We start from the raw sequence: 122,328 nt of genomic DNA on the forward strand, positions 1-122,328 counted from the left end.
TTCCTGTCTGGACCTTTTGTGGCTTATCAAGGAGGGCTCGGGCGGCGGTTCCTGCGACCCGCTGGCCACTGCAGGGGTCTGCAGGGGTAACCGATCCAGCGCGGACACTAGGGTTTGAGATACCCGTGTTAAATCGGCCACCGATTGTGCAGAGAGGCGGCCCAGCCTGGGATGGGGGGGATCACTCTCGGGCGGAACAGCCGGGGGATCCTGGGCGGTGGAAACAATCGGGTTGCTGCAGGACTGACACAGCGGGGAGGACTGACCTGAGGGAAGTTTGCTGTTACAGGACGAACATGCAAAGTACGTGGCAGAAGGCAGAAGATGAAGAGGTAGGGGGACGAGAGCGGCTCCCTTTAGAGGTAGACATTTTTAGGGACCCTGAAGATGCCAGTGGGTTAGGGGATAGTGGGCAGAGGGGGGTGTCAGTCTGCAGTGCAGCTACTCACGGACCCGGTCCTGGAAGATGTCCCACTTGTCGATGGAGTGCCCTGAGGAGCTGTATTCAGCGCAGATAGAGCTGTGCCCACAGAAGATGCGGGTGCGCTTGCGAGAGCTGGTGCTGCTGCCGGTACAAAGCGGTGCTCACACCAGACAAGTGTCCCAGGAGGAAGGGGGCGGAGCCAGACGCAGGGGCGCCGGTAGGCAGGGCACAGCAAGTCGGGCGGGAAAAAGCCCGCCCGCAGAACCGGAAGTGAGGAGCCGAGAAACCGGAAGTAGGCCCCGGCCTAAGCCGGGACCTAAATTAGAGGCCGGCGCCGCCGGAGAAGGGAACCGCGGCGCCGGAGCAGTGCGCCGCAGGGACTGAGGAGAGCAGCAGCCTGCCAAGGCTGTCCGGGAAGCGGAAGTGGCGGGGTCGCGGAGCCAGAAGTAGGCCCCGGCAGAAGCCGGGACCTAAATTAGAGGCCGGCGCCGCCGGAAAATCGCGGCGCCGGAAAATCACGCTGCCGGAGCGCCGCCGGAGAATCACGGCGTCGGAGCGCCGCAGAAAGTAAGTGGCACGGCATCCTGCCAAGGACGCCGTGCAGACACAGGACGCATTGTGGCCCCCAAGCAGTGAGACCGCAGGGGGAAGCGGCGCGGCAGCCTGCTAGGCTGTGACTCTGTAAGGGGCTGTGCGGCTGCAGGGAGAAGAGCTTATGGCTGTCCCTGGGATCCCTCTAAAATAAACGCCATGAGGGAGGACAGGGGGACATCTGGAGAAAAGATCCCGGGGGAATGGAGGGATAATACTCACCTAAACATCCCACGCCGTTACTAACCTGAGGGGAATGAGACGTCCACGGAGCTGTGATGGACGTCCTCGTCTCCTCCAACCGACAGGCTCTGGTAGGCGAGTGGGTGGGGGACGGAGCCAGGACCGGACTTCTGAGCACGCTTCTGTGCTAGGATCTTGGTCCTGGAGAGGGATCTATGAGGATACGGGGTGGCAGTACACGCCGTACTCATAGTCCGCATTGTGGGAATACAGGTGTGACTGCTCACCCTGTATCCCTCCGGAAAAAACCTGAAAAGAAACGACGCACATTGAGGTAGATAAGGGTCTAATGAAAGACCCGTGTCCACCTCCTACTGACACTAAGCTAAACTGAAGAGTTTAATGCCAGTCGGTGGGGTGTACACTGCAGAGGAGGAGCTAATTTTTTTATTTGCATAGTGTCAGCCTCCTAGTGGCAGCAGCATACACCCATGGTTCCTGTGTCCCCCAATGAGAGGCGATAAAGAAATGTTTATTTCTAAATTTTGTGCAGTTATAATTGGTTTACCTGGTGAAAATAAACAAGTGAGAATATACAGTGGGGCAAAAAAGTATTTAGTCAGTCAGCAATAGTGCAAGTTCCACCACTTAAAAAAATGAGAGGCGTCTGTAATTTACATCATAGGTAGACCTCAACTATGGGAGACAAACTGAGAAAAAAAAATCCAGAAAATCACATTGTCTGTTTTTTTAACATTTTATTTGCATATTATGGTGGAAAATAAGTATTTGGTCAGAAACAAAATTTCATCTCAATACTTTGTAATATATCCTTTGTTGGCAATGACAGAGGTCAAACGTTTTCTTTAAGTCTTCACAAGGTTGCCACACACTGTTGTTGGAATGTTGGCCCATTCCTCCATGCAGATCTCCTCTAGAGCAGTGATGTTTTTGGCTTTTTGCTTGGCAACATGGACTTTAAACTCCCTCCAAAGATTTTCTATAGGGTTGAGATCTGGAGACTGGCTAGGCCACTCCAGGACCTTGAAATGCTTCTTACGAAGCCACTCCTTCGTTGCCCTGGCGGTGTGCTTTGGATCATTGTCATGTTGAAAGACCCAGCCACGTTTCATCTTCAATGCCCTTGCTGATGGAAGGAGGTTTGCACTCAAAATCTCACGATACATGGCCCCATTCATTCTTTCATGTACCCGGATCAGTCATCCTGGCCCCTTTGCAGAGAAACAGCCCCAAAGCATGATGTTTCCACCACCATGCTTTACAGTAGGTATGGTGTTTGATGGATGCAACTCAGTATTCTTTTTCCTCCAAACACGACAAGTTGTGTTTCTACCAAACAGTTCCAGTTTGGTTTCATCAGACCATAGGACATTCTCCCAAAACTCCTCTGGATCATCCAAATGCTCTCTAGCAAACTTCAGACGGGCCCGGACATGTACTGGCTTAAGCAGTGGGACACGTCTGGCACTGCAGGATCTGAGTCCATGGTGGCGTAGTGTGTTACTTATGGTAGGCCTTGTTACATTGGTCCCAGCTCTCTGCAGTTCATTCACTAGGTCCCCCCGCGTGGTTCTGGGATTTTTGCTCACCGTTCTTGTGATCATTCTGACCCCACGGGGTGGGATTTTGCGTGGAGCCCCAGATCGAGGGAGATTATCAGTGGTCTTGTATGTCTTCCATTTTCTAATTATTGCTCCCACTGTTGATTTCTTCACTCCAAGCTGGTTGGCTATTGCAGATTCAGTCTTCCCAGCCTGGTGCAGGGCTACAATTTTGTTTCTGGTGTCCTTTGACAGCTCTTTGGTCTTCACCATAGTGGAGTTTGGAGTCAGACTGTTTGAGGGTGTGCACAGGTGTCTTTTTATACTGATAACAAGTTTAAACAGGTGCCATTACTACAGGTAATGAGTGGAGGAAAGAGGAGACTCTTAAAGAAGAAGTTACAGGTCTGTGAGAGCCTGAAATCTTGATTGTTTGTTTCTGACCAAATACTTATTTTCCACCATAATATGCAAATAAAATGTTAAAAAAACAGACAATGTGATTTTCTGGATTTTTTTTTCTCAGTTTGTCTCCCATAGTTGAGGTCTACCTATGATGTAAATTACAGACGCCTCTCATCTTTTTAAGTGGTGGAACTTGCACTATTGCTGACTGACTAAATACTTTTTTGCCCCACTGTATTTGGTTTTTATTAAGTTGCCTAATAATTCTGCACAGTAATAGTTACCTACAGATATCTTCCTAAGATAGCCAAATCTAAAAAAAAAACCTACTCCAACTTCCAAAAATATTAAGCTTTGATATTTATGAGTCTTTTGGGTTGATTGAGAACATAGTTGTTGATCAATAATAAAAATAATCCTCTAAAATACAACTTGCCTAATAATTCTGCATACAGTGTAGTTCTTTCTTCTTTGAATAAACTGATTTCTGCTATCCATCCAGACTCTCTGAACAACCCTGTTGTCTTAAGGAGCCTCCTCAACCCGTAGGGCTTGCATCTGTGGTGACAAGGAACCCCTTTGGTCAGATTTCCTATTTTTTTCCACCAACCCAGGGAACTCATAGTTTTTGAAGACAGTCACGCGTCCTTCTAACTGTCCTTTCAGGAAGGCCTGATTTCTAAAGATGTCCCACTGAAGCTCCCTGGTGTGTATTTGGACCCACTGAACCGCTGGCATATGGGAGGTTAGGGAACTTAACAGGGACCTAGCCTTTCTCAAAATTATGGATGGGTGTTGCGATGTCCTCGACACCTGTCCCATAATCTTTTCCCTTTTGTCCTCCTGGAGGTGACACTCCTGATTCTGAGTGTCTAGTATAAGCCCTAAGAACTCCTGTTCCCTTTTTGGTTTGATCTTGATTTTTATAAATTTAAGACCCAACCTAAGTTTAATAAGGAGGTCATTACTCTCTGGAGTTACATAGTAACATAGTTAGTAAGGCCGAAAAAAGACATTTGTCCATCCAGTTCAGCCTATATTCCATCATAATAAATCCCCAGATCTACGTCCTTCTACAGAACCTAATTGTATGATACAATATTGTTCTGCTCCAGGAAGACATCCAGGCCTCTCTTGAACCCCCCGACTGAGTTCGCCATCACCACCTCCTCAGGCAAGCAATTCCAGATTCTCACTGCCCTAACAGTAAAGAATCCTCTTCTATGTTGGTGGAAAAACCTTCTCTCCTCCAGACGCAAAGAATGCCCCCTTGTGCCCGTCACCTTCCTTGGTATAAACAGATCCTCAGCGAGATATTTGTATTGTCCCCTTATATACTTATACATGGTTATTAGATCGCCCCTCAGTCGTCTTTTTTCTAGACTAAATAATCCTAATTTCGCTAATCTATCTGGGTATTGTAGTTCTCCCATCCCCTTTATTAATTTTGTTGCCCTGAGCTCTACAATGTTGGACTGAGTTGCCAATCACTAAGAAGTTCACATAAGGGACAATCAAGATGTCCTGTTCCCTCAGGTGTGCCATTGCTTTCGCCACCAGCTTGGTAAACACTCGAGGGGCCACCACCAAGCCGAAAGGGAGGGCTTTGTATTGAAAATATCTGATTTCTCCCCCCATGGAGACTGCTACCCTAAAGGTACCGTCACACTAAACGATATCACTAGCGATCCGTGACGTTGCAGCGTCCTGGCTAGCGATATCATTCAGTTTGACACACAGCAGCGATCAGAATCCTGCTGTGATGTCGTTGGTCACTGCAGAAAGTCCAGAACTTTATTTCGTCGCTGGACTTCCTGCTGACATCGCTGAATCGGCGTGTGACGCCGATTCAGCGATGTCTTCGCTAGTAACCAGGGTAAACATCGGGTTACTAAGCGCAGGGCCGCGCTTAGCAACCCGATGTTTACCCTGGTTACCAGCGTAAAAGTAAAAAAAAAAACAAACACTACATACTTACCTTCCGCTGTCTGTCCCTCGGCGCTCTGCTTCTCTGCCCTGTGTAAGCACAGCGGCCGGAAAGCAGAGCGGTGACGTCACCGCTGTGCTTTCCGGCCGCTATGCTTACACAGGGCAGAGAAGCAGAGCGCCGGGGGACAGACAGCGGAAGGTAAGTATGAAGTGTTTGGTTTTTTTTTACTTTTACGCTGGTAACCAGGGTAAACATTGGGTTACTAAGCGCGGCCCTGCGCTTAGTAACCTGATGTTTACCCTGGTTACCGGCATAGTTGGTCGCTGGAGAGCTGTCTGTGTGACAGCTATCCAGCGACCAAACAGCGACGCTGCAGCGATCCGGATCGTTGTCGGTATCGCTGCAGCGTCGCTTAGTGTGACGGTACCTTAAGGAGTTTCTGAGAGTCGGTGTATGGGAATGTGATAATACACATCTGTCCGGTCCAGGACTGTCATAAAGCTATCTGGAAACAATATTTTGACAGCTGACTTTATTGACTTCATCTTGAAAGTCTGAGTCCTTAGATACTTGTTCAGTTTTTTTAAGTTTATTATTGTCCGGAAGGATCCGTCTTGTTTCTTCACCAGAAACAATGGGCGTAGAATCCTTCTGTCTTTTCCTGAGGGGGGACCTCTGAAAGGGAAGCTTTGTCCACTAGATCCAAAACTTCGTTTTCCAAGGCCCATTGTTCCTCTGGAGAGGACCGTAGAGGAGTTATTATAAAGTTCTGGACTGTAAATGAGAGGAATTCTATCCTCAGGCCTGACTTTATTAGGCTTAGTATCCAGGGACTGCTGGAAACCTTTTTCCAGACCGGAAAGAAGAGAGAATCTTTCCCCCACCTGGGAAAGGCCATCCACTGGGAGGGCTTTCTATCTTGAGAGGAACCAACAAAGAGAAAAGCTCTATTTTTCTTTTTTCCCTCTTCCCATCTACTTTGCTGTCTCGGGGCCCTCCTACAGAAATGTTGTTTTACTACTAAAGGACTTTTTATGTGTGAGAATATACAGGTTAGGAAATCCCTTTTTCTTATCCCCAGCTCTTTCAAGGATGTCATCTCATCTCTGTTGACCCAAAGAGAAAAGTTACTTCACAGGGGATAGAACATAATTTCGCTTGTATATCTCTAGGCCAGCACTTAAGCCAGAGAGCTCTATGGACTGCATTAGAGAAAGCTGCGGATTTTGCCGCCAGTCGAACTGAGTCAGCTGAAGGATCAGCCAAGAAAGCCGTAGCTCCCCACATTAAGGGAATAGACTTTAGCATTTTATCCCTAGATTGTGACGGGGTGTACGGCAGAGCAAGAAGGGACAACAGGCCAAGGGATGATTCCACAGATTTATTATCAAGAACGCTGGAACAACACATGCAGGTAGATCTACAGAGTCCACAATTAGTCCAGTGGCCTCTCTCCATCCTCCAACAGAACCCTCATCAGCTAGAGCTGCAGCTTCCTCCACAGTGGCTGGTCTCCTCTCACGCACCCATTCCCGGATCTCAGCAGGGCACTTGAAGTAAAACTGCTCTTTTAAGATAATCTGGAGGAAGGTCTCCCAGGTTAAGGCCTCCTCTGCCTCCAGCCAGCGATGACATATTTGTTTGAGTCTGTGGGCATACATCTTGAAAGACACTTCCTCATCACAGGCTAAAGTACGGAACTGAGTCCTGTAAGTGTCTGGGGTAACAGCATAATGTTCTAGAATAGTCCGTTTAATCTCTGCATACTCACAGTTTTCCTGAGGGTCCATTGCTCTATAGGCTGTGGCAGCTCTACCCTCTAAGAGCCCTACCAGATGTCGGACTCGGTCCCTTTCCGGGACTTCCATTAATCGACACTGATGCTCAAAGTCCTGGAAGAAGCCCTCAATGTCGCCTGCAGCCTCATTAAAGGGCTTGAAGTCTTTGCGGGACACTCTGGGGAGTTCCCTCATGGTGGGTGCTGGGATTACAGTCTGTCTGGAGCTTCTAGCTGCTTCCAAAGCGATCTGCCTCTCCAGCAATGCCATCTCCTGAGCTCTGTCCTCGGCTCTGTGAATGGCCTCCCTCTCCCTCTCCTCGGCTCTGTGAATGGCCTCCCTCTTATCGTCCATGGTGGCCTCTTCTCCCAGCAATGCCAACTCCTCCTCGTACCACACAACCCACTGACTTTTTTGGGTATTTACCTCCGGCTGCAGGCTTTCCTCCATTTGCTGTGAGGGTCCTTCCTCAGCGTCATCTTGCAGGCGAACTCCTTCCAAAGCCTCAATAAGCTGCTCCTTGGAGAGTCCCTTAAAACGGACTCCTACTTCACGGGCCTTTGATTGTAGGCTCCCCAAAGTCCAGTTCTTGTACTCTGCGGTGTTGGTTCCCGATGTTGGGCCATTGTCCTCCATTCCTTCTGCTCTGATCCCACTGCTGCCACCAGTTTGTGACGGGGTGTACAGCAGAGCAAGAAGGGACAACAGGCCAAGGGATGATTCCACAGATTTATTATCAAGAACGCTGGAACAACACATGGAGGTAGATCTACAGAGTCCACAATTAGTCCAGTGGAACAGGTTCGGGGGCACCTCCCGATAATCCTTGTGCCAGGTAACAAAGCAATAGTCCACAACTAGTCCAAGGGATCCCAAAACAATCTCACGAACGACGAGATATGTCCTCAGCTCAAGTCTCGCCCCGTTCGCTTCCGCAGTCCCAGATGGACATGGGGTCTTGCCTCAGCTAAGAATCCCCACTCCTTCTCCTTCAAGGATCAAATCACATCTGATCTCAAAATAAGAATGGATTGTCTGAGCTCCTGGGATCCGCCCATGAAGGGGTAGGGGTTACACCTTCTATTCAATGGTTTGGTCCACCAGAAGATTCTAGACTGGTGGGCTCCAGGCAGTCTATGTAATATGTACATTTGACTAGCCACCTGCTGTGAGGAAGAATGGCTATTCCTCCACTAGTGATGTTGACAAAGCTTAATTACATTAGAGCTTAGGGCTGCAAGTATTGGGGGAAGGAGACATTGTTACAGGTGAACTCCCAGCTAAGAAAATACATAAATTACAGCTAATAGAAACCAGAGAACAGTTACATACATCAAATGACATATTATTCAAATACAGGACAGGGCAAAAGTACATATCATGACATAGATACCCTATACCGGAGCGGTTTCTCTAATTGATCTAGCCATATAATTGAAGACCTAGCTGTGAAGTTTGCTGCTATAGCAGGTCTTAAACTGCTCCCTGATGCTTCCCATGCACCCTTAAGGAAGGATTCTGCACTTTTGTCTAGTGGGTCATTCAAAACTCCCATGCCCTCAAAGGGAAGGGCAAATTTTTTGGAAGCCTTCGCAACCGCTACATCTAACTTCAGGGCTTTATCCCAGGATGCTGATGCCAAATCATCAAAAAGGATATTTTCTTTTGAGGGATGGCACAGAGGAGTCTTTTTGATCAGGTCTATTGGATTCCTTTTTAATTAGGGACTGTATATTCTCATTAAGAGGAAATGACCTATGTTTCTTTTGTCCAAGTCCCCCAAACATCACATCCTGCACGTTTTTTTTCTGGACAAGGGGCCATCACTCCCATCGAGGCCCTTACTGCCTTGACTAGACCCCCTATCTCCTCTAATGGGAAACAATGGCGCCCTCCCATCTCTTCCTCTGAGGATGAAGAAGAGTCCAATGAATCAAGTCTCTCTGTTCTTCCTCGGAACTATTGGTCTCAGATTCAGAGCACCTTCTGCTAGTCTTTTGCTTCTTGACACTACCCCACTGGGAAAGGGATTTAAAAGTGTTTTCAACCTCTGTCCTGATTACAGATATTAATACGATGGCAAAATTTGGGGTCGGGATGAAGAATCATGCAGTTGTATCTCCTTCCTCTGTCTTCTTGGTTGCTGCTGTGGTGGTGGTTCACTGTCCTTCACCTCCATTCCTTCAGAGGACCGCCTATGCTGCAGCAAGTGTCTTACCCAGCTTCAATTTTGAATACAAGCCACCAGGTGTGTCCCCTGTGCTCCTTCCGGTTTATTCGCCGGAAGTTGCTCCGATCATGTGACCCGCTGGCCACCTAATCAGGGGGCGACGTCGACGCATCCCGCAGACAAGATGCCCGGAAACCGACACCGAAGCATGGTGTGATGGCTGCGCTCCCTCTCACACACGCCGATCCAGCGATGACAGCGGGTGATCAGCCACCAAAGAAAGGTCCTGATCATTCCCCACAACCACTGATCTCCCAGCAGGGGCCTGATCGTTGGTCGCTGTCACACAAAACGAGATCGTTAGCGGGATCGTTGCTACGTCACAAAAAGCGTGACGTTGTAACGATATCGTTAACGATATCGTTATGTGTGAAGGTACCTTTACACTGCAAGACAATCGTGAACAATTGTTGTTCAAAACGCTCATTTCATGACTATCTTGCAGTGTAAACAGGCTGCTGATCAGCAGATGAATGAACTCTTCATTCATAAGGTGAAATGATCTTTTTCGCAGCACAAAAAAAAAACAATTCTAAGCAGTGCATTGTCCCCACGATAGCACCATGGAGAGTGATTACAAAGGAATCTCTAGGAAGGGACCACCGCTTTAAAAACTTTTCTCCCAAAGTAAGGCTACGTGCCCATGTTGCGGATATGTGCGCGGATTTTTCCGCACCAGTTTTGCAAAAAACGCAGGTAAAACGTACTGCGTTTTCCCTCGGATTTCCTGCGGAATTCCTGCGTTTTTGTGTGGATTTTACCTGCGGTATTACACCTGCGGATTCTTATTGAGGAGCAGGTGTAAAACGCTGCGTAATCTGCACAAAGAATTGAAATGCTGCGGAAAACAAAACACAGCGTTTCCGCACTGTATTTTTCGCACCATGGGCACTGCGAATTTGGTTTTCCATAGGTTTACATGGTACTGTAAACCGCATGGAAAACAACTGCGAATCTGCAGGGGCCAATCCACTGCAGATCCGCAGCGTGTGCACATACCCTAAAAGGTCAAGAGACCCATAGTCCATCCGATAGTGCTTAAAAAAAGATAGACAGTGCAGACTAAATAGCTGCTCTACAGATCTGCTCAAGAGAAGCATTTGCCCTTTCTGCCCGTGAGGTAGATAATGTTCTAGTAGAGTGTGCTTTAAGTTTTCATGAGGGGCATGACCACCTGAAGTGTAAGATAATGAAATAGCTGCTTTAACCCATCTAGTTTGAAGCCCTTTGGTTGCCGCCTGGCCTTTTACTAGAACCCTGAAAGAACAGCTAGACAGGTAGACTTTTTGAAACTAGCTATAGAATCTATATATTAAATAAAAAATCTCCCGATGTCTAAATAATAGAATTCTGACCCTCTTGAATTTTTAGAGTTATTACCAAAAGAGGGCAATACAATTTCCTGAGATCTGTGAAATGCGGAGGGTACCTTAGGGAGAAAAGCAGTGTCAAGTCTAATGATGACCCTATCGGAAAAAATATTGGTAGAAGGTTGGTTCACTGAATGCGCCTAAAATTCCTCTAACATTCATTCTAGCTTAAGAAAGGGCTATCAGAAAGGATAGTTTTAAAGGTTAGGACTTTAATTGGGGATGATGCCAGTAGTTGAAATGGGGGTTTAGTTAGGGCACCCAGAACTAAACTGAGGTCCCATGGTGGGACTTGAGGTTGAGCCAGGGTGATTGGCTACTCTATGGTTAAAGAAAGCACCCAGGGTTAAAATCTGAACCTTAAGGATGTTTACTCAAAGAGACCATTCTAGCCCCTCTTGCAAGAATTCCAAAATTGTAAACCATATTACTGGATTATCCTCAAAACACACAAATCTAAAAAATACATTTAAGCCAGAGTTTGGAAGAGTACGTGGAAACCTTTTTCCTACACTTCAACAGGGTGGAAATCAAAGTCTTGGAAAATCCCTTTGACATGAGTTGCTGCTGAAATGCCATACCGTCAAATGAAGGCTTTTCACAGTGGGATGCAGGTCTGTACCCTGAGATAAAAGTTCCGGATCTCTGGAAGGGCCCATGGGTCCTCTACTGCTAACTGACCTAACCACTTTATCCAAGTTCTCCTGAGCCAGAAGGGTCGTCAGGAATCAGGATCACTTTGGCCTGATCTTTCTGAAGCTTCCTCCGCATGGCTGGAATGAGGAAGATTGGTAGAAAAGAATAGACTAAGCTGTGAGACCACTTGTAGAGGAAGGCATCCTCCCCATAAGTGGATTCCCTGGAATTGATGGAGAAAAATATTTGGACCTTTGTGTTCCCACCTTTTGAAAAAATGGTTGCCCCCACCAAAGATTGATTTTCTGAAAAACCACTGGATTCAGGGACCATTTGTCTTGGCTCAAGTGATGACAACTTGGATAGTCTGCCTTCAAGTTTTTCTTCCCTTCTAGGTAACGTGTCAACAACAGAAAACTCTCTTTGCCAATATTATCTTTCCAGCTTCAGTCATGAGGGTACTGGACCTTGTGGCCGTGCCAAATTTCAAAAGATACTGCTGTCTTCTTGTCCAAGAGGTTTCTCACATTGCGACCCTCAAGCCAGGATATGGCTTCCACCATAGCCAACCTAGTGGCTGATGTCATCTGTAATGATGACCGAGGGGTTTAGGATGTCCCAGGGAACTCCCTGGGCCAGGCTTTTCATGCGGAGACACCAATCTAGTTTTTTTTGGTCAATTTTGAAGCTAGAATTTTTCTAAGTTTCCCTAGACTTCTCTCCCCCTTCCAAAATCTACCATTATAGATCCCTAAAGTGGATTCATGCCCGGGTAACTGCTGAAATGCAAGATGTTAGGGCTCTTAACACAGACATGGCCCTTATTTCAGCGATTAAGGGGTTTTGATATGACTGGATATGGAATCGAATATCTTCTTTACATTTTCCTTTGAAAGAAAGGACCTTTATTTGCTGGAATCCAGTAGAATACCCCGAAAAATCTGTTTTTGATCCTAAATCAATTTTGACTTTATGTCTCAGCCAACCAACAGAAGCCAGAATCTCAGATACTTGATTTACCAACCAACTGGATTCTAACTCCCCACTCCCCCCATTACTAAGAATTCCTCTAGATGGGATTTCAATAAAATGACTTTTACCCTGATATGGGCTGACATTTCTGCAACAATTTTTGAAAATACCCCTGGAGACCTAGAGAGGCCAAAGGGTAGGACCTTGTACTGTAAATGAATCAAAAGCACCTGAACATTTACTGCCACCCTAAGACATTTTTGGTGAACGCAAAAGATTGGCATGTAAAAGTAGGCATCCTGTAGATCGAATATGGCCATTAAGCATCCCTGGAACAGAAGCTTGTCTGCCGTATAGTTTCCACTTTTAAATGTTTTACTTTTAGAACTCTTTTAGGTTTACAATAGTCATGAAAAAAACACCTGATTTCTTTCTCAAAAAGTGCTGTGGACAAAAAAAAAAATCATGAACTTGGTAAGTGCTGCCAAGGATGTGGAGAACACAAAGGAGGTATAGCACAAGACTGAAATTTGAACTACACATTTCAGAGTCGATCAGACCATTCATAAGGTACTGAAGCCTGATGAAAAACTCTGAAACGTGTGGTTCAAATCAAGTCTTATGCTATACAGCCTTTGGATTCCCCACATCTTTGGCAGCGCTTACCAAGTCCATGATTTGTTGGTCCACAATTCTCAGACTTCAGTTCCGTTGCTCATGGGTTCAGGAACCAGCGGGTGTAGCTGAAGCCGATGGAGGAACCACCCAAACGATACTCAGTGTTGTACCTGCTTTGTACAATGGGTTGAGGCAAGTGTAGGTGTGCTTATCTTTCCTTCTTTCTCTGTACAGATTTGGGAACTAGAGATGGGACAACTTTCTGCAGTCATAACAGGACTTTCTGTTTTGGGCTTTTTGGCTTATCTTAGACTTGGTAGCTACGAGCCACACTAGGGGAAACAGCTATTCCTTGCCTATGGAGTCTACAATCTACCAACTCACTAAGATTTTTGACTAGGCAGGTAGAAACTACCTTCCACCTACCTGGGGCCTGGTGTCATCGACGTCTTGATTCTTTAGGGAGATCAGAGGAAAAACTGTAGACCAGGAATTTTTTTCCTTTATTTCTAGGGACCTTCTATCTCGAATCCGTTTGTTTTGGGGACAAAAACTGACTGTTCCTCAATGATGGACAAAACAGCCTTTTAAACTTCGGGAGGGTTGTGGAGTGAAATCCTTTCCCCCCCATCAGATGCTTTAGCCAAAATCTCATCCAAGACTGGAGCAGAAAAAAATTCACCCTTACAAAGAAGGCCACAGTCTGGACTTTGAGTGACGATGTGCTGACCAATTCTTCAATCAGAGAGCATACGGGCAAAATTTGTCAAGGAACAACTGCATGTCATTAGCCTCATTGCATCCCATCCACTAAAGCGTCAGCTAAAAAAAAAGTCTGCCTTTAGGATAGTTGAGAGGTTTGCCAGAAACTGGTCTTGAGGACATACAGTGGGGCAAAAAAGTATTTAGTCAGTCAGCAATAGTGCAAGTTCCACCACTTAAAAAGATGAGAGACGTCTGTAATTTACATCATAGGTAGACCTCAACTATGGGAGACAAACTGAGAAAAAAAAATCCAGAAAATCACATTGTCTGTTTTTTTAACATTTTATTTGCATATTATGGTGGAAAATAAGTATTTGGTCAGAAACAAACAATCAAGATTTCTGGCTCTCACAGACCTGTAACTTCTTCTTTAAGAGTCTCCTCTTTCCTCCACTCATTACCGGTAGTAATGGCACCTGTTTAAACTTGTTATCAGTATAAAAAGACACCTGTGCACACCCTCAAACAGTCTGACTCCAAACTCCACTATGGTGAAGACCAAAGAGCTGTCAAAGGACACCAGAAACAAAATTGTAGCCCTGCACCAGGCTGGGAAGACTGAATCTGCAATAGCCAACCAGCTTGGAGTGAAGAAATCAACAGTGGGAGCAATAATTAGAAAATGGAAGACATACAAGACCACTGATAATCTCCCTCGATCTGGGGCTCCACGCAAAATCCCACCCCGTGGGGTCAGAATGATCACAAGAACGGTGAGCAAAAATTCCAGAACCACGCGGGGGGACCTAGTGAATGAACTGCAGAGAGCTGGAACCAATGTAACAAGGCCTACCATAAGTAACACACTATGCTACCATGGACTCAGATCCTGCAGTGCCAGACGTGTCCCACTGCTTAAGCCAGTACATGTCCGGGCCCGTCTGAAGTTTGCTAGAGAGCATTTGGATGATCCAGAGGAGTTTTGGGAGAATGTCCTATGGTCTGATGAAACCAAACTGGAACTGTTTGGTAGAAACACAACTTGTCGTGTTTGGAGGAAAAAGAATACTGAGTTGCATCCATCAAACACCATACCTACTGTAAAGCATGGTGGTGGAAACATCATGCTTTGGGGCTGTTTCTCTGCAAAGGGGCCAGGACGACTGATCCGGGTACATGAAAGAATGAATGGGGCCATGTATCGTGAGATTTTGAGTGCAAACCTCCTTCCATCAGCAAGGGCATTGAAGATGAAACGTGGCTTGGTCTTTCAACATGACAATGATCCAAAGCACACCGCCAGGGCAACGAAGGAGTGGCTTCGTAAGAAGCATTTCAAGGTCTTGGAGTGGCCTAGCCAGTCTCCAGATCTCAACCCTATAGAAAACCTTTGGAGGGAGTTGAAAGTCCGTGTTGCCAAGCGAAAAGCCAAAAACATCACTGCTCTAGAGGAGATCTGCATGGAGGAATGGGCCAACATACCAACAACAGTGTGTGGCAACCTTGTCAAGACTTACAGAAAACGTTTGACCTCTGTCATTGTCAACAAAGGATATATTACAAAGTATTGAGATGAAATTTTGTTTCTGACCAAATACTTATTTTCCACCATAATATGCAAATAAAATGTTAAAAAAAACAGACAATGTGATTTTCTGGATTTTTTTTCTCAGTTTGTCTCCCATAGTTGAGGTCTACCTATGATGTAAATTACAGACGCCTCTCATCTTTTTAAGTGGTGGAACTTGCACTATTGCTGACTGACTAAATACTTTTTTGCCCCACTGTATATTAACTAATCAGATTACAGGTAGTTGACCTATATGATTGACAATCTTGCCAAGAACGTAGCCGCTATATCGGTTTTAAACATCGCTACTCCTTACTCTCAGACTCTTTTCAGGAAGCTTTACGCTTTCCAGTCTAATGGATCTCTTAGAAGACCCGTGTCATCAAACAGTAAAGCAGATTTACGAGACACCCTAGAAACGGTCATGTCGATCTTGGTCCCTTTATCCCAAACTTCACAAATATCAGCCTCAAAAGGATACTATCAACTCAGTTTGGAATAAATCCCTTTTTCTCTGGCTTCTTCCACTCATTGATGAGAGAGGACACGTTTTTATGACCTTCAAGCCACCAAACATCAAATCTTGCAGTTTATTTTTTTATATACTCCATTTTCATTGTGGATCTAACCACTTTTACCAGTTTATCTGTATCCTCCACAGGAAAACATGGTGCCAGCCCTGATAGTTGTTGGAGGAAGCAGAGGTAGACAACTAAATAAACCCCCTCTAGCTCTGAAGAAGAGATGGAGAATTAGTCTAGCATGATAGTAACAGTTAGTAAGGCCGAAAAAAGCCGGATTACTCACCGGTAATACTCTTTTAGTGAGTCCACGACAGCACCCTACAGGAGAGAGGGATCCGCCCCACAGGAACAGGAAACCTACAGAAAGATAAAAGGGGGCGGTCCGCCTTTCCTCCTCAGTTTTGATTTCAGAGTACCCGGAGGACCGCCAGTATTAGGCAAAATATCATTATTTAAGTTTAAACTTATTTGCACTATATTTAGTAAGAGGAACTTTTTACTTTATTAGTATATACTATATTAACCTAGGGAGGGATGTAATAGGGTGCTGTCGTGGACTCACTAAAAGAGTATTACCGGTGAGTAATCCGGCTTTTTACCCCTCGCCACGACAGCACCCTACAGGAGATCTTTCAGAGACCATCACCTAGGGGGGGACCACCGTGCTGAGGACAGTCCTGCCAAAGTCTAGGTCAGAAGTTGACGATAGGTCAAGCCTATAGTGGTTATAGAAAGTAGAAGGATCTGACCAAGTTGCCGCCTTACATATGGTTTCTATTGGGACGTCTTCTCTTTCGGCCCAGGAGGATGCCATAGCTCTGGTAGAGTGTGCCGTTATGCACGTTCCGGAGGGTTTTCTTTCCTCGCGGAGTAAGCCAGTGTGATAGACTCCCTGATCCACCGGGATAAGGTGCTTTTTGTGACTGCATGACCCTTCTTGTGACCCTGAAAGGATATAAACAGAGCCCTACACTGTCGCCAGCTACTGGTCCTTTCAATGTATTTTAAAACTACTCTTTTAACATCTAGAGTGTGATATTTACATTCCTCAGGAGTGGAAGGGTTACTGAAAAAGGTGGGTAGGACTATTTCTTGTGACCTATGGAATTTCTTCGCTACCTTGGGGAGATAGGAAGGGTCTAATTTAAGAATCAACTTATCCTGAAAAGTTAGCAGGAAAGGTGGATCTATAGAAAGAGCTTGGATGTCACTGATTCTCCTAGCTGAAGTCAGTGCTACCAAGAGGACAGTTTTAAGTGATAAGTATTTAATGGATACTGAATCTATTGGTTCAAATGGAGAGTCTGTTAGGGCTTGTAGAACTAAATTTAGATCCCAGGGTGGAATTCTAGGTATATTAACAGGATTTATCCTTTCACAAGCCGTGATAAATCGGGATACCCATCTATTTCCTGCAATATTATGGCCATAGAGGGCTCCCAGTGCTGATACGTGAACTTTTAACGTATTTACAGCTAAACCTAGTTCCCTCCCTTTTTGAAGGAATTCCAATATAGATTGTACTGGAATTTCTGATGTGTTGGGAGATTTATGGAACTGTAGGAATTTTTTTCCAGATTTTTGTATAAATTTTTGTGGTAGAGCGTTTTCTACTTTGGAGGAGTGTGTCAATTAGTCCCTCGGAAAATCCCCTTAATTTTAGCATCTGCCTCTCAAATTCCAGGCCGTCAGATGGAGATTGTCCACCTGGGGGTGGAGAAACGGACCCTGGAAGAGAAGGTTGGGTGTCGAGGGGAGGACCCAAGGGTCCGAAACCGACATGGCTTGTAGGCATGAGAACCATGGCCTTTTGGGCCAGAATGGTGCTATTAGTACAACTCTCGCTCCATCCTCCCTGATCTTCCGAATAACCTGTGGTAACAATATTATCGGAGGGAAGGCGTACGCTAGACTGTATTGCCAAGGGGTTTGGAAAGCGTCTAGAATGTCCGGATGATCTGCTAACGATAGGGATGCAAATTTCTGGACTTGCCTGTTTTTTCTCGTGGCGAAGAGGTCTATTTGCGGACAACCCCATAGGGATACTATCCGTTGGAAGATATGATGGTTTAGGCACCACTCTCCCTGCCTTAGGGTATGTCGACTTAAGAAGTCTGCCTGCTGGTTGTTTTTCCCCCTTATGTGAACTGCAGTGAGGGATAATAGATGTTTTTCTGCCAAATCCAGAATTTTCCCAGCGGAAGACATCAAAGTCTCTGATTGAGTACCTCCTTGTCTGTTTATATAAGCCACTGTGGTGGTGTTGTCGGAAAGGATTCGACCGTCTTTTCCCCGGAGCTGTGGGAGAAAATGACATAAGGCGTATCTTACTGCATTTAGTTCTTTCAGATTAGATGAGTTGTGGCATTCTTCAGTGTCCCATAACCCTTGGCAAAAATCATTTCCCATATGAGCGCCCCATCCATGAGGACTGGCGTCAGTGGTTATAATATGAGATGGTGTTATTACCCATGGAACACCACTCATCAAATGGTTAGAATCCAGCCACCACGTTAAAGAACATAAAACTTCCTGGGACAACGTTATCTTTGCATTTAAGCTAAGTAGCCGTCTTTCCTCTTGGAGGATTTGGTGCTGCAGTGTCCGGGTATGGTATTGTGCCCACTGGACTGCAGGTATACAGGAAATAAGAGATCCCAGTAATGACATGGCTTTTCTTAGGTTCATGTGAGGATTATTTATTGCTGTTGTGACTTTATGTCTGATGAGTGAGATTTTTACCTGAGGGAGCAGACATTTTTGAGTTATGGAGTCTAGATGGAACCCCAGAAACGCTTGAAGTGACAGTGGAGTCAGTCTGGATTTGTCGATATTGATTATCCAACCTAGATCCTGTAGAGATGAAACTGCATGAGCTAAATGGTCAGCACACTGAGAAACTGAATTTCCGATGACTAAAAAGTCATCTAAGTAGGGCACAATTAATGTCTCTTTTTGGCGAATATAAGCCATCACCTCTAGAATCACTTTGGTGAAAATCCTTGGCGCTGTAGAAAGGCCGAAGGGCATGGCTGCATACTGGAAATGACAAATCTTGCCTTTGATTGCCACCGCTACCCTGAAGAACTTCTGGTATCTGTCATGAATAGGGAGATGGTAGTAAGCATCTTTTAGATCAATGCCCCCCATCATACAGTTTGGAAAGAGTAGCTTTATGGTGGATTTTATAGACTCCATTTTAAATGTATCATTTTTAATAAATGAATTAAGCTTTTTGAGGTTTAGGATTGTTCTGAATGAACCATCGGGTTTGGAAATTAAGAATAGAGGAGAATAGAATCCTCTAGTCTCCTGTCCTTCCAGAACTTGAACTAAAACCCCTTTTGATAATAGGGTTTGGATTTCACTCTCAAGGGCCTCCTGTTGTATAGGCGAGCTGAGAGATGTTATAATGTATGATTCGTGGGGAAAGCGAGAGAATTGTAATTTTATTCCATCTCTGATTATATTTAAAATCCACGAACTAGTTGTAATATTTTCCCACTGGGGAGTGAAAAATTTTAATCTGCCCCCTACTGGAATGGTTATATCCTCAGAATTTGCTTTCTTTTGGGGGGTTGGGTCTTCTGAACATGGTACCTCTTTGTTTATCTTCCTTAGGGAACCATGTTGCCGACCTGTCCGTCTGCCTTCTCTTGCCGAATGGCCTTCTCTTAAAGGCTCTCCTATAAAAGGGAATAGAGGTATCAGGAAAAGCCTTTTTCCTGTCTTTTGCCTTCTTGAGTATGTCATCTAAGGTTTTTCCAAAGAGGAACTCACCCTCACATGGGATTGCGCATATCTTAGATTTTGATTGTGCGTCCCCTCTCCAGCTTTTCATCCATAACGCCCGTCTTGCATGGTTTACCAGACCTGCGGATCTAGCTGCTAGGCGGAGAGAATCTGCAGACGCGTCCACCATAAAGGCTGCTGCACCTCGTATTAAGGGAATAGCAGCTCGTAATTTTTCCCGTGACATTTTATTCTCAATGCTTTGGTCTAGCTGGTCAATCCAGATGAGCATTGACCTGGCGGTACAAGTGCTCGCTATTGCTGGCTTAAATATGCCTGTAGTTGCCTCCCAGGATCTTTTAAGGGACGACTCGGCTTTGCGATCTAGAGGGTCTGAGAGTAACCCCGCGTCTTCAACAGGCAATGTGGACGGCTTAGAGGTAGAGGCAACAGCTGCGTCAACCTTAGGGATTTTGGTCAACGTAAGTAACTCATCGTCACTAAACGGGTATTTCCGTTTTGACGCCGAGGGCAAAAAACTTCTCTGATCTTGTTTCTCCCATTCTCTTTTTATTAATGCTTTCACTGCTGGAATTACTGGAAAGCATTTCCTTGTCCTCTCCGCCAAACCCGCAAACATTATATCTTGCGTGGTTTGTGCGCCCTTTGTTTCCTCACACCCCATAGTGTCTCTTATTGATTTCACTAGATTATCCACACTATCTAAGGGGAAACATGAACGTCCCTCAATTTCTGAAGATGATGATGAAGAGGCTATAGAGATATCTGAGAGTACGGCTTGCTCACTATCAGAGTCTGATAAAGGTGTTGGCTTTTTGGATTTACTTTTTTGTGGTTTATCCTGTGACATAGTCTTTAACTCTTCTCTTATAATGGCGCGTAAGTCCGTAATAGACACCGCTGCTCCTTGTGTGGTTTCTGCTATACAATCTTTGCAGAGTTTTTTGGGGTATGAGTCTGGTAGGGGCTGGCTACATAAGGCGCATTCCTTATGTTTGTTTTTTTGTCGTTTTTTGGCCTGATCCAAATAAGACATAGCGAGAGGAGGAAAAAGAGAGAGAAAGGAGGAGAGACGGCATTAGCTTAATAGGCAGAGTTATAAACTCACCCAGTGAAGCTTTTTATTACCGGATCAGACGGCCGAGATCCTTTGGATTTATCCACTGTGTCGCTCTTTCGACCGGCATCTGATGATCCTCTGCTGGAGCGGTCCTTGGAGGGAACTGAGTCTCCTGCTGCAGGATCCATGGCACCTGGAGATGACATCTTGCATCGCAGGTAACAGTGGTTAGCCAGTTTATATAGAGTGCCATTTTTTTTTTAAGCGGTACTGCGCATGCGCGAACTCGCGCTACCCCCACCGCTGATCTCAGCCTGCTTACCCCAGAAGTTTAGCATCTACTTCCGGGGTGAACTTACTAATGGCGGTCAGCGTGCGCGGAGCGGCCTCCAGTCCTCGGACCGCCATGCAGGAAGCTCCTCTCACTCACCCCTTCTGCCGGGCGAGGAACTCCCACGCTGAAGCCGCCGCATAATGCAGATGCCGGGCGGCTTTCTCCGGACCCGGCCATCTGTATGCCTCCCAGACGAGGAGGGAGCCGTCTAGCGGAACTCCCCCGACGCTGCTTCCAGGTTGCAGCCCCTGCCGTTCCGAAGAGACTGCACAGGCGGCGTGCATGCCCAGGTACTTCTGTAGCATCTAGAGTCCTGTCGTTCCCGCAGGAACAGGAAACCTAAACTGAGGAGGAAAGGCGGACCGCCCCCTTTTATCTTTCTGTAGGTTTCCTGTTCTTGTGGGGCGGATCCCTCTCTCCTGTAGGGTGCTGTCGTGGCGAGGGGTAAAAAAGACATTTGTCCATCCAGTTCAGCCTATATTCCATCATAATAAATCCCCAGATCTACGTCCTTCTTCAGAACCTAATAATTGTATGATACAATATTGTTCTGCTCCAGGAAGACATCCAGGCCTCTTTTGAACCCCTCGACTGAGTTCGCCATCACCAACTCCTCAGGCAAGCAATTCCAGATTTTCACTGCCCTAACAGTAAAGAATTCTTTTTTATGTTGGTGGAAAAACCTTCTATCCTCCAGATGCAAAGAATGCCCCCTTGTGCCCGTCACCTTCCTTGGTATAAACAGATCCTCAGCGAGATATTTGTATTGTTCCCTTATATACTTATACATGGTTATTAGATCGCCCCTCAGTCGTCTTTTTTCTAGACTAAATAATCCTAATTTCGCTAATCTATCTGGGTATTGTAGTTCTCCCATCCCCTTTATTAATTTTGTTGCCCTCCTTTGTACTCTCTCTAGTTCCATTATATCCTTCCTGAGCACCGCTGCCCAAAACTGGACACAGTACTCCATGTGCGGTCTAACTAGGGATTTGTACAGAGGCAGTATAATGCTCTCATCATGTGCATCGAGACCTCTCTCAATGCACCCCATGATCCCGTTTGCCTTGGCAGCTGCTGCCTGGCACTGGCTGCTCCAGATAAGTTTATCATTAACTAGGATCCCAAAGTCCTTCTCCCTGTCAGATTTACCCAGTGGTTTCCCGTTCAGTGTGTAATGGTGATATTGATTCCTTCCCATGTGTATAACCTTACATTTATCATTGTTAAACCTCATCTGCCACCTTTCAGCCCAAGTTTCCAACTTATCCAGATCCATCTGTAGCAGAATACTATCTTCTCTTGTATTAACTGTTTTACATAGTTTTGTATCATCTGCAAATATCGATATTTTACTGTGTAAACCTTCTACCAGATCATTAATGAATATGTTGAAGAGAACAGGTCCCAACACCGACCCCTGCGGCACCCCACTGGTCACAGCGACCCAGTTAGAGACTATACCATTCATAACCACCCTCCTCTTTCTATCACTAAGCCAGCTACCAACCCACTTACACACACCTTCCCCCAGACCAAGCATTCCATCATCGCTTCATGATGTCTCTTCTCCCTCATGAAGCCTTATGGAACTCATTATCCTTGAATTCTTTAAGTGAATTTTTAATTTTGGTTAAGATGGGGATTCTTCTGACAATACACTGCTGACATTACATCTTATCATATGTCGGTAACAGTTTAATTCTGTATAATGCACATTCCGCTTTTCTTTTTTTTGCTTGTGCCTTCTTAAGTCTGTCCTAGAATACATTTAAAAGAAATAACAGTATTACACTGGCAAAAAAACACCTTGTAATTCACCCACACTAAGCTTGGTGGGGCTGAACCTCTAGACTGGCTGATGTCCTAATTGCAACATTGTAGATACAGAACGCAGACTTCTCTGTGGAAAGCCTGCTGTGGAGTTGCTCCTTCAACCTTCTGTATGCTGCTTTTTAAAAGAGTGCGCCGCACCAAGCCCTGCCCTCTCCTGGAAATGACCTCTGATGTTCTGCTACAGGTCATCCCAGCATTGGTCTGTGGGTGTAGAGCGACCGCACCATACTAAACTATGCTCCCCAAAAGTTAGCCATAGACATTTAGCATCACTTCCATGCATACATGAATTCATCAAACAGAGTCCTGGGCACTCACCATACCCACAACTCTTTTCTCACTGGGAAATGACATTCCAGCACCCTGGAGCCTCCTTCTGACTCTAGCTCCTCTAGCATTTCCAGGAGCGACTGCCCCCAAGTCACAACCAGGGCTGTGGAGTCGGTATAAAATGGACTCACTCAAGACTCCTAAAATACATAATAAATTTGGTACAGGATGTGATGTAAATGTTTTCATAAGAATTTGGGAAAGTTATGAAATGTCCTATAAATGTCTGTTCTATTCCTTATCTAAGAATCTAGGCTTTTTCTTGAGATGAATCTGTACTGAGCTTTATGTTCGAAACGCATCCAGTTTTCTATACTCTTGGCACCTTCCACACTCCGACGATACTTACGATTATGTCACAATAACTGTCTTTGTTTTAAAGGCTTCAATAAAGACTTTGTGATTTTATATTGCTGAAGCTGGATCTTTTCTACTTACGTGCACTTCGCCTCTAGTCTGGCAGAGACGTGGATCTTGTGCTTCATCCCATGGAAATCTAAGCGTGAGCTGAAAAATTCATTTTTCGTTTATGCTGCACTTCATGTACATGCTCAGTAGTGAGACGGTGCTGTGGAGTCGGGAGTCAGGGAAATTGAAGACTCAGACGCAGAGTTTTAGCTTACCAACTCCACTGTCCTAGTAACAAAAACTAACATCCCACCCCTGGCATTACTGGGGTGTGTAGTTCTTCTAAAGACAGGAAACCTGGAAAGTGAATAGAGAGGCTCTGTCTTTTAAAGCTGTAGGTTTCCTGTCTTTTTTGGACAGATCCTGTCTCCATGGTGCGGTCGTGGTTGATAATGGACCTAATTCAAGTGCCAAGCAGTCAGATGTCAGGTAGTGAACCTGGAGGTGGAAGACTGGGTCCTGGGACAGAAAACGGAGAATGTCAAGTAATGTCCAGGAGGTCAGAGACGGACATAATTCTTAGCCAAGCAAACCATTCCCTTCTGTGCCAATTATTATGACTCTGGCTCCCTCCTTCCTAATTTTCTTCAACACTATCGGAATTAGAAGGGAGGGAAGGCGTAGGCTAGGTGAAAATCACACTTCTGCTGAAGGGCATCCACCTTACTTGGTAATTCCCCTGGATTCAGGGAGAAAAGTATTTCTACCTAGCGATTCCCTCCGGTAGCTAATAAATATATTTAACGAAGACCTAAACATGGCAAAAATCTGACTGAAAATCTCTCAATTCAATGTCCGTTCTCCTTGGCTGAGTGAATGGCGGACTTAGGTAGTTGGCTATAACATTCTCTGCCCCTTTTACGTTCCGGGCGGTTATGGATGAAAGATTTTCTTCTGCCAACCGGAAGATTTTGCCTACTTTGGTCAATAGTGGACCCCCTTGGTGATTTTTGTAGTTCATTGTTCTTATGTTGTCGAACATGACCACCACATTTCTGCCTGCAATCCACTCTAAAGAAACTTGTATAGCCTTCCTTACTGCTTTCATTTCTTTCAGATTTGATGAACTGTTTATTGTAGTATCTCAGACCCTGAAAAAAGTGATCGTCCAGGTTGACTCCCCAACCTTCTGAACTTGCATCCATGGTAACTACTATCATTTCTTGAATTGTCCATGGAACTCTTTTTAAGAGGTTCTTTCTGTCCATGCACCAGACTAAGGAGTCCACAACCTCTGCTGACAATTAGAATTTCTAGTCTAGATGACATGACCCACTGGTCTGTACTGGAAGATCTCCCACTGAAGGCATCTTGAATGAATCTGGGCCCACTGGGCAGATAGAATCATGGCTGTCAGAGAGCCTAACAGAGACATTGCTCATTTTACCAAAATCTCCTGAATCCTCTGGACTTTCAATACTTTATGCCACATTCTCAGAATCTTTTGCGAGAGGAAACAACGTTGAGAGATTGAATCCAAACAGAACCCAAGAACAACCTGAATCTGTAGAGGTTGCATTCTTGACTTGCTCTTGTACACTAGCCAACCCAGTTCTGATAAGATAGCGAGGACCTGTTTGACTGCATTTGCACAGTCTTCCTCTGATTTCCCTATTAGGAAGTAGTATAAATAGGGTACCATTAAAATGTCCTATTTCCTTCTGTAATGTGCAATTTCTGCCACTATTTTGGTGAAAATTCTGGCTGCTATAGAAACGCTGAAGGAAAGTCATTGATATTGTAATTGAAGCCTGTCTCTAATTTTTACCGCTATTCAGATATTTCTGATGACCTAGGTGGATTGTAATGTGAAAATATGCTTCCATCAGGTCCATCACTGACATGACGCAAAACAGGTGTATCTCAGGGTTTCCATTTTGAATTTTGTGGTTTCTAGATAGCAATTCAGAGCTTTTAAATTGACAACTATTCTGGGAGAACCATCCATTTTTTAACTAGAAACAGATGGCTGAAACCTTTCCCAATGTCTGTTGTTGGTAATCTGACCAGTACTTGTTTTTCTAACAGCTTTAGAATTCCCATATCCAAAGTCCTTTGGTTCTTTGTTCCTAATCATGTTACTACTACTCATCCAGGAGGGGGGAATCTAGCCCCAGTCCTTGGGCGAGTGTTCATCAGTAGGCTGGCAGCAAGGCCAACTGATGTAATAAGACCTTTAGCCTTCCCCTGACTTCAAAGAAAAAAAGACAGCGCCACAATGGATGGTGAAAAAATAAAAACTTACATTTAGTCTGCCTTCTGTAGCGACGTTTCGGTCAACAGACCTTTATCGTGCCTGATAAAGGTCTGTTGACCGAAACGTCGCTACAGAAGGCAGACTAAATGCAAGTTTTTATTATTTCCACCATCCATTGTGGCGCTCTTTTTTCTTTGAAGTCTTGGTACGTTGTCCGGGATGGGCTCCCTGGTTCTGGACGTGCGCCCCTGTTTCCGCTGAGACCTTCATTTACAAAAGAAAAAAAAAGGGTGCGGTTTTGACTTTTTTCTGTCTTGACTTTTTAGCCGTCCCCTGTCCGGAGCTTGGCATCATGGTTGCTTGGGTCTTCCCTTCAGGTACATCCACCAGTCCAGTCCCACTGTCCTTTCTCCTCCCCTTACCCTCAGAACCCCAAAAGGGTCTTTTGAGTTTAGGAAAAAAGGAATATTCTTATTATCACCACTTTCTCTAAAGGGGGAGTCACACAACGATACTGTTAACGATATCGTTGCAACGTCACGCTTTTGGTGACGTAGCAACGATCCCGCTAACGATCTCGTTATGTGTGACAGCGACCAACGATCAGGCCCCTGCTGGGAGATCGTTGGTCGTTGGGGAATGATCAGGACCATTTTTTGGTCACTGATCACCCGCTGTTATCGCTGGATCGGCGTGTGTGACGCCGATCCAGCGATGTGTTCACTTGTAACCAGGGTAAATATCAGGTTACTAAGCGCAGGGCCGCGCTTAGTAACCCGATATTTACCCTGGTTACCATTGTAAAAGTTAAAAAAAACAAAAAAAAACAGTACATACATTCTGATGTCTATCACGTCCCCCGGCGTCCACAGGGTTAAAACTGCTTTCGGCAGGAGCGCTGCTAATGTGTCAGTGCCGGCCGTAAAACAGAGCACAGCGGTGACTTCACCGCTGTTAATGCCGGCGCTGACACAGTCAGTGCAGGAAAGCTCTCGGCAGCAGCGCGTGCATTAGCAGCGCTCTTGCCGAAAGCAGTTTTAACCCTGTGGACGCCGGCGGGGGACGTGACAGACATCAGAATGTGAGTATGCAGTGTTTTTTTAAACTTTTACAAAGGTAACCAGGGTAAATATCGGGTTACTAAGCGCGGCCGTGCACTTAGTAACCTGATGTTTACCCTGGTTACCCGGGTGCTGCAGGGGGACTTCGGCATCGTTAAAGACAGTTTCAACGATGCCGAAGTCTTTCCCCTGAACGTTGGTCGCTGGAGAGAGCCGTCTGTGTGACAGCTCCCCAGCGACCACACAACAACTTACCAACGATCACGGCCAGGTCGTATCGCTGGTTGTGATCGTTGGTAAGTCGTTTAGTGTGACTAAAGCTTAAGACCTCATCTAAAACGGAGCTGAACAAATAACCCCCTTGGCAGGGAACAGCACACGCCTTCATTTTAGACTAGAAAGACGCTGCCCAATTTTTTGGCCAAAGCACTCTGTGGGCAGAGTTTGAGAGGGCACAGGAGCAGACGGCAAATCTAATGTCCACAGATGCGCACGCAACAAAAAAGAAAAAAAAATCAGTCGCCTACTGAATAGTTGGTAAGGCCTCTATTAGTTGATCTCTTGGATACTTATTCCTTATCTAGGAATTTAATTCCTGTAGCTATTTAATTAGGGACACAGCTGTACAAGTGGTCATTATACTGGGCTTAAAGAAACAAGCACTCGCTTCCCATGCTCCCCTAAGGAAAGTGTCAAGTTTCCAATGTAAAGGGTCCTTAGAACATCTATGACACTCTCCATAAGGAGAAACGATACCCCTTAGACCCCAGTCCAGAGCCTCTCACCTAGCCAAATTAGTTCTCATGCTTTGCACTGACGAGGTCCAACAGCCCGAAACACCGTGTCTGCGAATTGAGATACTGATTTGGCTTTTATCCTAAGTCATATTGCACGACTCGTTTAAAAGGGTTGAATGTGACTTGTAGGATCGCTACTTCCAACAGGTGGCGCTATAGAGTTTATGTCCTCTTTTTCTCAGAAGAGGAAATTTGCATATTATCCACAAGAAGGCATTTGATATGAAACATACAGGTCAATCTTTTTATCAACAGTCTATAACCTGTATGCCCATATTAATGGCTTATAGGTCAAATGTGGTGAGATTCCCTTTAATCTCAAACCAGGGATGGAGTTTCTTCAGCCAGTTTTCTCTATACAGGAGACAAAGGCTTTTAGTATATGCTTTAGGTAAATTTCCGTTTTATGAGGCACATTCCTTGTTCTGGTCCTTTGCCAACGCCTTTCTAGGCCTATCCTAAGGAATATATCAATAACAATCAGAATGATATATCACATCTGAAGTACTCACCCCATCTTATGCACTGGAAAGAACCGTGCTAGGAGGAGGCTTTGGGTCATTTGTTTCACCGCTGGGCATTACTGGATCATCCATGCTGCAGTCTCCCACCGTAGCGGCACATCTACTGTCAGCAGGAAGTACTCACAAGCCCCATGTATCTATCAGGGAGGTGTTTTGAGGTGGGGTGAGGGGACGACTGCTACTCCGACTGGAGAATTAACACACCTTGGGGTGAGTCCTATCACTTGAAATACTGGTGCACATTGTGAACTAGGAAGCAGCCAGACCGACTGTATGCGCCTCCACTGACCCGAAATCGCTGGCATAAGCTTGCAGAGTGCACACATATCTTTGCCCGTCTTCCGTACCCTGAATTGGCCCAAAGGGAGCGGAGCATTATCCCCTCCCTATTCCAGCAACTGCATGGAAAGGCACCAAACACGAAGTCAATGAGACCATGGGAGCCACGTCGACTGCTCACCCTGGGAAAGCCTCCTGCAACTTCCGAAAAAAAAATCCTCCAGGAACATGATTCTTCACCCTGCAGGGCTGTAGGTCTCCTCTTCACAGAAACAGGAAACACCGAGGCCTACGGAAAGGTTCCAACTCTTTATTGTGTAGGTGGATACTCTCGCTGTACAGTGATGTCAAGGTATAGGGGAAAACTGGCTTAGGTGGGAATTATACATGTCCCCCACTGACTGGTTTGAAGCATGCATGTTCTGTGACCAGGTAGCACGTGAAGGAGGTGACCTGTGTCCGTCACCTATTTTCATTACATATTATATCTATTCACAGAAAATAATTTACAGTTAGAGCTTTTGGATGTTATCTAGGTGAGGTACTATTATCCAGAGCAAAAAGAAGCTCCAGGTCTTGTGGACTCATTGCCATTTATTACAAGGGTCCCCACTCACTCAAATAACCACTCGCTAAATTTGTTCACTCACAGTTCTCTGACATAGAGCTAACCAACTCATTTAGTAGACTAAACTATATTCTAATTAAATGAACATGCTGACATTTTTTGTCCAATTATATTATGCACCCGGTTAGTAAGAATAACAAATCACTTGGTCTTTTGAAGTTTATTCTGAGGACATTCATTCATTGGTGAAATAAGTTCTGAGGATTTCAACCTCCTCAGGCAGAATGAAAATAAAACGGTATATTTTGTAAGAAAAGCATCCAATTCATGTGTTACACAGCAGGTGATGTCTGGACAGCATCAAGTGTTCTTGTGCTGAGAACCTGCTCAGTTATAAGTTAGAATTTGGGGCCTGTAAATATTAGACTTCTGTTGTATGAAGAGTTAATTTATCCAAGTAGCACTTGCCGAATAAATATAAAGCAAGTGTCTCTTTTAAAAAAATTTTTTTAGCAGCATCGGGGTGTTTGTCTCTAGTCGTCATCTATGGTTGGCTTTATTGTCACTCCTCTTCTTATCTGACCCCAGCCAATCAAACTGCAGAGGAAAAAAAAAAATAGATGTCAAAATAATATGTACAATGGGAAAATACATAACCGTGATCACAGTAATGATATATAGAGGGCTTCTGCAGGCACTGGCAAATATAAAGTTGAGAACAGTAGAAATACTCATGAAGACTGCAGTCCAGAGAGCAACAAGGATCATGGAGGAGATTCATTTGACTCAAAGAGGCCCAGAATATTCTGTAATACCTCTTGCTAGGTCGAAGCAATCTGAACTAAACAAAATGCAATGTGCTCGTAGTATATGGATGGTTTTCAGATGAGGCATGGTTCCATTTGTTGGGTTATGAAAACTCGCAAAACACCAGCATATGGGCTGCTGAAAATCCCTTTGCCACTCACCGAAAAGGACCCCATGATCAAAAAGTTGGTGCATGGTGCACAATGTCTCGGTTGTGCATCATAGGGCTCATTTTTGTTTACATCACCTGGACACCAATGTGTACCTGGACATTTCTGAACAGTTCGTGAACCAACTGGATGATCGTAGGTTAATGGAAGAATAATTCCAGCAAGATGGAGCAACATGTCACACGATCAGCAAGTAGTATGGCGGGAATGGAGTCCTTTTTGGCAACAGAGTAAATTCATAGGGACTGTGGCCACCATTAGACTTCTTTCTTTGAGGCATGCCCAAAGTAAAATAATGGCCGTTTAACCGAACAAGCCTCTGTGGAAGGATTACAAAAAAAAACAAAAAAAAAAAAAAACAAAGACACCCCCAATATGAAATTTCTGCCATTACTCCCTCCCTCTATATGCTTGCAGATACATGTGAGAAAATGCAACACGGCATTGAAATGTGTCTGGGAGATCACTTCCAGTATTGTTTGTAATGCAATCAATCACACGTCAAGGTATTAGACCTGTTTTTGGGCACAGATTGCTTCATCCCAATAAGTTAACACAGAATATTCGGGGCCCCTTTTGAATAAATTTCCCTATATATCAAACCGGCTTCTCAGGAAGTTCCAGTGATAGTGGTTCATACAAAATTAGATACATCACTCATGTAAAGCGAGCACATTATTTGCCACTTCTTACTCTTCACCTCTCCATTAGCTGCTTATTTTTCTGATATTCTTTACATTTTTTGGCAAAATAGGACAAATGTATTACTCCTGTGTGTAATTACACAGGGACTACTTAGACTGTCACCAGGTTATCCCTATATTAACTATCACCACCTTTCAGTGGCTTTCATTTCACTTTAGAGCAGGGGTGTCAAACTGCATTCCTCGAGGGCCGCAAACCATGCGTGTTTTCAAGATTTCCTTAGCATTGCACAAGGTGCTGCAATCATTATGTGCGTAGGTGATTAAATTATCACCTGTGCAGTACAAGGAAATCCTGAAAACATGACCTGTTTGCAGCCCTCGAGGAATGCAGTTTGACACCCCTGCTTTAGAGCCAACCTGCCTTTGTATACCCAAGAAAACACCTTTTTCCTCACAATATGTTAATTGGCACCTTCTGGTTCAATGGATGTCTCCAGAATGTGCTCAGCGCCTCCCCTGTTCCCTTCAGTCGCCATCTCTCATGCCTTTATTGGTGTGAATGTCTCCTACGAAATCCAGTCTGATCAACCTTCGTGTCTGCACAATAGGGAAAAATGCCACGCAAAACACTGTTCTGATAAAGTCAGCCATGTCAATGAATGCAGGAGGGCAGTGTCCAAAGAACCCCAACAGACTAGATGGCATGGCAAAATTATGAAAAGCATTTTCTAAAGTATAGGGGAAGCCGCGGTCTTATGAAGAGGTTGCAGGAGTGCTACTAAAGATTATTGATAGGTGGTGGATATAATTTAAGTAAGGAAAACATGGTGACATTCCATTAAATTTTTTTTATATATTTTTCTGAACTCCCTTTCCACTCCCTTTCCGTTTGCTGCTACAAGTCTCCAGCTATTTTTTTTTTAACCTCTATGTCCTGAAAACGCTTTGCCTTTAGGTTTTTCTTCATTCTTTGGAATAAGAAGCCGTCGCATAGGGTTAGGGCGGGTGAGTAAGAAACCAGCGTCATGATGTTTTTCGCCAAAAACTCACTGATTTTCAACATTGTGTGGGCAGGCGCATGGTCATGATGAAGCAGCCAGTCCCTCGGTCGGAACAATTCAGTTCGTTTTTTTCTCTCACTGCCTCAGGAAATCGCTTCAGCACTTGCTGATAGTAATGTTGGCTCTCTGTGGTGCCCTGAGGAACAAATCCAACGTGAACGACTCCTTTGATGTAAAAAAAAATAAATAAAAAATAAATCATCGTGCACTTCAAATCTTATTTCACTTGCCATGTTTTTTTTGGTCTGGGCGATCAATCTATCTTCCACTGGCTGGACAGCAGTTTTGTTTCAGGACTGTAAGCGCAACATTAAAATTTATCTCTTGTGATCATTTTTGACAAAAAAAAAAAAAAAACACAACCAGGGTCAGTTTGTGCCCATTCTTTCAATTCCAGACACTCTTAGACAGTTCTCCCTCTGGTTATCGGAAAGCAGTCGTGCAACGCGTCTCATGGTCAAATCTTCAGTTAGGACTCTCTGGCATGAACTCCAGGAAATTCCAGTTATTTCCTCCAATTTGTCAATTATTTTGTGACAATCAAACATGGCGCAGTTTTTGAACATTTTCATCTGTTCTGGAAGTTGTGGGGTGACCTGAACGGGGTTCGTTTTTCATTTGGCCACTTCCAAACTGGGCAAACCACTCAAATTCTTGCCTGGCTTAGAGCTTCCTTCCCATAAAGCTTCCCTCAGCATTGAAACTGATTCTGCAGCCGTTTTCTTTAATACGAAACAGAATTTGATGTTGGCGCGATGCTCCTTGAAGTTTGACACCGCAAAATCGCCTTGGACATTGAGAGGGACTTAAGGAAACAATCTCTGTCTCTTGTGATGGTTTCTCATGAATCCTACTTTGCCAACTGAGAAAGGAGAGAGGGCAGCACCGCCAACTGACTTGACTATAGAAAATAATGCTCATTTTTTGGGGTATCCCCTCTTATGCACTAAATTAATCACAGAGGGCCAAGCTGAGGATAGATTTGGCACCTGTAGACAGTGTAGTCTAAATATAACCATACAAAAGAAAAACACCTCCGCACAGCTGCTACCGACTCAAATCGCCATATTAAATTGCCAAACAATGCCGCTGGTCCCTTCCGACAGGTTTAGTGGTACAGTATCCAAAAGTTGCAAGACAAAGAATATCCATGTACAAGAGAAGAAAATGGAACGCACTCACCGGTCTTTGTAAAATCCAATCCTTTATTCAAAGCATGGACAGACTTAGCAGGACCCGTAGAAGCGCTCGTTAGCGCGAAACGGCCGTCATCCTCCACACCCTGCTAAGTCTGTCCAAGTTTCTTCTCTTGTATATGGATAGTGTAGTCTAAATTTATTCTATTAGTTGGCTTGCTTTTAGACCATTTTTTAAAGCTAAAAACATGGAGCATCTTAACCCTTTGTCGCCATTTACATCATCTGTCGCCATTTATGTAATCTTCTGCCCGTGTAAGTATTTTATATATATATAGGGAAAACGATACGCCCCCTGTGTACGTTAGGTTCCGGGAACATTTTAAATCTATTTCATCTGGAAAGGGAGTTCCTAGATTAATGTCCCATATTAAAGATAAACATAACGGGAACCCTGGGGTACTAACGTTTGCAGGTGTTGAAAAGGTCAGCTTACCAGTGCAAGGAGGTAATTTAGGCAACCTGTTACTCAGACGTGAAGCGGAATGAATCATGCGCACTGGCGCTATGGGTCCATTGGGCTTCAATGACAGGGTGGATATGTCGGTATTTTTGTAAGAGATGATATCGGTTTATGCTTGGGTAAATACATCTTGGTAATAGAATGTAGGAATCAATTTGAAATGTTGGAACTACTAATGAGCTTTGATATTCACAAAAGATGACACCTTTCATTTGGAGTATTTAGGTGTGTACGCAATGCTCTCGCTGGAAAGGTATCTTAGATATTCAGAATTATGTGTAATTTGTTCTAATTTGTGCTTTTTAATGTTTTGTATTTCGTGGTAAGTGGAAGGAGTTTGGCAGGGGGGAGTGTGTTGTGGCCGGCATATGTCTTCCTTCGTCATGTCCTCACACATGCTGACCTGTGGAAGCGCAAACAGCGCGAAACGGCCGTCATCTATCCCTGCTCACAAGGGCTCCGTTTTCTTACTCCCCTGGCCATGAAATTTTAATATGAAGATGAAATAAAGTTGGGAATTTTAGATCGGTGAGTGCCTTCTCTTTCTTCTCGCATATGACAATGGATTTTCGTGTGTTTTCAGAAGAGCACCCGTGATCATGATGTGTGGCTGATACCAAGATGATTATTGACTAACACCAGGGCCCTATTTCAGGACTACCTCGATTTTACAGACAGTGCCGTTTGTCTATTGGGTCTTTTTGACGTGATTGCGGGCTGCTGATGGGCTGTCATGGCAAATGTGGCCTAAGTAAAGGTCGTCTGTCTTCCAAGTTACTACTTCTATGAAGCACTGCATAGGGAGATTGTCAATTTACCAATACACTGCAATATTAGTGTAGGCAAGACACCTTCATAGCAGGACACGAATTCCATAGGAGGCTGGCAATTTATATATATAACAAATATAAGACTGTAATACTATCATAGTACAGTGTCTTGTATAGGTGATCTAGCGATAGTCTCCTCAGTGAACAAACATGCTAATTAAAAACATAAAATACATTGAATAAAATAACATACATCAATATAAAAAAATAAAAATATTGCAGAAATCATGTGGACAGCAAAATGGAACCAATACGTACTACTCACAAGCATATTTTGTTTTATATTTTGTACATGCGGATTAAAGAGCTGTAACATTTATTAAATTACATCATTTTTGCGTCCTTTTCAGTATTCTTGAGGCTTAATTTTGTGTTTGCACACTTATTTTGCCGAGATCGAGCAATATTGGTGGGAAAATAAATTAAGTACCGTATATACTCGAGTGTGAGCCGACCCGAGTATAAGCCGAGACACCTACTTTTGCCATGGAAAACTGGGTAAGCTTATTGGCTCGAGTATAAGCCGGGTATGCATTGTCCCCTCATCCCTGTCCTGCTATGAATGCCTCCCCATCCCTGTCTGCATGCCTCCCCTGTCATTGTATGCATGCCTCCCCCTTCCCTGCCAAGAATGCCTCCCATGTTCAGTCCCTGTATGCATGACTCCTTATTCCCTATCCCTGTGTGCATGTTTCCTATTGAAAAAAAAACAAACAAAAAAATATATACTCGCCTACATGAGCGCCCTGGGTGCTAGCACTGCATTTCGTTCCGGCAGCTGCATGCAGCTTTTCCTGTGCTCAGCGGTCACGTGGTACCGCTCATTAAGGTGATGAATATGCGCTCCACCTGTATGGGAGTGGAGATGCGTCCATATTCATTAATGAGTGGTACCACGTGACCACTGAGCACAGGAAGAGCTGCAGGCAGGAGCAGGAACAAGATGCAGTGCCAGCACCAAGGGTGCAGGTAGGAGAGTATGATGTGTGCGCCGGTTCCTGGCACCCGCTGCTCCACCGCCCCCCCTCCCACGCCAGCTTTCTGTACCGTGACTCGTGCATAAGCCGAGGAGGGAGTTTTCAGCACACAAAAATGTGCAGAAAAACTCGGCTTATACACGAGTATACACTCCCTGACAGAAGTTGTCGCTTATCCATGTTATGTAAATAAAAGCTTATAACCTGATGTTAAATTCATCCATTGGTTGTATAAATTATTCTTTTGAAAGCTGAAACCCTCCGAAATGTGGTTTAGGTTAAGAAAATAAATTGGCATCAATGCAGAAATATTTATCAGTTAAAGGGAACCTGTCACCCCGAAAATCGCGGGTGAGGTAAGCCCACCGGCATCAGGGGCTTATCTACAGCATTCTGTAATGCTGTAGATAAGCCCCCGATGTTACCTGAAAAAGGAGAAAAAGACGTTAGATTATACTCACCCAGGGGCGGTCCCGCTGCTGGTCTGGTCGGATGGGCGTCTCCGGTCCGCTGCGGCGCCTCCTATCTTCTTTCCATGACGTCCTCTTCTGATCTTCAGCCACGGCTCCGGCGCAGGCGTACTTTGCTCTGTCCTGTTGAGGGCAGAGGATAGTACTGCAGTGCGCAGGCACCGGAAAGGTCAGAGGCCCGGCGCCTGCGCACTGCAGTACTTTGTCTGCCCTTAAGAGGGCAGAGCAAAGTACGCCTGCGCCGGAGCCGTGGCTGAAGATCAGAAGAGGACGTCATGGCGCCGCAGCGGACCGGAGACGCCCATCCGACCTGACCAGCAGCGGGACCGCCCCTGGGTGAGTATAATAGAACGTCTTTTTCTCCTTTTTCAGGTAACATCGGGGGCTTATCTACAGCATTACAGAATGCTGTAGATAAGCCCCTGATGCCGGTGGGCTTACCTCACCCGCGATTTTCGGGGTGACAGGTGCCCTTTAATGGACACAGAATGGTCAGATTTTGGCAAGACAAAAGTTTTGCCGCCTGGTCATATAATGCACCAAATCCTAGTTTACATCCTCACCTGTGCTCAGTAAATGATCGGTGAGTGTGTGTGTGTGTGTGTATAAAAAGAAACGCAGCACCCCAGACCTTCACTTGAACTGCAACTTGAGCTCTGACAACATGCCAAAAATCCACCCTGCGACCAAAGCCTAGATTATCAAGAGACTGAAGACCAGATCCACTGCAGAGGTGGCTGGCACCTTTAACGTGTCTCAGCATCAAGTACAAAGAATTAAAAAAAGATTTGAAGAGACTGGAGATGTGTTTGACAAGCCCAGGTCCGGCAGACCCCACAAGACAACTGCTCAGTAGGAAAATTTGTTGGTTAGAAAATCCAAAGCAAGCCCCTCTTTCCACTGCAGCAGAGCTCCAACAGGCCTGGTCACTTCAAGTCAAATGTCAAAGGAGTCAAATTCTGCAGCAGGATGGTGCTCCATTTCATACATCCATCTCTACAACAAAGTTCCTCCAGACAAAAAAGATCAAGGTGCTCAAGGACTGGTCAGCCCAGTCACCAGACATGAACATCATTGAGCATGTTTGTGGTAGGATGAAAGAGGAAGCTCGGAAGACAAAACCAAAGAATCTAGATGAACTCTGGGAGGCATGTAGGACTGCATTCTTTGCTATTCCTGATGATTTAATTAATAAATTGTATCAATCATTGTTGAAACGCATGGATGCAGTCCTTCAAGGTCATGGAAGTCACACAAAATATTAAATATGACTCTAATAGCACCACAACTTCATTCACTAATGCTATGCAACATATATTTTTATTTTAAGTTAATTATATGTTTGAATATCACATTACTTTCTGTGGGCGACAAAACTTTTGTCTTGCCAAAATCTGACCATTCTGTGTCCATTAACTGATCAACATTTCTGCCAATTTATTTTCTTAACCTAAACCACATTACGGAGGGTTTCAGCTTTCAAAAGAATAATTTATCAACCAATGGATGAATTTAACGTCAGGTTATAAGCTTTTAATTGTATAACATGGATAAGCGACATACACACCCTGACAGAAGTTATACGGTATGTCTTTTTCAATTTTTTTTAATGACCAGAAAAGACCACCAAGATGCATTTTAAAATTTGAAAGTATTCGGCCCCTGGAACTTTTCAACCTTTTCCCACATATCATGCTTCAAACATGAAGATACCAAATGTAAATTTTTGGTGAAGAATCAACAAGTGGAACACAATTGTGAAGTTGGATGAAATGTATTGGTTATTTTATATTTTTGTGGATATTCAAAAACTGAAAAGTGGAGCATGCAATATTATTCAACCCCTTTAACTTAATACTTTGTTGTGCCACCTTTTGCTGCGATTACAGCTGCAAGTCACTTGGGGTATGTCTATCAGTTTTGTACAGAGACAAATTCTTACCCATTCTTCCTTGGCAAACAGCTCGAGCTCACTGAGGTTTGATGGAGATCGTTTGTGAACAGCAGTTATCAGCTCTTTCCTCAGATTCTCGATTGGATTGACGTCTGGACTTTGACTTGGCCATTCTAACACTTGGATACGTTTATTTGTGAACCATTCCATTGTAGTTTTTGCTTTATGTTTGGGATCTTTGTCTTGTTGGAAGACAAATCTCCGTCCCCGTCTCAGGTCTTTTGCAGACTCCAGCAGGTTTTCTTCCAGAATGGCCCTGTATTTGGCTCCATCCATCTTCCCATCAATTTGAACCATCTTCCCTGTCCCTGCTGAAGAAAAGCAGGCCCAAACCATGATGCTGCCACCACGTTTGACAGTGGGGATGGTGTGTTCAGGGTGATTAGCTGTGCTGCCTTTACGCTAAACATATCGTTTGGCATTGTTGCCAAAAAGTTTGATTTTGTTTTCATCTGACCAGAGCACTTTCTTACACATATTTGGTGTGTCTCCCAGGTGGCTTGTTGCAAACTTTAAACAACACTTTTTATGGATATCTTTGAGGAATGGCTTTCTTCTTGCCACTCGTCCATAAAGGCCAGATTTGTGCAGAGTACAACTGATTGTTGTCCTATGGACAGACTGTCCCACCTCAGCTGTAGATCTCTGCAGTTCATCCAGAGTGATCATGGGCCTCTTGGTTGCATCTCTGATCAGTCTTCTCCTTGTTTGAAATGAAAGTTTAGAAGGACGGCCGGGTCTTGATAAATTTGCAGTGGTATGATACGCCTTCCATTTCAATATGATCACTTGGACAGTGCTCCTTGGGATGCTTAAAGTTTTGGAAATCATTTCGTATCCAAATCTGGTTTAAACTTCTCCACAACAGTATCACGGACCTGCCTGTTGTCTTTCTTGGTCTTCACGATGCCCTCTGTGCTTCAAACAGAACCCTGAGACTATCACAGAGCAGGTGCATTTATACGGAGACCTGATTACACACAGGTGGATTATATTTATCATCATTAGGCATTTAGGACAACATTGGATCATTCATAGATCCACAATGAACTTCTGGAGTGAGTTTGATGCACTGAAAGTAAAGGGGCCGAATAATATTGCACGCCCCACTTTTCAGTTTTTGAATTTCCCAAAAAATGTAAAATAACCAATAAATTTCATCCAACTTCAGAATTGTGTTCCACTTGTTGTTGATTCTTTACCAAAAATTTACATTTGGTATCTTTATGTTTGAAGCAGGATAGGTGGGAAAAGAGGGATTTTTGGTTCTTACCGTAAAATCTCTTTCTTGGAGCCTTCATTGGGGGACACAGGTAACCATGGGTGTATGCTGCTGCCTCTAGGAGGCTGACACTATGCAAATAAAGAAGTAGCTCCTCCCCGGCAGTATACACCCTCCGACAGGCACCAGGCAACTCAGTTGGTGCAAAAGCAGTAGCAGGAACAGGTAATATTAAACTCAACCTATGTACCAACCCACAACAACAGCACGTTGGCCAACACGGTACAACTTCAAGGGAGGGTGCTGTGTCCCCAATGAAGGCTCCAAGAAAGAGGGATTTTTGGTTCTTACCGTAAAATCTTTCTTTCTCGCTTCATTGGGGGACACAGGTAACCATGGGACATCCAAAAGCAGTCCCTAGGGCGGAATATTATGCAGAAAACGAGGAGTTAGATCGGCCGGTGAGAAACCGCCGCCTGCAGTATCTTCCTACCCAGGCTCGCGTCCGCAGAAGCCTGAGTATGCACCTTGTAGAATTTTACAAAGGTGTGAATGGATGGCCATGTTGCGGCCTTGCAAACCTGCGAGGCCGAAGCTTGGTGACGAACTGCCCAAGAAGCTCCCACAGCCCGGGTAGAGTGAGCCTTCACCCCCCAAAGGAGGCCGTTTGTCTTGGACACGGTATGCGCTCCAGAACGGCCGAACGGATCCAACGAGATATTGTGGACTTGGAGGCGGGGAGCCCCTTTCGACGCCTTTCCGAGATGATGAACAGAGGATCGGCCTGACGAAAGGAAGCAGTTTTGGAAAGAGAAATCAGGTTAGCCCTGACCACATCCAACTTGTGAAGAGATTTCTCCAAGGGATGAACTGGGGAAGGGCACAACGAAGGGAGGACGATGTCCTCATTGACGTGAAAGGCCGAGACTACCTTTGGTAAGAAGGAAGGAACCGGTCGAAGAACCACCTTGTCCTGGTGCAGGATCAGGAAGGGAGAACGACATGACAATGCCGCCAGCTTCGACACTCTTCTAATGGAGGTGATGGCGACCAAGAAGGCCACCTTGCAAGATAGAAGCGAGAAGGAAATGTCCCGAATCTGTTCAAAGGGTGCACGCTGGAGGGCGTCTAACACGAGGTTGAGATCCCAAGGCTCGACAGGAGGATGATAAGGGGGAGCTATATGAGCAACCCCCTGAATAAAGGTCCTCATCTGAGGAAGGGAGGCCAGGTCTCTTTGAAAAAGGATGGACAGAGTGGAAATCTGACCCTTCAAGGTGCTAAGGGAAAGTCCCGAATCGAGACCCGCTTGAAGGAAACCTAGAAGAGATGGAAGGGAAAAGGTCATAGGAAAAAGACTGTTGTCCTCACACCATCGGAAAAAGGCCTTCCAACATCTGTGGTAGATACGCGAGGAAGCTGGTTTTCTCGCTCTTATAATAGTCTGGATGACGCTGTGCGAAAAGCCCACGTCCTTCAGGACCGCGGCCTCAACGACCATACCATTAAATTCAGAGACCGAGAATTCAGGTGGAAGAGGGGCCCCTGCGAAAGAAGATCCGGTCGATCCGGTAGTCTCCATGGAACGTCCGATAGCATGTTCACTAGTTCGGCATACCAGGCCCTGCGAGGCCAATCTGGAGCTACTAAGAGTACGGGGACCCCTTCTGACTTGATCGACCCTTGGGATCAAGGTGAGGGGTGGGAACAGATAGGGCATCTGGAACTGGGCCCACGAAAGCGTTGCATCCGACGGCCATCGGATCCCAAGACCTGGAAACGTACTGGGGAACCTTGTGGTTTGCCCGGGAGGTCATTAAGTCGACATCTGGAACACCCCACCGCTGACAAATCTGGCTGAAGATTGAGGGGAGGAGAGACCACTCACCCGCCATGAGGCCTTGGCGACTTAGAAAGTCGGCTTCCCAATTGTTCACACCTGGGATGTGGACGGCTGATAGAGGGAACATGGCTCTCCGCCCAACGCAGAATTTGTGCCACTTCCGTCATGACGTGTCTGCTGCGAGTCCCTCCCTGATGGTTTATGTAAGCCACGGCTGTGGCGTTGTCCGACTGAATGCGGACCGGCTTTCCCGAGAGGAGAGACTCCCAGCGGATGAAAGCTAGGAAGATGGCTCTGATTTCCAAGAGGTTGATAGGAAGACGTGCCTCATGAGCAGTCCAACGGCCCTGGGCCGTGAGGTGGAGAAAGACCGCTCCCCAATCCTGGAGGCTGGCGTCGGTGGTGATGACCTGCCAGCGGGGAGGGAGAAATGACCTCCCGCGCAGAATGGAGGTGGACAGAGTCCACCAAGAAAGAGACTGCTTCACCTTGGAAGAGGCGAAACGGGCGGTCCAGGGAAAGTGGGTTCCTGTCCCAGGCAGTCAGAAGGGCCAGCTGGAGGGGACGAGAGTGGAACTGAGCATAGGGGACCGCTTCCATGGAAGCGACCATTTTCCCCAGAACCCTCATGGTGAGGCGGAGGGACAGAGGGTTTGGGCCCTTTAGTGCTTGACACCCCGACGAAGAGAAAGGAACTTCTCCTTGGGGAGGAAGACATGAGCCTGAGAGGTGTCGAATTCCATGCCCAGGAACTCCAGCCGTTGGGTTGGAATCAAGGATGACTTCTGGTAGGTGATTATCCAGCCGAGGCGAATAAGAGTGTCCAGCGTAAGTTGGAGGCTCTGGCTGCAATCCCGACGAGACGAACCCTTGATCAAGAGGTCGTCGAGGTATGGGATTACCAGAATCCCCTTTGAACGCAGAATGGCCATGACTGCTGCCATGACCTTCATAAAGACCCTGGGAGCAGACGCCAGTCCAAAGGGGAGGGCCCTGAACTGGTAATGATGTTCCTGGATCGCGAACCGGAGGAACCTCTGATGCCGTACGCATATCGGGACGTGTAGGTACGCATTCTGAATGTCCACAGAACACAGGAACTCTCCCGGTTCCATGGACGCGATCACTGAGCGCAGTAATTCCATTCTGAAGTGTCGAATCCGGAGATGGCGGTTTAACCGCTTGAGATCCAAAATCGGACGGAGAGAGCCGTCCTTCTTTGGTACCACGAACAGGTTCGAGTAAAAAACCGAAAACCGCTCGTGATAAGGAACCGGAACTACGACTCCTGAGGCGAGGAGCGAATCGACGGCCTGGAGAAGCCCTGGGAGATGGGAGGACTGTTTGGGAGGACGAGAGAGCAGGAAACGTCTTCCTGGGGGCGAAGAAAATTCTATCTTGTAGCCTGAGGTGACGATCTCCCTGACCCAGGCGTCGTCGACTACCGATAGCCAAACTTCAAACTTCTGAGAACAGAAGAAGCCGGCCTCCCACCCTTGAAGGATTTGCAGGTGGGGGTACTGGGCTGCACGTGTTGATTGAAGATCCCCTACCTGAGGCTGAGGAACACGTCAGGAGCCCTGTTCGTGGAGAGGATCCTGGGAATGAGGTCCTCCTTCCCGCGCCATGAACTCCGGTGCAGAAGACAACGTCAACACCTAAGCAGGGGGAGAAGGTCACTGGAAGTGACCACCGTCTTCCTCTCAGCCCACTCCGAGGAGAGGGATGAGGGGGGGAAAAGGGCAAGGACTGGCCACCGAAAGCGAGACATGAACACCCCAGGGTGACATGAGTCGAAGTCCTGCCCAGCGGATGCAAGAGGGTGCGACGTGGGTGATACCACACTGCTCTCGGTCGCTTACTGTGGGGAATCAGAGTGAGAGAACTGCACCCTGTAACCCCGAGAGAAGCATCTGAAATATAAAAGGGAAAGCATTAATACACACACACAAACCCTGAAAGAAAAAACAGAGCGGATCTGGGGTTAGATCCAGGTCCGCCTCCTACAGACACTAAGCAAAAACTGAGTTGCCTGGTGCCTGTCGGAGGGTGTATACTGCCGGAAAGGAGCTACTTTATTTTCGTAGTGTCAGCCTCCTAGTGATAGCAGCATACACCCATGGTTACCTGTGTCCCCCAATGAAGCGAGAAAGAAAGGTTGAAAAGTCCCAAGGAGCAGAATACTTTCACAGGGCACTGTACTTAAGTCCTACAAAAACTCAAAGCTCCATTAGGTTGTTAATGCATCATAATGGATTCTGAATACACACTGCAGAAATTCCTTCAAAATCTGCAGAGGGTGAGTCCCCTTTCATGCTAGCCCACAACAACTTACACTAGACATTTAATCTTACCGCCAATGTTTCTCAACTCTTCTGCTCAGAGCAATTTTCTCTCCTACTTCTGTGCACACTGGATTTGTAAGCACAATTTTTCCTAAATCAGCTTTCACAGCACTCACACGACCACCAGTTGATAAAGATCCTATGTTGACCATCAGAACTTCATTCTTAGAGAGTTTTTGAACCTGAAGAACAAAATATATCTATTTTTTTTAGAAATTCAAGAAACGGATGTGGACATATCACAATATTGTTCACGGCTGGAAAGTTTGCAATTTTGTTCTTGTGTTAAGCCCTTACCTTTGCAGCCTTCTTATCCCCCTCTGTACGTACTCCAAGGAGACGCCGCAGGAGGAAGTAGGAGATTTCCAGCTCTGTAAATATTTCAGGCAATGCTTCAACTGCACCTAATACTTGCCCGACCATACGATCAGCACGACACAAAGTTGGATCAATCTTGGTGCCAACACCTGCATGAAAAAAAAAAAAGAAAATAGACGAATAATTCTTAACTACACATTATAAATGATTGCGATGCTAGTCAAAAGAGGAGGCTCAGTCAGTAGAAGTTGCTGCCATGAGTAAAGGCCTACGATTTAATTCCCACTGTGAATTGTGAATGTCCTGTAATTTGGCATGTGATAGTGCTCTCCAGCCTTTATTGGGCCTATATACAGACCAGGAGTCAGTAATGTGTCCATACTAAGGTAACATCACATGAAACAGCACTGAGGCTTGGTGACCATACAAACCAGGTGGGACACATGAACAATATTTTACTACCATGTAAAAATGTTATTTTCTTACCCTCCCCGGGTCCAGCACTCTGCCGCTGCCCTGGTTTATGTTTTGCTGCAGCATTATCGTTAGGTCAACAGTGCTGCGGCCAATCTGTGAGATCAGCAACTGGTGCCATCTGCTGCTGCAGACCTGCTAAGCTCAGTGATTGTCTGCAGCACTGTCGCAGTGACTATTATGTTACTTTCAAACAGACACTGTTTATGTCTAACTATGCCTGCCAGCTGAGACTTGATGAAAGAGGAAAACCCCTTTAATAAATGAAGACAAGCCTATACTGATAGTCTCTTACCAATAAGGCCTCCGGGAGCAGCATATTGTAGATCATTGTGCTCAGCAAACAGAGACACAATTTTAGAGAAGATAGGCTTGCACATGAGCTTGCCTTCACTGTCTTTAGAAACTATGCCAGGGCGAACCTCTATTTCTTGACCGACCTATGGATTCAAAAACAAACAACCAAAATACTATATATTTGGAGAATAGCCTGAAAATATTGCATTACAATGGCTGAATGGGGTTTATATAAAATTAATGTACCAAGTGAAACAAATGTAAAGATTTAGACATTTTAAAACATGTTCTATGAAGCAGCAAAGCTGATCTAATGCCCATTATTTGGGGTCACATTATGTGACGCGGTCCATTGAGACAGATGCGCAATTTCCAATTTTGATGTGCTCCACTTCGATATGCACGCCAATGCTTTCCACAGCCTAGTTTTCGCCAGTGTGATCTATTATGACATGCACGCCGTTAACAGGATAAAGAGGACCCGGACTGCATCTGTCTCTCCATTGGTTACGATGGTCTTAATTATAGGTAGCTAGGTACAGACTTGTTTGTTAGTCACATTACATATATATGGGCATGCAATCTGACATTATCTCACTCCTGAGGAAGCCACACCAGGTGGCGTAATGCGGCGGGACTCAGACACTCTCTATACAGACCATATTGGATGACGGACCTGGTGGGTCACATTATTTCCATATTTTATTACTATATAATGTGACCTATGCCTATTTCCTTCTTTGAATATTATTTATCATATCACATGACTACATGGACGCTCTGTTGATGAAATCTAATTAATCACCGATTATAATACACTAGATGGCAGCCCGATTCTAAAGAATCGGGAGTCTAGAATCCATATATACTTTATTTATTCAAATGTAAGAATAATACAATTAACCCCTTACCGACCGCCGATACGCCTTTTAACGGCGGCCGCTAAGGGTACTTAAACCACAGCGCCGTTAATTAACGGCGCTGTGGAAAAAGTCCATAGCGCCCCCCAGAGGCCGATTTTCTCCGGGGTCTCGGCTGCCGAGGGTAGCCGAGACCCCAGAGAACATGATTCGGGGGGTTTTTAACCCACCCCGCATTTGCGATCGCCGGTAATTAACCGTTTACCGGCGATCGAAAAAAAAAAAAAGCGATCTCTTTTTAATTTCTCTGTCCTCCGATGTGATCGCACATCGGAGGACAGAGAAAAGGGGTCCCAGGTGGCCCCCCAATACTCACCTAGCTCCCCCGATGCTCCTCGTGTCTCCCGGTGGGCGCCGCCATCTTCAAAATGGCGGGCGCATGCGCAGTGCGCCCGCCGGCCGGCACCGGGAGAATCTTTGGGGTCTCGGCTGCCGGGGGTAGCCGAGACCCCAAAGAGCACGATCGGGGTCGGTATTACCGACCCCTGTTTTGCGATCGCCGGTAATTAACTGTTTACCGGCGACCGCAAAAAAAAAAAAAAAAAAGTAAAGTGTAATTCTCTGTCCTCTGATGTGATCGCACATCAGAGGACAGAGAAATAGGGGGATTCGGGGACCCTAGCATACTCACCTAGGTCCCTGGATCCTCTTGCTGCTCCTCCTGGCCGCCGGCAGCAGAACATGGCGGACGCATGCCCAGTGCGCCCGCCATCTGTCTCCATCTGCCGGCCGGCAGGAGAACAGCAGTTGGGGCTAAAATTAGGGGTAGGGTTAGGGTTAGGGGTAGGGTTAGGTTAGGGTTAGGGGTAGGGTTAGGTTAGGGGTAGGGTTAGGTTAGGGGTAGGGTTAGGTTAGGGTTAGGGGTAGGGTTAGGGGTAGGGTTAGGTTAGGGGTAGGGTTAGGTTAGGGGTAGGGCTAGGGTTGGGGCTAAATTTAGGGTTAGGGTTGGGGCTAAACTTAGGGTTAGGGTTGGGGCTAAACTTAGGGTTAGGGTTGGGGCTAAACTTAGGGTTAGGCTTCTTTCACACTTACGTCGGCCCGACATACCGACGCACGTTGTGAAAATTGTGCACAACGTGGGCAGCAGCTGTAGTTTTTCAACACATCCGCTGCCCAATCTATGTCCTGGGGAGGAGGGGGCGGAGTTACGGCCACGCATGCGCGGTCAGAAATGGCGGATGTGACGTACAAAAAAACGTTTCATTGAACGTTTTTTTGTGCCGACGCTCCGCCAAAACACAACTGATCCAGTGCACGACGGACGCGACGTGTGGCCATCCGTCACGATCCGTCGGCAATACAACTCTATGGGCAAAAAACGCATCCTGCGGGCACATTTGCAGGATCCGTTTCTTGTCCAAAACGACGGATTGCGACGGAATGCCAAACGACGCAAGTGTGAAAGTAGCCCTAGGGCTAGGGCTAGGGTTGGGGCTAAAGTTAGGGTTAGAGCTGGGATTAGGGTAGGGTTTGGATTAGGGTTCGTATTAGGGTTAGGGTTGGCATTAGGGTTACGCTTGGGATTAGGGTTAGGTTTGGGATTAGGGTTAAGGTTGTGATTAGGGGTGTATTGGGATTAGGGTTAGGTTTGAGGTTAGGGTTGAGATTAGGATTAGGGGTGTGTTGGATTTAGGGTTTTGATTAGGGTTATGGTTAGGGTTGACATTAGTGTTGTTTTGGGGTAAGGGTTGTGATTATGGTTAGGGTTAGTGATTAGGATTATGGATGAGGTTGGGATTAGGGTTAGGGGTGTGTTGGGGTTAGGGTTGGAGCTAGAATTGGGGGGTTTCCACTGTTTAGGTACATCAGGGGGTCTCCAAACACGACAGCCAATTTTGCGCTCAAAAAGTCAAATGGTGCTCCCTCCCTTCTGAGCTCTGCCGTGCGCCCAAACAGTGGGTTACCCCCACATATGGGGCATCAGCGTACTCGGGATAAATTGGACAACAACTTCTGGGGTCCAATTTCTCTTGTTACCCTTGTGAAAATAAAAACTTGGGGGCTACAAAATCTTTTTTGTGAAAAAAAAAATATTTTTTATTTTCACGACTCTGCATTCTAAACTTCTGTGAAGCACTTGGGCATTCAAAGTTCTCACCACACATCTAGAGAAGTTCCTTGGGGGGTCTAGTTTCCAAAATGGGGTCACTTGTGGGGGGTTACTACAGTTTAGGTACATCAGGGGCTCTGCAATCGCAACATAATGCCCACAGACCATTCTATCAAAGTCTGCATTCCAAAAAGGCGCTCCTTCCCTTCCGAGCTCTGCCGTGCGCCCAAACAGTGGTTTACCGCCACATATGGCGCATCAGCGTACTCGGGATAAATTGGACAACAACTATTGCAGTCCAATTTCTCCTGTTACCCTTGTGAAAATAAAAACTTGGGGGCTACAATATCTTTTTTGTGGAAAAAAAAATATTTTTTATTTTCACGACTCTGCATTCTAAACTTCTGTGAAGCACTTGGGCATTCAAAGTTCTCACCACACATCTAGAGAAGTTCCTTGGGGGGTCTAGTTTCCAAAATGGGGTCACTTGTGGAGGGTTTCTACTGGTTAGGTACATCAGGGGCTCTGCAAACGCAACATAATACCCGCAGACCATTCTATCAAAGTCTGCATTCCAAAACGGCGCTCCTTCCTTCCGAGCTCTGCCGTGCGCCCAAACAGTGGTTTACCCCCACATATGGGGTACCAGCATACTCAGGACAAATTGGACAACAACTTTTGGGGTCCAGTTTCTCTTGTTACCCTTGTGAAAATAAAAATTTGGTGGCTAAAAAATCTTTTTTGTGGAAAAAAAAAATATTTTTTATTTTCACGGCTCTGCATTATAAACTTCTGTGAAGCACTTGGGCATTCAAGGTTCTCACCACACATCTAGATAAGTTCCATGGGGGGTCTAGTTTCCAAAATGGGGTCACTTGTGGGGGATTTCTACTGTTTAGGCACATCAGGGGCTCTCCAAACGCGACATGGCGTCCGATCTCAATTCCAGCCAATTCTACATTGAAAAAGTAAAACGGCACTCTTTCTCTTCCAAGCTCTGCGGTGCGCCCAAACAGTGGTTTACCCCCACATATTGGGTATCGACGTACTCAGGAGAAATTGCACAACAACTTTTGTGGTCTAATTTCTCCTGTTACCCTTGTGAAAATAAAAATTTGTGGGCAAAAAGATCATTTTTGTAGAAAAAATGCAATTTTTTTTTTCACGGCTCTACGTTATAAACTTCTGTGAAGCACATGGGGGTTCAAAGTGCTCGCCACACATCTAGATAAGTTCCTTAAGGGGTCTAGTTTCCAAAATGGTGTCACTTGTGGGGGGTTTCCACTGTTTAGGCACATCAGGGGCTCTCCAAACGCGACATGGCGTCCAATCTCAATTCCAGCCAATTCTACATTGAAAAAGTAAAACGGCACTCCTTCTCTTCCAAGCTCTGCGGTGCGCCCTAACAGTTGTTTACCCCCACATATTGGGTATCAGCGTACTCAGGAGAAATTGCACAACAACTTTTGTGGTCTAATTTCTCCTGTTACCCTTGTGAAAATAAGAATTTGTGGGCGAAAAGATCATTTTTGTGTAAACAAAAGCGATTTTTTATTTTCACGGCTCTACGTTATAAACTTCTGTGAAGCACTTGGGGGTTCAAAGTGCTCACCACACATCTAGATAAGTTCCTTAAGGGGTCTAGTTTCCAAAATGGTGTCACTTGTGGGGAGTTTCCACTGTTTAGGTACATCAGGGGCTCTCTAAATGTGACATGGTGTCCGATCTCAATTCCAGCCAATTCTGCATTGAAAAAGTCAAACGGCGCTCCTTCACTTCTAAGTTCTGCGGCGCGCCCTAACAGTGGTTTACCCCCACATATGGGGTATTGGCGTATTCAGGAGAAATTGCATAACAAAATTTATGGTTACATTTCTGTTTTTACACTTGTGAAAATAAAAAAAATGGTTCTGAATTAAGATGTTTGCAAAAAAAAGTTAAATGTTCATTTTTTCCTTCCACATTGTTTCAGTTCCTGTGAAGCACGTAAAGGGTTAATAAATTTCTTGAATGTGGTTTTGAGAACCTTGAGGGGTGTAGTTTTTAGAATGGTGTCACACTTCATTATTTTCTATCATATAGACCCCTCAAAATGACTTCAAATGTGATGTGGTCCCTAAAAAAAAATGGTGTTGTAAAAATGAGAAATTGCTGGTCAACTTTTAACCCTTATAACTCCCTAACAAAAAAAAATTTTGTTTCCAAAATTGTGCTGATGTAAAGTAGACATGTGGGAAATGTTATTTATTAACTATTTTTTATGACATATCTCTCTGATTTAAGGGCATAAAAATACAAAGTTTGAAAATTGCAAAATTTTAAAAATTTTCGCCATATTTCCGTTTTTTTCATAGATAATCGCAAGTAATATCGAAGAAATGTTACCACTAACATGAAGTACAATATGTCACGAAAAAACAATCTCAGAATCAGCGGGATCCGTTGAAGCGTTCCAGAGTTATAACCTCATAAAGTGACAGTGGTCAGAATTGCAAAAATTGGCCTGGTCATTAAGTACCAAATTGGCTCTGTCACTAAGGGGTTAATAAATAATAGTAAGAAAGAACAAAAATAATAGGCAGTATATGGAGAAAACACCAAACAAAAGTTCAAAATTGGTGTGAAAATGTCACTGAACCACTTCACAACTAAATATATATAGTTTTGGTAAATGGTATTATCATTTTTTTGACGAAATTCGGCAGGAGCTTGAAGAGCAACGTCACTGGGCCCGCCTCCACGCAGTAGAAACTTGCTGTGAGGTAAAAATTCAAAAATCACACCAAAATGGCGGGCGGAGTGTGTCACAGTACGGCACGTTTCTGATTGGTCCCTCGCAGCATGCGGCAACCAATCAGACAGTGGACACTGTTGACGTCACTTAGCTCCGGACATTAGCTCCGGACATTAGCTCCGGACATTAGCTCCGGACATTAGCTCCGGACATTAGCTCCGGACAAAGCCACGGAAGTTGGCACAAATTGCAGGAAGTAGTATTCTAGGCAATTAATCTCCGGACATTAGCTCCGGACATTAGCTCCGGACAAAGCCACGGAAGTTGGCACAAATTGCAGGAAGTAGTATTCTAGGCAATTATATATTAGATTGTTCATACAAAACTAGCATTATTTAATGTGCTACATGTGAGCTTTGAGGTCCAAGGGCTAGATAGACTTTTTCTATTAATGTTTGGTATATCAATACTTAACCTAATATTTCGCTGTTAGGGAGAATATACCTAGTCCTTTCTTGGCTAGGTTTGAGGTATTGTACACATCTGTTATTACCTTTTTTTTATCTTTTATGTCTTTTTTTGTATATTAATATAGGTCACCATATTTTTCAGGCATCTCTTCAAGTCTTTTCCTTTTCTTGTTGCATTATTTGGGGTTCCAGAATTACTTTTGTGGTGGTTGGAATTTCGGATTAGATACTAATAGTCATACCTTTAATACGCCTTTTAGAATACTTCCTCCAGCTACACCACCTTTCAGATCATCAACCTCACATCCTGGCTTGTTCACATCAAAAGACCTGATAACTGAGAAGACAGAAAATATTTTTGAGCTCCATAATGTAGAACAACAAAAGGCATGATACCAAAAACACCTACTTGTATTGTGTTCAGCAGAGCCAATGGCCCCAGGTAAAGGGCACCCAGTAAAGTCAGGAAAAATGTATTCCATCGCTTAGTAGATTAGTATCAACATTGCAGATTAAATTTGATGAAATCTCATCTCAAAATCTAGAGCATAAACAGTCGAGCAGTGCGGATTGCATCTCACAGGTTGCCAATTTATGTTGCGGTCATTTATCAGACAACCGGTCCTGCTCCCTTTATTCTCTACTTCTGTGCCAAAGACAGTCAGATGATGGTGTTCTGGCAGTCCCATAGAGAAAGAATGGAGCAAACGAGTGCATGATTGCCAAATCTTCAATTTCAAACAGGCCTTTCCAGACCCTGTTGTCAGGATCGGTAGGAGTACTAAATGCTGTGCTGGTCCCCAGTGATGATCTCCTGTGGATGGTGTGATTGTAGGGCTCCCAATCAAGCGAGAAAGCTAGGCATTACTTTATTCCATCAATCAGGTGAGAAACTTTGGATTAATATTATCAGCTTGTAATTCTGTTCGAGTACAGTAGACCCCATGAGTTCTACTTCTGTAATGACACATTCCCTTCTGGTTTTCTTGATAAACGTGGCACAACATCGCTGCCAGTAGTAGACACTGCCCACAGCACATTTATGTCGAAGATCCGGTTTGAATTCTTTAGCTTTAAGGATGAGATAAGTGACTTACCTATAAGTCTGGGCTCAGATGTGAAGTCTCTCAGAGGCACTGGGATTTTCTTTACAATATATTCACATACGACTTCAATGTTATACTTCAACTGAGCCGAGATTGGAATGATAGGAGCACCCTCAGCTACTGTACCTGTAGGGGAAGCAGAGGTGGTGAGGCCACAATGCTCCTGTGGAAGTTGAGCCATAGAGAAAGCACTGTTAAAAATATCTCGGTACTGGACCAAACTTCAAATGATCCATTATTATTGAGAGACTAGCTTTTTCCAGCCAGCTAACGCTCGGCATGCTCATTGCTATCTAATTAACGCTGTTGGTGATTAAAGTAAAGTAAATAATGACAACATTCAATAGCGCTTACACAGGTGGTAAATTAACTTAAAATGAAGTTAATAACAGTGTGGGGACGCAGCCTCGTGTGGTAATGTGTGGGGACGCAGCCTCGTGTGGTAATGTGTGGGGACGGAGCCTCGTGTGGTAATGTGTGGGGACGGAGCCTCGTGTGGTAATGTGTGGGGACGGAGCCTCGTGTGGTAATGTGTGGGGACGGAGCCTCGTGTGGTAATGTGTGGGGACGGAGCCTCGTGTGGTAATGTGTGGGGACGGAGCCTCGTGTGGTAATGTGTGGGGACGGAGCCTCGTGTGGTAATGTGTGGGGACGGAGCCTCGTGTGGTAATGTGTGGGGACGGAGCCTCGTGTGGTAATGTGTGGGGACGGAGCCTCGTGTGGTAATGTGTGGGGACGGAGCCTCGTGTGGTAATGTGTGGGGACGGAGCCTCGTGTGGTAATGTGTGGGGACGGAGCCTCGTGTGGTAATGTATATAAACCTACATTAAATCCGTAGCCAACACGGAAAAGTGCCCCCTAAAGGCAAAAACATATGTACCGAGACAGAAAATTTGCTCAACAAGAGCAATGCAATCTATGATAGAATAGTCAGTGGGCAACCATGTGAAAAGCCCACCTAGATATATTCACAACAGACTGCCAAAACAACGCGGGGGTCTATATTATAAACAATTAATTTTATTAAACATGTATAATATACAAAGTCGGGACAAAATACAAAATGCAATGTAAAGTGGTTAGAGAACAGCTACAAAAATTCTGGCACCAAAACAGATGACAAAAGTTGGTGCCAGGAAAGGAAAAAATATATATACACGTCTCAAGAGACACGGCCGCACACAAAGATAACGAGAGGAAAAGTGCTGATGTTATAACCGATTAGTGGTAAATATAATGTGGTGGCATATGATAATATGCAGGTCAAAAAGACCTGAAAATATTCTGAATAACCCAGTGTGGGGACGGAGCCTCGTGTGGTAATGTGTGGGGACGGAGCCTCGTGTGGTAATGTGTGGGGACGGAGCCTCGTGTGGTAATGTGTGGGGGGGTGGAATTGTGTGTGGTAATGGGGTGGGGGGCGAGATTGTGTGGTGATGTGGTGGTGGGGGGGGGGGGGGGAATTATGTGTGGTAATGGGGTGGGGAGGCGGGATTATCTGTGGTAATGTGGTGGGGGCGGGATTATGGGTGGTGATGTTTTGGGGGCGGGATTGTGTGTGATGTGGTGGGGGGGCAGGATTGTGTGTGGTAATGTGGTGGGGGGCGGGATTGTGTGTGGTAATGTGGTGGGGGGCGGGATTGTGTGTGGTAATGTGGTGGGGGGCAGGATTGTGTGTGGTAATGTGGTGGGGGGCGGGATTGTGTATGGTAATGTGGTGGGGGCGGGATTGTGTATGGTAATGTGGTGGGGGCGGGATTGTGTATGGTAATGTGGTGGGGGCGGGATTGTGTGTGGGTAATGTGGTGGGGGGGCAGGATTGTGTGTGGTAATGGGGTGGTGGGGCGGGATTATGTGTGGTGATATGGTGGGGGGCGGGATTATGTGTGGTGATGTGGTGGGGCGGAGCTACTGTGCAAGGGGCGGGATTAGCGAGTAATCACGATGCCTCATATATATAGATGTTAAAGGATGTTTTACAAGTCACTTAAGAAGATTCTCTTCCAGTATATACATCCAAAGTATTTTAAAGAGTTCCATAAGCTTTTAGCTAAAGCAACAAAAGACCTTGAAGGGGTTGTCCAACGTCTGGATGTTACAGGACTGGTGACGCATGTGACTGGCTGCAGTGGTCAGGTGAGTGGAATAACAGATGATCACACTTCCACTGTTCTAGTCACCTGACAGCTGCAGCAGACCTGGAACATACATTCAGAGAACGCCGTCATCACTTCCAAAACCACTGCTGGCCACCAAAGCAATCTCTACTGGATCTACAGGGGTCACAGCAGTTACCGTATTTTTCGGACTACAAGACGCACTTTTTCCCCCCCAAAAAAAGGGGGGGAAATGGGGGGTGCGTCTAATAGTCGCAATGCAGGCTTACCGTGGCGGCAGAGGTCCGGTGGCAGAGATGCAGCGGCAGAGGTGGCGCAGTAAGCTGGGTCCCTTTCTCCGGTGAGGTGATGCAGCAGCCCGGTATGCAGCAGAGCCGGGTGAATCCTGTTGTTATCGGTGGTGGCGGCCATTTTCCTGAGGCCGCGCGTGCGCAGATGGAGCGCTCTGCTTCCCGGGGCTTCAGGAAAATGGCCACCGCGATCTCCATCTGCGCACGCGCGGCCTCCCGCGGCCATTTTCCTGAAGCCCCGGGAAGCAGAGCGCTTCATCTGCACACGCGCGGCCTCAGGAAGATGGCCGCGCCCACCGATAACAACAGGATTCACCCGGCTCTGCTGCATACCGGGCTGCTGCATCACCATACCGGGGAAAGGGACCCTGCTTATTGCGCCTCCTCTGCCACCGCACCTCTGCCGCCACGGTAAGCCTGCATTGCCTGCACGGTAAGCCTGGGACCCCTCTCACGCCATACCTCTCACTGCACCTCCTCATCCCAGCGCCTCCTCATCCCAGCGCCTCCTCATCCCAGCGCCTCCTCATCCCAGCACCTCCTCATCCCAGCACCTCCTCATCCCAGCACCTCCTCATCCCAGCATCACCCCACCTCTGCCGACACCTTGCTTCCTGTGACCCTGCTCTGCCACCGCCATCCCTCAGGTAAGATACTGTAAATTCGGACAATAAGACGGACCCCCATCTTATAAAAAAAATCTTTTTTTCTGCAATTTTCACCCCAAATTTGGGGTGCGTCTTATGGTCCGGTGCGTCTTATAGTCCGAAAAATACGGTAAGTATCCCTCTATATTATTATTTTTGATAATAAATGACAAAGTGTTTTTTTTTTTTTTAAAGACCTGACTACCCCTTTATAGTTCGGAAAAGAATAATGAAGTTCTCGGCTTCAGCGCAGACGCCTTACAGTTAGCCGCCTGCCATTGTGTTTCTTACCTTGTACAAATGCCAGGATCTGCTCATACTGCTCCTTGGCTTGACTTTCTTTAACCAAATCAATCTTATTTTGTAAAATGAGGATGTGCTTTAGCTTCATGATTTCAATGGCAGCCAGATGTTCTGAAGTCTGCGGCTGAGGACAGGATTCATTACCAGCTTTAATATAAAATCAGACAATAGAAAGTCAGTGTTTATCAGGACATGGAGACTGGTGGAGAACTGGTGATATAGGATCGTAAAGATCAGAGGTATTAAAGAACTTTAAAGGGAACCGGTCACGTTATTTCAATAATCTGTCCCCAGAGTGTTTCTATAGTTTATGGTAGCTGTTCGTTTTGTCATAGGGGTATACTTCATTTTCTGGTCAGTCACAGTCGTCGCAATTACTCAATTTGATTTCCCTGGTTGTGCTGATGTCACTGAAATGCCGCGCTTGTGCAGTGTGTAGCGTGAAGCCAGGGAGTACTTGTTCTTCTATAGTGACATGTCAACACCATCGATCACCGCTGCAGCCAATCAATAAGCTCAGTGGCTCTGCCAAGCTAGATAGCTTGTGCTGCAGCGGTGATGCTCTCCCTCAATGTGTGCCATCAAATAGCGATGAGGATCAGGTCCTGGACGAGGGGAGGTGAAGTACCTGCTTCTGTGTTATTTTAGGTATTTTACAGTGTTTGGAGTACACTTTCCTACAAGTGTTAACCCCTTAATGACCAAGCCAAATGTTACAATTCTGACCAGTCACTTTTGGAGGTAACTCTGGAAAGCTTCAACGGTTCCCAATGATTCTAACATTGTTTTTTCGTGACACATTGTACTTCATGATAGTGGTAAAATTTCTTCGATATGACTTGTGGTTCTTTGTGAAAAAAAACACACGGAAATTTGGAGAAAATTTTGCAATTATCAAACTTTTAATTTGTATGCCCTTAAATCAGAGTTATGGCACACAAAATAGTTAATAAACAACATTTCCCACACGTCTACTTTACATCAGCACTATTTTGGAACCAATTTTTTTCTAAGGACGTTATGAGGTTTAAAAGTTGGCCAGAGATTTCTAATTTTTCCAACAAAATTTACAAAACCATTTTTTTTTTTTTAGGGACCACATCACATTTGAAGTGACTTTCAGGGGTCTATTTGATAGAAGATACCCAATAGTGACACCATTTTAAATACTGCACCCCTCAATGTGTTCAAAAACACATTCAAGAAGTTTATAAGCCCTTCGGGGGCTTCACAGGAACTCAAGCAATGGGGAAGGTAAAAAACGAACATTTAATTTTTTTTCACTAAAAATTTAATTTAGACCCAAACTTTTTTTTTTACTTTTACAAGGGTAAAATTGACCCCCAAATTTGTTGTGCAACTGAATTCTCTATTTTTTTTTACTTTAAAAAAAAAAAAAAAAAAATCTAACCCCCAACCCTAATGAAAAAAATTATTTTATATTTATCATCCAAGTAAAGGTCTGAAAAAAGGGGGATTTGATAAACTTTTTTTTATTTGGATCACTGTGATACGGTCACACTTATTTTTTTTTTATGATCGCAATTACTCCTGAATAATGGCAATCACATGATTGGAGACCGGAGATTCTGGCCCTGATCATGTTCTCCAGGGTCTCAGCTACCCCCAGCAGCCGAGACCCCGGAGATTTTCTGACTCTGAGGGTGCTACAGCCTTATTACCAATCACCGGGTTAAAATGGCAATGAGGAAATAAGTACCCTTAGCGGGCGCTGTTTTAATGGGTATCGGTGGTCGCTAAGGGGTTAAATGAGCATTCCGTCAGCTCACAGCAGTTTATAAATTGATTTTTACTCAACACATCCCAGCAGACTTATGACCACAGACCACCATAAAAATTACAGCTCCACTACCACGTGGTCATTACACATTCTGAGAAGAGCTCAGTGAAACAGATAAAAAAACAGAAACTTACAACTCAATTAAAACAGGCCGACTGCCGGATTCTTAGTAAAGTCATTCTGCAGTCAGATATAGACAGCGCAACAGAAAAACTAAGAAACATAATAAAACATGTGAAAAGACTTTATGCTGAAAAAAAAGTTACAGATATGCACAAACTCACCTATTAACAATAAGGCAGCATCCATAACAGCTGCACCGTTCAGCATAGTCGCCATCAAAATATCGTGACCCGGGCAATCTACAAAAGATACATGCCTGGAAAACAGGACAACAAGCACTTAAAGGGTGCCCTCATAAAAGGCACAAGCTAAGTATAGCATTGAAATAAGTTATTTTTTCATACAGTAATATTCATTCATTAAGCAGCAGTGACGGGTCGAACATTGGAAAAAGGGATTTAAAAGAAAAGAGGGAAAATAGAAAGGTTCGATAAACTGTGGTCTTCGTGGCTTGATATGGGTTAGAGGTTAGATAAAGGGGATGGGAGAGTCTGTAAAATGTAAGCCCGCAAGGGCAGGGTTCTCTTCCCTCTCTACCAGTCTGTCATTGTTAGTTTTGTTTACTGTAAGTAATATTTGTATTTTGATGTAACCCCTTCTCATGTACAGCACCATGGAATTAATGGTGCTATATAAATAAACTAGCTTTTTCCAGCCAGCTAACGCTCGGCATGCTCATTGCTATCTAATTAACGCTGCTGGTGATTAAAGTAAATAATGACAACATTCAATAGCGCTTACGCAGGTGGTAAATTAACTTAAAATGAAGTTAATAACAGTGTGGGGACGGAGCCTCGTGTGGTAATGCGTGCGTGTGTGGACGGAGCCTCGTGTGGTAATGCGTGCGTGTGTGGACGGAGCCTCGTGTGGTAATGCGTGCGTGTGTGGACGGAGCCTCGTGTGGTAATGCGTGCGTGTGTGGACGGAGCCTCGTGTGGTAATGCGTGCGTGTGTGGACGGAGCCTCGTGTGGTAATGCGTGCGTGTGTGGACGGAGCCTCGTGTGGTAATGCGTGCGTGTGTGGACGGAGCCTCGTGTGGTAATGCGTGCGTGTGTGGACGGAGCCTCGTGTGGTAATGCGTGCGTGTGTGGACGGAGCCTCGTGTGGTAATGCGTGCGTGTGTGGACGGAGCCTCGTGTGGTAATGCGTGCGTGTGTGGACGGAGCCTCGTGTGGTAATGCGTGCGTGTGTGGACGGAGCCTCGTGTGGTAATGCGTGCGTGTGTGGACGGAGCCTCGTGTGGTAATGCGTGCGTGTGTGGACGGAGCCTCGTGTGGTAATGCGTGCGTGTGTGGACGGAGCCTCGTGTGGTAATGCGTGCGTGTGTGGACGGAGCCTCGTGTGGTAATGCGTGCGTGTGTGGACGGAGCCTCGTGTGGTAATGCGTGCGTGTGTGGACGGAGCCTCGTGTGGTAATGCGTGCGTGTGTGGACGGAGCCTCGTGTGGTAATGCGTGCGTGTGTGGACGGAGCCTCGTGTGGTAATGCGTGCGTGTGTGGACGGAGCCTCGTGTGGTAATGCGTGCGTGTGTGGACGGAGCCTCGTGTGGTAATGCGTGCGTGTGTGGACGGAGCCTCGTGTGGTAATGCGTGCGTGTGTGGACGGAGCCTCGTGTGGTAATGCGTGCGTGTGTGGACGGAGCCTCGTGTGGTAATGCGTGCGTGTGTGGACGGAGCCTCGTGTGGTAATGCGTGCGTGTGTGGACGGAGCCTCGTGTGGTAATGCGTGCGTGTGTGGACGGAGCCTCGTGTGGTAATGCGTGCGTGTGTGGACGGAGCCTCGTGTGGTAATGCGTGCGTGTGTGGACGGAGCCTCGTGTGGTAATGCGTGCGTGTGTGGACGGAGCCTCGTGTGGTAATGCGTGCGTGTGTGGACGGAGCCTCGTGTGGTAATGCGTGCGTGTGTGGACGGAGCCTCGTGTGGTAATGCGTGCGTGTGTGGACGGAGCCTCGTGTGGTAATGCGTGCGTGTGTGGACGGAGCCTCGTGTGGTAATGCGTGCGTGTGTGGACGGAGCCTCGTGTGGTAATGCGTGCGTGTGTGGACGGAGCCTCGTGTGGTAATGCGTGCGTGTGTGGACGGAGCCTCGTGTGGTAATGCGTGCGTGTGTGGACGGAGCCTCGTGTGGTAATGCGTGCGTGTGTGGACGGAGCCTCGTGTGGTAATGCGTGCGTGTGTGGACGGAGCCTCGTGTGGTAATGCGTGCGTGTGTGGACGGAGCCTCGTGTGGTAATGCGTGCGTGTGTGGACGGAGCCTCGTGTGGTAATGCGTGCGTGTGTGGACGGAGCCTCGTGTGGTAATGCGTGCGTGTGTGGACGGAGCCTCGTGTGGTAATGCGTGCGTGTGTGGACGGAGCCTCGTGTGGTAATGCGTGCGTGTGTGGACGGAGCCTCGTGTGGTAATGCGTGCGTGTGTGGACGGAGCCTCGTGTGGTAATGCGTGCGTGTGTGGACGGAGCCTCGTGTGGTAATGCGTGCGTGTGTGGACGGAGCCTCGTGTGGTAATGCGTGCGTGTGTGGACGGAGCCTCGTGTGGTAATGCGTGCGTGTGTGGACGGAGCCTCGTGTGGTAATGCGTGCGTGTGTGGACGGAGCCTCGTGTGGTAATGCGTGCGTGTGTGGACGGAGCCTCGTGTGGTAATGCGTGCGTGTGTGGACGGAGCCTCGTGTGGTAATGCGTGCGTGTGTGGACGGAGCCTCGTGTGGTAATGCGTGCGTGTGTGGACGGAGCCTCGTGTGGTAATGCGTGCGTGTGTGGACGGAGCCTCGTGTGGTAATGCGTGCGTGTGTGGACGGAGCCTCGTGTGGTAATGCGTGCGTGTGTGGACGGAGCCTCGTGTGGTAATGCGTGCGTGTGTGGACGGAGCCTCGTGTGGTAATGCGTGCGTGTGTGGACGGAGCCTCGTGTGGTAATGCGTGCGTGTGTGGACGGAGCCTCGTGTGGTAATGCGTGCGTGTGTGGACGGAGCCTCGTGTGGTAATGCGTGCGTGTGTGGACGGAGCCTCGTGTGGTAATGCGTGCGTGTGTGGACGGAGCCTCGTGTGGTAATGCGTGCGTGTGTGGACGGAGCCTCGTGTGGTAATGCGTGCGTGTGTGGACGGAGCCTCGTGTGGTAATGCGTGCGTGTGTGGACGGAGCCTCGTGTGGTAATGCGTGCGTGTGTGGACGGAGCCTCGTGTGGTAATGCGTGCGTGTGTGGACGGAGCCTCGTGTGGTAATGCGTGCGTGTGTGGACGGAGCCTCGTGTGGTAATGCGTTTGTGTGTGGACGGAGCCTCGTGTGGTAATGCGTGTGTGTGTGGACGGAGCCTCGTGTGGTAATGCGTGTGTGTGTGGACGGAGCCTCGTGTGGTAATGCGTGTGTGTGTGGACGGAGCCTCGTGTGGTAATGCGTGTGTGTGTGGACGGAGCCTCGTGTGGTAATGCGTGTGTGTGTGGACGGAGCCTCGTGTGGTAATGCGTGTGTGTGTGTGGACGGAGCCTCGTGTGGTAATGCGTGTGTGTGTGTGGACGGAGCCTCGTGTGGTAATGCGTGTGTGTGTGGACGGAGCCTCGTGTGGTAATGCGTGTGTGTGTGGACGGAGCCTCGTGTGGTAATGCGTGTGTGTGTGGACGGAGCCTCGTGTGGTAATGCGTGTGTGTGTGGACGGAGCCTCGTGTGGTAATGCGTGTGTGTGTGGACGGAGCCTCGTGTGGTAATGCGTGTGTGTGTGGACGGAGCCTCGTGTGGTAATGCGTGTGTGTGTGGACGGAGCCTCGTGTGGTAATGCGTGTGTGTGTGGACGGAGCCTCGTGTGGTAATGCGTGTGTGTGTGGACGGAGCCTCGTGTGGTAATGCGTGTGTGTGTGGACGGAGCCTCGTGTGGTAATGCGTGTGTGTGTGGACGGAGCCTCGTGTGGTAATGCGTGTGTGTGTGGACGGAGCCTCGTGTGGTAATGCGTGTGTGTGTGGACGGAGCCTCGTGTGGTAATGCGTGTGTGTGTGGACGGAGCCTCGTGTGGTAATGCGTGTGTGTGTGGACGGAGCCTCGTGTGGTAATGCGTGTGTGTGTGGACGGAGCCTCGTGTGGTAATGCGTGTGTGTGTGGACGGAGCCTCGTGTGGTTATGCGTGTGTGTGTGGACGGAGCCTCGTGTGGTAATGCGTGTGTGTGTGGACGGAGCCTCGTGTGGTAATGCGTGTGTGTGTGGACGGAGCCTCGTGTGGTAATGCGTGTGTGTGTGGACGGAGCCTCGTGTGGTAATGCGTGTGTGTGTGGACGGAGCCTCGTGTGGTAATGCGTGTGTGTGTGGACGGAGCCTCGTGTGGTAATGCGTGTGTGTGTGGACGGAGCCTCGTGTGGTAATGCGTGTGTGTGTGGACGGAGCCTCGTGTGGTAATGCGTGTGTGTGTGGACGGAGCCTCGTGTGGTAATGCGTGTGTGTGTGGACGGAGCCTCGTGTGGTAATGCGTGTGTGTGTGGACGGAGCCTCGTGTGGTAATGCGTGTGTGTGTGGACGGAGCCTCGTGTGGTAATGCGTGTGTGTGTGGACGGAGCCTCGTGTGGTAATGCGTGTGTGTGTGGACGGAGCCTCGTGTGGTAATGCGTGTGTGTGTGGACGGAGCCTCGTGTGGTAATGCGTGTGTGTGTGGACGGAGCCTCGTGTGGTAATGCGTGTGTGTGTGGACGGAGCCTCGTGTGGTAATGCGTGTGTGTGTGGACGGAGCCTCGTGTGGTAATGCGTGTGTGTGTGGACGGAGCCTCGTGTGGTAATGTGTGTGTGTGGACGGAGCCTCGTGTGGTAATGCGTGTGTGTGTGGACGGAGCCTCGTGTGGTAATGTGTGTGTGTGGACGGAGCCTCATGTGGTAATGCGTGTGTGTGTGGACGGAGCCTCGTGTGGTAATGTGTGTGTGTGGACGGAGCCTCGTGTGGTAATGTGTGTGTGGGGACGAAGCCTCGTGTGGTAATGTGTGTGTGGGGACGGAGCCTCGTGTGGTAATGTGTGGGGACGGAGCCTCGTGTGGTAATGTGTGGGGACGGAGCCTCGTGTGGTAATGTGTGGGGACGGAGCCTCGTGTGGTAATGTGTGGGGACGGAGCCTCGTGTGGTAATGTGTGGGGGTGGAATTATGTGTGGTAATGTGGTGAGGGGCGGAATTATGTGTGGTAATGTGGTGGGGGGCGGGATTATCTGTGGTAATGTGGTGGGGGCGGGATTATCTGTGGTAATGTGGTGGGGGTGGAGCTACTGTGCAGGGAGCGGGATTAGCGAGTAATCACGATGCCTCATATATAGATAATAATAATAATAATAATAATAAAATGGGAGAGTCAAGGGCCTGACTCGGTGAGGATGGCGTATGCGGTCCTAAATGGGATAAAATCCATTAAGTATCATTGATGGACGTATTATTAAAAGAGGAGCGGTCTTACTGGGGTGGGGAGGGATTAGTTGGGAATATTGGGGTTTTGAAACTGGTAAAATTTTGTATTGAAAACAAGACTATAATATGTAAAATGTAATGTTATTCCTAATAAAAACCTATTTGAGTCAAGCGGCAGTGACACTTCTAGGCATAGTTTTCTCTTGAATTCTCAGTTTTTAGACATTCATGATTCAAATTATAAAATTAGAGTTAATAACAAATTAATGGCTAGGAATAGAAAGGAAGTTTTCCAACACATAGTAGCCAGACATATGCCAGCGGGGCAGTGGTCAGACAGTCATCAGGTTCATAGAAACTACTTAGTGGATGTTTTCTAACTAATGCTAAATCTGTCTGACCCAACGTATACACATTCATCGGCTACTTACCGCACCAATTTAAAGTTGCCCTTGGTGCTGGGTATGTCTGTGGGAAATTCATCAGGGGTGCTGCTGCCGCAGGACCGGTAGCATTCAGGCCGAGAACAGCTGGGGTCATCAAGTTTGTAGATCTGCAATGCCAACAGTCATTAAGCAACAAAGCACATCAGGGCAATGGATTTGTAGTATTATGGGAATTCGTTTATAATTAATCTAACATTATTGCAGGCAGCATTTCATCATTGCAAGAACTAGGAATCCAGCACAAATCTCCAAATTAGAGCTGGATGATAATCTGAACGATCATAACTAGAAGACTCGGGAATCTCCTCTGAATATAGAGAAAGTGATAACGAGAGATTGTCCTTATTATAAAATAATCCCAGATCTATAGATTGCGTGTGTAAAAATAGGTATTTTTGTGTACTCACCGTAATATCCTTTTCTCCGAGCCAATCATTAGGAGACACAGGACCATGGGTGTTAGTGTCTTCCTAGTGGCAGTAGCATAAGTTAACACAAAGAATAGCTCCTCCCCCTGCAGTATACACCCTCCTGCTGGCTCTAAGTGAACCAGTTCGGTAACAAAGCAGTAGGAGCTTAACATTTAACAAGAATGAACTATGTCAAAACCAAGTCAACACAGAAAAAAAACTAAAGCCAATAGGCTAACAGGGTGGGTGCTGTGTCCCCCAATGATTGGCTCGGAGAAAAGGATTTTACGGTGAGTACACAAAAATCCCTATTTCTCCTACGCCTCATTGGGGGACACAGGACCATGGGACATCCTAAAGCAGTTCCTGGGTGGGAAACAATCCACTGCAATTGCTCCTCATACCACTGCAATTGCTCCTTGTACCCACAACTTATAGATGCGGCACTGCCGCCTGCAAAATTTGTCTGCCGTCCGACGCATCTGCCGAGGCCTGAGAATGGACATGGTAATGTTTTGTGTATGCAGTCTAGACCAAGTCGCAGCTCTGCAGACTTGTACTGCCGACGCCTGGTGCCGGATGGCCCACGACGCACCCACTGACTGAGTAGAATGAGCCTTAATCCCTGCTGGGGGGGAGTGACCTCTGACTCGGTAGTACTTCGGGATAGCTGAACGAATCCACTTGGCTATCGTAGTTTTGGAAGCGGCTAGACGTTTCCTTGGCCCTTCCGGGAGCACAAACAGGGCATCTGACCTGCGGAAAGACGCCGTCCTCGAGACTAATCTCCTAGAGCTCTCACCAAATCCAGTGTATGAAGAGCCTTCTCGGTGCGATGTACTGGTGTCGGGCAAAGTGAAGGCAAGACAATTTCCTCATTGAGGTGGAAAGATGAGACAACTTTCGGCAGAAAAGATGGGGATGTTCTCAAAACCACCTTATCTTGATGAAAAATGAGGAATGGAACTTGACAAGACAAAGCCGCCAGCTCTGAGACTCGTCGGATGGACGTGACCGCAACCAGGAAGGCAACTTTCCATGACAGAAAAGACAGGGAAACGTCCTGCAGAGGTTCAAAAGGAGCCTCCTGCAAGACTCCGAGGACCAAATTAAGGTCCCATTGTTCCAACGGCATCTTATAGGGCGGCACCACATGGGAGACTCCCTGAATGAACGTCTTGACCTGTAATCTGTTGGCAATTTTAGGTTGGAACAGGACTGACTAGGCAGAATTCTGCCCTTTGACAGAACTAAGGGCGAGACCTAAGTCCAAACCCGACTGAAGGAATTCGAGGATGGAAGGAATGGAAAGTTCAATAGGAGAGCGTCCTCGATCCTTGCACCATGAGAAGAAGGTCTTCCAAATGCGATGATATATACGCATAGATGTAGGCTTTCTAGCACTGATCATGGTAGAAATGACTTTCTGAGAGAGGCCTGCCTGTGTCAGCACCCAGGACTCAACGGCCATGCCGTCAAACACAGGGCCTCGGAGTTCTGGTGGTAAATGGGGCCCTGGAACAACAGGTCCGTGCAATTCGGTAATTGCCAGGGGACATCGGCGACAAGTTGAACTAGTTCAGCATACCAGGCCCTGCGCGGCCAATCTGGCACAATCAGAATGACTGGTATCCCCTCCGCTCTGATCTTCTTGATGACTCTCGGCAGCAAAGGAAGCGGGGGACATATGTACGGAAGCTGGGACTGACGCCACGAGTGAACGAGTGCATCTGCCCCGATGGCCGCCGGATCGTGGGACCGAGCTATGAAGTTGGGAACCTTGGAATTTAGCCGTGAGGCCATCAGATCCACGTCCGGGGTTCCCCGACGACAGCAGATCTGGTGGAAGATCTCCGGATGGAGAGACCACTCTCCGGAGTCGAGACCTTGACGGCTGAGGAAATCTGCCTCCCAATTTTCCACTCCCGGGATGTGAACCGCTGATATCATTGAGCGGTTTTCCTCGGCCCAACGAAGAACGTGGCCTCGGACATGGCTGCCTTGCTGCGTGTTCCCCCCTGCCGGTTGATGTATGCCACAGCCGTGGCATTGTCGGACTGAATCCTGATGAGACGACCCGTCAGGAAGGGGTGGAATTGAAGAAGAGCCAACCTGATTGCCCGTATTTCCAGGATGTTGATGGGCAGGCGAGCTTCCTGAAGAAACCAGCAGCCCTGAGCAGTGTGATGGTGGAACACTGCTCCCCAGCCCAGAAGACTGGCATCTGTTGTTACAACTAGCCAATGTACTGGGAGAAAGGACTTCCCTTGATTCAGGGAGGACTTCAAAGTCCACCACCTGAGAGACTGTGACTCGCTGGGGAAGGAGGAAACGACGATCGAGAGAGAACGGGTTCCTGTCCCACGCAGCCAGGAGAGCATGTTGTAAGGGGCGGAGGTGTAGTTGAGCGAATGGGACCACCTCCATAGCTGCTACCATCCTGCCGAGGACTCTCATACTGAAACGAAGAGAGTGAGTGAGGTTGGGAGAGCTTCTGAGCTTCCCGCTGTAAGACAGAGATCTTTTCCGGGGAAAGAAATACCAACCCCTGAGACGAGTCCAGTATCATTCCTAGAAAGGTGATTCGCTGAGCCATTACTGGGGAAGATTTTTTGAAGTTTATCTTCCAACCCAGGCGAGAAAGTATCTATTGTGATGTTCACTGCCTCCTTGCAGGTGCAGAGAGAGGGGCCTTTGATGAGGATATCGTCTAGATACGGTAACACCACCACACCTCGGGTATGAAGGATGGCCACGGCGGCCGCCATAACCTTGGTGAATACCCTGGGAGTGATGGCGAGGCCGAAGGGCAGAGCAGCAAATTGAAATTGATCTTCCTGAACTGCGAGCGAAGAAACCTTTGGTGAGAAGGTAAGATGGGAATGTGGAGGTACGTGTCCTGGATGTCTATGGACGCCAGGAACTCGCCTTTTTCCATGGAGGCGATGACAGAACGAAGCGATTCCATCCGATACCGTCGCACTCTGACAAACTTGTTCAGCAGTTTCAGGTCCAGTATGGGCCGTACTGTACCGTCCTTCTTTGGAACAATGAACAGGTTTGAATAAAAACCTTGAAACCTTTCGCTTTGAGGGACCGGGATAATAACCCCGTCTTCTTTTAGAGAGCATATGGCCTGGAAGAACTATGATGCCTTTGCCCTGGGAGAAGACAGGAAAAAACAGGATTTTTGGTTGCTTACCGTAAAATCTGTTTCTTGAAGCCTCCATTGGGGGACACAGGAACCATGGGTGTATGCTGCTGCCACTAGGAGGCTGACACTATGCAAATAAAAAAATTAGCTCCTCCTCTGCAGTGTACACCCCACCGACTGGCATTATACTCTTCAGTTAGTGAGAAAGCAGTAGGAGATAAGTAGCAAGGTTGAAAACCATAGCCACAAACTTGAGAACTGTAAACGTGAGAACAGTCATAGAACAGATAACAAAAACATTGGGAGGGAGCTGTGTCCCCCAATGGAGGCTTCAAGAAACAGATTTTACGGTAAGCAACCAAAAATCCTGTTTTCTTTATCGCCTCTCATTGGGGGACACAGGAACCATGGGACGTCCCAAAGCAGTCCCTAGGGCGGGAAAAACAGACTTCCATCAGGTCAGAGGACTCACCACTGCCGCCTGCAAGATCCTTCTGCCTAGGCTGGCGTCCGCCGAAGCGTATGGACCTTGTAAAATTTGGCGAACGTGTGGATGGAAGACCAAGTTGCCGCTTTGCAAAGCTGTAGGGCGGAAGCTCTGTGGTGCACCGCCCAGGAGGCGCCGACTGCCCGGGTAGAGTGAGCCTTAATCCCAGGAGGGGGCACTCTGTTCTTGACCCGGTAAGCCTCCAGAAATGCCATTCTGGTCCAGCGAGCAATAGTCGCTTTAGAAGTCGGCTGGCCTCTGCGCGTGCCATCAGGAATGACGAAAAAGGAATCTGTCCTCCGGAAAAGGGACGTTCTATCCCGGTAGATCCTCACTGCCCTGACGAGGACCAGCCTGTTCAACGATCACTCCAGGGGATGAGCCGGAGCTAGACAAAAGGAAGGTAGAACTATGTCCACGTTGAGGTGAAAAACCACCTTAGGAAGGCAGGAAGGCGGAGACCTGAGGACCGCCTTGTCCTGGTGAATGTCCAAGTACGGAGGTCGGCAGGACAGGGCCGCCAACTCGGAAAAGCGGCAGATAAAGGAGATGGCCACAAGAAAGGCCACCCTCAAAGATAGAACGGACAGGGGAATCTCCTTGAAAGGCTTAAAGGGGGAAACCCTCAGAACGTTCAGAACCAGGCTTAAATCCCATGAATCCACGGGGGCCCTGTACGGAGGGACAGCGTGGACTACTCCTTGAAGGAAGGTCTTAACCTGTGGCCGAGAAGCTAAAGTCTTCTGAGAGGATGGAAAGCGCAGAGACCTGGCCCTTCAGGGAACTAACAGCCAGGCCCGAATCCAGTCCTGCCTGAAGGAAGGCCAAAAAGGAAGGCAGGGAGAAGGACACAGGTGAAACGCAGTTGGACTAGCACCAACGAAAGTAAGCCTTCCAGGTACGATAGTAGACCCTGGAAGATGAAGGCTTCAGAGCCTGAATCACGGTGTGAATCACCCGGTCCGAAAGGCCGGACGCTCTTAGAACTGCGGTCTCAACAGCCAAGCCGTTAAACTGAACGACCGACAATTCGGGTGGCAGGTCGGACCCTGAGACAGCAGATCGAGCCTGTCTGGAAGGCGCCAGGGAGCGTCCGCAAGAAGATTGACGAGCTCCGAAAACCAAGCTCTCCTGGTCCAATCCGGGGCGATCAGAATGACCGGCACCTTTTCTGCTCTGATCTTTTTCAACAGTTTGGAAGTAATGGAAGGGGTGGGAACAGGTAGGGTGGCATGAACTGTGACCAAGGAATGGCCAGAGCATTGACGCCCACTGCAAGAGGATCGCGAGACCTGGAGATGAACTGCAGATCCACGTCCGGAGTCCCCCATCGAAGACAAATCTTGATGGAAGACCTCCGGATGCAAGGATCATTCCCCTGCCGCGAGGCCCTTACGGCTGAGGAAGTCGGCGGCCCAATTGTTCACGCCGGGGATATGCACCGTGGATATCACCTGAGCCGTAGTCTCTACCTAAAGTAAGATCTTGGATATCTCGGCAAGGGCGAAGGAGCTGAGAGTCCCCCCTGATGGTTGACATATGCCACAGCCGTGGCATTGTCAGTCTGGATCCGGATTGGCAGGCCCCTGAGAATCCTTTCCCAGTGGCGGAGGGACAGAAAACATGGCCCGAATCTCGAGGACATTGATCGGCAGAGACGACTCCTGCGCCGACCAACGGCCCTGAACCGTGAGGTGGCGAAAAACCGCACCCCAGCCGAGGAGGCTGGCGTCCGTCGTCACCACTTACCAGTGAACTGGAAAGAAGGACCTGCCCTGGGAGATGAGAAGTGACCTCAGCCACCAGTTGAGACCGTTTGACCCGAGAAGAGAGTCGGATCTGACGAACCAGGGAGAAGACAGACCTGTCACACGGAGACAGAATGGCTTGCTGAAGGGGTCGCGAATGAAATTGGGCGAAGGGAATCGCTTCCCATGTTGCTACCATCCTCCCAGAACCTTCATGGCCGGTCGGGGGACGGAGGCCGAGGACCCTGGAACAAGAGTATGTCCCGACAGAGAGGATCTCTGGTCTTAGGGAAGGAAGACGTTGGTCTGACAAGTGTCGGAGAGCATGCCCATAAAGATGATGCACTGAGAAGCAATAAGGCAGGACTTCTTCCAGTTGACCAGCCACCCGAAACGGCTAGGGTGTCGAGAACGACGGACAGACTTTCGTGAGCCTGAGAAAAAGGACGGAGCCTTGATGAGGATGTCGTCGAGGTATGGAAATAGGACCAAGCCTCTGACTCTCAAGATGGCCAACAGCGCCGCCATTATCTTCGTGAATACCCTTGGAGCGGTTGTGAGACCGAACGGCAGGGCGACGAATTGAAAATGTACCGGGAGCACCGCAAAGCGCAGGAATCGGTGACGTCCGAGAAATATCGGGACATGGAGGTAGGCGTCCTGAATATCTATGGAACACGGAAATTCTTGAGCCTCCATGGGAGCAATTACGGAACGAAGGGATTCCATCCCGAAGTGTCTCAGACGAACTGTCCTGTTCAGTAATCTGAGGTCCAGAATGGGGCGAACTTTGCCGTCTTTTTTCGGTACCACAAAGAGGTTCGAGTAGAAACCTGTGAATCGTTCTTTCCTGGGACGGGAACGATTTCCCCGGCTTTGAGAAGAGAAGCGATGGTTGCGAAGAAACCCGGATCTAGAGCGGGATCTCTGGGAGGTTGGGATTCGAAGAAAACGATCCCGGGGTCGTGAAAACGAACACTATCTTGTATCCCGAGGATACAACTGCCCTGACCCATGCAACTTCTACTGCAGAAATGCAGACGTCCCTGAAGAAGAGAAGATGGCCACCCAACCTGGGAGGTGGGTTGGGGTCTTGTCAGTCATGCTGAGGTGGATCTTCCAGCCCTGGCCTGGAGGATCTACCGGAGAGTAGCGAGGACGCCAGGACGGAGTGGGCCTAAAGGGCACCGCTTTCATCTCTTGACGTGCCTGTGGACTCTGGTGCTGCTAAGAAAAGGAGGTTGGTGCCGTGAGGCGATGAAAGAGGCCGAAAAGACCGAAATTGCCGTCTAGGAGGAGGGCGACGAGGATTAGCCTGGTGGAGAGGAGAACTTGTGCCCCCGGTGGCGTCCTTAATGGTTTGGTCCAGCTTGGAACCAAAGAGACGTGAGGCCTGAAAGGGGAGACTGGCGAGGGACTTTTTTGGAACACAAGTCTGCCTGCCAGGCCTTGAGCCAAACGGTCCGGCGGATGGTAACGGCATTGCTGAATGCCTGAGCCGCACAAGACGCAGCATCCAGAGAGACGGAGACCAGGTATTCACTCGCGTGGGAAATCTGGATGGCAAGCTCCGCCAGATGCACAGGAGGCGCTCTGTCCAGGATATCTCGACGGAGTTCTTTGGCCCATTTGGAAAGGGATTTCGAAACCCAGGTGGGATCGAAAACTGGGCATTTGAAGCGACTGCAGCTGCCTCAAAGGCTGATTACGCAAAGGATTCTATAACTATCGTTAGAGTCCTTCAGAGATGCTCCGCCGGACAGTGGAAGCACCGTGTTGGTGGAGAGCCTGGAAACGGGGATCCACCGAGGGGGAAGACCGTCCAATTGGCAGTAAGTCCTGGGGAAAAAACTTAGAAGGTGGTTTAGCCCGTCTAAACGAAACCGCCTGATCTGCGGGTTCCGTAGAGGGATCCATAATGCCACAGGTTTGGTTTATAGCTCCAATGAGATTCTGGACCATATCCCTCATGGTGGCGATTTGGTTAGAATCCAGCTCCAAATGTCCTCCGAGGGCGCATCAGATAACGCCTCGCCTGATTCAGGGGAGGAGGATCGGGAGGACGCCGACCGCAGAGGAGGACCGTGTGGCGAGATGGAGCGAGAAGAGGACTCTGACGTTCCTGTCTGGACCTTTTGCGGCTTATCAAGGAGGGCTCGGGCGGAGGCTCCTGCGACCTGCTGGCCACTGTGGAGGGCTGCAGAGGTAATCGGTCCAGCACGGATAACAGAAATTTTGAGACACCCGCGTTAGATCGGCCACCGATTGAGACAGAGAGAAAACCCAGCCTGGGATGGGCGTATCACTCTCGGGCGGACCGGCCGGAGGATCCTGGGCGGTGGGAACAATCGGGTTGCTGCGGGCCTGACAGAGCAGAGAGGCAGAAGAGGATGAGAGCGGCCCCCTTTAGAGTTAAACATTTTAGAGAGGTCCGTGAAGAAAATGCCAGAGGGTTAGGGGACAGAGGGCAGAGGGGAGTGTCAGTCTGCAATTGCAGAGCTACTCACGGCAGACGGAATGCGGAGTGAAGCTGTCCGGCTTGATGGACCTCTGGCGAGAAATGGTCCCTTAGGCAGGATGGTGGGATGGCCTCCTGGCGCAAATTGGACCGATCTGCGACTGTCTTAAATACGGGCTCTCCTCCCATTTACTGTATCCTGTGTGGAGGAGAAGGCTCGTTTGGGAGTCCCAAGATGGCGCCGGTGGGCAGGGAAAAGAGGCGGTGCCTCAGTGTAATTGTCGGGCGGGAGAAAAGCCCGCCCGATGAAAGAGGGAAGGGGGCGGAGTCCGCCACCGGAAGTGGGCCCGGGCAGAAGCCGGGGCCTAAATTAGGAATAGGAGACCGGCGGAGAAGGGCCGCGGCGTAGGCACAGTGCGCCGCATGGAGGAAGCGATGCGGCAGGTGAGCGGCTGCAAACAGCGGCCGTATGTCCAAGCGGCGTGGCAACCTGGCAGGCCGCCACGCTGAAGGAGAAGGAACGGCCGCTTACAGTGGCCGGATTGCAGAGGTGGAAAAAAATGCGGCGGCTGCACAGCCCCCGCGCTGATGAAAAAGAACGGCCGCTGTAGGAGCAGGCGCAGGGGGCCGAAGCGATGCGGCGGCTGGCAAGGCCGCCGTGCTCAGAGGAAAGGAACGGACGCTTACAGCGCCGGAGCAGGGAAGAAGCAGGGAACCGCAGGGGCCCGAAGCGGTGTGGCACGGCCGCGCTTTTAAGGAGGCCGCTGAGAGCACAGCGCAGTGACAGATAAGAAGCGGCGCGGTAGTCCGAAAAAGGCAGCCGCGCCGGAACAGGAGAGAGGGCGGTCGCAGCCGAATAGGCACGGCGGCTGGGAAGAAAACGCGACCCACATAATGAACCCCTTAACAGGCACCCCCTTTTGAGGATCCAGGGACGAAGAAAAAAATAAAAAATAAAAATACTCACCTTAGACATCCCACGCCGGTACTAACCTGGAAAAAATGAGACGTCCAGGGAGCTGATGGACGTCCTCGTCTCCTCCAACCGACAGGCTCTGGTGGGCGAGTGGGTGGGGGACGGAGCCAGGACCGGACTTCTGAGCACGCTTGTGTGCTAGGCTCTTGGTCCTGGTGAGGGATCTATGAGGATACGGGGTGGCAGTACACACCGTACTCATAGTCCGATTGTGGGACTACAGGTGTGACTGTTCACCCTGTATCCCTCCGGAAAACCTGAAAAGAAACGACGCACATTGAGGTAGATAAGGGTCTAATGAAAGACCCGTGTCCACCTCCTACTGACACTAAGCTAAACTGAAGAGTATAATGCCAGTCGGTGGGGTGTACACTGCAGAGGAGGAGCTAACTTTTTTATTTGCATAGTGTCAGCCTCCTAGTGGCAGCAGCATACACCCATGGTTCCTGTGTCCCCCAATGAGAGGCGATAAAGAAAACGATTTGGTGGAAGAGAATAGAATTCTATCTTGTATCCGGAAGACACTAGGTCGCGGACGACCGAGAGCCACGCGTCGCTGAAGGAAAGCAGGCAGCAGCCTACTTTGAGGGTGTCCTCCGGATACCTCAGGGAGTCATTGTGCGGGAGACCTGCCCGATCTGGACCCTGACTGCCTAGGCCTGCCTCTCCAAGAAGGGGAAGGTTTGTAAGAGGTCTGAGGACCTCTATCCCTACGTTGTGCTTGGCCAGGTCCGGAAGATGTGGAAGTAGAGGACCAATTTGAGTTGAAGCAGAAAATAAATAAATAAATAAATAAATAAATCGGGACCGAGCCTGCTGCTGGTTCCGAAACGGCCAAAAGGATTTCTGTTGTGGAAGAAATTTACTCTTCCCTCCAGTGGCGTCGGAAATTCATTGGTCGAGCTTTTCGCCAAAAAGGCGACCGCTCTGATATGGAAGAGAAGTCAATGACTTTTTGGAAGCCGAATCCCCACACCAGTCCCTGAGCCATAAGGACCTCTGGATGGTGATGGCGTTTGCTGCTGCTTGCGAAGCACAGTTAGCCGCGTCCAGGGACGCAGTAACTACAAAATCTCCAGCTCTGGCTGAGTAGCGAGGTCTGCTATCTCGGGTTGGGGGGGGGGGGGGGAAATCGGTATCCAGCACCACTGCAGACAAGACCTCAGCCACCCACGTAGCAGCAAAGGATGGGAAGAGTGCAGCTGCTGAGGCTTCAAAAGCTGAACGAGCCATATTGTCGATCTGAAGATCAGTTGGGTTTTTAATAGAGGCGCCCTCCGAAGAGGATAAAATAGATTTAGTAGCCAGGCGTGATACCGGAGGATCTACTGGGGGAGATTGAGACTAGTCTTTTCTTAGATCCTGGGCAAAGGGATATTTTGATTCCATGGACTTCTGCCCTGTGAATCGTTTATCGGGACGGATCCTGTGAGATTCAACGATTTCCTTAAATTCGGGATGAGTAGCGAATACCTTGTGAGCTCGTTTGGTCCTCTTAAAGGACACGGCATGATCCGTTTTAGATAAAGGTTCCTCCTCAAGTTTCAAAGCCTTATTCACTGACTCAGAGAATCGAGAGTCTCCTGATCATGATGAAATTCCTGATCTAGGGACGTGTCAGAATCGTCCTCTGAAACAGGTTCTCTGCTAGCTCCAATGGAAGGGGAGCGAGAAATGGAGCTCTCAGAACCCGAAACCCGGTGATGGTCTGGGGATATGGCATGAGACCTTTTTCTGGAAGGGCGAGAGCCCTTTGGCAAGGTACGACCCCTAGAGTACGAGGGGTTTTGAGGATCGGAAGCGTTGTCTGTAAGAGTGCCCTGGTTAGAGGAGGGGTCTCGGAACGATTCTAACGCTTTTCCAGGGATGCCATAGACCGGGTAAGGGAGGTAGCCCACTCAGGGGGACCAGGCTCACTAGGTTCGGTATCAGTAACAGGTGGTTCCTGAATGGTCACCGGCTCACAAGCCGTGCACAATGCAGTATTGTGACCCTGGGGTAATGAGACCCTACAAGAGGTACATGCAGCGAAGAATGCAGTGTGGGTTTTCCCAGACTTTTTGCGTGGCTAAGAATTCCGGCCTGTATGAAGGGGAAAAGCCTGGGACTAAATTTTAAAAACTTGCGGTTTGCAGCGTCGCGACCGCTATTAGTGCCCCTGAACCGCGCTCCTTCATAAAAACGCCGCACTGTGCACTGCCCACGGACCCGGGCTCTATGCGGACCCTCAATACCCCGGGAACCAGGACCCGCCAGCGCCTCGGCCCCCGCAGTGTACTCACGGTAGATGCGATGGGCCGGTGCTCAATCCACCGTCGCCATAGGGAGGGGGTGGAGAGCTTCTGCCGCCTTGCGTCATCCGCTATATCAGTGGTGATGCAGTGGGGGGCTGCACGGACACCATACATAATATGTCCGGCTATGCACCTGGCTCCAGGAGAGGTAGATGGAGGGCTACTCCATGTGGTCGCCTGCTATGGAAGGGGGAGATCGGAACGCGAAGGAACCGTCGCCCGTAAGGTGAGCTCAGGGCTGGCATCCAATGTTGCAGGAAAAAATACGGGAGGAACGCTCCACGTACTTGCCTATTGATGATTCGGGGGAGATCGGAACCTAGAAAGGATCCGTCACCCCCATTCGCTCCGTTTAGGGAAAAAATAGAACAAAAAAATAAAAAATTAAAATAAAAACAGTGGGGTCTGAAACAGACCCAAGTGCCTCCTACAGACACTAAGCAAGAACTGGTTAGCTAAGAGCCAGCAGGAGGGTGTATACTGCAGGGAAGGAACTATTCTTTCTGTATTACTTAGTGTCCTCCTAGTGGCAGCAGCAGAACACCCCATGGACCTGTGTCCCCAAATGAGGCGTAGGAGAAATAATGTGTGTGTGTGTATTTGAAAGTATGTGCAATGTGAACTCACCTTGGCATTGGCATAGCCAAGCTTGATGGTAATGTTCCTCTCAAGTTCATTCTTAAACCGGACAGTGTGCACACCAGAAATGGCTTTCACTACGGTGGACTTACCATGGGCTACATGACCAATGGTACCTAGAACAGGAAAACTGACCAATAAGGTAATGTATCACAAATCAAATTAAAAATTATATCAACAATATTCTAAAAATTCTCCAATAGAACATTTTATTATTATGCCCAGAAAAGGGTGTAGCAGCAACTCAAATAGAAGCTTAAACAAAGATACCAGAGACCATGCAACGTAACGTAATAAAAGTGGAAAATTCTATTGAAAAACATTGAAAAGCACCAAATGCATAACCAATGGGCCAAAAAAAAAAAAAAAATCAAAGAAAAACAGTGACCCAGAAATAATGGTGCTATGGGAACTGCTAATATGGTAATAACCAGTGAAGGATTTGCAAAGTATTCCCTATTAATTCGTGAAAATCATGGCTATCCTATAGCAAAATATCTAAATAATGATCAATTTGAGAAAAATCCACACATGGTGTGTCAGAAATATAACAACTGTCTGCATGGAACCAGATCCTTAGTGGCGCCCCCTGAGGAAGTAACAGCCAGCGAAACGTACATTGGGGATAGCGGGCCGATGTGCTGCTACAACCACAATGATGGGTATTTGCTCCTTTGCTTACTAACCTCTTTTTAACACTATCCTCTCTGTATTTAAGATATCATTCAGTGCATGTTTAGGACATTTATCCACCCATGGTCTTGTCTGTCAGTAACCTGTCAACCCATTTATATGTATGGAATGAAACTGGATCATGCCACAGAGCATAAATAACCTAAGATCTGGTTCCATGCAGACACATACAGTTATATGAAAAAGTTTGTGCAACCCTATTAATCTTGAGCTTAATGTTTTATAAAAATTGTTGTTGTTTTTTGCAACAGCTATTTCATTTTCATATATCTAATAACTGTTGGACACAGTAATGTTTCTGCCTTTAAATGAGGTTTATTGTACTAACAGAAAATGTGCAATCTGCATTCAAACAAACTTTGACAGGTGCATAAGTATGGGCACCCCACCAGAAAAGTGACATTAATATTTAGTAGATCCTCCTTTTGCAAAAATAACAGCCTCTAGTCGCTTCCTGTAGCTTTTAATGAGTTCCTGGATGAAGGTATTTTTGACCATTCCGTTTTACAAAACAATTCCAGTTCAGTTAAGTTTGATGGTCGCCGAGCATGGACAGTCCTCTTCAAATGATCCCACAGATGTTCAATGATATTCAGGTCTGGGGACTGGGATGGCCATTCCAGAACAGTGTAATTGTTCCTCTGCATGAATGCCTGAGTAGATTTGGAGCGGTGTTTTGGATCATTGTCTTGCTGAAAGATCCATCCCCTGTGTAACTTCAACTTTGTCACCGATTCATGAACATTATTGTCAAGAATCTGCTGATACTAAGAGGAATCCATGCGTCCCTCAACTTTAACAAGATTCCCGGTGCCGGCATTGGCCACACAGCCCCAAAGCATGATGGAACCTCCACCAAATTTTACTGTGGGTAGCAAGTGTTTTCTTGGAATGCTGTGTTTTTTGGCCGCCATGCATAACGCCTTTTTGTATGACCAAACAACTCAATCTTGGTTTCATCAGTTCACAGGACCTTCTTCCAAAAATAAATTGGCTTCTCCAAATGTGCTTTTGCATACCTCAGCCGACTCTGTTTGTGGCGTGCTTGCAGAAACGGCTTCTTTCGCATCACTCTCCCATACAACTTCTCCTTGTGCAAAGTGCGTTGTATAGTTGACCGATGCACAGTGACACCATCTGCAGCAAGTTGATGCTGCAGCTCTCTGGAGGTGGTCTGAGGATTGTCCTTGACTGATCTCACCATTCTTCTTCTCTGCCTTTCTGATGTTTTTCTTGGCCTGCCACTTCTGGCCTTAACAAGAACTGTACCTGTGTTCTTCCATTTCCTTACTATGTTCCTCACAGTGGAAATTGACAGGTTAAATCTCTGAGACAGCTTTTTGTATCCTTCCCCTGAACAATTATGTTGAATAATCTTTGTTTTCAGATCATTAGACAGTTGTTTTGAGGAGCCCATGATACCACTCTTCAGAGGAGATTCAAACAGGAGAACTACTTGCAAGTGGCCACTTTAAGTAGCTTTTCTCATGATTGCATACACCTGGCTATGAAGTTCAAAGCTCAATGAGGTTAGAAAACCAAAAAAAGTGCTCTAGTAAGTCAGTAAAAAGTAGGTAGGAGTATTTAAAACAAGAAAATGATAAGGGTGCCCATACTTCTGCACCTGTCAAATTTTGTTTAAATGCAGATTGCACATTCTCTGTTAGTACAATAAACCTCATTTCAAGGCAGAAACATTACTGTTTCCAACAGTTATTAGATATATGTTATAAAACATTAAGCTTAAGATTAATAGGGGTGCCCAAACTTTTTCATATAACTGTATATTATATTTCTTACACACCTTGTATGGATTTTTATCCTTAAATTGATCATGATAATGTGTGTAAATTGTAAAGCGCTGCGGAATATGTTAGCGCTATATAAAAATAAAGATTATTATTATTTATTATTATCATTATTTTGATCTTTTTCAATAGGATAGCTATGATTTACACTAATTAATAGGGAATAATTTACAGATACTCCATTGGTTATCAACATATTAGCAGTGCAGTGACAATGCCCCATATTTCTGGGTCACTGTCACTGTTTTACTTCGATTTTTTGCCCATTGTTTATGTATTTTGTGCTTGTCAATGTTTTTCAGTAACAATATACGCTTTTATTGTTAAGTAGCCTGGACTCTGGTTTCTCTTTTTTTGATTTGTAAAAATATAATAACATTTACTATACTAAAATGGCTCATGTTTTTCTTCAGCCACTGGGGGCTGCCACTTTTATTTTCTGGTGTGTAAGTGTCAGAGAACAACACGCACCGCAGATACGGCAGCCTTAGTGCATAGGAGAGGGTGGTGAGACACTGATCGCGTCTCCTATACTACGGCCGGATCAGTCGCGTACGTCCCTGGCATGCGCAGTTCACAATTCTGAGGGGAGCTGGGCTACATTTTATTGTACTGGACATAGACAGGATCAGGTTGCAGATTTTACCTATGTTAATTGTGGCTTGTCTGCTGATGATTTCTGGAGAAAGTGGCGTCAACTTGGTGACATCCTGTCAAACAAAAAAAAATAGAAAGCATTTAGAAGACAGATATTTCATGAATATTTTATAATGCACACACACAGCTCTGGCAAAAATCAAGAGACCACTGCAAATGTTCAGTTTGTCTAATTTTTCTCTTTAGGTATAGTTTTGAGTCAAATGTAAATTGTTCTCTTATTCTATAAACTTCTGACATGTCTCCGAATTTCCAAGCAATAAATTAAGAATTATTTTTCTGACAAAGAAAAATGGTCAAAAAAAAAAAAAAAACCCCAGTGCTTTCAGACCTCAAATAATGCAAGGAAAGCAAGAAGTTTATAATCATTTAGAAACAATACTAATGTTTTAACTCAGGAAGAGTTCAGAAATCAATATTGTGTGGAATAACCATGATTTTTAATCACAGCTTTCATGCGTCTTGGCATGCTTTCCACCAGTCTTCCACACTGCTTCTGGTACAAAAATGTAAGCAGTTCTTGGTTTGATGGCTTGTGACTATCCATCATCCTCTTGATTACATTCCAGAGGTTTTCAATGGAGTTCAGGTCTGGAGATTGGGCTGCCCATGACAGGGTTTTGACTTGGTGGTCTCTTAATTTTTGCCACAGCTGTAAAAAAACACGGACATGTGAACAGCTCGATGGATTATAATGGGAAGGTGTTCTATCTGAAAATGCAATGCTAAGACATGTACATAAAAACAGATGTCTGAATGAGGCCAAGGGTTAGGAATGCTTCTCTACCAGGTTTCCAGCTGTCAGAGAAATAATCCACACCAGCAAGGTTTTCTTATCAGCTGATGCCAGTGATACACACAGCCAGCAAAGATTTTCTTCTGTAGGAGAGCTGCATGGGAAGTGCAGGATTATATAGTGGCCATGTACAAAGATGTCCATGTAAAACGGGGATGGCTTGTGTCCGCTAGAACTGGAGCTGCTCTCAATACGACTAGGTCAAGCTCGGCGGATAGTCTCAAGTATTGGATTCTCTGTATTATGTCAATATGCGATAACAGAGCATAAAAACAACACGCTAACCTGCTATTAGATATTAATTGGCATATAGCGGGTACAAGTAGGGCACATGACGTCAGTTGTCTACACAACATAGAGAGCACTTTAGCTCCAGACTTCTCATAGAGCATACATTGGCATACACATGTTTTCAGAATTCAAAAAATATATTAAGTAAAAGCTTTTCATGCCGCCATACAAAAAGTAGAGTGCGACTGTCCTTAAACATATATATCGGCTTCACAATGTCAACATTTTAGGGGATGGGGTGTGGAATCGGGTTGGGAGCGGACACCCTGCAGTCTGAGGAAATTGATTGGGTCAAGGGTACTGAGTGAAGGTTTGGAGGGTGGGCATTTCCGAGAGAAGGGTACTAAATTCTGCACTATTAGGCTTATCCATAAGGTTTGGGACAAAGTTAAAGGAATTAGGGGTGTGAGGGCACTTACTAGGTTTTCGCCCATATGGAATAATTGTCTCTTGCAGGAGTTTAGACAGATGGAGGGATTCCATGTTTGGAAGGGAGCGGGAATCTCTCGGATAAGCCAAGTCTTGCACCAAGGTAGAATTAAGAACTTCGAGACATTGCAGGAGGAATTTCGGCTGCCAAGCTCTGAACTGTACCAATATAACCGCATCTCTCATGCATATCGGGCACAATGTAAGAGGGGGCCTATGGAGATCCAGGTGGATCTAATGCTAGATTTTATCCTCATGGGAGAAGGCACGAAGAGGGTGATCTCAGGAATATATGAATTCCTTCTATTTTCCTTTTTAGAGGGGCACCCTATCAGAGCCAGGGCGAAGTGGGAGGCAGACTTGGGGGCAATTGACGGCGATCAGTGGGATTCAATATTGGAATAAGTGCCCAGGATCTCGATGAGTGAGCCTGGGAGGCTGTCACAGCTGTTGGTCATTCATAGGGCTTATAGAACTCCGGACATGTTGTATAAAGCTGGTCTAAGACCTAACTCCGAATGCCCTAGGTGCTCGCAGTCCGAGGCGGGTATCCTCCATATGATGTGGCAGTGCCCCAGGTTGTCCTCGTTTTGGATCGTGGTGCTAAATAAAGTGGGACTAACATACAAATGTTCGATACCACGGGATCCTCTGGTATGCGTATTGGGTTACGTGGAGGAGATTGTAACTGATAACTCGTACAAAACAGTTATTGCGAGATTGCTGTTTATTGCTCGAAAGTTGATCGCTAAGTTCTGGATAAGGGTAGAGCCACCAACGAGAAGAGATTTCATGACGCAAGTGGACTATATTGTGGCATTGGAGAAGAGCATTTATTCTAAAAGAAACAAGATGGACCTTTTCAACAAGTTGTGGAATCCTTGGCTCCACAAATAAAAATATTTGATTAAAAAAAAAGAGGACTACTGTGTACTTAGAGGTTTTCCCACAAACAATGTACAGATAAAAGGTTTAAAAAAAAAAAAACAGGCAGAGAATTTTTTTCCTTCACAGAAATAATCAGCTGGTATCCCATAGTATGCTGTTCTGTCTGTATATGCTCTTTTTCGTCCTCCCCTGCCCAGGAGATGTGGTATTATCAGACCATTTCTCTGTACGGTCACACACAGCAATTACACAGTACACAGCAGGGGCACATTTATAAGATTATCTCAGCACAGGAACATTTTTCTTAACACCTCCAATTGTGGAAATTATTATTCCAAGGTCTGTTGCATAAAATGTACTTCGTGAGAAATCCCCTTTAAGTATACAGTAGTCCTCTTTACATAGAACACACGTGAACAAGCCAATAGTCACACTGGATCTGTAATCACAGTGACACCAATCATGCATCCACAGAGATTGCGGCTTTAAGTCTCCTCATCTCTGCATGCTTAGCATGTCAATCTCCGCAAGGAGAAGCGATACTTCTTGGATATCGGTCCGACGCCTCTCACACAGCCAAACCAGATCTCCACTTTGCATTGACGAGGGGCAGTACCCCGAAACACAGTGTCTGCAAATTGAGATTCTGGTTTGGCTTTTATCCTAAAGGTACCGTCACATTAAGCGACGCTGCAGCGATCTAGACAACGATCCCGATCGCTGCAGCGTCGCTGGAGAGCTGTCACACAGACAGCTCTCCAGCGACCAACGATGCCGAAGTCCCCGGGTAACCAGGGTAAAAATCGGGTTACTAAGCGCAGGGCCGCGCTTAGTAACCCGATGTTTACCCTGGTTACCAGCGTAAACGTAAAAAAAACCCAAACACTACATACTTACATTCCGGCGTCTGTCCTCTCCAGCGCTGTGCTTCTCTGCACTAAGCGCCGGCCGGAAAGCAGAGCACAGCGGTGACGTCACCGCTGTGCTTTCCGGCCGCTGCGCTTACACAGTGCAGAGAAGCAGAGCGCCGGAGAGGACAGACACCGGAATGTAAGTATGTAGTGTTTGTTTTTTTTTACATTTACACTGGTAACTAGGGTAAACATCGGGTTACTAAGCACGGCCCTGCGCTTAGTAACCCGATGTTTACTCTGGTTACCAGTGAAGACATTGCTGAATCGGCATCACACACGCCGATTCAGCGATGTCTGCGGGAGTCCTGCGACTAAATAAAGTTCGGACTTTCTGCTCCGACCAATGATGGCACAGCAGGATTCTGATCGCTGCTGCCTGTCAAACTGAACGATATCGCTCTCCAGGACGCTGCAACGTCACGGATCGCTAGCGATATCGTTCAGTGTGAAGGTACCTTAAGTCATATGTCAAGGCTCATTCAAGGGTCGACATTGACCTGTAGGATTGCTACCTTCCAATAGGTGGCACTAGAGTTATAGTTTTCTTCCTCTGAAGAGACAATTTGCATAATTAGCATATTTCCCAGAGGAGCATTGCGGCTTTAAATCTCCACATCGCGGCATGGTTAGCATGTCAATCTCCGCAAGGAGAAGCGATACTTCTTGGATATCCATAGGGACACAAAATTATTCGAGCGCGACCAAGAAACTCGGACAACACGACGTCACTAATGAGTGTTGATCATTGATATCAGATTTGTGGAGGGCCCAACACCAGGTCTCGGACTGGTTAGGTGTATGGAGCCTGAACAGCACGGCCCCGTACACTGTGTATGAGCTGTTTCTCTGTGCCCGGCTTCTCCGCTCCTATTCATGAGCCCTGCAGCGGCAGTACATTGGGTGAATGGTGAGCGGCACAAAGTATTACTATTGAGCCTGTGCACACCGAGTATGCAAGAGCTGCTCACTTCAAAGCAGTAGTTTGTCGGATCTGGGGGGTCTCTGGAGCCAGTCCTCCATTGATCGGAGGCTACTTGCAGTATCTGTAAGATTTGATATATATGTTTTTTTTTTATAAAACAGTAAGAAAAATATATGTAGATTACATTGCTGTAAACAGTACATACATATGTTTTGCATTTTCAATAAACTTTTTAATCCCAAACCAGCCTCCCTCCCCTTCCCTTCCCCCCACCCCCGGACACCCAACAAGAACCACTCCGATCCTCCCAAACGTCTATCCTTAACCAAGAACAAGAAGGTGTCATGTCAATACTGCTCCCACGGGGGCAGAGTACCCAAAAGCTAGAATACAGTCTCCAGATCACGTCGACTCGAGCCAAGGATTCCACAACTTGTTGAAAAGGTCCATCTTGTTTCTTTTAGAATAAATGCTCTTCTCCAATGCCACGATATAGTCCACTTGTGTCATGAAATCTCTTCTCGTTGGTGGCTCTACCCTTATCCAAAACTTAGCGATCAACTTTCGAGCAATAAACAGCAATCTTGCAATGACTGTTTTGTACGAGTTATCAGTTACAATCTCCTCTACGTAACCCAATATGCATACCAGAGGATCCCGTGGTATCGAACATTTGTATGTTGGTCCCACTTTATTTAGCACCACGATCCAAAACGAGGATAACCTGGGGCACTGCCACATCATATGGAGGATACCCGCCTCGGACTGCGAGCACCTAGGGCATTCGGAGTTAGGTCTTAGACCAGCTTTATACAACATGTCCGGAGTTCTATAAGCCCTATGAATGACCAACAGCTGTGACAGCCTCCCAGGCTCACTCATCGAGATCCTGGGCACGTATTCCAATATTGAGTCCCACTGATCGCCGTCAATCACCCCCAGGTCTGCCTCCCACTTTGCTCTAGCTCTGATAGGGTGCCCCTCTAAAAAGGAAAATAGAAGAAATTCATATATTCCTGAGATCACCCCCTTCGTGCCTTCCCCTATGAGGATAAAATCTAGCATTAGATCCACTTGGATCTCCATAGGCCCCTTCTTACATTGTGCCCGATATGCATGAGAGATGCGGTTGTATTGGTACAATTCAGAGCTTGGCAGCTGAAATTCCTCCTGTAGTGTTTCAAAATTCTTAATTCTACCTTGGTGCAAAACTTGGCTTATCCGAGAGATTCCCGCTCCCTTCCAAACATGGAATCCCTCCATCTGTCTAAACTCCTGCAAGAGACAATTATTCCATATGGGCGAAAAACTAGTAAGTGCCCTCACACCCCTAATTCCTTTAACTTTGTCCCAAACCTTATGGATGAGCCTAACAGTGCAAAATTTAGTCCCCTTCTCTCGAAAATGCCCACCCTCCAAACCCTCAACTAGTACCCTTGACCCAATCAGTTTCCTCAGACTGCAGGGTGTAAGCTCCCAACCCGATTCCACACCCCATCCCCTAAAATGCTGACATTGTGAAGCCAAAAAATATAACCATGGGTTGGGCAGTGCCACTCCCCCCTCCGTCTTTGGTCTTTGTAGGATTTCCTGTTTAAATCTAGGACTTTTCCCTCCCCAAATCAGCTCGCCAAGTAGAGATCTAATCCTCCGAAATCTATTCTGCGATATCCATATAGGGGAGTTGTTCAGCACGTAGAGAAGTTGCGGCATCACAATCATCTTTATTAGATTTATTCTACCAATGACCGATAAGTGTAACTTTTTCCACGCCTGAACCTTAATACGTATCTTCCGCAATAGTGGCGCCAAATTTAGTTCCTCAAAACTCGTCAGAGGCAACGCAATCTGAATCCCCAAATATTTAAATTTATCCACCAACCTCAACTTTGCATGAGATTCCCTCATAGCACTATTCTCATAATCCCCATCTACTAACATCATATTGGACTTTTCCCAATTGATTCTCAGGCCAGAGTAGCTCCCAAATTCTTCAATAATGGCCTCCGCCCCTGTCAGGGACTCCCCCGAATCCTCCAAGAAGAGCAAAATATCATCTGCGTATAACGCTACCTTCTCTTCCGAATCCCCATACATAAATCCCCTCACCTCCCGGGAGCCTCTAATTTTTGCAGCAAGGGGTTCCACCGCCAGGGCAAAAAGCAGTGGGGACAAAGGACAGCCCTGTCTAGTCCCCCTAGACAAAGAGAAAGTCTCAGAGAGGACACACAGTAGTCCTCTTAACATTATCAAAATAAATAGATCACACGCGAACAGGCCAATACAGCCCCACTGGATCTGTAATCATAGGGACATCACGGAGACCCTGCTGCTCCGCACTTTCGCTGTTTGTCAGCAGCATCTCATAGTGGTCAGAAAACGAAGGGTACCGTCACACTATACGATTTACCAACGATCACGACCAGCGATACGACCTGGCCGTGACCGTTGGTAAGTCGTAGTGTGGTCGCTGGAGAGCTGTCACACAGACAGCTCTCCAGCGACCAACGATGCCGAGGTCCCCGGGTAACCAGGGTAAACATCGGGTTACTAAGCGCAGGACCGCGCTTAGTAACCCGATGTTTACCATGGTTACCAGCGTAAAAAAAAACAAAACAAAACAGTACATACTTACATTCCGGTGTCTGTCCCTTGCCGTCTGCTTCCCGGCCGTAAAGTGAAAGCACAGCACAGCGGTGACGTCACTGCTGTGCTCTGCTTTCACTTTACGGCCGGCAGTCAGTGAGTGCGGGAAGCAGACGGCAAGGGACCTGACGGACACCGGAATGTAAGTATGTACTGTTTTTTTTTTTTTTCACATTTACGCTGGTAACCAGGGTAAACATCAGGTTACTAAGCGCGGTCCTGCGCTTAGTAACCCGATGTTTACCCTGGTTACAAGCGAACGCATCGCTAGATCGGTGTCACACACACCGATCTAGCGATGACAGCGGGAGATCCAGCGACGAAAGAATGTTCCAAACGATCTGCTACGACGTACGATTCTCAGCAGGATCCCTGATCGCTGCTGCGTGTCAGACACAGCGATATCGTAACGATATCGCTGGAACGTCACGAATCGTACCGACAAAAGTGCCACTGTGTGACGGTACCCTAATGAACATCAGTGAAGCCAATGTGATTATATCTGCAATCTGACAGATTGTAACCGGAGCTGTGGAGTCCCAAGAGGTAGAAATGGGCGACTCCAACAGGAAATATGATCATGTATCACTAGTAGAATTCACAGCTTTCTGCACATCTACTTTCATAGGACTTTATACCTACTCCATGAAGGAGTCAGAGTCGCAAGTTGGTTTAGGCCGGGTGCCCACGATCCAGAACTGGCAGCGATTTGGAAGCAGCGAACATGTTTAGGTCTATTGAACGCAGGTAAAGCCGCATGTGATCACTGAACTATGTGGATTGACAGCGTCCAATACATTCTAAGGGTGATAATTCTCTTGTGAAGACTCACGCCTCTGCAAAAGAAACATGCTGCAGTCTGCAAAAAGACACCGCATGCCCGTCTCCGCAGGTGATCCAGGGGCATTTGTGGACACATAGTGAACATGGGATTTCTTAAAATCCCATCCACTATGCTGTAACATCTGGACGCTGCAGGTTTGATGTTTCATAAGTACACAGCGTCAAACCCACAGTGTTTGCTGATCATGTGCACATACCCTTAGGGTACCGTCACACTATACGATTTACCTACGATCACGACCAGCGATATGACCTGGCCGTGATCGTAGGTAAATCGTAGTGTGGTCGCTGGGGAGCTGTCACACAGACCGCTCTCCAGCGACCAAGATGCCGAGGTCCCTGGGTAACCAGGGTAAACATCGGGTAACTAAGCGCAGGACCGCGCTTAGTTACCCGATGTTTACCCTGGTTACAAGCGTTAAACTAAAAAAAAAACAAACAGCACATACTTACATTCTGGTGTCCGTCAGGTCCCTTGCAGTCTGCTTCCCGCACTCAGTGACTGCCGGCCGTAAAGTGAAAGCACAGCCGCTGTGCTCTGCTTTCACTTTACGGCCGGCAGTCACAGTGCTGGAAGCAGACTGCAAGGGACCTGACGGACACCAGAATGTAAGTATGTGCTGTTTTTTTTTTTTTAGTTTAACGCTTGTAACCAGGGTAAACATCGGGTAACTAAGCGCGGTCCTGCGCTTAGTTACCCGATGTTTACCCTGGTTACAAGCGAACGCATCGCTGGATCGCATCGCTAGATCACTAGATCGGTGTCACACACACCGATCTAGCGATGACAGCGGGAGATCCAGCGATGAAAGAAAGTTCTAAACGATCTGCTACGATGTACGATTCTCAGCAGGATCCCTGATCGCTGCTGCGTGTCAGACACAGCGATATCGTAACGATATCGCTGGAACGTCACGAATCGTACCGTCGTAGCGATCGAAATGTTATAGTGTGACGGTACCCTTACAGTCTCCATGGCGCTGATTGTATCACACTATTGAACCTTTAACGAGCCTTCCAAAAAAAGCTCATTCTCAATTTGCAGAGTGTTTGGAGGCATTGCCCCACATCAGTGCAAAGTGTGAGATCTGGTTTGGCGGAATGCGAGGCTTAGACAGATCTAGGGGGGCACCTTATCTCCTCACAGAGAGTGACACATTAGGCCACTGGGGCAGAGGAGTATGGCTAGGTTCACATTGCGTTAGGGCAGTCCGTTTAGCGCACAGCGCTAAACCAATGTCCCAAAAGGGATCGCGTTTGCAGATCCCGCTAGTGCAGATGCCCGATCTGCGCTAGCGAGGAATGGACCGCGAACGCTGCAAGCAGCGTTCAAGGTCCGTCACTCAAGTGACGGCACATCGCTAGCGCTATGCCGCGGTGTAACGTAGTACGTTAAACAGGTTCACATAACGCAATGTGACCGTAGCCTAAGTGATGAAAACAGATCTATGGAGCCTCTGACAGAACTATCCATCAGCCCGGCTCTGTAACATGGCGCCTGCAGGTTGCTCGCACTCTCCATGGTGATCGCTGCTCTCCTTTCATTAGCAGAATATGGGGTCTCCCGGCCATAGCTGCCCCCACCGACACTCACTCCTGAGGCGGGAGCACAGCAGGAGCCGGTGACCGGGAGCCGCTCACACACAGCGGCTGTGCCCGGGCCTGCGGTGCGGACCACGGCAGCACACGCGGCAGCAGATAAGCCCAGCCGGCACGCTGCGCTCATGTGTCCCCTCCCTGCACGGCCCCGGCTCCCTCCTCACTGCCGCACACTCCGGCAGCAGCTCTCGGGGATTGTTCGAGGCCACAATAAAGAAGAACTCACCAGAGTAGTCAGATCCTGCTTAGATAAATGCGGCTGTCCCAGAGTCACTCCCGGCTCGTCACCCGCCATCTTGCTGAAGAGGACGTCACTGGCAGACTACAGGCAATCCCAGCATGCGCACGGAAACCACTTCCGGTCCAGATTGCGTTCCACACCTCCACATCATTTTGGGAGCAACGCCCCTTCTGGCCAAAGGTTAGTAAGTGATTGGTGCACGGACGGTGATGTCATGATTTAGGGGCGGGGATATAGAGGTTACACTCCTGGTATAGCTTTAGAGCTGCGCTGTGTGGGTTACTTGCTCTGCTCATTCATCCGGACGTTCTCACAGTGCAGTCATCTGCGGGGGTCGTGAAATGGGGCAACCGGAAGTAGTTAATGGTTCGGTCTGAAGCCTGCACAGCAGAGCAGCCGCACACCGACACTGCAGATGATGCAATCCGACCACCGACACTGCAGATGATGCAATCCGACCACCGACACTGCAGATGATGCAATCCGACCACCAACACGGAGCGCAGCTCGGATCTAATTACCTGCAAACACAGCCATGGGCGAAATGTAGGGAATCCCAGTAACGGGCTGCTAGAGCTGCTGTGTATTGTAAGGCTACGTTCACATTAGCGTTTCCCGATGCATCGTCGGGAAACGCTGCGGCGACGCATGCGTCATGCGCCCCTATATTTAACATGGGGGGCGCATGGACATGCGTTGTGCTGCGTTGTGCGACGCATGCGTTTTTTTTGCTGCAAGCGTCGGGCGCAGAAAACGCAACAAGTTGCATTTTTTCTGCGTCCAAATTTCGGCAAAAAAGGACGCATGAGTCGCAAAACGCAGCGTTTTTGCGTGCGTTTTGGCGCGTTTTTATTTGCGTTGTGCGTTACGTCGCCGACGCAGCGGCGCACAATGCAAATGTGAACGTAGCCTAACAGCTTATAGTATTAGGGTATGTGCACACGTCAGGATTTCTTGCAGAAATTTTCCTGACAAAAACTGGACATTTCTGCCAGAAATCCGCATGCGTTTTTACCGCGATTTTGATGTTTTTTGTGCGTTTTTTCCCAAATGCATAGAATTGCGGGAAAAACACAAAAAATCCGCAAAAATAATGAACATGCTCATTTTTTTACCGCGATGCGTTTTTTTTCGCGGAAAAAAACGCATCCATGTGCACAAAACATACAGAATGCATTCGAAATGATAGAATGCATAATGTATGCGTTTTTAATGAGTTTTTATAGCGTTTTTTGCGCGAAAAAATCTGAACGTGTGCACATGGCCTCAGGGTATTTTCCCATGGTCAGGAATGGCTCAGGATTTGACGCAGATAAAAATCGGCATATGAGGTCACTGGCAGGTCACCCGTGTTTTTGATGCATTTTTCATGCGTTTTTTGTCACTTGAAATAAAGCTAATTGAAAGATGGCTTCTGGGAAGGAAAACGAGATTTCCTGTTTGCAGATATATATGTTCCCACGGTCAGTAAACGCTGCGGGTTGGACGCTGTGTACATCTGCAGCATCAAGCTGTTACAGCATAGTGGATGGGATTTCAAGAAATCCCATACCCACTATGCATGCACCGATGCCCCTGGCTCACCCGCAGTGACGGACATGTGACACGTCTTTCCAGACTGCAGCATGTCATCTTATGTAGTGGAGACACTCAGTCTCCGCTGTGTTAATTACCCATACACTTTCATTAAATGCGGTAAAACTGCATTATCTTCCTAATCACATCCGTAAGTGTGGGAACGCAGCTTACTATGCATGTGTATTAATTTAAATAAAGGTGAATCCTGTGACACATCCGGACATATATGACACAGAAAGTGGAGGAAAGCAAAGAGAGCGGTCCCTTCCTTTTTAATAATTAAAAAAAAAAAAAAAAAATTGTGCAGGGTATATATGTTAACCAGCCAGAGTGAAGCAGATTACTTGGACTGGTATTCCAGGCTGGTGAGGATCCAATATCCATGAACCTTACCAGCCTGGATCCTTTCTCCCGGTTCAATGGTTATTAGTGACTACTGATGCCAGTCTTCTTCTCCCGATCATTGTTTTGGGGATCCGAACGGTACAGCTAGTCCTACAACAGGTCCACTGCCCTCTGGCGGGTCACCCCATCGAAATTCAATCGGATAATGCCACGGCTGTGCCATACGTCAATCATTTAACAGGTACCCACGGTCAGGCGCCATGGCCGAGGTACCTCACATTCTCTGATGGGCCGAGATCTAGCATTCGGTGATCTCGGCAGTACACATCCCAGGAGTAGAACTCTGGGTGGCAGACTTCTTCAGTTGTCAGGGTTACGCCTCAAGTAAGTGGGAACTTCACCCGGAAGTCTTCCATCAGATCTGCCTTCACTGGAGCACTCCAGATGTAGATCGGATGGTGTCCAGACTGAACGCCAATGTACTCGAGTTCATGGTTCGGCCTCGGGATCCAAAAGCCATTGCAGTGCATGCTCTGGTTCTTCCGTGGTACCAGTTTCCATAACCCCTCTCCCATTACTTTGGAGAGCCTTTCGGAAGCAGGAAGGGCCCCAGTGATCCTGCGATATCTGCACTGACCACGTCAGGTTTTTCGTTTGCAGAGCTAGTACTTTTCCATCTTATGGCAACAAAACTGCAAGTAGGGAATTTCTTGCAGGGAGTTTTCACATGTGGTTCTTCCCTATCGCATACCGTTAGATCTTTGGGTCCTTAATGGTCCTGGGAGTCTTAGGGTACCGTCACACTATAACATTTCGATCGCTACGACGGTACGATTCGTGACGTTCCAGCGATATCTTTACGATATCGCTGTGTCTGACACGCAGCAGCGATCAGGGATCCTGCTGAGAATCGTACGTCGTAGCAGATCGTTTAGAACTTTCTTTAATCGCTGGATCTCCCGCTGTCATCGCTAGATCGGTGTGTGTGACACCGATCTAGCGATCTACCGATGCGATCCAGCGATGCGTTCGCTTGTAACCAGGGTAAACATCGGGTAACTAAGTGCAGGACCGCGCTTAGTTACCCGATGTTTACCCTGGTTATAAGCGTTAAACTAAAAAAAAAACAAACAGCACATACTTACATTCTGGTGTCCGTCAGGTCCCTTGCCGTCTGCTTCCCGCACTGTGACTGCCGGCCGTAAAGTGAAAGCAGAGCACAGCGGCTGTGCTTTCACTTTCACTTTACGGCCGGCAGTCACTGAGTGCGGGAAGCAGACGGCAAGGGATCTGACGGACACCAGAATGTAAGTATGTGCTGTTTTTTTTTTTTTTAGTTTAACGCTTGTAACCAGGGTAAACATCGGGTAACTAAGCGCGGTCCTGCGCTTAGTTACCCGATGTTTACCCTGGTTACCCAGGGACCTCGGCATCGTTGGTTGCTGGAGAGCTGTCTGTGTGACAGCTCCCCAGCGACCACACTACGATTTACCTACGATCACGGCCAGGTCATATCGCTGGTCGTGATCGTAGGTAAATCGTATAGTGTGACGGTACCCTTACAGTAGACTCCTTTTGATCCGGACAGACTTTACTATCAGGGAAGGTCGCCCTTTTTTCTCTGCGATCTCATCCTGACGAGTCTTCGGAGCTAGTCACTCTGTTCTTTCAGACTTTTTTCATTATTACCATCAAGGCAAGGTTGTCCTCAGGCCATCCCCGTCCCTTGTTACCAAGGTGATATCGTATTCCCACTGTTACGAGGACATCGTTCTTCCCTCATCTCTTTCGGCACCAGTCCACAAAACGGAATGGATTCCCTATATTCTGGATGAAGCGAGTTCTCTGAGTAGGTACGTATAGAGGACGGCATCCTTCCGAAAGTTGGACACTTTATTTGGGCTTCCTCACGGTAAGAGGAAGGGTTTAGCCGTTTCATCGGCCATGTTAGCCTGGTGGATTCATTTCACCATCCAGGAGTCCTTCCGTGTTAGATGTCAGCCTATCTCCAACCCTATCATGGTTTCTTGGGTTCTAGGCAACAGGTGTCAGCAAAGCACGCCTGCAAGCTTGTGGGTTCGTACAGTCCGCATGCATTCTTGAAGCACTATAATTCCCAGACTTCCCCAGATGTGAGTCTGGGCAGGCAGACTCTGCAGGCCGTGGTGGTGCACTTGCAAGTAGCAGTTACTCAGGGTCTGATCTGATGTTGTCCCCACCCAGGGACTGCTTTGGGATGTCCCACGGTCTGTGTCCCCCAATGAGGGGAAGAAGAAATAGGGATTTTTGTGTACTCACCCTAAAATCCTTTTCTCCGAGCCAATCATTGGAGGACACAGTTCCCACTCTGTTATTAGCTTGTGCTTGTTTTATGATTTGACATGTTATACTCTGATATGTTGTTATTGATCTCCTACTGCTTTTGCACTGAACTGGTTCTCTGAGAGGCAGCAGGTAGGTGTATACTGCAGAGGAGGAGCTAACTTTCTTTGTATCACTTAGTGTCAGCCTCCTAGTGGCAGCAGCATACACCCACGGTCAGTGTCCCCCAATGAATGGCTCAGAGAAAAGGATTTTACGATGAGTACACAAAAATCGCTATTTCCCCCATCTACCAATTTCCTCTTGGGATCAGCCCACTTGTGTAGAGGTGCTCATACCCCACCCCCCATAAATACCTAACATAGTAACATAGTTAGCAAGGCCGACAAAAGACATTTGTCCATCCAGTTCAGCCTATATTCCGTCAGAATAAATCCCCAGATCTATATCCTTCTAAAGAACCTAATAACTGTAAGATACAATATTGTTATGCTCCAGGTAGACATCCAGGCCTCTCTTGAACCCCTCGACTGAGTGCGCCATCACCACCTCCTCAGGCAAGGAATTCCAGATTCTCACTGCCCGAACAGTAAAGAATCCTCTTCTATGTTGGTGGAAAAACCTTCTCTCCTCCAGACGCAGAGAATGCCCCCTTGTGACCGTTACCTTCATTGGTATAAATAGATCCTTGGAGAGATATTATATACCTATACATGGTTATCAGATCGCCCCTCAGTCATCCTTTTTCTAGATGAAGTAATCCTAATTTTGCTAATCTCTCTGGGTACTGTAGTTCCTCCATCCCCTTTATTAATTTTGTTGCCCTCTAGTTCCATTATATCCTTCCTGAGCACCGGTGCCCAAAACTTTACACAGTACTCCATGTGCAATCTAACTAGAGATTTGTACAGAGACAGTATAATGTTCCCAACATATGTATCAAGACCTCTTTTAATGCACCACATGATCCTGTTTGCCTTGGCAGCCGCTGCCTGTCACTGGCTGCTCCAGGTAAGTTTATCATTAACTAGGCTCCCCAAGTCCTTCTCCATGTCAGATTTACCCAGTGGTTTCCCATTCAGTGTGTAATGGCGATATTGATTCCTTCTTCCCATGTGTATAACCTTACATTTATCATTGTTAAACCGCATCTGCCACCTTTCAGCCCAAGTTTCCAACTTATCCAGATCCAGCTGTAGCAGAATGCTATCTTCTCTTGTATTGACTGCTTTACATAGTTTTGTATAATCTGCACATATTGATATTTTACTGTGTAAACCTTCTACCAGATTCTTAATAAATGTTGAGAATACATACCCCTGCGGTACCCCACTGGTCACAGGGACCCAGTTAGAGAATATATAATTTATAACCACCCTCTGGTTTCTATCACTAAGGCTTCTTTCACACTTCCATCTTGAGACGGCCGTCCTAATGCGTCAGCGCGATGTATCGACAGACGTTGTAAAAAGATTGGCAAACGGATGTAGCGCATCCAGTAACCTGACGGATGCTTCGAATTTGGTAGTACCTGAATTTCAATGTATAAAATTCTAGAGAGGGAGAGAGATTTCCCTAACTAGAAAATCCTTCCAGGCATGCTCAGAATGAAAACACAGGATACGTCGCTTGATTCCTGTGTTTGATGGTCAGCGAGCGATTTTCCGACGTGCAGAAAAAACGTTCTTCTGAACGTTTTCTCTGCACGACAGACCGCTATTTACCGACGGATCCAGTGCACGACGGATGAAACGGCCATCTGCCACAATCCGTCGCTAATACAAGTCTATAGGAAAAAACAGGATCCTGCAGAAAAATATGCAGGATCCTGTTTTTTCAAAAATTGACAGATTTCGACGGGAGGAAAAAGACGGAAGTGTGAAAGAGGCCTACGCCAGTTACTTTCCCTTGTACACACATTTTCCCTCAGACCCAGCATTTTTATTTTGTGTACCAACCTCGTGTGGCACAGTATCAAACACTTTTGAAAAATCAAGATATACCACAATCAATGACTCACCTTGGTCCAGTCTATAGCTTACCGCTTCATAAAAACTGATTAGATTGGTTTGACAGGAGCGATTCCTCATAAACCCATGCTGATATGGAGTTAAACAGTTATTCTCATTGAGATAATCCAAAATAACATCCCTCAGAAACCCTTCAAATATTTTACCAACAATAGAGGTTAGACTTACTGGCCTATAATTTCCAGGTTCACTTTTAGAGCCCTTTTTGCATATTGGAACCACATTTGCTATGCGCCAGTCCTGTGGAACAGACCCCGTCGCGAGAGAGTCCCTAAATATAAGAAATAATGGTTTGTCTATTACATTACTTAGTTCTCTTAGTACTCGTGTAAGGATTCTGTACTTTCCTGGTGCCAGTTCGCCCTGATCCAAGATGGAGTCTTGGATCTCGCCCTGTCATGGAACTTCCTGTCTGTCCTGATTATTTAAGTCTGGGTCATGTGTGCTAAGGTGCCTGAGTATTTTGTGCTGCTGGCTGCTGAGCTTCTGCTGGTTTGCTGGTGAACTCTCTGCTTCTTCTGTTCACTACTCGGTGGTCTGCATTCAGCTACCTCTGGAACTTCTGCAATGGGCTGCGTACCTGTGGAAGTATCTTCCTTGTTTGCAAAACTTTTCCCAGTGTTGCGCCTCTTTGCACAACCACATCAGGTGAGCAAGATTCAAGTTGTGCTTGTCTCATCCAGGAATATTTACTCATTTACGCTTAGATGGCACTCTCTCTCTTTTTCCCTCATCCTCTTTCCCAGGACTGCATTCACACAACGCATCGTCTGTGAATTATTGGACTGCTACTAACAAGTACTGTGCACATGTGTGATCAAGTTTTGCTGGACTTCCTCATTTAAGTACTGTGTGCATTCGCACTAATAACCTTATCGGACTTCCTTATTTAAAGGGAACCTTTCACCCCGAAAATCGCGGGTGAGGTAAGCCCACCGGCATCAGGGGCTTATCTACAGCATTCTGTAATGCTGTAGATAAGCCCCCGATGTTACCTGAAAAAGGAGAAAAAGACGTTATATTATACTCACCCAGGGGCGGTCCCGCTGCTGGTCAGGTCGGATGGGCGTCTCCGGTCCGCTGCGGCGCCTCCTATCTTCTTTCCATGACGTCCTCTTCTGATCTTCAGCCACAGCTCCGGCGCAGGCGTACTTTGCTCTGCCCTGTTGAGGGCAGACAAAGTACTGCAGTGCGCAGGCGCCGGGCCTCTGACCTTTCCGGCGCCTGCGCACTGCAGTACTATCCTCTGCCCTCAAGAGGGCAGAGCAAAGTACACCTGCGCCGGAGCCGTGGCTGAAGATCAGAAGAGGACGTCATGGAAAGAAGATAGGAGGCGCCGCAGCGGACCGGAGACGCCCATCTGACCTGACCAGCAGCGGTCTTTTTCTCCTTTTTCAGGTAACATCGGGGGCTTATCTACAGCATTACAGAATGCTGTAGATAAGCCCCTGATGCCGGTGGGCTTACCTCACCCGCGATTTTCGGGGTGACAGGTTCCCTTTAAATATCTGTTCGCCTCTCCGTTTGCTGTGATTTACTATATTGTGCTGAGGACCTCGTCACTGTAGCACGAATATCTGTATTATGTTCGGTTTGCTATTACTTACTATATAGAGCTGATGACCTTGTTACAATTGCAGAAATATCTGTGTTTACGCTGTTTACATTTCTGTTTTAAGTAAAAATATTCTTTTCTGCAACTTTGTTCTTGGACTGGCTTTATCCCATGCTATTAGATTCCATAGTATCCATATAATTATTACAACTCGTGGGTGTATGCCATCCGGACCCGGAGATTTATCTATTTTAATCTTATTTAGCCGGTTTCGCACCTCTTCTTGGGTTAGATTGGTGGCCCTTAATATAGGGTTTTCTTTGTCTCTCAGCATTTCACCTAACATTTTATTTTCCACCGTGAACACGGTGAAGAAGGTGTTTAATATGTTAGCTTTTTCCTAGTCATCTACAGCCATTCTTTCCTCACTATTTTTTAAGGGGCCTACACTTTCACTTCTGATTCTTTTACTATTGATATAGTTGAAGAACAGTTTGGGATTAGTTTTACTCTCCTTAGCAATGTGCTTCTCTGTTTCCTTTTTGGCAGCTTTAGATAGTTTTTTTAGATAAAGTATTTTTCTCCCTATAGTTTTTTTAGAGCTTAAACGGTGCCTTCCTGCTTTAGTAGTTTAAATGCTATATTCAATTCAAAGTGTGGAAGAAGGTCACTGAATTTGTGACTCTGGGTAGCCTGTGATATTGTATATCAGGCAGACCCCCTACAGAGACTAACAAAGACACACATGACCCCTCCAGATGCAGGACAGGGAATGCTAATGGAGGCTTATATACATTATGGTCCATATTAAAACAGGAGAAAACACGAGCTATAGTAGGTAGGTGTAGGTACAACAACTAATTTTTATTCAAATTTCACATAAATAATGTTACACATATATATTATACAACACGATACATATAAAGTGATATGAGTACAAAGATTGAAAACTTCAGGGTAACCCCAGACCACCGAACCGGCCCTATCATATGCCTATGATTAACCCTTTAAAGTGCATGTGCATCGTACTCAGGCATAGACCGGGTTACCTACCACATGAGCCTGTATACTGGCATGCTATCGTAATCTCATATAAATAATACATAAATACTGAACCAGCACAGACTTACCGATGGTAGGGGTTGGAAAGTCAAGGGTGGGGTGTGTCGAAAAGCCCCCCGACGCGCGTTTCGCGTCCCTTCCTGGCCGCTTTGTCAAGGGAGTACTTGTTACCCCAACAACAGGACCCTTTATGGGTCGTAAGGTAGATCATATGTCCTATGTGTGCCAATCACAGTGGCGTAAGTCGGCGCATGCGCACCGCGAGTCGCAAGTCCCGGAAGTGCATCAGAGCGTCAAGCCATACTGCGCACGCGCGGGGACAAAAGAGGATCCCCGGGCGCGCGAGCAGGGCAGAGAGACGCGCGACGCACAGCCAGGAACCCCTACCGCGGCGCGCATGCGCACCACCACTGTGCCACCGATGAATACCACCATGTGTATATTTAGCTCATACTACCGCCCACGCACAAGCTCCCACCCTAGAGGGAACATATATATGGGACATCGACACAAGTATGTATCTATATCAGCAAGACAAAAAAGCAAACTCCACAGAACATGCATCATATAGTTAGTGCATTAGTATCAAAACATCACAAAGAGCATATTTATGTCTACTGATCAGAAAAATGTCCTCTACTTGTTCTCCCAGGTGGTTGCCTGCATGGTAAAGATGTCATATACTTGGGCAGGATTTAGTGTCCAACATTGGCACAAGGAATAAACATGGAGAAAGTCCATAACTTCAGAGGTCCTGCTGTGGGGTCACAAAGATAATAGTGAATAAACAATACAAAACAATAAATAAAAATAATATTTATAAAAACATTAAAGCTAAACACACCCCCAAGGATAAAAGCTGTGGGAAGCCGATAAGAAAGACAAGTACATACGAAATGTACTAAAGTCCATAAAACAAAGCTCAGGTCCCTAGAAAAGAGGAAAAGGACAGAGACTCATTGAGGCCCCTAGGAGTCAAAGTGTCGAGTGTGGTGATCCATTTGGCTTCAACTTGTGCCAAAACTCTCTTATAGTTCCCTCCCCTAATACCAAGATGAATTATATCTATCCCCCTCACTTGAAAAGATGTTGGATCACTGTTGTGATATTGTCTAAAGTGACGGGGGACCGTTTTGAGGAGGGTCACGTCGGTCGCTGTCCTGGCCGCGCAAATGTCCCGCACATGCTCGCGTACCCTAACTCTCAGTTCTCTGGACGTAAGTCCTACATAGATTTTCGAACATCCACAGGTGGCGTAATAGATCACATTTGTACTGCCACATGAGATCCTGTGTCTAATATCGAAAAAATTTTTGCCATCAGAACTGCAAAAAGTAGAGCAGCGCAGGACATTTGCGCAGGCAAGACAGCGACCACATGGTATAGAACCAGGTGTAGGACCTTTTGAGCCAAATGGATGTTTCACTGTTGGCGCATAATGACTCCTAACAAGAAGGTCCTTCAAATTTCTCGACCTCCTTGCGGTCATAAGAGGATAATCCCCCAAACAGGCTCCCAGAGAAGGCTCAGTACCCAAAATGGACCAGTGTTTAGAAAGGATCTGCCGCATATCCTCCCATCCATGGTTGAATGTAGATATGAACCGAATAGGTCCATAGCTACTACTTTTATTGGCTCGAGCTCTGGAATTACTAAGAAGGTCGCCGCGTGGAGTGGCCCGTGCCCTGCTATAACCTTTTTTAATACAGCGATTCGAATAACCGCGTGCCCTAAACCTAGATTTGAGCTCAGCGGCCTGTGTCTCGAATCTAGCATCTGACGAACAGATCCGCCTCGCCCGGAGGAACTGTCCGACCGGGACGGCCCTAATGGTAGAAGAAATGTGAGCAGAGGACGCATGAATTAAGGAATTCACTGAAGTAGGTTTACGATATAAATCTGTTTGAATGTACCTGTTTATATCGACCTCAAAGCTAACGTCCAAGAAGTTAACCTTCTTTACATCATAACTATAGGTCAAAAAAATATTCAGCGAATTCCCATTCAGCGTCCCCATAAATTCCCCCAGCTGCTGCACCGTGCCGTCCCACAAGAAAAAAATGTCGTCTATATATCTATGCCAGCACAGCACAGCACATGGGAGGCGGCCTGCGGGCCCTCGTCGCCAAAAATGGATCTCTCCCAGGCCCCCAGAAAGAGATTAGCGTACGAGGGCGCACAGGCCGCGCCCATGGCTGTGCCGCGCCTCTGTAGATAAAATTGATCTTTGTACACGAAAAAATTGTGGGTAAGCACATAGTGCAGCAGCTCGAGGATAAAATCACAGAATGGGCCGTCACGGTCGGAGGCCCCCAGGAAGAGGCGGACCGCGTCGATGCCATGTTGATGATCAATGCAGGTGTACAGGCTCTCCACGTCGGCGATAACCATCAATGTATTATGATCCACAAAAATGCCGTCGACCCTCGCCAGAGCATCCATTTGTGTCACGCACGTATGAGGGTAAAGCCTCTACCAGAGGTTTAAGATAGAAATCGATGAATTGGCATATGGGGTTACAAAGCCCCCCAATGCCTGACACAATGGGACGCCCCGGGGGGTCGAGGGCATTCTTGTGGATTTTAGGAAGTAAATAAAAGGTGGGGACCTTAGGATATCTCACCGTAAGGCCCTCCAACACCTGTTTAGTGATGATATCCTTTTCCAGAGCTCGAGCCAAGATACCCTGGAGACCGAGAGAGAAAGAGGCCAGAGGACTGCAGGATAGTCTAGAGTAAGTATTTGGATCTCTCAGTTGTCTGAGAGCTTCTCGTTCATATTTGTCCTGCGGCCAGACCACGATGTTCCCCCCCTTGTCTGCTGGTTTAAAAATAACACCAGGTAGAGATTGCAATTGAGACAGAGCCACACGCTCCTCGTGCGTCAGATTGTCATATCGTCTTCGTGTTGAGATTCTTTTAAAGTCCTCACTAACACATCTCGTGAAGACCTCAATTGCAGGGCTTAGAGACAAGGGGGGGAACCTCGTAGACCTGGGTAAGGACACTGGAGGAAATCTAGTGGTGTTAGGACCAACCTGTTCGTCCAGAAGATCCTGCAAGTTCTGGAGAGTCTCTCTCTCGGTCTCGCTCATGGGTTCACATGAATCTTTTTTGTGATGTAATTTTTTCAACAGTAATTTCCGGGAGAATAAGTGCAGATCCTTTATAGCTGTAAAAAAATGAAATGAGTTAGTGGGAGAAAAAGATAACCCTTTCGATAGCAGTTTTAATTGCACATTAGTCAGATGATGAGAAGACAGATTAACTACCTGGAGCCCTCCCTGGGAGTCTGATGGCGTCCCACCACCATTTTTCTTTTTTGTGGTCTGTCTCGTGGTCCTTTAAAGTTAGATGAACCTCCAGGGACACCACTGGATTTAGTGTTTCTTGGGGCCACCTCCTCTTCTCCTGAAATGTTGGATCTAATGGATGTCGAGCGAGACCTAGAGTAAGACGTATTTCTAAATGGGCGCCTTGAGCGCTCATTACTATTCTGCCACCTATAGACCCGCGAGAGTCTTTTATCTTCCACATCTCTCTGAAACTTCTTGCTCTTAGTAGTCTGAATTTCATTCGCCCATTTCTGGGAAAGAGAGTCCATCTCCTCATTAAATTTCTTTAGAGCCTCGTTTGACATGTCCCTCCGTAGGGCAACCTGTAATTCCTCAATCTCAGATTCAAGCGAAATCAATGACTCCTGGTTCATATTTTTCAATAGTTCTAAGAACCCTTTTGAACAAGTGTTTGTCAAAGTTTCCCATTTATTCTTAAAGATCTCGTCTTCAATAGGAAATGAGGGGAAAACCTGCACACGTAGGCCTCGGGGTATGAGATCTTTTTGTATATATTTTTCAAGGAACGCATGGTTCCACCAGATCCGTGTTCTTTTCCTCAAAAGATCCTTGAACTTATTAATCATATCTTGTACATTCCTATCGGGTCCCACAGAACCCCCTTCAGTATCATCTTGTACCGTATCATTAATTATCATCTTGTACCGTATCATTAATTATGGTCCATGTAGGCTAACTTGGGGTGACACGTTATTACAACCAGTTTCTAATCTGGTGTACTTCAACTGGTTCCTCTGTTTTCCTGTATCAAGTTATGAGCATATAACGGTCTCCGTTTACAGGCATATGTCAGCATTTGGTGAAGGTTGTGGAGTGAGGACAAGCTGACAGTCACACTTGTCTAAAAAACGAGTTCTGAGAAATCTCAAAAATGTTGCCTACAAATACCCCATATAATTGGGGTGCATGAGCAATTATCATTTGATGAAGATGTTACGGTTCTTAGCAAGATAGAACTAAATGAATGAAAAGTTATTCCAATGCCCCCTGCATTGCCTGAAGGAGGAGAAGTATATGTGTGCTGCTCACAATCACCGGAAAAGGCGTCAAATGGATTTCAAATATTACCTGTACAGGTAGATTTGCAATGGTTCTAATATGATTTCACAAATGAAACTACAGTTATTAAACAATACTACTACCTTAAATAAAAAAAACAACCATTGGCTTCAAAAAACATGTACATATTCTCAGAAAATCAATAGAGATGAACAGATTCCTGGTGATGAAAAACTGTCAAAGCGATCCTTCGGTCCTACAACAAAAACTATGTTCACTGATTTAAGAAAAGACATTATGACGTCAAAGAACTGTAAAAAAAAAAAGTCCACAGCAGTTTGTTGGCCAATATGTCACAGCCTAATGAACAGTAGATGGCTGTGGTTTTGCCATGTGATTTAAAACAGGTTCAAAATTTGGGCTACAAATTAAATAAGAAAATCGGTAATGACGAAATCTTCTGTTTGAGCTATGCAATCAATTGAAGTTATTAGAATTTAAATGTTTCCAGAACTTACAGTATCAATAAGCATGTACTCTTATACGGCAATCTTGTCAAGTTTGGCACAACTTTCAATATTGGAGATTTGTTACCTGTCTCCATTGATTATGAGAAATGTAGCATTAGTAAGAGATCCATTATTCCCTGTTGCATTCCTCCTTCTTGTGAAAACATTTATGAGGGATCATGAATATTTTGTAAATGACAATCTCCACCAACTAGATTGCACAAATATGACATTGGTGCTTTTGGTCACCGATAGAGAGCGTGGATTTACAGGAGCACTGCAGAAATACCTTCCACAAAAAATGTGCAGTGTTAGCCATGTACTAAGAGATGTTGATTTATGGATTCAGAATCATGGTGCCAAAAAAAAGAGGATTTGAAGGTCCTTAGGGATCCTAAGATTCAGCTAATTAACAGCAATTATTTTGAAGACTACAGCCAAAAATACAAACACTACAGCAAAATGTGGATCAGTGCATTTAAAACATACTTTGATCACTAATTCAAGATGGCTTTTCCTAAACTCTCAACCGATTTCTTTACAGCACAGTTTGCTGTATTTCGAAAAGACTGTACAGCAACAAACAATACGTGAGAATTTCAACAAAGTGGTGAAAGAATATGCATTTATACTTCTAATTATCATGCCAAATGAACAGGCATTAGGATATCAACTTCATTCATATATTGTAATTTTGGCTTTGCTAAATGACCTGTTTCATGGTATTGCATTTTCTTATCTCTCGATTGTGGAGTATGATTTGTTTGTTTCTTCCTATATTAAAACCAATACAAATTTTGAATTAAAAGAAAATGGTGAAAGAATAAACTGAATGGAAAGAATTAACCCGTTGATGCACTAGTGCTTGCAATGTACAAGATGCGGTGTTTTTACATTTTTGAATTTCGGCGAGCATATTGTAACATGGGGAACTATCACGTGAAAGAGCAGGTTTCCCATTTGCTAAAGCACTGCAGTGAAGTAGAATTTCTCATACTTTACAAACTAGAAAACATTGTTGTGGCTATAAAAGGAGAAGTTCCAGCTTCTGTTTTTACTACGGAAGAAAGAGAAAAATTCAGGCCGGCACAGAAATCAATGGCTAGAATGATTATTAACTCTGGACAGGTTTCACATTCACAATTAGAGACTTCAGGGGTCCTAAAGTTCAAGCTGTAAAACTTGCACCAGAACCAACATGCTCTCGTAATAGTACTGGGAAATGCTACCATATTATTGCAGCTGAAATAGCAGTTGGTCTAAATGGTGGGAATGACACAGACATACCTACTCATTGCGTTTGCTTCTAAAATGCATGCGAGACAGAAGCACCAAATCTGGAAGAAGCTAAAGCTTGATTATGATATTTTACCTGCTCCAGATTCTTAACGTAACACTGTTTCTCAAAGAAAATTAATTTGAAGGAGATAATACAAATGAGAACGTGAATGATTAATTTTCTAACAATTTTTGGGGGGAATAATTTATTCACAAAACATGTAACACCAAACAAAAAAGGCATTGGATGTTTATTTTATTTGTGAACCATGGAATGTGCAACCTAAAAAACAAGATCTTACTCTATTTGAAAATCCATAGGAGGACTTAAAAGAAACCCTTGAACCATTTGCCGGGCTCTGGGGAGAAGATGTAGAGGAAGTCATTATGAACTTTATTTGTAAATTAAATTATGCAGAAAAAAATCTTGTGTCCAGTTTATATTTATGTGAGCATTGTGAGAGGGCGCAGTAGTTTATTCTACAGTTTCCTAGCAAACAACCCCACTCCTAATAAGGATATTTTGCTAGTTCATTTTATTACAGATGTATATGGACTGGTCAGAACTGGTGCTTAGGAGTGATTATACTTAAAACAAAGGAGATTGTCATTCTTGATTCATGCAAAGTTTTGAAAGCACGCAAGCAAACATTTCAAAGGTTGTTTCAATTGCTGCATGTCAAGATTCCTCTGCTCAGTGTGTCTTGGATGCAGTGAGTGACAGCTCAGCCGTCCAATGTAGTGCGAGGGTGTGCTGATCTGTCGGTACTTTGACAAACTGCTCAGCCTTCTTGTGAAGGAAATATACAATTGTAAGGAAATTTATAACTTCAGTACAATAACTAGTTAAGTCTGCATCCACATGACTGTCTCTACACAAAGGACATAATCTCTGCCCACTCTTATTGCAAGAATTCAGAACCATAAGAGTCTTCTGGAAGAATACTGAGAAATGTCAATTGTGAAACCTTGGTCTAGAGAGCCAAGCTTCAAAGTGTGAACAGATGGTGATTATTACCAAGCTGAATATTACCTTTGTACTATAGCTAGAGACATGGGATATTTGAAATGCAAGGCTCTGGCCCATAAATTAGCCCAACAATTTTTAAAGGGAACCTGTCACCTGAATTTGGCGGGACCGGTTTTGGGTCATATGGGCGGAGTTTTCGGGTGTTTGATTCACCCTTTCCTTACCCGCTGGCTGCATGCTGGCCGAAATATTGGATTGAAGTTCATTCTCTGTCCTCCGTAGTACATGCCTGTGCAATCTTGCCTTGCACAGGCGTGTACTACGGAGGACAGAGAATGAACTTCAATCCAATATTTCGGCCAGCATGCAGCCAGCGGGTAAGGAAAGGGTGAATCAAACACCTGAAAACTCCGCCCATATGACCCAAAACCGGTTCCGCCAAATTCAGGTGACAGGTTCCCTTTAAATAGTACAATCCAGGCCAACCTGGAAATAAGAGCACAGGACCAGGCATATAAAAGATAGGTGACGCAATAGGAACGTGTTCACATGTGGGAATCAGCGTCTGCCGATTGTGATTGCTAATTCATTTATCCTTCAATCAAGGAAACAGAAGATAACTGTAGACAGAAACGTTTAAGTCTAATCATTGTATGCTCAAAAGAATCCATAGCTTTTCAGATTTTGTGTGGACTTTTTTTGATTGCCTGCCAGTAACATATTTCGGAAACTCAGCCAGTAACAGAGATTGCTGGATTGAGTGAAAAGAGATAAATGAACCCTTGCTGACACACCCACGTCACGTGCTGGGAAATGGGTACGTGACATGTCCAATCTGAGACTGTGAGGTGCTGAGCTTTCTTCAGGTGTTCCCTGTTCTAGATCATTACCCAGCTACTTAGCTAACCTGTCAGCCACAGATCTCTGGCAATCGTAGCATTTGCTCGCTGGTGCTTTGCCTTGTATTTCTGTGCTGTTTTTTGAGCTATTGCCCCCAGACTTTGGATCTAGTTCTGACCATTCGTTTGCCTAGCTCCTTTGTTTTGATCTGGTATCTTGCTGGTATTCTGACCTCAGACCATTATCTGACTATGCCTTTGTCTTATTCCTTTTGTTTACTGCCACTCTTGGTATCTGACCCCGAAACGTTTAACTATCCTGCCTCACGGCTCGGCCATGAGTAGCGACTAGCTTCACACTGAAGCATGCTACCAGTTGGGTAATTTAAAATGTAACATGACTGAGTGAAATACCTTATTGTGTGAGGATGCTGTGCAACAAAGCAGTTGGTATGATTGTACACTCTAAAGAATCCATAGCCTTCAAAAAGTGAGGCTTTTTTTGATTGACAGAATAAATAAAAGACAAGGGACATCAATGAGCAATTAACCCCTTCATGACCCAGCCTATTTTGACCTTAATGACCTTGCCATTTTTTGCAATTCTGACCACTGTCCCTTTATGAGGTAATAACTCAGGAACGCTTCAACGGATCCTAGCGGTTCTGAGATTGTTTTTTTGTGACATATTGCGCTTCATGTTGGTGGTAAATTTAGGTCGATAATTTTTGCGTTTGTGAAAAAAATGGTAATTTGGCTAAAATTTGGAAAAGTTTCGCAATTTTCAAATTTTGAATTTTTATTCTGTTAAACCAGAGAGTTGTGTGACACAAAATAGTTAATAAATAACATTTCCCACATGTCTACTTTACATCAGCACAATTTTGGAAACAAAATTTTTTTTTTGCTAGGAAGTTATAAGGGTTAAAATTTGACCAGCGATTTCTCATTTTTACAACAAAATTTACAAAACCATTTTTTTAGGGACCACCTTACATTTGAAGCCAGTTTGAGGGGTCTATATGGCTGAAAATACCCAAAAGTGACACCATTCTAAAAACTGCACTCCTCAAAGTACTCAAACCCACATTCAAGAAGTTTATTAACCCTTCAGATGCTTCACAGCAGCAGAAGCAACATGGAATGAAAAAATGAACATTTAACTTTTTAGTCACAAATGATCTTTTAGCAACATTTTTTTATTTTCCCAAGGAGAAACTGGACCCCAAAAGTTATTGTACAATTTGTCCTGAGTACGCTGATATCCCATATATGGGGGAGGGGGGAAACCACTGTTTTGGTGCACGACAGGGCTCGGAAGGGAAGAAGCGCCATTTGACTTTTTCAATGAAAAATTGGCTCCAATCTTTAGCGGACACCATGTCGCGTTTGGAGAACCCCTGTGTACCTAAACATTGGAGTTCCCCCACAAGTGACCCCATTTTGGAAACTAGACCCCCCAAGGAACTTATCTAGATGCATAGTGAGCACTTTGAGCCCCAGGTGCTTCACAAATTGATCCGTAAAAATGAAAAAGTACTTTTTTTTTTTTTCACAAAAAATTTCTTTTAGCCTCAATTTGTTCATTTCCACATGGGTAACAGGATAAAATGGATCCCAAACTTTATTGGGCAATTTCTCCTGAGTACACTGATACCTCACATGTGGGGGTAAACCACTGTTTGGGTGCACGGAAGGGAAGGAACACCATTTGACTTTTTGAATGAAAAATTAGCTCCAATCGTTAGCGGACACCATGTCACGTTTGCAGAGGCCCTGTGTGCCTAAACAGTAGACACCCCCCACAAGTGACCCCATTTTGGAAACTAGACCCCCCAATGAACTTATCTAGATGTGTGGTGAGCACTTTGAACCCCCAAGTGCTTTGCAGAAGTTTATAACGCAGAGCCGTGAAAATAAAAAAATCATTTTTCTTTCCTCAAAAATTATTTTTTAGCAAGCAATTTTTTATTTTTACAAGGGTAACAGGAGAAATTGGACCCCAAAAGTTGTTGTACAGTTTGTCCCAAGTACGCTGATACCCCATATGTGAGGGTAAACCACTGTTTGGGCACACGTCGGGGCTCGGAAGGGAAGTATTGATGTTTTGGAATGCAGACTTTGATAGAATGGTCTGCGGGTGTCATGTTACGTTTGCAGAGCCCCTGATGTGCCTAAACAGTAGAAACCCCCCATTTTGGAAACTAGACCCCCCAAGGAACTTATCTAGATGTGTAGTGAGCACTTTTTACCCCGAGTGCTTCACAGAAGTTTATAATGCAGAGCCGTGAAAATAAAAAATCTTTTTCTTTTTCTCAAAATTGATTTTTTAGTCCGCAATTGTTTATTTTCACAAGGGTAACAGGATAAATTGGACCCCAAAAGATGTTGTGCAATTTTTCCTGAGTACGCTTATGCCCCATGTGTTTGGGTAAACCACTGTTTGGGCGCACGTCGGGGCTCGGAAGGGAGGGAGCACCATTTGACTTTTTGAATGCAAGACTGGCTGGAATCAATGGTGGCGCCATGTCGCGTTTGGGACCCCCTGATGTGCCTAAACAGTGGAAACCCCTCAATTCTAACTCCAACACTAACCCCAACCCTAACCATAACTTTAATCTCAACCCAAACCCCAACACACCCCTAACCCTAATCCCAACCCTAAGCATAACCCTAACCACAACCCTAACCCCAACACACCCCTAATCCCAACCTTAACCCTAATTCCAACCCCAACCCCAACTTTAATTCCAACCCTAAGGCTATGTGCCCACGTTGCGTATTTGTGTGCGGATTTTTCAGCACCGTTTTGAAAAATCCGCAGGTAAAACACATTGCATTTTACCTGCGGATTTCCTGCGGTTTTACACCTGCGGATTCCTATTGAGGAGCAGGTGTAAAACGCTGCGGAATCCGCAAAAGAATTGACATGCTGCGGAAAATATAACTCAGCGTTTCCGCGCTGTATTTTCTGCACCATAGGCACAGCGGATTTGGTTTTCCATAGGTTTATATGGTATTATACAATGCATGGAAAACTGCTGCCAATCCGCTGCGGATCCGCAGCCAAATCCGCACCGTGTGCACATACCCCAATTCCAACCCTAACCCTAATTCTAACCCTAATTGCAACCCTAACCCTAGTTCTAACCGTAACCCTAGTGGAAAAATAAATATAATTTTCTTTATTTTATTATTTTCCCTACCTGTGGGGGTGATAAAGGGGGGTTTATTTACTATTTTTTTTATTTTTCTCACAGTGATCAAAATGTACCGGCAGTGAATGAATCTGCCGGCCAATTCGGCGGGCACACTGCGCATGCGCCCGCCGTTTTGGAAGATGGTGGCGTCCATCGCTGAAGACCGCTGGCACCGGGAGGGACGCCTGGACTCAGGAGGCACAGAAGGGGTGATATCAGACAGCAGGGGGGATGGAGGACAGGACGGGGGGGAGGCGGAGGACAGGACGGGGGAGAGGAGGGCTAACGGCAGTGGCAGATCGCCGCTGTCAGTCGATGGCGGGGGTGGATCGGGGTCTCCAGCCATAGCCGATGATATTGCAGCATCGGCCATGGCTGGATTGTAATATTTTAGCAGTTTGACTGGTGAAATATTACAAATTGCTCTGATTGGCTGTTTGTTTCAACAGCCAATCAGAGCGATCGTAGCCACGTGGGGGCAAAGCCACCCCCCCGGGCTGAAGTACCACTCACCCTGTTCCTGTAGCTGTAGGTCGGGTGAAATTGGAGTTAACCATTTAACCCGGCCTGCAGGAACGCGATCATTCTGTGACACAGCATATGCGTCACAGGTCGGATTGGCACCGACTTTCATGACGCATACGCTGTGTCACAGGTTAGGAAGGGGTTAAACCATAGTGGGAGCATTGCTGAACACATAGTCACCCTTAAAGGGAATGTAACAAAGTTTTATCTTTGAAGTGACATCCCCACTCCACATTTTTAGCCAGAGAGCTCTTCTGGCTGAATTTGTCTGGACTAGAGATCTGGCGGCCACACGGATGGATTCTAGTGACGCGTCTGCAAGGAACCCAGTTGCTCTATGTATAATAGGCAAGGAGTCCAACACTTCTTTTCTGGGGGTACCCTGAGAGATGTGGTTTTCTAGCTCTTCTATCCAGCGGAAGAGAGAGCGGGCTACGCAGGTGGACGCAATGTTGAATCTGAGGGCCGAGGTAGAAGTTTCCCAGGATTTTTTGAGAAGGCTCTCAATCTTCCTATCTAAGGGGTCCTTTAACTGGGAAGAATCCTCAAACGGCAGAGCCGTCTTCTTAGCCACTCTTGCCACCTGAACATCTATTTTGGGGATGTTCCATTTGATTGAATCCTCATCTAGAGGAAACTGATGTTTAAAGTCTGAAGGAATAGTTAGCCGTTTCTTAGGCAGTTCCCACTCATTATTGATCATGTCTATGATACTTTTATGTACAGGAAACCCAGGTTGTTTTTCGGTATGTATACCGAATAATTCGTCTTGTATAGACTGAGGAACGGGTTCCTCCTTCAGCCCCATAGTATTCCTCACTGCAGACACCAATTCCTCAATGTATTCAGAGGAGAAAATATATTTTCTAATTTCCGCAGATTTATGGGGTATCACATCTTCCCATCTGACTGAAGATGACATATAAGACCCTTCAGACTCTGACCCAGAATATTCCTGGATTTTCCTCTTTTTGGGAAGTGATGGACCAGGTAAAGACGGTGGTGGTGGTGGAGGGGGGCGAGTGTGGCTAACGAGGTTTGGACCTCTTGTCTAACCAGGGAGCTAATTTCTTCAATTAAAGAAGGGTGTTCCGCCCGGACTACTTTATCCGTACAAGGTTGGCACAACTTTTTCTCCCAATTTAAGGGCATTTTCACATTACAGGTAGCACATTTGCGTTTAGTAACGGTTCTAGGGCCAGGCTTGACTCCCTGAAATGAGAGAGGAAGCGGTGTAAGAAGGTATACTTAAAACTACCTTTAAACGGGACCCATCTCTGCCGCACTTACTGGGGCTTGAGGAGCGCTGGGCTCTGCAGCTGCAAGGCAAGACGAATCCATGCTTACAGCAGGCTTACCTGAGACGTCTTCGCAGCTTATATAGAAAAATAAGACTGCACCAGCGCGTGGCACTTAGCTGCCCCTCCCTTTCCGCGGTCCTAGGCAGGCGTGCGAGGGTGCAGCGTGCCTCACACGCCGTTCGGTAGTCCATAACGCTGGACAGGATATCGCTCCTATGCAGGAGCGCCGACCCGGAAGTAGAAACACCACGTGACCTCCGGGTCACCGAACAGTGTGCACAGGAGGGGGAGACGCTGGAGAGCTCAGGGAGACCTCCAGGATGGGCTCACCGGTCCGCTTTACCCCGCAAGGGGAGAGCAGGAGGACCGGGAATGCGGCCCCGAATCCAGAAGAGACAGGGAGCATAACGGAGGAGGAAGCCCCGGGGGCCCGACCACCAATGCCCGGCAAGGAAATATAAAAGGTACACTGCAGAGCCAGCCGCGCAGCGCACCAGGAACCTCTCCATGCCCCATGGGGAACAGGAAAGACACTGGTTAATGGGAGGTGGGAGGGGTTTTTAACCTCTTGTGCTTCCTGTCCCCCATTAGGGTATGGAGACAACCTCCTGTGGCTGTCGTGGAAGGCTGCTAGAGAAAATGTGTGATGAGCGAATTCCCCACTCTTCCCATTAATTTCCCTGCGGTGGGTTACAGAAAAATGGCCGCTGGAGGCGGTGCATGCTCAGATGAAGATCAGATCTCAATGTGCACATATGCCGCCTCTGGCAGCCATTTTGCCGAAGCCCACTGCAGGGAAATTAATGGAAAGGGGACTCCATTCACCGACAACATTTTATGAAAGCCCATAGCCCACCGGCACACCACCTGCCCCCAGCCTGGGGCCCACAGCAGCACCCCACCCTGCCACCTGTGACCTCGTTTCACTGCAGCCAGTAAGCTTCATTTGGATTATAAGAAACCCCCCCCCCCCCCCCCCCATTTTCCTCCCAAATGTTAGGGGGAAAAATGCTTCTTAAAATCCTAAAAATATGGTAAGTAAAAAAAAGAAAAGCAATTTCAAAAATATCATTACGTTCCCGACCTTGGGCATACGCCATACATCTTGGTCGGCTGAAACTTACCAACCTTGAACATATTTAGTACATCTAGTGATTTTGCGCACATAGAGGCTGCGTGAGAGATTGGCGTCGGGTGTCAGCTGATTCTGACAGCCGATAACGGCACTCAGTGCAGGAGCGGTGCCTGCACTGATCCTGGCACTATAACCCCCTAAATATTGAGATTGAAGCATTTAGCACTCATAAATTTATTAGTACATGAGTACTGCATATGTTTATGTAAAAATAAAAAAAGTACATGTGTGGTATTGCCACATCTGTGACAACCCGATCCATAAAACTGTCCCACTAGCCAACCCCTTCAGTGAACACCGTAAAAAAAATAAAACTGGGGGGAAAACATGCTTTTTCTTCATACTGCCAAAAAAAGTGGAATAAAACGAGATGAAAAAGATGAATGTAAATAAATATTGTACCTTTGAAAACGTAGTTTTGTCCCACAAAAAAAAGCCGCCATCCAGTCCCATCAGTGGAAAAATAAAAAAATTATGGCAATCAGAATATAGCGATGCAAAAATAATTATTTTTTTCTATAAAATAGTTTCTACTGTGTAAAACACTAAAACTTAAAAAAAAAAAACCTACACTGGGATTTCCATGTAAATCTCTGAAATATGTGATTCACACAGAACCCCCGGAGGAAGATTCCCTATAATGAGGCAGATGGAGGCACTGTGGACACGGTCTAGCCTGTGATCCGGTGGTGTCTGTCTTTTTAGGCGTGCATAAACGCATGGTCCACTACAGTTAAACAGAGGCCAGACGGAGTCAAGAGTAATTCTGCTGCCTTATAATAGTGAGTGGATCTCTCGAGCGCTTCATCTGAATCATGTATAAACCCCAAAGTAAGTGGTCAGCGTAGAGCGCCGGATAAATATGATCCCAAACGTTATGTAAAATGTTCCCAATAAAAGCTTCAACTGAATCCACAAAAAAGCAAGTCCCCTCTAAGGTCTGTCACCTGTCAATGGAATTATAGGAGGCTTTCATGTTACTGGTAGCACAAAGGCTCTGGAAAAATACTATGGCTCCTCGCACCCCAAAAGAAATCCAGCAAACTCTGTGCTCTCAAATCCAATTACCCCCTCCTTTCTGAACTGCAGTGTGCCGAAACCACATTGAGCGCCCACATTTGGCATTTCTGTGACGATGAGAGCCTGCCTAATTTACAGGTGTGTGTCTCCAGAAGCATGAGCTGGGCATAACGTACTGCTCACTACAACGTCAGTTTGCAATTTACTCAGTAACATCCACTGCTGCCTGTTTCTGGAAAACACCCATGGAGTCAAAGTCATCACTACATCTGTAGATAAATTCCCAAAGGGTCATAGTTTACAAAATGGGGTCACTTGAGGGGGATCCTGCTCTTCTAGCACTTAGGGGCTGTGATATGGAGTCTGCAAATTATTCTAGGAAAATCTGCACTCCAGGAGGCAAATAACGCTCCGTCACTCCCGAGTCTCACCGTGTGGCTAAGTAGTACTGTACAGCCACATATGGGGTATTTCCACATTCAGCAGAAACTGTGGGACAAATTTTGGGGTCATTTTTACTCATTTTGTAAAAAATGTAAAATCTGAGGCTAAGACAATTTTTTTGTGGTAAAAAACAATTATTTTTTCTTCACTGCCCAATGGTATAAAATTGTGTGACACACCTGTAGTGTCAATATGATCACTGCAACCTTAGATTAATTCACTAAAATGTGTATTTTCTAACATGGGGTCACTTATAAGGAGTTCTGCTGTTTTGGCATCTCAGGGGCTCTCCTAGTGGGTCATGGCACCCGCAAACCATAGCAGTTAAATCTGAACTATAATATGGAGCACTTTCCCTTCTGAGCTTTGCACTGTGCCTGAAAAGTATTACACGTTTACATGTAGGGCATTGGCGCACACAGGAGACATTTTTACAACAAACAGAGGTCCATTTTTCTCTATTAGCCCTTAGAAAAATTAAAAACTTTAGGGCTAAAACAATATTTTAGTGGTAAAAAGGTCATTATTCTTTAACGACCATTAATATAAACATCTGTGAGGCACATGTGGTGTCAATATTCTCATTGCACCCCAGATGAATTAATTGTCAGTGTAGTTTGTAAAATAAGGTTATAAAGGGGGAGGGGGGGCGTCTGCTGTTCTGGCACCTCAGGCTCTGCCAATGTGACATGGCACCCTCAAACTATTTCAGCAAAATCTGAACTTCAATATGGTGCTTTGCACTGTGCCTCAAAAGTAGTTTTCGACCTATGGGGTATAATTATACTCAGAAAAACTTGCACAACAAATTTTGAGGTAAATTTTTTCCGGCAATCTTTGTGAAAATTTAAAAAAAAATTGGGGATCAGCTGGGGGTCTGTGTAAGACCTCTGTTCATCCATTGAAAACTAGCCTGTGGCTGCAGGGACAGACACAAATAGTATATGGACCCTTTGCATTACAGTGGGTACGGAAAGTATTCATACCCCTTTATATTTTTCACTCTTTGTTTCATTGCAGCCACTTGGTAAATTCAAAAAAGTTCATTTTTTCACATTAATGTACACTCTGCACCCCATCTTGACTGAAAAAAACAGAAATGTAGTAATTTTTAAAAATATAATAGAAAACTGAAATATCACATGGTCATAAGTATTAAGACCCTTTGCTTAGTATTGAGTAAAGCACCCTTTTGAGCTAGTACAGCCATGAGTCTTCTTGATGAATGATGCAACAAGTTTTTCACACCTGGATTTGGGGATCTTCTGCCATTCTTCCTTGCAGATCCTCTCCAGTTCCGTCAGGTTGGATGGTGAACGTTGGTGGACAGCCATTTTCAGGTCCCTCCAGAGATGCTCAATTGGGTTTAGTTCAGGGCTCTTGCTGGGCCAGTCAAGAATGGTCACAGAGTTGTTCTGAAGCCATTCCTTTGTTATTTTAGGTGTGTGGTTATGGTCATTGTCTTGTTGGAAGGTGAACCTTCGGCCAAGTCTGAGGTCCAGAGAACTCTGGAAGAGGTTCATCTAGGATATCTCTGTACTTGGCCACATTCATGTTTCCTTCAATGACACCAGTCTTCCTGTCCCTGCAGCTGAAAAACACCACCATAGCATGCCACCACCACGTTCCACTGTTGGGATTGTATTGGGCAGGTGATGAGCAGTGCCTGGTTTTCTCCACACATACCGCTTAGAATTATCACCAAAAAGGTCTATCTTAGTCTCATCAGACCAGAGAATCTTATTTCTCATAGTCTGGGAATCCTTCATGTGTTTTTTAGCAAACTCTATGCGGGCTTTCATATGTCTTGCACTGAGGAGAGGCTTCTGTCGGGCCACTCTCTCATAAGGGCCCGACTGGTGGAGGGCTTCAGTGATAGTTCACTTTGTGGAACTTTCTCCAGTCTCCCTACTGCATCTCAGGAGCTCAACCACAGTGATCTTGGGGTTCTTCTTTACCTCTCTCAACAAAGCTCTTCTCCCACGATTGCTCAGTTTGGCTGGACGTCCAGGTCTAGGAAGACTTCTGGTGGTCCCAAACTTCTTCCATTTAACACTAGAAGTCCCAGAAATTTTGAGCTCCAAAGGTGCCAAAAGGTAGAAGTGTTAAATGACCCCTCTCTGGGACTTCTAGTGTTAAGGATTACAGAGGCCACTGTGCTCTTAAGAACCTTGATTACTGCAGAAATTCTGTTGTAACCTTGGCAAGATCTGTGCCTTGCCACAATTCTGTCTCTGAGCTCCTTGGCCAGTTCCTTTGACCTTATGATTCTCATTTGGTCTGACATGCGCTGTGAGGTCTTATATAGACAGGAGTGTGCCTTTCCAAATTAAGTCCTATCAGTCTAATTAAACACAGCTGGACTCCAAAGTAGGAGTAGAACTATCTCAATGAGGATCACAATGAAATTGACAGCATATGACTTAAATATAAGTGTCTGAGCAAAGGGTCTGAATACTTATGACCATGTGATACCGGTTGTTACATACCGGTAATAGGATTTTACAGAGTCCACAACAGCACCCTAAGAGAGAGGGGATCCGCCCACCATCAGGACAGGAACCTACAGGTTAAAAAGGGGCCTCCTCAGTTTGTGTTTCAGAGTATAAGGGGAACCGCCATCCAATTAGTACATGATAATCTTCACTTAAACAACACTAAGTACCATCACCACTACAGAGTGAAATCTATAAGGCACACCTTCTACTAGAGTGCAAGAATCCAGTGATTAACTATGGGGGTGAATGTGCGGGTGCGGTCGTGGATTCGGTAAAATCCTATTACCGGTAAGTAACAACCGGTTTTCCTATTGCCATGACAGCACCCTACGAGAGACTTTCAGAGACTATTCACCTGGGAGGGAGCACAGCACTAAGTACTGATCACCCAAAGTCTAGGCTGGAGTTGGATGATAGATCAAGACGGTAGTGCCTATTAACCCCTTTACCCCCAAGGGTGGTTTGCACGTTAATGACCGGGCCAATTTTTACAATTCTGACCACTGTCCCTTTATGAGGTTATAACTCTGGAACGCTTCAACGGATCCCAGTGAATCTGACATTGTTTTCTCGTGACATATTGTACTTCATGACAATGGTAAAAATTCTTTGATAGTACCTGCGTTTATTTGTGAAAAAAACGGAAATTTGGCGAAAATTATGAAAATTTCGCAATTTTCCAACTTTGAATTTTTATGCAATTAAATCACAGATATATGTCACACAAAATACTTAATAAGTAACATTTCCCACATGTCTACTTTACATCAGCACAATTTTGGAACCAAAATTTTTTTTTCTTAGGGAGTTATAAGGGTGAAAATTTGACCAGCAATTTCTCATTTCTACAACACCATTTTTTTTTAGGGACCACATCTCATTTGAAGTCATTTTGAGGGGTCTATATGATAGAAAATACCCAAGTGTGACACCATTCTAAAAACTACACCCCTCAAGGTGCTTAAAACCACATTCAAGAAGTTTATTAACCCTTCTGGTGCTTCACAGGAATTTTTTGAATGTTTAAATAAAAATGAACATTTAACTTTTTTTCACAAAAAATTTAATTCAGCTCCAATTTGTTTTATTTTACCAAGGGTAACAGGAGAAAATGGACTGCAATCATTGTTGTACAATTTGTCCTGAGTACGCCAATACCCCACATGTGGGGGTAAACCACTGTTTGGGCGCATGGCACAGCTCGGAAGCGAAGGAGCGCCATTTGACTTTTCAATGCAAAATTGACAGGAATTGAGATGGGACACCATGTTTCGTTTGGAGAGCCCCTGATGTGCCTAAACATTGAAACCCCCCACAAGTGACACCATTTTGGAAAGTAGACCCCCTAAGGAACTTATATAGAGGTGTGGTGAGCTCTTTCACCCACCAAGTGCTTCACAGAAGTTTATAATGTAGAACCGTAAAAATAAAAAATCATATTTTTTCACACAAATTATCTTTTCGCCCCCAATTTTTTATTTTTCCAAGGGTAAGAGAAGAAATTGGACCCCAATAGTTGTTGTACAATTTGTCCTGAGTAAGCTGATATCCCATATGTGGGGGTAAACCACTGTTTGGGCGGATGGGAGAGCTCGGAAGGGAAGGAGCGCCGTTTGACTTTTCAATGCAAAATTGACAGGAATTGAGATGGGATGCCATGTTGCGTTTGGAAAGCCACTGATGTGCCTAAACATTGAAACCCCCCACAAGTGACACCATTTTGGAAAGTAGACCCCCTAAGGAACTTATCTAGAGGTGTGGTGAGCACTTTGACCCACCCAGTGCTTCACAGAAGTTTATAATGCAGAACCGTAAAAATAAAAAAATCATATTTTTTCACAAAAATTATCTTTTCGCCCCCAATTTTTTATTTTTCCAAGGGTAAGAGAAGAAATTGGACCCCAATAGTTGTTGTACAATTTGTCCTGAGTGCGCTGATACCCCATATGTGGGGGTAAACCACTGTTTGGGCGGATGGGAGAGCTCGGAAAGGAAGGAGCGCCGTTTGACTTTTCAATGCAAAATTAACAGGAATTGAGATGAGACGCCATGTTGCGTTTGCAGAGCCCCTAATGTACCTAAATAGTAGAAACCACTCACAAGTGACACCATTTTGGAAAGTAGACCCCCTAAGGAACTTATCTAGATGTGTGGTGAGCGCTTTGACCCACCAAGGGCTTCACAGAGGTTTATAATGGAGAGCCGTAAAAATAAAACAAAAATTTTTTCCCACAAAAATTATTTTTTAGCCCCCAGTTTTGTATTTTCCCGAGGGTAACAGGAGAAATTGGACCCAAAAATGTGTTGTCCAATTTGTCCTGAGTGCGCTGATACCCCATATGTGGGGGGAAACCACTGTTTGGGCGCATGGGAGGGCTCGGAAGGGAAGGAGTGCCATTTGAATGCAGACTTAGATGGAATGGTCTGCAGGCGTCACATTGCGTTTGCAGAGCCCCTAATGTACCTAAACAGTAGAAACCCCCCACAAGTGACACCATTTTGGAAAGTAGACCCCCTAAGGAACTTATCTAGATGTGTGGTGAGCACTTTGACCCACCAAGGGCTTCACAGAGGTTTATAATGGAGAGCCGTAAAAATAAAACAAAATTTTTTTCCCACAAAAATTATTTTTTAGCCCCCAGTTTTGTATTTTCCCGAGGGTAACAGGAGAAATTGGACCCAAAAATGTGTTGTCCAATTTGTCCTGAGTGCGCTGATACCCCATATGTGGGGGGAAACCACTGTTTGGGCGCATGGGAGGGCTCGGAAGGGAAGGAGTGCCATTTGAATGCAGACTTAGATGGAATGGTCTGCAGGCGTCACATTGCGTTTGCAGAGCCCCTAATGTACCTAAACAGTAGAAACCCCCCACAAGTGACACCATTTTGGAAAGTAGACCCCCTAAGGAACTTATCTAGATGTGTGGTGAGCACTTTGACCCACCAAGGGCTTCACAGAGGTTTATAATGGAGAGCCGTAAAAATAAAACAAAATTTTTTTCCCACAAAAATTATTTTTTAGCCCCCAGTTTTGTATTTTCCCGAGGGTAACAGGAGAAATTGGACCCAAAAATGTGTTGTCCAATTTGTCCTGAGTGCGCTGATACCCCATATGTGGGGGGAAACCACTGTTTGGGCGCATGGGAGGGCTCGGAAGGGAAGGAGTGCCATTTGAATGCAGACTTAGATGGAATGGTCTGCAGGCGTCACATTGCGTTTGCAGAGCCCCTAATGTACCTAAACAGTAGAAACCCCCCACAAGTGACACCATTTTGGAAAGTAGACCCCCTAAGGAACTTATCTAGATGTGTGGTGAGCACTTTGACCCACCAAGGGCTTCACAGAGGTTTATAATGGAGAGCCGTAAAAATAAAACAAAATTTTTTTCCCACAAAAATTATTTTTTAGCCCCCAGTTTTGTATTTTCCCGAGGGTAACAGGAGAAATTGGACCCAAAAATGTGTTGTCCAATTTGTCCTGAGTGCGCTGATACCCCATATGTGGGGGGAAACCACTGTTTGGGCGCATGGGAGGGCTCGGAAGGGAAGGAGTGCCATTTGAATGCAGACTTAGATGGAATGGTCTGCAGGCGTCACATTGCGTTTGCAGAGCCCCTAATGTACCTAAACAGTAGAAACCCCCCACAAGTGACACCATTTTGGAAAGTAGACCCCCTAAGGAACTTATCTAGATGTGTGGTGAGCACTTTGACCCACCAAGGGCTTCACAGAGGTTTATAATGGAGAGCCGTAAAAATAAAACAAAATTTTTTTCCCACAAAAATTATTTTTTAGCCCCCAGTTTTGTATTTTCCCGAGGGTAACAGGAGAAATTGGACCCAAAAATGTGTTGTCCAATTTGTCCTGAGTGCGCTGATACCCCATATGTGGGGGGAAACCACTGTTTGGGCGCATGGGAGGGCTCGGAAGGGAAGGAGTGCCATTTGAATGCAGACTTAGATGGAATGGTCTGCAGGCGTCACATTGCGTTTGCAGAGCCCCTAATGTACCTAAACAGTAGAAACCCCCCACAAGTGACCCCATATTGGAAACTAGACCCCCCCGGGAACTTATCTAGATGTGTTGTGAGAACTTTGAACCCCAAGTGTTTCACTACAGTTTATAACGCAGAGCCGTAAAAATAAAAAATCTTTTTTTTCCCACAAAAATTATTTTTTAGCCCCCAGTTTTGTATTTTCCCAAGGGTAACAGGAGAAATTGGACCCCAACAGTTGTTGTCCTATTTGTCCTGAGTATGCTGATACCCCATATGTTGGGGTAAACCCCTGTTTGGGCACACGGGTGAGCTCGGAAGGAAAGAAGCACTGTTTTACTTTTTCAACGCAGAATTGGCTGGAATTGAGATCGGACGCCATGTCGCTTTTGGAGAGCCCCTGATGTGCCTAAACAGTGGAAACCCCCCAATTATAACTGAAACCCTAATCCAAACACTCCCCTAACCCTAATTCCAACGGTAACCCTAATCACACCTCTAACCCTGACACACCCCTAACCCTAATCCCAACCCTATTCCCAACTGTAAATGTAATCTAAACCCTAACTGTAACTTTAGCCCCAACCCTAACTGTAGCCCTAACCCTAGCCCTAACCCTAGCCCTAACCCTAGCCCCAACCCTAACCCTAGCCCTAGCCCTAACCCTAGCCCTAACCCTAGCCCTAACCCTAGCCCTAACCCTAACCCTAGCCCTAACCCTAGCCCTAACCCTAACCCTAGCCCTAACCCTAACCCTAGCCCTAACCCTAGCCCTAACCCTAGCCCTAGCCCTAACCCTAGCCCTAACCCTAGCCCTAACCCTAACACTAGCCCTAACCCTAGCCCTAACCCTAGCCCTAACCCTAGCCCTAATGGGAAAATGGAAATAAATACATTTTTTTATTTTTCCCTAACTAAGGGGGTGATGAAGGGGGGTTTGATTTACTTTTATAGCGGGTTTTTTAGCGGATTTTTATGATTGGCAGCCGTCACACACTGAAAGACGCTTTTTATTGCAAAAAATATTTTTTGCGTTACCACATTTTGAGAGCTATAATTTTTCCATATTTTGGTCCACACAGTCATGTGAGGTCTTGTTTTTTACGCGACGAGTTGACGTTTTTATTGGTAACATTTTCGGGCACGTGACATTTTTTGATCGCTTTTTATTCCGATTTTTGTGAGACAGAATGACCAAAAACCAGCTATTCATGAATTTCTTTTGGGGGAGGCGTTTATACCGTTCCGCGTTTGGTAAAATTGATAAAGCAGTTTTATTCTTCGGGTCAGTATGATTACAGCGACATCTCATTTATATCATTTTTTTATGTTTTGGCGCTTTTATACGATAAAAACTATTTTATAGAAAAAATAATTATTTTGGCATCGCTTTATTCTCAGGACTATAACTTTTTCATTTTTTTGCTGATGATGCTGTATGGTGGCTCGTTTTTTGCGGGACAAGATGACGCTTTCAGCGGTACCATGGTTGTTTATATCTGTCTTTTTGATCACGTGTTATTCCACTTTTTGTTCGGCGGTATGATAATAAAGCGTCGTTTTTTGCCTCGTTTTTTTTTTTTTTTTCTTACGGTGTTTACTGAAGGGGTTAACTAGTGTGCCAGTTTTATAGGGCGAGTCGATACGGACGCGGCGATACTAAATATGTGTACTTTTATTGTTTTTTTTTTTTTTTATTTAGATGAAGAAATGTATTTATGGGAATATTTTTTTTTTTTTTTTCATTATTTAGGAATATTTTTTTTTAATTTTTTTTACACATTTGGAAAATTTTTTTTTTACTTTTTTACTTTGTCCCAGGGGGGGACATCACAGATCAGTGATCTGACAGTTTGCACAGCACTCTGTCAGATCACTGATCTGACATGCAGCAGTGCAGGCTTCACAGTGCCTGCTCTGAGCAGGCTCTGTGAAGCCACCTCCCTCCCTGCAGGACCCGGATCCGCGGCCATCTTGGATCCGGGACCTGGAGCAGGGAGGGAGGGCGGCAAGACCCTCGCAGCAACGCGATTACATCGCGTTGCTGCGGGGGTCTCAGGGAAGCCCGCAGGGAGCCCCCCTCCCTGCGCGGTGCTTCCCTGCACCGCCGGCACATCGCGATCATCTTTGATCGCGGTGTGCCGGGGGTTAATGTGCCGGGGGCGGTCCGTGACCGCTCCTGGCACATAGTGCCGGATGTCAGCTGCGATAGGCAGCTGACACCCGGCCGCGATCGGCGCCGCTCCCCCCGTGAGCGCTGCCGATCGCATATGACGTACTATTGCGTCCTTGGGAAGTAGGGCCCACCCCCCATGGACGCAATAGTACGTCTGATGGCAGAAAGGGGTTAAAGGTGGAAGGTGATGACCAAGTTTCCGGCTTACAAATTATGTCAATGGAGACATCCGCTTTCTCCGCCCAGGATGATGCCATAGCTCGAGTGGAGTGAGCCTTGATCCCTTCTGGTGGAGTCTACCCCTTGGCTGAATAGGCAAGACATTCCCCTGACGAAGCCGTCCTTGCAACGGCGATACGCGTTGGGCTTCCTCCCCACGCTCGCCCTGCCTTAGCGCCTTTTACCCTCATGTGGGTTTCTTCACAGCGCCTCTCTGTATTCTGTCTGGCCGGACCTGGATACACTCTCCTTCTAGGTGGTAGCTATATTTTGATACATGGGCATTGCTGCGGATGCACATTTATTGCTTTCATATTGTCCTATTTTTCTACCACCACATTGTCTGGACCCAGTTGTCTAGGCGCCTCTCCGCTTTTATACGCCACATTGACCTATATGGGTTTCTCCCTGTCTCTCAGTTGGCAGTATTTGTGCCTATTTGGTAGAGGTGCTAATTATACCCTTCATGCTATCAGGGTTCAGCTATACATATGTTGTGCCTCACGGGACACTGATGAGGTTGTTGTGTCATTTATTGCTATTTAGCATTGTGATTATTGGCGCCTTTACTTGCTTGTATTGTATTGCTTTGGCGGGTGTATGTGGGGATGTCGGTATATTACCGTTTTAATTGTTTTTATCTGATGTGTCAATAAAAGTTTGCCTTGTAATTTATCTTTATTGTGTGGTGTGCAATTATATGAAGTGGTTCTCTTTTTTTCTTTTCATGGTCTCATACCGCTTCTGTTGCACCCCGTATATATCTATCTATATTGGTAGTGCGCTGGTAGTCTATTTATATGAATAGGCAAGACATATCACATCTCTAATCCATCTAGCGATAGAGTTCTTTGTAACACTCGAACCCTTCCTTTGAGTCTGGAGGGAAACAAACAGAGCCCTACTCTGCCTCCAGCTTTGTGTTTTATCTAAATACTCTAACACTGATCTTCTAACGTCTAGATTATGGAACTTCTGTTCTTCTGCTGTGACTGGATTATCGTAAAAGGACGGCAAGTAGATTTCCTGGCTTCTGTGAAATTTAGAAGCTACCTTTGATAACTATTTTGGGTCTGGTTTTAAAACAATTGTATCCCGAAAAAATAAGATAAGGAGGGTCTACTGCTAAAGCTTGGATATCACTGACCCGTCTAGCGGAAGTTAAGGCTAACAATAAAGGTACCGTCACACTTTTGAACGATAACGATAGCGATCTGTGACGTTGCAGCGTCCTGGATAGCGATCTCGTTGTGTTTGACACGCAGCAGCGATCAGGATCCTGCTGTGACATCGCTGGTCGGAGCTAGAAGTCCAGAATTTTATTTTGTCGTCAGGTCACCCACTGTCATCTCTGGATCGGCGTGTGTGACGCCGATCCAGCGATGAGTCCCCGGGTAATCAGGTTAAACATCGAATTACTAAGCGCAGGGCCGCGCTTAGTAACCCGATGTTTACCCTGGTTACCATTGTAAAAGTAAAAAAAAAAAAACACTACATACTCACATTCCGATGTCTGTCACGTCCCTCGCCGTCAGCTTCCCGCACTGACTGTGAGCGCCGGCCGTAAAGCACAGCGGTGACGTCACTGCTGTGCTCTGCTTTACGGCTGACGCTCACACAGTCAGTGCGGGAAGCTGAGGGCGAGGGACGTGATAGACACCGGAATGTAAGTATGTAGTGTTTTGTTTTTTTTTTACTTTTACAATGGTAACCAGGGTAAACATCGGGTTACTAAGCACGGCCCTGCGCTTAGTAACCCGATGTTTACCCTGGTTACCCGGGGACTTCGGCATCGTTGGTCGCTGGAGAGCTGTCTGTGTGACAGCTCCCCAGCGACCACACAAGGACTTTCCAACGATCACGGCCAGGTCGTATCGCTGGTCGTGATCGTTGGAAAGTTGATCAGTGTGAAGGTACCTTAAGGCTGTTTTTAGGGTCAGCACATTGATTGAGGCAGAACTTAAAGGCTCAAAGGGAGGTTGTGTTAATGCA

At 46.2% G+C, this 122,328-nt stretch overlaps 1 protein-coding gene across 1 annotated transcript; it reads right to left on the reverse strand.

Annotated features, from left to right (window-relative positions):
- Positions 1-28,850: 28,850 nt before the first annotated feature.
- On the reverse strand, positions 28,851-87,107 carry EIF2S3 (eukaryotic translation initiation factor 2 subunit gamma). The gene is made up of 12 exons (XM_069761457.1): positions 86,970-87,107; positions 77,405-77,468; positions 74,246-74,373; positions 62,077-62,198; positions 56,442-56,536; positions 54,345-54,503; positions 50,991-51,125; positions 50,136-50,230; positions 43,718-43,862; positions 42,928-43,097; positions 42,640-42,812; positions 28,851-29,242 (listed from the first exon to the last, which is right to left on the reverse strand). Exons 1-12 carry the CDS (start codon positions 87,036-87,038, stop codon positions 29,179-29,181), a joined length of 1,419 nt encoding a protein of 472 aa, XP_069617558.1. The 5' UTR covers positions 87,039-87,107; the 3' UTR covers positions 28,851-29,178.
- Between the last annotated feature and the right edge of the window lie 35,221 nt (positions 87,108-122,328).

The sequence above is a fragment of the Ranitomeya imitator genome, chromosome 3 (assembly GCF_032444005.1).
Source record: "Ranitomeya imitator isolate aRanImi1 chromosome 3, aRanImi1.pri, whole genome shotgun sequence".
In the NCBI taxonomy this organism is placed as follows: Eukaryota; Metazoa; Chordata; class Amphibia; order Anura; family Dendrobatidae; genus Ranitomeya; species Ranitomeya imitator.

Bases quoted from the DNA above. Each gene is read 5' to 3' on its own strand.
- EIF2S3 (XM_069761457.1), bottom strand. From the start codon at position 87,038: ATGGCGGGTGACGAGCCGGGAGTGACTCTGGGACAGCCGCATTTATCT. The intron at 51,126-54,344 runs GTAAGAAACACA...CTTCCCCTACAG, and splicing joins GATCCTGGCATTTGTACAAG to GTACAGTAGCTGAGGGTGCT. The intron at 50,231-50,990 runs GTAAGTCACTTA...CTGTCTTCTCAG, and splicing joins ATCTGAGCCCAGACTTATAG to TTATCAGGTCTTTTGATGTG.